Raw genomic sequence first — 126476 nt, 5'->3', positions numbered from 1 at the left:
AGATGAAAAGTACTTCTGCCAGGACCAGTTGCACAACACCCTAAACAACAGCTGGTTTGCATGCAAATCCATGCAATGTCCCATGTATCATGGAAACCAAGTTCTCCCAAACTGTGATGGTCTTTGGGTGCATCACCAGTGAGGGTGACATCATGCCATCCTACATCTTTGAACAGGGACTTAGGCCCAATTCAGGCGATTACATGCAGCTGCTGGAGACTGTGGTCTAACCCTAGCTGGAGCAAGTTGCTGCTAGAAGGCCATATGTGTGGCAGCAGGATTTAACAACTTGCCATAGAATTTCTACAACTTCACAAGCCCTGATTTCTGGCCCCCTAATTCCCTTAATTGTAATCCCATGGATTACTCTGTATGGAGTGTGATTGAGAAAGACACCAACTGCTCTGCTGCTTGCAATACCAAGGCCAAGCTGATGGCCAAGATCAATAAGGTTTTGTAGATACAGGGATATACTTGCCAGGTTCCAGAGCCATTTTGAGGTCCAGATGGAAGCTGAAGGTGGCTACTTTGAGTAAACTGTTATCTCCCAGCCATGATCTAGTTGATTTATTTATACTCTTTTACTTGTTTCAGTCATTTGACTGCAGCCATGCTGGAGCACCGCCTTTAGTCGAGCAAATCGACCCCGGGACCTATTCTTTGTAAGCCCAATACTTATTCTATCGGTCTCTTTTGCTGAACTGCTAAGTGACGGGGACGTAAACATACCAGCATCGGTTGTCAAGCAATGCTAGAGGGACAAACACAAACACACATACACACACATACATATACTCTTTTACTCTTTTACTTGTTTCAGTCATTTGACTGCGGCCATGCTGGAGCACCGCCTTTAGTCGAGCAAATCGACCCTGGGACTTATTCTTTGTAAGCCCAGTACTTATTCTATCAGTCTCTTTTGCCGGACCGCTAAGTAACGGGGACGTAAACACACCAGCATCGGTTGTCAAGCAATGCTAAGGGGACAAACACAGACACACAAACATATACACACACACTTATATATATATACATATATACGACAGGCTTCTTTCAGTTTCCATCTACCAAATCCACTCACAAGGCTTTGGTCGGCCCGAGGCTATAGTAGAAGACACTTGCCCAAGATGCCACACAGTGGGACTAAACCCAGAACCGTGTGGCTGGTTAGCAAGCTACTTACCACACAGCCACTTCTACGCCTACATATATATATATTCTTTATTTAATTCTTATTTATGATTTTTTTAATTATAGAATATTTTAATTTGATTTATTGTAATGAATAAATTGAAGATTGAGGCCTGTGGTTGTAGCGGTTTGAACTATATGTATCTCTGGTTGTTTAAAATATATATCATTTGTGGTGTTATTTAATATATAAAGTTCGTTTAAAGATAAAAAAAAATCTGGTCTTAATTGTTATATATAATTATAGTGGTTTGAGTATAAAGGGTAGAGACCCCACTTCAGTTATGAATGACTATGGGATTACACCTAGAAAATTCCCCTCTGAGGCATAAGTCTAGGCAAGGTTGTTTATGGAGGACCAACAGTCACCCATACATACTAGCCTCCCCCTCTCCATGCTACCGGTGTTATCCAAGGGAAGGGCTGATACAGCTTGGCACCAGTGGCTGAATGGACTAGAGCAATGTGAAATAAAGTGTCTTGCTCAAGAACACAACACACAGCCCAGTCTGGGAGTCAAGCTATCTACCACATGATTGTGAGCCCAACACTCTAACACTGACCCATGTGCCTTCACTGTTTTTAATATAGATAAATATATTAAATACTTGCCAATTTTTATACTTATTAATATCATACTTTTTTTAATATAAAATGATTTCATGCCTGATTTTTATTGTAAATGTTATTATATATCATTATATTTTTTATTCTAATAATCTTTTGTTTAAAACAAATCTTAAAACAATATGAATAATTCTATGAGAAATCTTTTTAAATAATTTTATTTTTGGAATGGGATACTGTGTTTCCTTTTCCTTTTATGCAAACTGTCAAATTTAGTAAGCTGAACTTTGCCAATGAGTTAAGCTAGGAATTTAGTGTACAAGTAGAAGTCTGCCCCCTACGTCTGATGCCTCGTATACCCAGTTTTTCTCTCAAATCACTTACACTCTGTCATATATGCACACTGACATTACCCATCCAGCAGAGCATGCTGGCTTCACTTCTTTCAAGGTAGGAACTCTCTAAACTTTGCCCAGTCTGTTCTCGTTCTAGTAGCTAGTTGCTTTCAGAACAACCTCCACCACTGCTAACTTGGTCACACAAGTAACAGAAAATATTCACTACTTCTAAGGAGCCCCCAGACATCTAAGAGAGTATATTTTCTGTATATTTCTGGTGTTTAATGTATCTGCACATCTGCCACATATAAAGACTACTTTCCCTGTTAATCCCCAGTGATAGTGTTGCGCCTCTTCTGGGTTCATATCTTGTACTGGGCACAACTTATAGAGCTTCTCCTTCCACCTTTTCTAGATATTGAGCAGGGCCATCTTCCTGAAGGGATCTGTGATTTGTTTGTTTACTTATTAGATCTTTCGTCTTTGCTAAATTGACTCTAAAGCTCATTGTTTTCAGACATTGCTACCATACCTGAAATTTCTTCTCTAGTTCTGGAAGTAAGTCAGAAATAAGAACAAGGTCTTCAATGTAGAGGTTCTCCCAAGTGCCATTAGTCTTAAATTCCTCAATTATAGCTTGGAGCACTATGATAACGAGGAGGAGCTGAAAACTGATCCTTGGCAGACTTCTACTTGTACACTAAATTCCTAGCTTAACTCATTCGCAAAGTTCAGCTTACTGACAGCATCACTCTGCATGGCTTGTGCATCTATCCTTAGCTTCCATATTACCCACCAGATAAGGGAGTAGGGGACCCTGTCAAAGGCTTTCTCCATGTCAGCAAAAGCCAAATACATAGGCTTATTTTTGGCCAAGTACTTCTACAGTTGCCTCACCAGGAAGATAGCATCAGTATTAGTTTTGCTGGGCACAAAATCAAACTGCATCTCATGTAGGCTAACTCTCTTCCTAATTAATTGAGCTATGACCCTTTCTGTAACTTTCGTCACCTGGTCCAGCAATTTGATGCCCCTGTAATTATTTCTGTCTAAGGCATCACTTTTACCTTTGTAACAGTTGCTACACCAGACATTGAGTATGACCCCATGTGGATAACCTGATTAACTATACTGATGACTAGGCTATGTCTCACTCCACCAGATATTTTAAGCATCTCTGCAGTGATATCTGATGGGCCAAGAGCTTTCCCTAACTTTAAATCCTAAATTGCTTTATCTACTAAGCTACAGTTGATTTGGATAGCTGGTTCCTCTGTTGGGTGCACATTAGCTACGCTCTTCTTATCCCATGTGTCCTTTACATTTAGCAACCTTTCATAGAGGCACTTCCAGCCCTCCTTCTTAGCAGAATCACTAACTGCAAGTAAGCCTTCATCCATATGTACACGCTTCTCTCTCTCTCTCTCTATATATATATATATATATATATTGTATAAAAGATCGTGGGTAAGGCCAAAACAATGCGAAGTAAATGCAAGGTAAATCACAAGAAAACAACTATGTGAATTAATGTAGACTTATCATGATCTTTTATACAATATATTCTACACAATTCTTCATAGTAATTATTCCATTATAATAATATATATGTATGTATGTATGGTGGATGGATGCATGCATATATATATATATATATATATATATATATATATATATATATATTATATATATATATATATATGATGTGTATTGTATATATATACATATCTCACTGTGCTTGTGTGTGTGTGTGTGTGCTTGTGTGTGTATGTATTCTCATTTAACGACTCAGAGTACAAATTAGGTAGACATAATGCCAGTTCTCAACTGCTGATCAATATATACATATGAATTATTGTTCCCATCTTTAAACCATAAACTCTAAAACGGTTCTCCTCTTTGGAATCCTGAGTAGTTTCACAGACATGCTAGCATCAGATGCTGCCATAGAAATTTGAGAATCAGTAGCAGAGTTTTGTTTCATGCATTTTTGGTTTCTTTCACATATATATATATATATATATATATATATATATATATATATATATATTATTATTATTGTTATTATCCTCATTATTATTTATTCAGAATCAAAAATATTTTTTGTAGTTTCTCCCTATTTCTTTTTTTTTATATTTCTATATAAACATGTTACTCCTCCTCCTTTAACCTCCCACCACTTCCCCAACCTCCCCACGTGGGAATATATCTCTCAGTGCTAACTACACATCTTCGGTTTTGCTGAAGAAACCCTTAAACTTATCAACAGCCTCAAACATTCTTACCAGATGCAGAGTTTTACTCCAAAAACTGATATTTTTGCATATATTTTTCAGTTATAAAAATGTAAAAATATTTTCCAAGAAATTAAATTTTGATGACTTCTTTTAATTTTTTTCATTTATATTTACTTTAGTTTTAATAAAATAAGTCTGGTTTGTTAGCTATAAAATTGCATCATCATCATAATCATCATCAGTAGCAGCAGCACTAAAACTACATTGTCATCATCATCATCATCACCAACATCCCCTTTGTCATCATTGTCGTGATGATCACCACCAACATCATTGTCACAACTACCACGGGAACAGATTATAGTAAGGACCTCATGGTCAAGATCGGTAAAAAGGAGGTGGGTTAAAGGGAGGTCTGCAACTGGACACTCCAATGGAAATAGCATGTTTGTGACTGGTCCCTGGCAAAAACCATTCAAAACATCATCTCTTCCACGTCAGCACAGAAATGAGGCACATATTTTTCCAACAGACTTTTAGACTTAAAAGGAAGACTTTATATCATATGGCTACTAGTGGACACAGTTGAATCTCATTTAATTGAAAATATTATGCCAGTTACTGCCAAATCCCATATGTAGCAGAAACAAGGGTCTAGTGAGGAAGAGGAGCACCCTTGTGATGACAGACAGACAGACAGGCAGGCAGGCAGGTAGACAGACAAATTGATAGAAGAGGTCCTAACCCCAAAATATTGAAATGCAAGGTAAAAGTACAAACCATCAACTTGTATTAATTCTCAGAACTTGCATTGTTTTGGCTTCATAAAAAAGCTAAAAACATGTATATATATATCTTTTCTTTCTTTTTTCTGGAGCACCGCCTTTAGTCGAGCGGATCGACCCCGGGACTTATTCTTTGTAAGACCAGTACTTATTCTATCGGTCTCTTTTTGCCGAACTGCTAAGTGACGGGGACATAAACACACCAGCATCGGTTGTCAAGCAATGCTAGGGGTCAAACACAGACACACAAACATATACACACACATACATATATATATATACATATATACGACAGGCTTCTTTCAGTTTCCGTCTACCAAATCCACTCACAAGGCATTGGTCGGCCCGGGGCTATAGCAGCAGACACTTGCCCAAGATGCCACGCAGTGGGACTGAACCGGAACCATGTGGTTGGTAAGCAAGCTACTTACCACACAGCCACTCCTACGCCTATATATATATATATATATATATATATAATGTGTATACACAGATACACAATGACTGGAAACACATGGCAAGTGGATAGAAAGCCAGGAAATGTAATAAAAAAACACAATCCAGAGAGAGGGAGACAAAGAACTGAAACAGTCATAACCAAATATTGTTTTAGAGAAAGATACTAGAATTTGAGATCTAAAAGATGTAACTGATCCATTTCACACCTGAGTAAAGGGGAAAGAAAATGGAAGAATAGATAAATTACAGGATCTACAGTGGGAGTTAAACAGGTCTTGAAATTGCAGAGAAAAAGGGGTCATTCCTGTTGTAATAGGATCACTGGGTCCAGTGTCTGAAAATATCTCTGAATAGATTTATCTATCCAACAAAACTATTACCTTTGTGACACAACAGAGGACATATCTTTTTGGTACAGCTTAGAATCTTAAGATATATACTGAATATTTAAGGAGATGAGTAGTGGCTTGTTGTTTGGTGAACAAAGCCAGCAAGATAGCTAATGCCACAGCTATGTGGATCCATACCCCTGGAACATCAGCATCAAAGATTACCTTTATGGGGATAAGCCTACTACAAAGGGTAGAAGGCTGCCCCCTATAGATTGTGTCGCAATTAAAAAAACTTGTGGTTGTGACATCTCAACACTGCACTCCTCTTTGTGAGTATAAGACATGGCAAGTGTCCCACTATTCAGCAGGGTGGACCTGGTCATTATCCAGATACTGCTACAAAGATTAGAACATGGACTCAAAACAACAGAACTGTAATGGAATGCTATTAAGGAAATGAGCCTACCATAATAAGTAAAGAGTGTCTGAGACCAAGATAACAATTATTTTTATAGTAATTGGTTCATTTGGCACCCAAACTGCTACCTAAGAAACTGGAAGATATTGGAATTGAAAGTCACATTGTTGACCTACAGAAGTACTATCCTTTTTTGTGCAAGAATTCCAAGAAAGATTCTTGAGACTTGAGGAGACTTGTTGTCACCAAACCTCAAGACAACATTCCTACTAATTAACTTAACATATAATTGCTTTTGGAAAATAATAATATTGATTTTTCATTTTTGGATTTGGTTTGCAAGATTCTTTATATGAGTTCATGTGTTGAAGCATATCCTGTTGTGTCTGGAGAGAGTCATTTTCTTTTTGTGCCTTATAATGTAACACACTCACTGGTAAAATTTCCACTTTTTTCTTATTTTTATTTTCCTAAAATTTTCGTTGCATCTTGCAACCTTTTCAATAGTTCTTGATTCTGAAGAATTTCAGCTTTCTTCTCCATCACCCACTACTCTATCTCCTAGAAGACGAAGCTCTGCATCTACAACACATCAATCCTCTCCATTCTCCTCTATGGAGCAGAAATGTGGTCCCTCTTGAAAATCCTGGCAAAGAAGATCAACAACTTCAATAGCAGAGCTCTGAGGACCATCAAGAAGATCAGATACTATCATCACACTTACAACTGCATGTATGCATGCATCAGCTCACAGCCTCCCACCGCATAGCCATCCATCAAATGTGCTGGTACAGACATGTCTTCTGTCTCCCACTAGATCATCCTGCCAGGGTTTTACACTCATTCAATGCAGCAACTGCAAGCCAGAAGAGGCTGCATGGCAGGTCCTACACCAGATGGCTGGATGTGATTGGGGGAGATCTACAGAGGCTCAACATCAACTTGGAGGATACAGAGGGGCTGGCTTTGGACCGTCAGCAATGGAGAGCACTAGTGGACTTGGTAGGCTTTATGCATGAGGACGTCTCTGGGATCACTAATTTGGAATGACCCCAGCTCCATCAAGCCAGGAGCCAGCCTTGAATACTTTTAGCAGTAATTTCTGTTGTCACCCAGTTTAAAACCATCAACTGATCCTTGGGTCTCTTTAGCAGCATCCATTCTATTGTTAACCAGTTTCACACCATCACCTGGTCTCTATGGACCTTTAGCAGAGTTCACTTTGGTGTCAGCCAGTTTTACACCATTGCCTGGTCCTTGGGGACCTACAATAGAGTCTGCTCTGTTGTCACATACTTTAACTCTTCTACCTGGTCCTTGGGTACCTTTAGCAGAGTCCACTGTGTTGCCACTTGTGATGAAGTAGACCCAACTGTTGATACCAGGTGGTGTTTTATGTTTACTGACAAACACTCTCTGTTGATCAAATTATCTCCATTTACGTCACTGACATTTACACCAAAGAGATTTACCTGCTATTTTATGTCACTGATGTACTTTAAAATCTATTAACTGGATGGTGTTAACTTCAATCCTTTATGTTCTGTGATCAGTCACTTTGCCTTTCACTTCTCTGGCAGGTGTTTAACATGACCAATTTAATGGAGTGTGCCTTGCACACACACACACACACACACATACACTTACCTCTGTCCTTACCTCAGTGTTAGAAACCATTGTTATAGTAAGGTTATTTAACTTTAGTAAATACATTTACAGCTTTCAGAATACGTGAGTTATTATTAATCAGGTAAGCTCATTAGAATAACAGGTATTTTATTGTAATAAGAAAACTAATCACGATATTAATAAGATTAATTACAATGAATTAGATTGAAGTAGTGATGAAGCAATAAATATCATTGTAGCAATGTCTCCATTGATCAGCTGAAGGAATTATATGAGAGTTAGAATGTCAGCATAAATAATTAACTTCCACAAGTTTATTTCTAACAAACAAAAACATGCAGATGATGTGTGATGGTTGTGTGTTTAAATAATGAAGTACAAATGAGTTGCAAATCAAAATGAGTAGGAAAGGAATTAAATACATTATTATTTGTCCTCATCTTGTTTGTTAACACAGCGTTTCAGGTGATATACCCTCCAGCCTCCATCAGGTGTCTTGGGGGAAATTTCGAACCTGGGTTTTCATTCCTAAGGTATTTTCTTTGATGTTATTATTATTATTATTATTATTATTATTATTATTATTATTATTATTATTGCCTTTGCACAACGCTGAAGATATACTACAGTGTCAGCTGTTCACTACCAGTGAAGTTAGTTAAGTTAATTTTTGGGCTCAAAAAGCAAAAAGCAAGGCCATGTAGGGGGACATGGAGTTATGTACAGGGTGGTGTTCATGCAAAGAGTTCAGGCCATTTCTGGTCAAGAGAGACTTTGAACCGAGCGGTCGTCGGTATCTTCACTATCTCATCTGGCAGCTTATTCCACGGATCCATAACCCGGACGGAGAAAGCCCCTCTCCTTCGATTGAGATGAAATCGTTGCAGATAGAGCTTTTCGGAGTGACCCCGCAGCCGATGCTCTGGAGCAGGAGTGAAGAACAGCTCTTTCGAGAGGTTACACTTTCCGCTTAAGGAAACACCTCCTATTTTTTGAGCACCTTCCAGAGTATTCAAGTGGTTCCAAGCAGTGCTGTTTTCTGCAAGTGCTCCACCCTTATTGCAGCCCCTATTTGTTCCATGTACTTCTTGAGATTTTTTCTCACTGTTCCCAGGGCTCCGACAATTATTGGTGCTACTGCTACCTTTTTCATCGACCACAACTGCTTAACTTCCCTAGCTAACCTGTCTATTATTTAGGTCACTACCTGGAATTGAACTCAGAATCTTAGGGTTAATAACCCATGCTCTTAACCCCAAGATTCCGAGTTTGATTCCAGGCAGTGACCTGAATAATAATAACAACAACAACAACAATAATTATAACAACATCAAAAAATGCCTTAGGAATGAGAACCCAGGTTCAAAATTTCCTCCAAGACACCTGATGAAGGCTGGAGAGTATATCAGCCAAAATGTTGTGTTAATAACAAACAAGATGAGGCTAAATATCCATCAAATATAAATAATGTAAATAATGTAATTCCTCATCTCTTAAATATAGAACTATAAGGAATTAAATGTTGTAATGGGCAAGACATTAGGGTGCTTTGGTGTGATCATCATCATTCATCATTGTTCGACCGTGGTCGAGACAATGGAATTTACCATGCTATGCCAGACTTCACAGTCCATCATGGCATTATGGAGGTCCTGTTGCTGGATGCCTGTATCCCTGGAGATTACATCAGGGTAGGAGAGTGTGCGCCCTCTGGTATTGCGAGTAGATGGCTTCCAGAGGAAAAGAGTAGAAATAACCTCTTTTTCAGCTCTACAACAATGTCCAGCAAACTGGACTCTCTTACCTTTCACAAGAGATGACACAGGTGGTAGTTTCCCATATATTTGCATTTTGGTTGGATGGCGCTTCCACGAGAGATTTTGAGCTCTCATAAGGAGGCAAGTGTAGGTTCCATCCAACCGCCTCTCAAGCTTCTTTGATAACGTCCAGGTTTCTGAGCCATATAGTAGAATTGGTTCGACTGTGGCTTTGAAGATTTCAAGTTTGAAGTCTCTACTTAGATTTGATGACCAGATCTTATGCATGTCATTACAGGCTGACCAGGCCATACCCTTTCTAGTTAGAAAGTCTTTTCCAGATGATGATATGTATGACCCAAGATATTTGTAATCAGAAACCATATTTAAGGGCGCATTGTTGAGAGTATGGATGATGCAATCACTGTTGGACAGGCACTTGTTTGTGTATTCAGTCTTGGCCTCATTGAGGTAAAGACCTACACAATTTGAGGCTTGTTCAAGAGATTGTAAAAGAGACTGGGCATTGGAGAGAGAATCACTGATAAGAGCGATATCATCAGCAAAGTCAGTGTCTGTCAAGTACTCAGCTGGGTGTCTGGAACTTCTTCTTGGTTTTATTTCAAAGCCCTTGCCAGAGATGGTAACAACTGACATACTGAGCACATAATCAACAACAATGATGAAAAGAAATGGGGCGAGTGTGTCTCCCTGCAGTATTCCGGCTTTGATTGAGAAAGATGATGTTTCTCCGTCAGGGGTTAAGATGGTTGAAGACGTATCTGTGTAGAGGACCTTGATGGCAGAAATGATTTTGTCTGGTATCCCATAGAGCTTAATGATTTCAAACATCTTGTACCTATCTACAGAATCGAACGCTTTAGAAAAGTCTACAAATACCATTGCAAGATCGCGATTAAATGCTTTTGATTCTTCAATAACTCTGCGTAGGCATAGTATCTGGCTCAGCATTGAGCGTCCATGTCTGAATCCATTTTGGTTCTTTCGGAGCAAAGGTTCAACAAAAAGGACAAGACGATTTAGGATCAGTTTGTTGTACAGTTTTGCAGCAATTGACATTAGAGATATACCCCTGTAGTTGGTGATGAGGGATAAATCGCCTTTTTGGGGTATTGGGATGATTTGAGATTGGTGCCAAATCTTTGGAGCGACAAAGGTGGAAAGTGTGTGGTTGCAGAGGTTGAGCAAAAGTGTGAGAAATCTATCATCCTTCCAAATTATAGCTGGGATGTTGTCGGGACCAAATGCTTTTGAGGCTTTTAGTTGCTTGGTGGCTGCTGTTAGTTCAAATATGGTAAAAGGGGAGGTGTTGATGTCCAGCGTGTCTGATATAGGCACACTTGGAAGAGTGGGGTTATCAGGGATTTTGGCATTCTTCCCAAGGAGGTTTTTAAAATGGGTTGACCAATTTTCTAAACGCTTCTTAGCTGATCCCCCTTTAATTCTAATTTGGTGTGAACATGCTATAAATAATGATGATGACAATGAAAAAAATGGTTGGTGATCCCAGTTGAGGGGAACTGTGGAAAAAGAGTGAGAAAGATATGGGTAGAGGTAATGATGGCCAATCTCAGGATGCTGAACCTTACAGAGGAGATGACAAATGGGGAAAAACCATGTAGGAGGATCTGTCCAACCCAAGCAAACATTAAGAAGATGATGATGGAACATACCAGCTACATTCTTCTCTTATCCTCACATTATCTTTCACATTCAGAGCCCATGTCTTATTACCATGTAGCATTGCTGCCAGGGCATTTGACAAAATCTGTTTCCCATGTATCTGTAAGCTTTATGGCTGCTGCACATCTTCCACATATGAACACCACTTTCTTTGTTGATCTTTCGACTGTTTCACTGCACCTCCCATGTGTCAATAGCTTGCACTAGGTACACTATATATATGGAATTCCTGCCTATGCCTTTCCTATATATTGAACAGGGCCATTCACCTGAAGTGAGTAGTATCCTCTCCATTTTCTGGTTTACTAGGACCTTGCTTTTGCTAAGTTAACTTTAAAGCCCTATGATCCCAGGTTTTGCTTCCACACCTGGAATTTCTTTTCCAGTCCTTTCACAGATCATCAGCACATAGTGGTTCCCATGGGCAACCTTAAATTCCTCTGTTATGACTGGAGGAGGAGGAGGAGCAGCAGCAGCAGCTTATCTTTTCTATTTTCTAAACTTGTGCTTGGATCTCATCCATTCTGAAGGCCTCCTATCAATCTGTGAGTGACTCTGTTTTATCCAAAACCTCCCCTACTCTTAGCAGATCTTCCATTCATGCATCAACAGTGTGTTGTATCACATTTCTCAGGGTTTGCTACATACCATGCATTAATACATTGAGCATTTTGTGGAAGAGTTCTGCAAAGTGATTAAGAATTTGATGTTTCTCTTTGCAATATTGTTTATCCGTCTGCTAACTTCTGCTAAGTGGTACCTCTTCTCTAAGGTTCCATCTCTCCTTCTATGTATGGAGCCACTGAGTTTGCAATGCAACCATTTGGTTTTCCTACCACTTCAGTTTCCTCTGGTATATTGTTGTAAGAGGTGGCGAGCTGGCAGAAACGTTAGCACACCGGGCGAAATGCTTAGCGGTATTTCGTCTACCGTTATGTTCTGAGTTCAAATTCCACCGAGGTCAACTTTGCCTTTCATCCTTTCAGGGTCGATAAATTAAGTACCAGTTACACACTGGGGTCGATGTAATTGACTTAATACCTTTGTCTGTCCTTGTTTGTCCCCTCTATGTTTAGCCCCTTGTGGGTAATAAAGAAATATATATTGTTGTAATCCCATCCTAGCTTCTCTGAATTTACTTGAGTTTAATTGAATGTTGAATGCCAAGAGATATTTTAGCTGAACAGGAGAATCGCAGTGGTATTGTTACAATCAAACTAGTCTTGATTAAGTGTTGCTTTCACAGATGCTGTCTTAACTGTGCCATAAAGTGTTCTTCAAGCAAGAATCTTACGTTTATGTTTCCAAGTATTTGCTGTTGTATTTCTCACAATTCCATAGTCACAGCTAAATCTCTTTTGAAAGTGGGCTTTGCATTCCAATCCCACATCTTTCCTGTTGGTTTCTTAATTAATAAGGAAGATTTAGTTTTGTTTTATCTGAAGGCTACCTGTCCTTGGAGTATTTCATGACCCATGCTACAGTTTGTTCCTCTCACTATCCATGTAAAGTGTACATCTCCTTCACCCTGCTGTTGAGGAGACTAATACTTCGAGCCTGGATGTATTCAAGTCCATTCTACACTGTTTGAAGATAGTCTTGGCAATGCCGAGGATTTGCTTGGAGCACAAAGTAAGAAAATTTTCATTTGGACTGCATCTCTCCATGTTATGCTTTCTAATAACACCCGGCAACTTCTCCAACATAGACATTGAAATTACTCATTCTAATCAGTTTGCCTCTCTGGTACGCAATGTCTATTTTCATTTGCTTAGCATAAAGTCAGAATCTTTTACTATGAAGATATACAATCATCTCTAGCCCTTTATACTTCAAGTGGCAAATTTGAGCAAACTCTGTTCCCATAACTAAGACCTCAATATTTTCATAGTGAAGTCTGCCTGCAATTGTTGGCTATAAATGCCAAGATCACATTAAAATAATATTTTCTCTCCTCCATATAACTATTATTAATTAGTTATGTGTCCTTCGTGGTCCTAAATTGGTATATGTTAGATGCCTAATCTTTCTTCATATGAATACATCAGTCACTTGCTCCCTCATGGGGTGCCCTTGATATATGTATGGATCCTATAGCAATTTAAACCCAATATTAATCCAGCTATACTTATATTCAGTAAAGGGGCTAAAAGTGAAGTATGTCCTTTATGTTCCTGAATCTCTTCTAAAATTACAATTGCCAAAGCGATAGTACCAAGGATATTTCCTGTCTCTTTTGACTCATGGTTCTAAATGAAGTTAGCATCTTGTTCTTTGTCAAGAGATTAACAGTAAACGGTTACATAAAATTGATCGATATAAAATTTATTATAAATTAGGGATATCAAAAAAATGCTTTGAATATGAAAACAGATTAACTTTCTTCTCCTTTCGGTATTTGTTCCCTAAATCATCTTTATAGTTAAACTAAAATATATCAATTCACAGCTGAAATACCACAAGTGGTCTGAATGTAGTTACAATGACTACAGTAAACCTTGGTGACTCACTCAACAAGCAGCACAAGATTACTGCAGCAGATATTTAAAACTTGTCCATTATATTGCAGTCACGCATATTAAAGGGACCTTCTCGTGAGTTTGTTGGTATGGTTGAAATAAACTGATATTCTCATTTTGAAATTATAGCAGTGACTAATTCGGTTTATTAATCATCGTTATAATGAAGACTCAAACGTACTTAGTTTCAAAATATAAAAGGTTTCACTGGTTTGTTTACTTTTTTTTATTAAAAAAAAAATGTTTTGATTAAATTTTTCAGAAGTACATTTTTGAATGTATAGATTACGATTACTTTCTTTTACTCTTTTAATTGTTTCAGTCATTTGACTGTGGCCATGCTGGAGCACCGCCTTTAGTCGAGCAAATCAACCCCAGGACTTATTCTTTGCAAGCCTAGTAGTCTATCGATCTCTTTTGCCGAACTAAGTTACAGGGACGCAAACACACCAGCATCGGTTGTCAAGCAATGTTGGGGGACAAACACACAAATATATACACACACATACATATATATATATACACATATATACACGACGGGCTTCTTTCAGTTTCCGTCTACCAAATCCACTCACAAGGCTTTGATCGGCCTGAGGCTATAGTAGAAGACACTTGCCCAAGGTGCCACACAGTAGGACTGAACACAGAACCATGTGGTTCGTAAGCAAGCTACTTACCACACAGCCACTCAACATTAAAAAAATTTGGGATGGAGTTTGCAATCATTCTCCTCAATGCCAAATTTCTTTAGAAAAATTTTAAATATGATTTTGATAGACACGTTTTTGAGGGTAGAATACGCGATGTTTATGTCTCAAGTGTAGAAATCTGAGAGGGGGTGGGGAAAAGAAAAATGGTAAAGTTACAGAAATTTGATGGAAACAATTTTAGTTGGTAATATGAAACTCCTTCTCCCCACCATTAAAAAATTTTTTTGGCGATCCTTCGGTATAAGTACACACGTAGCTTTGTTTACATTTCTGAAGATAACAGAAACCCTTTTCTCCCACCGCTAACCCCCCATATATATATATAAAAAAAAACACTTTCTTGAAATGTATCCGGTACTTATACCGAAGTTACGCCAAAATTTTTTTTTCTAAAATGTTATCAACATTATAGTAATCGACATCCTCGAAAATGTTGTGCCTTGAAGGTTTTATTTTAAAATATGCATTTTTCATTAAGTTATATGGAGAAAAAAAATCGCGTGGAGGAGCATCAAAGTGAAGTTATGACAAAGGCCTGATTCTGTTTATGTTAAAAGAAATAATTTAGTGTATATTATTAACCTAATGGTTTTTTTAAAAAGGGATTCAATGATCCCTCATTAGTTTCGATGTTCACCTCTATTTTCACTTTCTGCTCCTTAACTGGAATACTTTTATCGTTTATCCAGGAGAGACATAAACCAAGAAACTTAATTTATTCTAAAGTAACGAGGGATAAAGACTAAGCCATTTGGCGATATTTGGTTTCAGGCGCCTGGCAGTTCTATGTACCAAGATAGTTCTAATACCCAAGATCGTCAGTCATTAATACTGTCACGCTTCTTCTCGGGTTTAAAAATATTCAAATCAATAAAACAAATTATGGAAATAATTGCACCAATGACCCTGAGCCTGGACGGGTGGTGCAAGGGAACTAGAACCAGGCAAAATCTAAACATAGATCCCTCACCAGAAACAAAAAGTTATGATATTACTAAAACAGGTTTAATCTTATAAACGTGGTAACTCTGTCCTAGACACTAAAAAGATATTCTCAGGACTCGGTGCCCGAAGAATGCAAACGAGATAATGATAGTCTAAAAGTTGGAGCTGTCAGGTGAAAAACGAAACTATTAGATAAAAAACAAAAATGTATTGATAAGTTTACTATATTCTCATTACATTTTTCACAAGTTCTTTATAAAGATTATCTTTAAATTATTTTTTAAAATATAAACTTAAACTTTTAGAAACGTTATTGCATTGGTAAAATATTTCATCAACATAAAGATGCAGTATTTCCTAATATGAGAGGAGTTTGGAATCTACCGAGGCTAAGGAGAAGATAACTTTGAACAACTTCCGGTTTTCACTCTCTCTCTCTCTCTTTCTCAACCTCATCTTCACTCCTTCTATCTATTTATCATCCCCCTTTCTCTTGTTCTCTCTTTCTCTGTCTATCTCTCTCTCTCTCATACCAACTCGCCACTGGAACTGGACCGGCGGTTAATTCATGTAAATACAATCCAATATAATTATTATTACATCATATTTTGGTATTTTCAACACTTGTCAGCATCTTCACTAAGCAGCAGGTGAGATTACACTTCACATACACACACACACACATATATATATACATATGTATACACACACACACGCACATTTATTTATTTATTTATTTATTTAAAACCTTTTTACCTTAATTTATTTCCTGTATTTGTAAAATATGTATTTACCTCACTTGAAAGAATAAATTTACGGTGGTGTTCATTTAATAATAGATCCCTGCACAAATGAAATCGTATTTGTATATACTTATATATATATTTTATATAACAAGACGATGAATGTATTATAGTACCTTGTTATTCTGGCATCCTTTCCTAACACGTGTGTATCTGCTAGATTACTTTATTTTCTGTTATTTCACGGCTGCCAACTTGATATATCAATGATTTAACACCAAGCCCTACCTCCATCCGTAAACAATTCCGCATTGATCAATTTCAATTGTGTGTTCCTTACCCATGTTGACTTAATATGGTTAAAGTTGGGATCTACCCAATACTTAACTTGGTTGGTTTTTCTTAAACTACTTCCACCAACAATTATACTTGCATCAAATAATTATTTTACTCCATATAATTTTTTTTATTTATTTATTTATTTATGCATCGTCAAACTCTATCAGTGTTGTTGATGATGCAACTTTTTAAACAGATTCGGCAAACTAGCAGACTCGTCAATATGCCGATCGAAATACGCAGCGGCATTTCTTCCGACTTCTTACGTTCTGAGTTCAAATTCCGCCGATGTCGACTTTGTCGTTCGTTCGTTGGAGATCGATGAAATAAATACCAATAACGCACTGGGATCGTGTAATCTACTACCCACTGCCTACAAATTTCAGAGTCTGTGCCTAGAAAGGATTATTATTATTATTTGTAATTAATTTGTTCGGAATATATTTGTTTGAGATGCTCGTGATTATGCACAATCATTAAATAGTTCTTCAACAAAAATATTCCTTCTATCTTGGAAGTTGTTAAGTAATTCACTTGGCACCATGCTGTAAGCATTGGTAATCCTCGCTATGTTTAACTCTGTTGTTTACCTAATTACAGTCTAATTGGCTTAATTACCAAAGTCGTGGAGTTCTGATTTAAGCATCACATATACTGTAGTGTCTGGGGAGCGATATATATATATATATAAAGGCATTAGTACACCTTCGCCTTCAACCCTACATAACTGTTTTATCTTTCGGAAATTTCAGAAAAATTTTGCGAATTTATGTTCTACACGCAGGAATTCATACGATTATGACCCCCACCCCAACCCACAAAAAGTTTTTGTGTTTGGTTTAAGGGCTGTTTAGCTTTTATTTTTAGCACATCTCACAACCAACCTACCTCGCTCGTTTCTTTATCACTGACGTATTAATGTTTTTCTAATATTTTTCTCCCCACGAACACATTTAATGGTCCATTGTTAGGATTTAAGCAAAAAAAATTCAACCTGTATGTATTTTAAATTGATTTAAAAAAAACAAAAAGATCCAGAAATTAAAGAAAAGTTTTTGTTTTTTTTTTGAAATTCGAAAATTAAAAAAAAAATTCCTCCACCAAAGTTAATTGTGATTATTTCCTATTACATGACACAGGTGTAATAGTAAAAGTTTACCATTTTTAATTCAGAATTTAGGATGAAAATTTAATAATTTAAAATAAATAAATTTAGATAACTTGCTCTTAAAAAAAAAATGGAAAACTAATCTACTTTTAATTAATGTACTCTCATTAGTTACAGATGACGTTTTACCATCAGCCAGCCTTGATCAAGTAAACCTATAGTCAATGCCATTCCAACTGTGATCATCCTGTCTTTCATCTGGCGCTGCATATCTTGGACTACATTTTTAAAGACGGTGTGATTTAAAGGAGATTTGACTACTATTTCTCGCAAGTGAAACCGACCACATAGAGGTTCCTTCATAGTTACAGTTGTGCCTTTGGTTGTATAAATAGGGAACAGTTAGAATAACATCTATAGTAGCATGTCATGGCATAGGGGGTAATAACATAGGGTATGAGATAAAAATATGCAGCACCATTCCAAGTGTAGAAGCTATATTAAGTTAGGGTTCTCACTTGAGTTTTGTATCAGGGATCGTTCTTCATGACTGGGTATTTTAACTTAATTCTTTGTTGTCCAAGACATGAGAAGGTGAGGAAGGAGCCCAATATGTGCATTGGTTATGTATTTGTGCTTGGGATGGAATTAACCATTCAGTTTATTCTATCCATGGTAGAGTTACTACTGCAATTCAAATAACTTACTAAGTTTATTTCAAGAATTCCAGAACACTCTTCCAGGAATCCACATTCCAGGTGCTTTTTACGTGCCACCGGCACGGGGGCCAGTCAGGCGGTACTGACAATGACCTCGCTCAAATCTTTTTACACAGGTGCCAGTAAGGCGACGTTGGTAACAATCATGCTCGAATGGTGCCCTTTTACGTGCCGTGGTACTGGCAATGACCTCGCTCGAATGTTTTTACACATGCCACTGGCATGTCCATTGAAGTCACCATCCACAAAGTGAAGGTCCCTGTCATTCGTCAATGTGGTAGTATGCAAGAGGGTGTCATAGAATCGGCCTTTCTGTTCATCGGGTAGCCCTGGCTGAGGGGCATAGGGCGAGATAATGGTTGCTAACCCATGATGGAGCACTAATCTAGTTTTAAGTATTCTGTCGCATACTCTGATTACCTCAATTACCTTATCTACCCATTTCTCTGCAAGAAGTATACCCACATCCCCAACCCCGTCAGTGTTCCCTGCCCAGAAAATCTTGTACCTGTGTTCTTTGCCTGTGAGGAACCTGGCGGACCCTCCTCTCCACCTTACTTCTTGGATGCAGCACATATCGACACATCTCCGTTCAAGCATCTCAACAATCTTACCAGACCTACCTTTCAGTGTGCCAACCCTGAGGGTGTGGGAGGTATGGGACGGGGGACAGTGGCGCCATGTACCTGAAAAGAGTCTACAACTATTCACTTTCTCATCACATCAAGCAGTTTGCTACAAGTTAATGTCTTAACTCTGCTCCTAGAGTTATTTCATCCATCATATATAGACTACTTGTGGCCCCCAAATTGATTTTGTTTTAAGAAAGCAGTTGGTGTTCAATAGATATTGCATTCTGAGTTCATCATTGTCATCATCATTATCATTTAATGTCCATCATCCATCTTGCCAAGGAATTGCACCAGGCTCCATTGTATGTTTTGGCAGGGTTTATACAGCTGGGTGCCCTTCTTAATGCTAACAAATTTACAGTGTACTGAGTGCTTATTTTTATGTGGCACCAGCACTGGTGCTTTGTAACTAAATAGTGGTAGAGTCTAAAGGCATTTTGTACATTGAGTGTAAGACTTACCCCAACTCTTATATCATTCATAGTGTGTGTGTAAACGGAAGAGGAGAAAATGTGGAGGAAGAACCTCTGCTGTCTTAATTGACCTTTTTCAATTGTATAATCCAAGAACCCCAGTTTTTCTGGTTGTGATGTGTACCAGATGGTGAAGGGCTGTGACGGGTTGTAAGATGTTGTGAATATTATTGCCAATACAGCAGTTTTATTGCTAAATGTAACTTCTATTCTTAGTAAGAAAATATCAGTCATTTAGCAGGAAAATTACTGTTTTTCACATATATTTAGTGCTTTTTAGCATTTTATATATTGGGGTTCCTAATTTATATAATAATAATAATAATGAAATTATTGTATACAGTGCTCAGGTGCACCACAACTTGTCAAAAGTGCGTATAAAGTATATGCAGTAATGTACAAATGTCTGGGAAGTGAAGAGTGTATGAGTCAGATAATGCTTGTGTGTGTATGTCTGGAAAGTGAACAGTGTATGAGTCAGATACATGCTTCTGTGTGTATGGAGGGGAGAAAATCAAGTGTAGTGTTGGCGAATCTCAGGAAGCATGGAAGTTTTGAAGGATGCAGTGCTCCGACAACTAACTACTGGTGCCAGCAGTTTGTTCCATGCTTCAGCAACTCTTAGCGTGAAAAAATGTTTCCGAAAGTCATGGGAGCTGTGCTGTTTTCTGACTTTGTAAACATGTCCACTGGTGTTAGACAGGTGGAGTTTGAAAAGGTGCTCAGAGTTATTGTTTGTAAGATGGTTAATAATTTTATGGGTGTCTGCCAAGTCAGCTGCTGTCTTTTGTGTGGCACAGAATTAAAAGCCTTAGCAAAGTCCAGGTAAACGACATCCACCCAGGATCCGCAATCAGTGATTCGAGTAATGTCCTCAAGAAACTCGATGAGTTATAGGGGTTCTGTTGCATATCATCATCATCATCACTTATTATCTGTTTTCCATACTGGCATGGGTTAAACAGTTTGACTGGGACTGGTAAGCCAGTGAGCTGCACCTGGTTCCAATCTGATTTGGCTTGGTTTCTATGGCTCAATGCCCTTCCTAATGCCAATCACTCCAAGATTGTAGTGGGTGCCTTTTACATGTCACCATCACAGGTGCCTCTCGCATGTCAATGGCAGAGGTGGTGCTTTTACATGTCACCAGAAACAATGATTTCACTCGGCTTGATGTGTCTTAAGCACAGCAAATTGCCAAAGGTCTCGATCAGTTATTATTTTCTCTGCGATCAGGCTTTCCCACCTCATCCCATGTATTCCTGGATCTACCTCTTCCACAGATTCTCTCCACAATTAGAGATCAGCATTTCTTTACACAGCTGTCCTTATCCATATGCATCACATGACCATACCGGCACAGTTGTCTCTCTTGCATACCACATCCGATGCCTCTTATGCCCAGTTTTTCTCTCAAGGTAGTTACACTTTGTAATACATGCACACTGACATAGCACATCCAGCAAAGCATACTAGTTTGACTTCTTTCAAGCTTTCGCATGTCCTCTGTTTGCACATGGGCATCTTACAATTTACCTTTCACTGTGAGGGAGAGGCCCTTTGTTATCAACAAAGGTAGTAGCTCTCTTAACTTCACCCAGCCTATTCTTATTCCAGTAGCTATGCTCTTGGAGTATCCACCTCTACTGCTGACTTGCTCACCCAAATAAAGGAAGCTATATACTACTTCTACGTATCTACTCTTTTTCACTGCTATGAAGTTCATAATGTATGAAGTTCACAATGTATGAAGTCCATATACGGACATGCTAGAAATCTGTATTGAATTCTACTGTCTGCTTTGGCATGGATTCTGTAGCTGGAAGCCCTTCCTTGTGCAAACCACTTCACATAGCATATTGGGAGCTAATTCTTTGTGTGTGTGTGTGTTTGGCACCAGCAGAGGTGAGGCCACCAAGTACTTGCAAGATAAGACCCCTTAAATGAGTGGTGTATAGTATTGATGTATATTAAAATATCATTGAGGGACTGAAATAAGGGTGTTGCTGAAGAGGTGAGAATTCATGGCTTCCCCATCTGGATGGAGAGGGAGAGAGAAATGTGTGGTCAAGGTACAAGGTGAATATAAGAGAGAGGGGGGAACAGAAAAGATGGGTGGGTAGGTAAGTGCAGTTGAGTGTGGAGAAAATGTGACAAGTAATTAGAAATGGGTGTTGAGTTGGATGCAGTAAATATCAGTTTGGTGAAGTGAAGGAAAAAAAATAAGGGTGGATCAGGGAGGAGGAGGAGTAATAAGAATAATTATAACAATGTAATAGTAACAATAATAATGATAAGTGAAAAGTAACTAATAATAGGTTAAGTAGAATCAGGACCAAAGATAGTAATTTGAGAAAGACAAGGTGGAAGAAGTTTGGAGAGAACCATAGAAGAGGATAGTATGAGTAAAGAGGGATGTGTCTATTTAAATAAAATTTACCATTTTCTCTCAGAAAATTCTGGAATGTTAATTTTAGTTTACAATTTACTAATCAACTCATTTGAAAACTTTAATCATTTAACCCTTTCGTTACTGAATTTATTCTGAGATGCCCAGTGTTTCTTCCAATTATTTTAAATATAACAAAGAATTAAGTAAAATAGCATCGTTATCATTAAGCTAGAGTTAGGGACATAAATTGTGACTTAGGTTTGGTGGAAGGATTTAATTCAGAACTTTTGAAAACCAGACATTTGTACTAAAGAGCCAGAGCCGGTTTCAGCCGGGTTGGTAACGAAAGGGTTAACATTCAAAATACTCTCTCAAATGTTATGTTTATGTATTTACATTGTTTTAATTTTGTCCTACATTATCCCATAACTTTGAGATTTCAATGATAATATTGTTTATTTTAAAAATAACATTGTAGGGAAGGTCTGAAAGACTAGATCTGGATGGGTCGAACATAAAGCAGAATATGTTGGCCAGATATGTTCAGTTTGAATACTAAAGGGTTAATGTTTTATTTGATGAATCTATTGATATCACAGTTAACAAGCTTCTACAGTGGTCATATATTTCGGTTAAGAACTACCAAAAGTTGTACCTACATTTCATGAGTTTATGTTTTTATATAATGCTCTGATCCCTGTTCCCTGTGAGCATGCCCGGCATTTTGCCACCATCTCCATCCTGCAGTCTCTCACTCTCTCTTTCTCTCATCTCCACTTCCCTCAGGCTGGGCCTCCGTGTATTTTCTTTGCAGTTGCACACCTGTTTCTGTCTTCATCCCAGATCTTTCTCTCTCCAGCTAATCTCGAACTTCCTCTTCAGCAAGACACCTGTAAATGTCTCACTATAAACTTTTCATCATCACCTCCTCCAATACCTTCTCCCCTCTTAAAAGTTTTTGTCTTGCAAGTACTTGGTGACCCTGTCAGTGCAGGTGACACTTAAAAGCATCCAGTCCACACTGTAAAGTGGTTGGTGTTCAAAAGGGCATCCAACTGTAAAAACCTTACCTATGCTTGTGCCACATAAGAAGCGCTACTCACCTCACTTGTGCCACATAAAATGCACCAAGTCCACTCTGCTGAGTGGTTGGTGTTAGGAAGGGCATCCAGCTGTAAAAATCCTGCCAAAACAGTCACAGAAGTCCAGTGGAGGCTTCAGCCTGGCCAGCTCTTGTGATACCGTCCCACCCATGGAACATGGACGTTAAATGATGATGATGAGAAATGTAGACTGTTTAGATATAGAATGGGAACAAAAAAGAAATTAAACACTAAAAATCGTTTGGGTTTTAGAACTGACAATATTTATGTTATGGAAGAAAGTCAACAATAGTTTCTATCAGAAATTTAGGAAGTTCCATCATTCCCTCTGTTCAGATGTGTGTGTTACTCTTTGTAATTGGTGTTGAGTGTCTCTCCAGACACTTGGAAGTTTGGGTTGTAGAACTGCTGTGCTGATCAGTTGTATGAAATTGTTTCTTTTTTTTTTTTCATTCAATTTTAAATCATGTTCAAGAAATTAATAAGCTTTTTAATGAAGCCCATTGAATAAAACTAATTTATTTACCAATGTTTCCCTTTTGATGAAATCCATTGCAAATATTTTAATTCTACCAAAATACAGAATGAATCTTCTTGACTATAATTCTAATATTAAAGAATTTTGGGATCCTAATAGTAATTTTCACTGCAGATTTGAGATAAAATAGCTGAAATAATGTTTAAAAAGGAAATAACAGCTATTGAAGTTAAATATAATGATTTCAAATTTTAGCACAAGACCAGTAATTTGAGGGGAGAGATAAGTCAAATACATTGACCCCAATACACAACTGGTACTTATTTTATTGACCCTGAAAGAATGAAAGGCAAATTTAAACTCAGAACGTAAAGACAGATGAAATACCGCTAAGCACTTTGCGCAGTGTGTTAATGATTCTACCAGCTTGTCACCCTAATGAAGTAAAAAGTATTAATGTCTCATATGTTCTTCTCTTGCCTTTTCAAAGATTGAATGATAGAACAATTCAGCTTTAATGAAGACTGATTTTTTTTTTTTTAGAAACTATTTTGAGACATGTAAAGGAACCAGTTATCCCCTCCTTCGGAATCAATGAATTTAGATGTTAATGAAATGGCAAATACTGAAAATTATGTTAAATGATGATGAATAGTATTTATTTGGTAAATGACCTGGCATAATGATGCTGAAGGACTTCAGACAGGAATGTTTTTATTACAAAGAAAATCTCTTTAAGGGTGTTCCATCATTTGTAAGCTAAAAAGATTCTTCAGTAGCATCAGAAGCAGCAACAGTTGTGTGTGTGTGTGTTTATTGAGCGAAAACACCTAAAAGCTCCACGAGGCTCCGGCAGGGGTGGGGTGGGGTGGCGACCCCTGTTGTACTCTTTCGCTCCAACTTTCTCTCACTCTTTCTTCCTGTTTCTTGTCCCCGACTTTCTACGCAACTGCTGAGCCTGGATGCGCATTCATCCATCCGTCGATGCTCTCGGTGTCAGGGTTTGACCTGCTTTCTCTTCTGCGGGTCTTACGAATAGCAAAGGACCACGTTTCGGACTTCTCCCACTGGACGAAGACTGCTACGCTCAACAGCAGCAACAGTATCGTCAAAGCAATTGAAAACTAAGAAACATCTTCCAATTCTCGGAGCTGTCCACTCTGTAAAATATAACTCTAAACAAAATTGGTAGCAGAAACCCATAGCAATGCTACATCTCTTGAAGGATTTAGAGGGTTTTATAAATGCTGATTCTGATATTTGAGCAAAGATTTCATTTCCATACTTTCTTTAGAAAGAAAATAACTGGTATTTATTTATTTATTTTAGAAGTTTATGCCAGCCTCGCCTGGCCCCTGTGCTGGTGGCACGTAAAAAGCACCATCCGATCGTGACTGTTGCCAGCCTCGCCTGGCCCCCGTGCCGGTGGCACGTAAAAAGCATCATCCGTCCGTGGCCGTTTGCCAGCCCCGTCTGGCACCTGTGCGGGTGGCACGTAAAAAGCACCAACTACACTCATGGAGTGGTTGGCGTTAGGAAGGGCATCCAGCCGTAGAAACACTGCCAGATCAGACTGGGTCTGGTGCAGCCTTCTGGCTTCCCAGACCCCAGTTGAACCGTCCAACCCATGCTAGCATGGAAAGCGGACGCTAAATGATGATGATGATGAATTTGCGAATGTGAAGCCTGTCTGGTCCGTGCCAGTTTGGAAAATCTATAAAGTGATGACAATGGTAGTGGTGGTGGTGTAGAATATGTTCCTGCAATAATTATTGATTTCTAATATTGGCACAACCCATTATGCAACTGGTATTTCTGAAGCTAAAAAGCAAAGTTAAGCTCAGTAGGATTAAACCAAGAGTGTAAACAGTTACTTCTAAATACCACAACATATTTTGTCTGATGTTCCACTAATTTTGCCATTATCCACTTTCTTTCCAGAGTAATTATTAAAATTAGAGTTATATTTCAAATACAATGTCAACTTACAATCATTGTCAATTCCGTCTACTGCAATATTCTAGAGCCATCATTTCTGATGTCAGATGATATAGTCTACATATGGCTTTCATTTCTGACATCAACTCTGGAATCTTGTGTAGCCAACATTCCTAATGGTGTCACCTGCAATATTCTATAACTTACACTTGTAATGGAATATTTTGTTAAGAACATTTCTCCTTGTAAAAAGTAAGGATGTATTCACCACCTTCATTTTAACAGCTGCTTTTCCATGCTTGTTGAGATGGATTTTCTATGACCAGATGCCTTTCCTTGGTCAAATGCCCTTCTTTGGTCAGATGTCCTTCTTATTGTCAACCCTCATCTTCGTCCATGCAAGGTAGTATTTTTCCTTTGACTGGATGTGTTTTCACAGAAAACTGGAAACAAAAGACACCACCTATGTAAAGGCAACACCTGTTTATATCTATCTCACAATAACAAGACAAAGAGGCACAGATACAATGGGCCTTTTTGAGTTTCTGTTTAACAAATCCACTCACAAGATTTTATTCAGTTCAGGGCTATAGTAGAAGACAGTTGCCCAAGGTACCATGTTGTGGGACTGAACCTGAAGCCGTGTGGTTGGGAAGCAAACTTCTTAACCACACAGCTATGTCTGTGCATACATTGCAGAAATGTAAAAGAAAAATGAGAGAGAGAGAGAGAATGATCATGACTGGAACGTCTTTGACCATATGTCTGCTCAGTAAGGGCGACCCTGGGTCTACAGTTACTGTTTTATTATGATGGTACATTATATGTTACATCATAATGTTACAATATTGTTACATTATGTTCTACTGGCAGTATCGCCCGGCATTGCTCGGGTTTGTAAGGGAAATAACTATATAAGCATTTTTAGAGAGTTATAGCCAAAAGATAGCAAAAAAATGCATTAAAAATGGGGAAAAAATGATGGTAATTTTTTTTTTAATCCTTGACTCATCGTAGACATTTTTAGAGAGTTACTTCCCTTATATATAGCGAAAAAATGCATTAAAATGGAAAAAAATGATGGTAAATTTTTTTTAAAATCGTAGGCTCATCGTAGACGCGCGCTAATACCCAGAGGGGCTCAATATGAATCACGACTATAAGATACCCGGTTTTGGTTAAACTGCACCGCAAAATGTGGGAGTAGTTAGGAATCTAAATCGTAGGAGACAGACACACAACTTCACTTTTATATATAAAGATTACTATGTTACATCACTATGTTAAATTATTGTGATACAATGCTGTTACAGTGCTGTTATGTTATTAGATCTTTGTTTTGAAGTTAATTCTAATAATTGATAAATCTTATCTTCCAGAATGGCACCAAAAAAGAAAGAAGAAGCTCAGATTCCTCCTCTAATTGGTCGAGTTGGCACTAATTTAAAAATTGGAATTGTTGGTCTTCCTAATGTTGGGTAAGTTGGGGCAAGATAAACATTATTGAATTTATGTGGACATATTCATCAGTTGAAAGTAAATCAATGAAATAAAACTGTTCTTTTTAACTTCATCATATTGATTATCATAATTCTTTCAGAAACCAATAAGTGCATTCTTTATCTTCATCATCATCATCATCATCGTTTAATGTCTGCTTTCCATGCTAGCATGGGTTGGACGGTTCAACTGGGATCTGGGAAGCCCGAAGGCTGCACCAGGCCAGTCAGATCTGGCAGTGTTTCTACAGCTGGATGCCCTTCCTTGCATCTTCTATGTAAATAAAAATTAGAAAAATTAAACTACCCAGATTTGTGATCAAACTTCTTGAATTATCTAATACAGGACTGACTTTCTTAATACTTGAAGTAAAGAAGAATAACATCATCATTGTCATTTGATGTCTGTTTTCCATGCTAGCAGGGGTTAGATGGTTTGACTGAAGGTTGTAAGTCAGGGAGCTGCACCAGGCTCCAGTCTGTTTTGGTTTGGTTTCTACAGCTGGATGCCCTTCCTAACACCAGCCACACCATAGAGTGTGTACTGGATGCGTTTACATGTCATGGACTTGGATGCCATTCACACATCTCCATCATTAGGCCACGACCACAATTTCACTGAGCTTGACACATCTTCCCAAGCGATTTGCCAGAAGTCTCAGTCACTTGTCATTGCCTCTCTGAGACTCAACGTCCGAAGATCACATTTCATCTCCTTGTCCCCTGTCTTTCTGGGTCTACCTCTTCCACAGGTTCCTTCCACAATTAGAGAACACTAATTAATTTGTCACTGTTTTGAAATAAGAAGAAACATTTTTTCAAATAGGCGCAGGAGTGGCTGTGTGGTAAGTAGCTTGCTTACCAACCACATGGTTCCGAGTTCAGTCCCAATGCGTGGCATCTTGGGCAAGTGTCTTCTGCTATAGCCCCGGGCCAACCAATGCCTTGTGAGTGGATTTGGTAGACGGAAACTGAAAGAAGCCTGTCGTATATATGTATATATATATATGTGTGTGTGTGTTTGTGTGTCTGTGTTTGTCCCCCTAGCATTGCTTGACAACCGGTGCTGGTGTGTTTACGTCCCTGTCACTTAGCGGTTCAGCAAAAGAGACCAATAGAATAAGTACTGGGCTTACAAAGAATAAGTCCCGGGGTCGATTTGCTCGACTAAAAAGGCGGTGCTCCAGCATGGCCGCAGTCAAATGACAGAAACAAGTAAAAGAGTAAAAGAGTAAAGAGTAAAGTTTTTCTGCTGTTCACTTAGTTTAGTCTTTTGTTTATTTCATTTTGAACATTTGTGTTGAAAGACAGTTGCTCCAAATGGCTACATGTGACCCCTAATGGTCAAGTAGTATTAAACATTTTCAAATTCATTTTCATCTTCTTTCATTTAGGAAGTCATCATTTTTCAACGTTCTCACTAAAAGCCAAGCCTCAGCAGAAAATTTTCCATTTTGTACTATAGACCCAAATGAAAGTAAGTAGCCATTTCTTTTTTTAGTATTTTTAATAATATTTTTTTAGTGGGATTCACTGTTAAAGTGGGATAAGTGAATTGGAATAATCTGCCTTAAATTGTCTATAAATAAACAGTTGTTGGCTTAAACAATATAAAATGTGTCTTAATAATTCAGGTATTCACTCTGAATGAAGTTTTAACAGCATGTGACTTGAAAACAAGATAGGTCCTTATTGATTATTGATATGTTTGGATCCCGTCGTGCCAACAGCTTCTTCATACAGTAATTTGATTTTTGTAGCTGCAGAGTATATCTGTCTGAGAAACTGCATATTCTGCAATGTCCGTCATCAGAAAATCCAAATTGATTTTCAGTTATAGTCACTGACAAGCACTTTGTCAGAAAATAGTGTTAGCCAGTAACTGCAACAACAGAGGAAACAAGTGAAAGTCTTTGGTAATGAATGGGTATCTTGGCCCAGTTGCTTCCTTTGCATTGTCATAGCCTTCAGTAGTGGCTTGCATCAGTAGCCTGCAACAATTTCAGTGACATGACCCCATCTCAACCAATGTTTACCAATATCACCAACAACCAATAAGGACCTGCCTTTCAAGTCCAATGAGGCTAAAGTATTCTCTCAGGCTGAACGTCCGATTGAAGAGACACACTTTTCAACACATGAAACAGATTATTGGCATTCAATTGTTTGTCTGTAAACTCTACACAGTGTATTGAATGCTCTTTCATTTGCGCACATAATGGTATTATAGTGCCCCTAAATCTAACTCTCAAACTAACTGAATTGGTTAATTAGCTAGAATATACTGTTTGATTTAGTTGCTTCCATCATTTCTTCAGCAATGTTCTCTTTTGTATAGGTCGTGTTGCAGTGCCAGATGAGAGATTTGATTACCTTTGTGAGTTCTACAAACCTGCCAGGTAAGCATCCCATAAAGATTACTCTTTCGTTTATTCCCTATTTTTAATTATTTGCCACTTATCATTAACATATGAATGACACCAAAGACTTGGTCTTTTGATTCATATGTTTTAATTACTCCCAGACCTTCCTTTAACACCGATATTTTGTTTTAACATCACAATATAGAGACATTGCAAGTTGCCTGTGAGAGCTAATTAGCTGTGCTAATTAATTATACAAAAGGTGGAATATTTCTTGGCTATGAAGTATACAGGTGTTCTGTCTCGTACAGAATAATCCATACATATGATCACATGACCATGAAATGGGGATTCAATTAATCTGAGAGATTTTATAAAACCTCTCATTAATGAAACAAACTAATGACAATATTTGGAAAAATCAAAATAGAGTTTGAGAAAAAAGCATAAAACCAGGGACAGTTCTTATGCTTGTTTCCTAAGGGTTGGCTGAGCCGGATTTTTGCTAGCAAGAGACAGTGGGGAGATTGCTCTGTGGTTGTCACATATCTAGCAGTTCCCTTTTCTTTTATAGACATAGATATTATTGGTAGCTGTACAAGAGTGACCATCTCATCTGCTTTACACATCTCTGCAGGAACCTAGCTACAGAACATCTATGAGATTACTTTTATGACTTCTGCAAGTAAGGGTGGGAAGTGAAGCTCATGGTTCGTCTCTACCTGTGACAGACAGTCAGTAACCTTCCTGATGGTTGGGCACATTACCAGTGTTCTAGCCATTGCTTCAGTATCTACCATTTCTCTGTGACCAATGTTTGGATGCCAGCACTGAGGAGTGGGTCATGGCCCTTGGGCAAATGGGTAAACTTCAGTTCATCATAGAATTACTTCAGACCTTGGTTGTCTGCCTTACTGCTGAGCTAGGATTCTTAAAATCCTCAATCCACTGTATGGCAGATCTTGGGGAATTCTGCTGCTTTCTTATTGACTACTTTGGTACCAAAGATGTTGATTCTACTCTGCCTATAGACCTTGATCTTTTCATCATTTTCAGTGAACTGGTCCTGGTTGTTCCAACATGTTCTGAGCAGTTAGGTTGACAATGTCCTTGAAGGAGATGATTGTTTTTCAATGCTGCCTTGTTTCAGTGGAGTCTGAATTCTTCTGTTATTTAAGCCTGTGAAGAAATTAGCTGAGATTGTCATTAGTCCTGTTAAGTCTCTCGAGTATCTTCTGTGCCTGGGGTCTTTTTGGATTGGATGTGCATGTTCATTTTCAACATGATCCATTAATGATTTACCCTGCAGTTTGCTTCACACCCTTGACCTCCTTAAATCCCACCAATTTCTCATCCCAGCAGATACCACTTTTGAGAGTGGGTGTGTATGCACTACATCTTGTTGCAGACGGGCAGGTGGTACATTATTTTCGACAGTGATGAGGTGGGATCCTTTAAGATAAGTCCATCTTATTTCTGTTGCAGCTTTCAGTGCCATGTCTATCAGTGACTTCCATGATATTTGGCCAACTCCAACTATAGTTGAAGTCAGCAACATGGATAATTTTCTCTGACTTTGAGAGAGCAGTCAAGAGTCTATCAAATTCTTCCTAAAACTTTTGTTTTATATCATCATTGTTATAAACCCAAATTCGAATATCAAAGTTTAAAAGGTTTTACGTACAGTTTCTCCAGAGTTTGAATTGCTTCTGAGTAATTCTCACATTCACTTATAAGTTCGTAAATGTCTTTATCTACTAGCGCTATTAAACACCTAAGTTTACTTTCATCAGTGATAGGCAGTTCAGCAGGAAATGATTCTAAAAAATTTTTTAAAGTTCTGAACCAATATTTCCATTCTTTTGAAGCTTGACTCAAATTTGGATTAGCGGTGAACAAATTTGGTTTTATAAATTTGCTGTCCATTTTCTCTCTCTCTCTCTCTCTCGTTATATTTAGTCGATTAAATTGTTATAAACCCAAACTCGAATATCAAAGTTTAAAAGGTTCTAATCGACTAAAAATACAGCAATATACAATACAAACAAAGATTGCTAAATTGTAAGCAAAACCAAACTTCAACGCAATAACATTTTTATGCAGCGAGTTGCATAAAATCAATGCTGAACATGTTGTTTGCAAACAGAACAGAACTCTGCACAGTCGCACTGCAGGCATGTAACAGCAATCAAGAAAATCAAAATCATGTAATCAAAACTAAAATCACAACAGTCATCATTGTTTTATATCCATTCCCATGCTGGCATTAGTTGAACAGTTTATCACACTCCATGTCAGTTCTTGTACAGAGTTACTATTAGACTGACTGGAAGACAATGTCTCATTCATGTGTTCCAATTTTGGCCTAATTTCTACAAGGGGCAGTCAGTGAGTGATGGATAGCAGTGGAGGTGGTCAATGGTAAAGGTATGTGAGGGATATCAATAGCAAGTGGCTAGTGGAAGAGGGAGTGATGACTGGCAGTAAAGAAAGGTTGTTGGTATAAAGCAACAGATACCTATTTCTTTACTACCCACAAGGGGCTAAACACAGAGAGGACAAACAAGGACAGACAAACGGATTAAGTTGATTATATCGACCCCAGTGCATAACTGGTACTTATTTAATCGACCCCCGAAAGGATGAAAGGCAAAGTCGACCTCGGCGGAATTTGAACTCAGAATGTAGCGACAGACGAAATACCGCTAAGCATTTCGCCCGGCCTGCTAACGTTTCTGCCAGCTCATCGCCTTAAAGCAACAGATACCTCCTTAATACACTGACAAAATGATACAAGAAATAGAAGAGGAAGTCGTTGGAGAGAAGATAAATAATGGGAAGAAAAGAAAATGAATTATAAAGAAACAGGAAGGCATCAAAGATGGTGGAGGGGAGGCCACAAACTTAAAAAGGATATATTGGGTTCAATCCTACTGTGTGACATTTTTGTCAAATGTCTTCTATTATGGCTGCCAACTAACCAAGTCTTGTCGGATTTGATAAAGAAGCATTTTGTGTATGTGTGTACAGAGAGAAAGCAAAAAAGGACATAATCTTCATGTGAGATAGATGCAGTGGAGCTGTATCTTCTATGAACAAACTGGAAATGGATTCCTTTGAAGGGAAGTAGTTGATAGCTTTTGTTACCTGAGAGATTTGATCAGCAAAGGAGATGGTTGATCATCATTATCTGTTTCTTTATTACCCACAAGGGGCTAAACATAGAGGGGACAAACAAGGACAGACACATGGATTAAGTCGATTACATCGACCCCAGTGCGTAACTGGTACTTAATTTATCGACCCCCGAAAGAATGAAAGGCAAAGTTGACCTTGGCGGAATTTGAACTCAGAACGTAACGGCAGACGAAATACGGTTACGCATTTCGCCCGGCGTGCTAATGATTCTGCCAGCTCGCCACCTTGATCATCATTATCATCATCATTGTTTATTGTCCGCCTTCCTTGTAGGAATGGGTTGGATGGTTTGACAGGAGCCAACCAGGTATAAGACTACCCCAGGCTACAGAGTCTGTCTTGGCAGGGTTATTATGGCTGGATGCCCTTCCTAACACCAGCCACTCCACAAAGTGGACTGAGTGCTTTTTACTGAAAATATTGAGCTAGAGTAAGAATAGGTTGGTAAAAGTTCAGGGAACTACAACCATTATTGGCAACAAAGGTCTTTTCCTACACGCTACATGGTAGTGAGACATGGGCTCTGACTGCAGAGGACATGTGTAGACTGGAGAGAAATGAAGGTAGTATGCTCTGTTGGATTTGCAACATCAGTGTGCATGACTGGCAAAGCACAACTGTGTTGAGAGAAAAGTTAGGCATAAGAGGGATTAAATGTGGTATGCAGGAGAGGAGAATGTGTTGGTTTGGATATGAGGGAAGACAGCTGTATACAGAAATGCCTGTCACTGAAAGTGGATGATACCTTTGGAAGAGGTAAACCCAGGAAAACACGGGATGAAGTGGTGAGGACCAATCTTAGGATGTTGGCGCTTACGGAGGAAATGACAATGGAATGAGATGTTTGGCAATATAAGGTTGTAGAGAAGACCTGTCCATGAAAGTGGGTGCTAGAAGAGTTGTGTCCCAACCACATGTAACAACACACTTTTCTTCCCACTCTATCCTAAGAAACCAAATTACATCTCCTCTTCTAAACTGCATCTTTCTCTTCCTCACATCCCTGCTTCATAAACTATGATTGTTTTCCAATCCCCATTCTTGCTCTCACTGCTCTGCTCACTGTATTGCTGCTTCCTCTACCCACCACACACACCCTATTTTTGTACCCAGGTTCTATGCTCGGATCCTTGTTCCTTGTGAGTATACTTCGGCACTACACCCTCTCTCTTCTGCTCTCTCTTGCTCTTTTGCTGTTTCCTACTCTCTCCTCTTGTTTTTCCTCTGACTAGGTAACCAAGTATCTCCTTTCCATCAGCACACTTCTTTCTGGCCCTCCTCTCTCTCTCTCTCTCTGTCTCTCTCTCTCTCCCTTAGTAACCATGTACCGCCTCTATAGCAAGATACCTATTTCTGCCTCTCTATTTCTCTGTTACACTCTAACCTTTCATCATCTGATACTGGAATACCTCCTCCTCTAATGTCCCCTCTGTTGTGGCAAGACACCTACTTCTGTCTCTCGGTTACACTCTAAACTTTCATCCTCTGAAACAAGTTCCTCTCTTCAAATGCCCCCTGCCCATCTCACAATTCCTTGTCTTGCAAGTTACTTGCTTACCCTCTGGAAGCCATCTACTCGCAATACCAGAGGGCGCACACTCTCCTACCCTGATGTAATCTCCAGGGATACAGGCATCCAGCAACAGGACCTTCGTAATGCCATGATGGACCGTGAAGTCTGGCGTAGCATGGTAAATTCCATTGTCTCGACCACGGTCAAACAATGATGATGATGAGTGCTGGTGCTACGTTAAAAGCATCCAGTCCACACTGCAATGTGGTTGGTGTCTGGAAGGGCATCCAGCTGTAAAAATCATGCCAAAACTAACCTTGCCTGTGCTAGTGCCACACGAAAAAGCACTGAGTCCACTCGGTGGAGTGGTTGGTGTTAGGAAGGGCATCCAGCTGTAAAATCCCTACCGAAACAGACACAATAGCCTAGAATAGTTTTTCTACCTGGCCGGTTCCTGACAACCGTCCTACCAATGCATGCATGGAAGATGGACATTCATGTGCATGACTCTGCACGTCCTTGTGTGAGACAGCCAGCCACCTGCTCTTCTGGGAGTTGATCTTCTGGTCTTGGCAGAAATTCAGAGAAGAACCACAGCATATCTGGCTCCATCAGGTATTTCACCTTGTTGATCAGCTTCTTGGTGTGCCTGAGTCACTTTCCTCACATTGTCTTGGACAGAAATTGTCTCCTCTTCATCATGTCTGGAAAGTCATCATCATCATCATTGTTTGACCGTGGTCGACACATTGGAATTTACCATGCTGCACCAGACTTCACGGTCCATCATGGCATTACGGAGGTCCTGTTGCTGGATGCCTGTATCCCTGGAGATTACATCAGGGTAGGAGAGTGTGCGCCCTCTGGTATTGCGAGTAGATGGCTTCCAGAGGAGAAGAGTAGAAATTGCCTCGTTTTCAGCTCTACAACAACGTCCAGCAAACTGGACTCTCCTACCTTTCACAAGAGATGACACAGGTGGTAGTTTCCCATATATTTGCATTTTGGTTGGATGACGCTTCCACGAGAGATTTTGAGCTCTCATAAGGAGGCGAGTGTAGGTTCCATCCAACCGCCTCTCAAGCTTCTTTGATAACGTCCAGGTTTCTGAGCCATATAGTAGAATTGGTTCGACTGTGGCTTTGAAGATTTCAAGTTTGAAGTCTCTACTTAGATTTGATGACCAGATCTTATGCATGGAAAGTAGGGAATGTCTTCATGCACCACCTGCCTGATGAGCTTTTCACCCACACCTTTCTCCTGTGCAGTGTCACACCCTGACTTGCTAGGATCATTGTTAATGATCTCCTGGATTCCAGCAACAAGTTGCAGTGTTCTGATAGCATCAGATCAGTTGATTATAGGTTTTCCTCTCTACTGTTGTATCCTGAATCTTCCATCCCCTTTCTGACCTTTTCCACCATCCTTCTGCTGACATTGAGGAAATGTGAAATCTCCTTCTTTGTCCTTCCAGCACAGATTCCAAGGAGAACTCCATGTCTCTTCCACAAATTGGAAACTGGGGATTCCAAATATTTCAAAGTCAATTATTCTGCAAAAAATAAAACAAGAATGGTTATTGTTTTAAGGACTGACAACCAAAGTAAAAAAAATGTGTAGTTATTTGTATATAAGCATCACCTTTCTTAGGCCACCCCTAAATCTTATTGATTGTGTGTAAAGATTCATTCGGCTCTATACTATAACCACTGATTCACTGCTCTTTGTGTTACTGTTAACTAGAGTATGTCCAGAGATATACACTCTCCAGGGTAATACTTTCTTCACCAAGGTCATGCACCTCTCTACCAAGGTCATGTTCCTTCCTTCAGGATTATGCCCCTTCTATCAAGTTCATGTCATCTCCATCATGGTTATGTCTCCTCCACTAAGCCAGTATCTTCTACATCAAGACCATTTTAAAAATACCGTCTGGGATATTAGGTCTGACAAGAGACTGTTTAGTAGAACATATATCCATAGTAACAAAGGATTCGACCTGTAAGCCAGCTGGATCAAGGAGGTGGCCATTGTCCAGGAAACATTTAAGTCTGAGGAGTCATGGAATACACTGAAACATCATTGCTGACTCTTTCACATAGCAGTTGATAGTCCATTACTACTTAGCCATTCAGCTTTCTCTCTCTTTCTCTCTGTAAATATAAAGTCCCAGTAGTACAGCAGTTGTGATGTTAAGATACTGTGCTATTAATTCATATTTAATCAGTGCTAACTAATTAATGCAATGAACACCAACATTTTAATTTAATTTACACCATAATGAGACAAAAAAACTGATTTGCATAATGATTAATTCTGATTAAGAAGGATAGAGGAGACAACTCAGAAATTTAAATTGATAGGGTTAATGACTGTAGACATGTTTTAGTTTTTACCAAACAACTTCAGGTATGTGTCATCATTACCAGTTCTGTCCAAAACCAATAATGAATGGTGTGTGTGTGTACACATACAGAGAGAAAGAGAGAGGTGACAATTTAACCCTTTAGTGTTCAGATTACTCTGTTAAATGTAATACTTTTTCACTCAAATTGTTTTGAATTAATCATGCATTATCTTATAGCTTTGAGGTTTCAATGATGTGATTGTTTATTTTCAGAATAGCATTGTAGGTTAGGAGTGAGAGGCTAGATATCGCCAGTTTGAATATAAAAATGTAGAATATATTGGGCCGGATTTGGCCGGTTTAAACACTAAAGGGTTAAAGGAGTGAAAGGAAATTTCCTTGGATACCTTCATCATCGTCATCGTTTAACATCCGCTTTCCATGCTAGCATGGGTTGGATGGTTAACAATTAAATCAGTGATAACGCAATGTACAGTGTCATCAGTACTCCATTGTTCCTGATGTTTTGTGTCTCCAGCCAAACAAATTGGTAAAAAATGTTTTATTTCATATTTATATTGTTTTTTTTCATTTTGTAGTAAAGTTCCAGCTTTCCTGAATGTTGTTGATATTGCTGGTCTTGTCCAAGGAGCACATGAGGGGAAGGGACTCGGAAATGCTTTCCTTTCAAATATCAGTGCTTGTGATGCCATCTTCCATGTAGTCAGTAGGTATTGCTTTTAATGTTCAATGCTAAATGTTTAAATTTTGCTCTAACCCAACACTACAACTTTGTTTTTTTAAGATTTGGTTAGCATGAAGGGTCTGTATTTGTGACCTAGTCAGGTCAGATCACTGTCGTTGTTAATACAACTAATGATTGACGACTGTAAAAAAAAAAAAAGACAGAATGGGGAGGAAATTCCAGAGGGATAAAGGGGAAAAAAATAGGAGTAGTATGGGGGCCCTGTGTATGTGTATGACACAGAACAGGTGACAAGTGGAAGGGAAATGAGTGTTGGTGGGTGGGGGATACATAACCAGTTGTCTTCAAGGAACAGAGGCCATTGTAGAAGCAGTAGAGAAAGTTAAATGAAGTGACAGCTTGATGCCTGTGAGGTTGATTTGTATTACAAGTTTCAATCACTTGGGTAGATTTCTTTTCGGTTTTTTATTGTTGTATTAGGCGCAGGAGTGGCTGTGTGGTAAGTAGCTTGCTAACCAACTACATGGTTCCGGGTTCAGTCCCACTGCGTGGCATATTGGGCAAGTGTCTTCTGCTATAGCCCCGGGCCGACCAATACCTTGTGAGTGGATTTGGTAGACAGAAACTGAAAGAAGCCTGTCGTTTATATATATATATATATGTGTGTGTGTTTGTGTGCCTGTGTTTGTCCCCTTAGCATTGCTTGACAACCGATGCTGGTGTGTTTACGTCCCCATCACTTAGCAGTTCGGCAAAAGAGACCGATAGAATAAGTACTGGGCTTACAAAGAATAAGTCCCGGGGTTGAATTGCCCGACTAAAGGCGGTGCTCCAGCATGGCCGCAGTCAAATGACTGAAACAAGTAAAACAGTAAAAGAGTATTATCATGTTTTAATAGATTAAAAAGGGACAATACTCATGATCTTTTTCAGGGTCTCAGTCTGATGAGATAACAAATCCTTAGACTGGAAAACATGATCAGAATGTACTCCATTACAGGCAACCATGAGTCAGGTTCTAGTTTCTGGCATGGTTTCTACAGCTGGATGACCTTTCCAACATCAACCACTCCAAGAGTGTAGTGGATGAAACTATTATTATTAAGGCAGTGAGCTGGCAGAATCATTAGCACTCTGGGCGAAATACTTTGCAGCATTTAATCCATCTTTATGGTCTGAGTTCAAATTCCACTGAGGTTGACTTTATCTTTCATCCTTTTGGGGATGATTAAATGGGTACCAGTTACACACTGGGGTCGATGTAATTCACTAGCCCCCTCCCCTGCAATTTCAGGCCTTGTGCCTAGAGTAGAAAAGATTATTATTATTATTTGGAGGACATGGGATGAGGTGGTGAAGCACAACCGTTGGACGTTAGGCTTCACAGAGACAATGCCAAAAGACTGAGACCTCTGGAGATATGCTGTGACTGAGAAAACCCAGCAAGTAAAGTGAGCTCACATCTGTAGCCTATACCAGTGTTGCATAGCCAGCCCATTTAAAAAGTACCTTTGAATTGTCAGGTAACACGTCATGCTTGAGGAGACCGATTGAGTCAAGTAAAACCAAAATAAAAATCACAATTTCAATCAAATTGAAATCAAAATGAAAATTGTAGTTGTGGGTGATGCCAGTGCCACTTGACTGGCTCCCATACTGGTGACACGCAATAAGCACCATTCATGCATGGGTTGATGCCAGTGCTGCCTGACAGGCTCCCTGTGCCAGTGGCATGTAAAAAAACACCATCCGAATGTGTCCGATGCCAATGCCACCTAACTGGCTCCCATGCCAGTGGCACGTAAAAAGCATCCACTACACTCTTGGAGTGCTTGGCATTAAGAAGGGCATCCAGCTATAGAAACCTTGCCAGATCAGATTGGAGCCTGGTGCAGCTTCCTGGCTTGCCAGTCCCCAGTCAAACCATCCAACCCATGCCAGCATGGAAAACGGACGTTAAACGATGATGATGATGATTATGCTAGTACATGCTAATTTAGTTAGCAGATATTTTATCATGAGGCTTGGTGACAACCAGTCTTCTCAAATCTGAAGAATCTTTCTTAAGATTCTTACAGAATATAGGATGATACTTTTCCGCATGTCAACAATGCAAGTTTCACTTCTGATTTCTTTCAGTTTTTTAGGTGACATTTTGGGTGTTGTGCCAAGCACACCAATTATTACTGGAATGCTTGATGTTCCACAGTCACCTTGGCTCCCACAAGATCCTGTAATTCTCATTTTCTATCTCAGCCTGTGGTTCTATGTTCATACCACTTTTCTGTTATTTTGAATCCACACTCTCAGCCAACATCCCAATACACTCTTTTGCTTACACAGTCGTGACTGCACTTATACTCCTTTTGTGCTAGTATACTGCACTCACTGAAATGTTGATTTATACTTTCATCTCCTTTTCTGCAGATTCTACATTTGCTGTCTGACTGAGTTTTTTTGATCTTTGACTTTATCAGAGCAGCAACAGTAACAGTAGTAGTTGTTGTTGCTGCTGTTGCTGTTTTTAAGTAAGAGACAACTCAACTTTGATACTTTGTCGCTAAATTCCAAATTTTATAGTAAGCGTTAGTTGCAGTTACTTAACACTTTATCCAGAGGAATCTTTGTTTCTCATTGACTTTCTACTATAGAAACTCATGTTATATAAAAATCCTGTTGGCCCTAACCACCTAACCATGAAGTAAGAAGTGATTGTAGCACTCTGTTTTCAGTTTCCATGATTGAAACAAGTAAAATGTATTGCTTTACTAAAGACTTTCGAACTATGAAATGTTTTTCATTAATGAAATATTTCTGTCTTTGTAGGAGTCTTTGATGAAGAAAGTATCGTTCATGTTGAAGGAGATGTTGATCCTGTTCGTGATCTTGACATCATTCATGACGAACTGCGCTTTAAAGACTTGGATTATTTGAAGAAGCAAATTGAGAGCTTAGAACGGTCTGTGCTGAGAGGATCAGATAAGAAAAAGAAGCCAGAATATGTAGGTTTGTTTCTTGAGGTGTTTTAGTATCAAAATTGATTTTAGCTTTTAGTATGACCAAAATTTCTTTTGAGAGGAAAGAAAATGACGTTTTTCTATTTAGCTTATCATTTATTTTATTTTATTTTATTTTTTTACCAGGAAACTCTAGTAAAAATTCTTGAGCATTTAGAAAATAACCAGTTGCCAAGGAAGGTTTTATGGGATATAAAAGAAGTGAGTCATAATCTTCCCCTTTTTATATTTTTAAAAGATTGGGCCAGTGTGTTGGGGCACCACCGTACGCTATTCATAGAATAGTTTCTTATGGTATAATAATTAAAAATTGTTTGTTTTCTCGACAGCTTGAAGTTTTAAACAAGCATCTTTTGCTGACAGCTAAACCAGTCATATATCTGGTCAACCTATCTGAAAAGGATTATACCCGCAAGAAAAACAAGTGGTAAGTTTATTTGTTTGTTTATTTATTTTCTAATTTTCATGTTATCATGATTATGAGATTGTTTTTGCAAATTTTAACTTCAACACATTGCTGGATCTTTTTTTTTTACTGTTAGATGGCTTATCGTAAAGGTTCTTGTCAGTCTAATAGAGGGAAACATAATTATTGCCCCTTGCCCAGTATTATGTTTTTGTAGCAACACAAATTAAACAGGTACTGTTTAAGCACTCTAGTATAATCCAAAATATGGCTAACCACATTGAATGATATGCAATAACTGTCATCATCATCCTCATCATCGTTTAATGTCCGCTTTCCATGCTAGCATGGGTTGGACGATTTTGACTGAGGGCTGGCGAACCAGATGGCTGCACCAGGCTCCAATCTTGATTTGGTAGAGTTTCTACAGCTGGATGCCCTTCCTAACGCCAACCACTCTGAGATTATTTAAGGTACACATTCAGACAGAATTTCACTCAGTGGGTAAATCCTGAGTTCACTTCATTGAATTATAAGCAGTTTATGAAGTGTATATTCACAACATTAAAATAAAGTTGGAGAATTATACATCTGCACAGTTTTTTTTTTTATTATTACAGTCTTTTATACAGAATTTTCTCTTTAATCCTCTGTCCAACATATGTTTCTGCTGCATGGATTATATCTTGTTATGTGGTGTCCATTTACATCCTGTTGGTCTGGCTGCATCCAGATTTCATCCTGGTTAAAAATTTATCCATGTAGCTTTATTAAAGATGGAGACAATTCGGTGCGACACCAGTGCAGAATCACCTCCCTCCGACAAGTCATCCTAACGAGACATCTGCGTTGGCTGGGTCATGCCCTCTGTCGTCGACCAGGAGAATTCATCTACGAAGCAATTGCCCCAGCTCCCCTTCAGGGTTGGCGAAAGCGATGTGGTAGACAACGAAAAACCTGGCTGATGACAGTCAAGGCTGATCTGGAACCCAACTTAGGCCTCCATATCTATGGCATTTGCTGCTGGAATAAGGAGTGGTTGGAGATCACGCAGTCATTAGCCTCAAATTGCCAGGCCTGGTCGGCGTTTGTGAGAGATGCAGCATTGAGGATGAATGAAGCCAGCTCAACTCACCCCGGGTGAATGCTGTCTCAAGTCAAGTCAAGTTTATTAAAGATGTTGTCACTAGTAGAGTTTGATGCAAACTAAATTGTAATGGTTTTGACAGTATTATATTTTAGGTAGGGGACATTTGTGTCAAGTACAAATGAAATCAGGTAGTAGGGAGAAATATGATATGGCTATAGAACCCTTTCTCACATTAACCCCTGAGTGACTCAAGTGTTTAGAAGTAGAATCTGGAGAGGTTAGCTATTAAACTGAATCCGAATATTTTTGATCCACTAGCTTTATGCAAAATGGACAAATGTAATTTCTGCAAGAGATAGATACATTTAAACCAGTTAGAACTTAAAAATATAAAATACAAAGAATTTACTATTAAGGTTTAGGATTGTTTTCCTCTTTCTTTCGTCGTGGTGTTTTATTACCTCCGATATTTCTTCACCGATTCATGTCTCACTTTAAAATGTACCATAATGGGAACATAACATGGGCATGGACACATTGAAACTCCGACGTCTGGCAGCTGACTTGGCAGACACCCATAAAATTATTAACCATCTTACAAACAATAACTCTGAGCACCTTTTCAAACTCCACCTGTCTAACACACATGGACGTGTTTACAAAGTCAGAAAACAGCACAGCTCCCATGACTTTCGGAAACATTTTTTCACGCCTGAGAGTTGCTGAAGCATGGAACAAACTGCTGGCATCAGTTGTTAGTTGTCGGAGCACTGCATCCTTCAAAACTTCCATGCTTTCTGAGATTCGCCAACACTACACCTGATTTTCTCCCCTCCATACACACGCAAGCATGTATCTGACTCATACACTGTTCGCTTTCCTGACATTTGTACATTACTGCATATGCTTTATACACACTTTGGACAAGTTGTGGTGCACCTGAGCACTGTATACAATAATTTCATTATTATATTATTAAGGTTATAAACTAAAAGTTTTTATCATAGAACAAGAGGCAGTCATGGGCAGGCTGGTATTGGAAAAGTTGTTTTTATTAATGAATGTTTGTTCTTTTTTTTCACATAAAATTAACCATTTTGTTTGGATGTTGTAGGCCTTTTGAAAATTGTAAAACATAACCAGTCTTTATAATTGTAAGAAATTCTTCGTTTGCTGCTGTTTTGTTTGGGATGGGTGGGACTCGTGTGTTTTTGATAATTATTGTTTTTTGTTTCATTGAAAGGCTCCCCAAGCTGAAAGCCTGGATTGATAGCCATGACACTGGCGCCCTACTCATACCATTCAGCTGTGCTTTAGAGATGAAATTACTTGATATGGATGATGAAGAAAAAGAGAAATATCTTAAAGAAGCTGGAACCACCAGGTCAGTAGCTTCTGGACATTTGTCCGAATGGAATTCGTTACAGATTTGCCATTACATGAAAGATAGGCAGCTGCAGTATACAGCAGAATATTGAGGGTTTCTAACACGATGGGTTTTACACTAGTGTATTACTGGTATCTGACAGACTAAAATGTACACTAGTATATTACTGATATCAAATATGGTAGAGTATACCATGGTATATTGCTGGTACTAGACAGGTAGGGGCGTGCACTAGACTTTTACTCTTTAGCGATATACCAGTATATTGGATCTCTCTCTCTCACACACACACACAGATACACCTTCTATCTTGTCTGATATATCTTTTATCTTTTAATTGTTTCAGTCATTAGGCTGTGGCCATTCTGGGGCACCACCTTGAATTTTTAATCGAACGAATTGATCCCAGTACCTTTTTTTTTAAGCCCAGTATTTATTCCATTGGTCCCTTTTGATGAACTGCTAAGTTAGGGACATAAACACACCAACACCAGTTGTCAAGCAGTGGCAGGGGGACAAACACAAACACAAAAGACACACATATATCTATCTATAAATATGATGGGTTTCTTTCAGTTTCTGTCTACCAAATCCACTCACAAGGCTTTGGTCAGCTATAGTAGAAGACACTTGCCCAAGGTGCCACGCTGTGGGACTGAACCCAGAATCATGTGGTTTGAAAGCAAACTTTTTATCATCACACAGCCATTCGTCAACCTTCAGTAATGTCTCTCCTATTTACATCAGTACAGATGCTGCTGCTATTGTTTCCTCTTTAAGTTTCTACAACAACAAAAAAAAAAATTCGAGCGAGGTCGTTGCCAGTACTGCCTGACTGGCCCCCATGCCGGTGGCATGTAAAAACCACCCACTACACTCTCGGAGTGGTTGGCGTTAGGAAGGGCATCCAGCTGTAGAAACTCTGCCAGATCAAGACTGGTACCTGGTGCAGCCATCTGGTTTGCCAGCCCACAGTCAAATCGTCCAACCCATGCTAGCATGGAAAGCGGACGTTAAACGATGATGATGATGATGATGAACATAGCTGTCATCTGCATGCAAGCTAAACACCTCCAGCCAAACAAACACTGAATCCATTGTATTATAAAGTTCTTTAAATGGACACATCTACACTAACCCAGAACCATGTAAACAATCCTCTGTTTTAATCAGTCACAACCTACATTAAAATTCTCATGGTTGTTACAATTGCTTCTGATAATCTCTGGTGTTCACCTAACATTCATAACTAAAACTCTATCCCAAACAGCAGCCTTACACATTAGCATCATCCCAAATGTGGATCCAGTGAAACCCCACAACGTGGGGTTTGTTTGCGATTTCTAAAGAATTGATAATTGTTAGGGGGTCAGGTTAGGTTGAGACTAATGTTTGTGACATGATGTTTGTTATCTTAAGGATATATGTTCACTAGAAGATTGGGCAATGTTGGTAATGATGAAAATTGTTAATGTATTGGAGGAAGAGTTTGGAAGACTAAACCTAAAACTCTAGCAGAGTTAATAGTATGGACTAGAGAGAGCACCATTAATACATGCGTGCATGTACACGTGCACACACACAAACACACACACACTTTCTCTCTCTCTCTCTCTCTCACACACACACACACATACACACACATTTTGCAGTGGTGTGATCTGACAGGAAACCATGAGACGAGTCACAGATCAAAGATACAGGTGGATAGTTTTGACAGGAGATCTGCACGTGAGACAGTTAACGAAAGAAGTTCAGTTGTGGGGGACCCAGAAGGGTTGGTCTCCAGTTGATGCAGCTTTATGAAAGCTGTACAGGTGGGTTGTCATTAAGGATGGAGAATGACTGAAGGTGACAGAGAAGGTTATTGTTCTCGGTCAGGAAGTGATTGCTCTATAGGACGACGACTGGGTGGGTGGGTGCTTGAACATGTTTCTAAAGATCAGGATATATCCTTGAAAGAAATTGAAGGGTTTGGTGAGTATTGGGGTTAACTGTGGGCTAAATTGTTTGAGGCTAATGAAAGGGACATAGTTTGGGACACTGGTGTTATTGGTTTGAGGCATTTGTAGATACTTTAGCATTTGTGTAAAGAAAGTGGTAAGGATTGTGGAATGGAAAAAGATAGTCTTTGGGGAAATTTACCATGTGTCTGCAATAGGGAGAATTTGTATGTCGTACGAGCACAGCTTACATAAGAGACCTCATAGTTGAGAAATGGAAGAAAAGAGGCTGATGTAAAACTGGTGAACATCCTTTTGGTAAAGGACCAGGAGGATTATTCACAGTTTGGTGGACAACAGAGCCAGCCTGAGGGTTATGTGGTACATGCAAGTATTCTTCACAATTTGGATAATGTGTCTTGCCGGAATGGCAGCGCAGAGTAAGAACCAACCAGTTTGTGAGAGTGGGCAGTATTAACGGTTATGTTTTATACCTGAGCTACTTCAGTGCAGTTATGAGTGAATTATTGTTTTCGCTCAATAAACACACACAACACCTGGTCTTGGAATCGAAACCGCGATCCTCCAACCGCGAGTCCGCTGCCCTAACCACTGGGCCATTGTGCCTCCTGCTGCTGCTGCTGGTGAGGTAGGGTGGGGTGCTAGTTGAATCTGCTGCTGTTGTTGTTATTATTGTTGTGTTAATTTATCTAATTTTCCCTCCCCCCCACAGTGCACTTGAAAAGATTATTGTTCAAGGATACAAGATATTACAGCTAATCTACTTCTTCACCAGTGGTAAAGATGAAGTCAAAGCCTGGACTATACAGGTAAGTCGACGCAGTTGTGGTCATTGTTTACATCTCAGTTGAATGTATTACATAGACTGGAAAATGGACTTCAACAAATGACCATGATAACTATGTGTATGTGCAGGGATTTCTTACAGTTTCCCACAAAGCATTGGTCAACCTGCAGTTAGAGCAACATTCAGATTTGTTAGCAGGGTGGGGTCACTGTGCAGTTGTTGGGTGTATTTTTTAAAGCTGGTCTATGAATTCCTTACAATCAGTACAAACAAAACACAGTTGTAGGTTTTATGGGACTTTGTAGACAATTTACAATCCATCAATAATATATCCTAGATACATCGATTATAGCAAAATTACACTGCTTGAGACAGTTGGTGCTTGCTTCTCAAGATAGCTTTGTATTTGTGGTAGAGACATTTCTGTTTTTACTCCAGCGCCAACTGCAATTTGAAGTTTGGAAAGAACAATGGAAAATTTACTTGTCAGAACTGTGATTTAGTGAATCTGAAGACCCAGTCTTTTACAAAATAAGAATTGGAATAATAAAATTTTGAGTAAACCATTTTCTAACTTTGTCTATAGATTTACTAAAACCAGCCCTTAATGCAACTTAAGATTTTGTGTCTTCTCTGAGGAATTTTATTTTATATTGTAATGTGTTTTGTAGAAAAATACCAAAGCACCTCAAGCTGCTGGAAAAATCCATACTGACTTTGAGAAAGGTTTTATCATGGCTGAAATAATGTCTTATACAGATTTCCGAGAACATGAATCAGAAGTTGCTGTTAAGGTAAGCCTCTGTGTGTGTGTGTGTATGCATTGGAGGGTCTGTTTTTTTTTTTTTGTTTGATTTTTGTTTTGTTAGTAAGTTCACAAATTGGTGATGAAACAAATTGAGGTGGGGGGAGCACAATATGGACACCTCCTTTCTTGATTTCTTTTAATGTCACTGATTACATGAGACAAAGAACAAAAAAAAGCCCCAGCACTTCACATTTATTAACCTTGAAAGGATAAATGTCAAAGTTGACTTCAACAGAATTTGAACACAGAGAGCAAAGAGCTGAAATGACTACCTCAAGGTATTCTATCTGACACTAACCACACTGCCAGTTTTATGTGAGTGTGTGTGTGTGTGTGTGTGTGTGAAGCCACTGACAGTAGTTCAAATCTAGCCTCCAGCTATAATATTACTGTAAAAGTATTCATCTTAGGCAGAAACCATCCCTCATTATTCTAGTTTCTACTCCAACTTCCAAGTTGTGTTGATAGCAGTAAGAGTGTATCTCTTTGGGATGTTAACTAATTGACTAAACTTAAAAAGTATTTGGTGGATTAATCCTTTGTACGGGGGCGGGGGGGATAGGACGGATAAATAGTAAAAAGATAAAAAATAATAGTGGGATACACCAGTAGGTTTTATTTGGAGAAGGGGTGAAGATACAATAAGGTTTTAGAGGCAAGTGAAGTCGAAATTGAATTCGAAATCGAACCTCATCCGACGACTGGCACCCATGCCAACCTCCCTTCATTGGACACTAAACTCTGCTTGCGAAGACCTGTTGGGGCAAGTGAACTCGGAATCGAAATTGAACCAATCCTATGACTGGCACCCGGCAGTTGCCAGTGCCGCTGGACTGACTCCTGTGCAGGTGGCAAGTAAAGAAACACTGTTTCGACCCTGTGCTTGAGGAGACCTATTGAGTCAAGTACATCAACATCAAAAATCAATGGAAATTGTAGTTGTGATCCCTGCGTTATTCAGTATTTATTCTACAGCCTATAATGCTACACAGTTCAAAAACAGCATCTTTTTTTTTTTATACACTTGGTTCAGCATTCGTTTCAAAATTGTAAAATAAATTAATTTTGTATGAAAAATTGAACTATGCCTTTTGAATCTTCTTGGACTTTCACTTTCTTCACTGTGACATTCATTCAACCATGAATTTTATAACATTTAGTACATGTTCCAAATAAATGTTGACTTTCTGCTCTCTCTTATATTGGTGACGCACACTAACTTTTGCTAAATTGGTGACTTGCCATTTTCTTATAGCACTACTATGCTACAGAAAGTATGTTTTGCACCTATATTGACTACATTTCATTTCGCTTGAACTTCGTGTGTGTACGTTTTGCTGTTTTCGTAATTATCAATTCTGTGTGCGTTTTTCTTCATTTGTTATGTCTATAGTAAACTATATTAAAGAATATTTTACGCTGTTTTAATGAACTCACATTTAATGAAATAGCCAATCCTTATGGTTGGTGATCCCCATGAAGATCATATTCTCATTCGTGTTTGGGATAACGACCTCAAATGTGTTTCACAAACTCATCCCTCTTATGATGCTCTCCAGTATACTCTTATTCTGTGGAATGGACAAGATGGATATTATTTCAATATTCCTTGGATTGACCCTGCAACAGGAAAACCAATTACAAACAAAAGGCTGTCATCAAATGACTTCTGTTCTTATCAACTGATGTTAAGACCAGAACAATCAAATCCTTTCTACTATAGGCCCAAGGCCTGAAATTTCTGGTGGTGGTGGTGGTGGTGGGGGGGGGGGGCAATCGATTACATTGACCCACCAATGTCTCACTGGTACTTAATTTATCGACCCCGAAAGGATGAAAGGCAAAGTTGATCCTTGTGGCATTTGAACAGTCAAAATACCACTCAAGCATTTTGCCCAGCATGCTAACGGTTCTGCCGGCTCACTTGCCTTCCAGAACAATCAAATCAATTACACATGTCAAATAAACTTTATTTTCATTTACATATTTTCTACATTATCTCAGTAACCATCTATAGTTATTTCAAATACCATTCTCTACAACGACCAGGTTTCATTACCAAATGAAAATAGTTTCACATTTTCAATTTGAACCAAAATTACAAAGTGTTGCATTACAAGAGTGTTGATGTGTTAATAATGAAAGAAATGTTTCTCCGAATTAGTCACATGTGTATTATAATAAAGAAAGCTGCTTATTATCTATCTACCAAATAAACTAGGCTTTTAACCCAACAACTCTTTTCTACAACTAAAATAACCTCGGCTACTAGGTTGGGTTGCACAATTTTGAGTTCATTTTCGGACATTTTATTTGCTTCTAATGTGTCACTTTTGTCCGATGTTTCACACATGCGTAGAATTCTACTCAGACAAACATTTATGAAAATGTACGCATAACTATTGTATTAAAACACCCAGCTAATGCTGGGATGCTTTGCTTGTTATACACCCAACATATAAGGCTATAAGAGTAGGTTAACTCGGAGGAGAGCAATTGGGTGGTTACATAGGACAGTTTAAATATTATGTCTAAATATTTCTGAGGTTCTCATCCACACAGCACAGGAGGAGTTTATGAGTTGCCAGGTGAAAAAAGTCAATATACGAATTAAAATATTGGTGGTGGGGGAGGGTGTGTGCAAAAATGAATGCTGGGCTCAGACCTTGTGCAAACTAAGTTTGTGTACTGCATAGCTAGATGGGCATAGAAGAAAAATTATAGTATTTAACTATTATCATCATCATCATCATCATCATCATCAAATATTAATACTAAATTAATATACATGTTCATTTTAATCAGCAAATTTATCGCATAAGCATTTTGCAATGAGAGTCACTGCCAGAACTAGAGATGAAGTTTAGGGTGTCGAAGTAAGGTTTAGAATTGAAGGGCCTTAGGGTTAACCTAGCAAAAACCAAAGTCTTAGTAAGTAGGAAGGCTGACAAATCACAAACCCCTTCAGGTAGATGTCCCTGCTTGATCTGTAGAAAAGGCATGGGTAGAAACTCATACGATGTACCCAGGTAAGCTGTGGACACATAAAAGGTGCAGCAATATCAAAGGAAGGTTAACTGAGAAGATAGTTTTTGTGCGTGGCAGATGCACATGGGCAATAAACACTGAAGATGTATAGAAAACAGATTCCATCACATTCCAGGGAAAAAAACTAGAAGTAGTTGATAGCTTCCACTACCTAGGTGACCAAGTCTGTAGTGAGTGTGGTTGCTCTGAGAGTGTAGCGGCTAGAATAAGAATAGCCTAGGCAAAGTTCAGGAGCTTCTACCTCCACTAGCAACTAAGGGCTTCTCACTCAGGATGAAAGAAGACTGTTTGATGCATGTGTGCAAACTGTCATATTGTATGGCAGTGACATGGGCCATGACTACTGAGGACATGCATAGGCTTGAAAGAAATGAAGCTAGTATGATCCACTGGATGAGTAATGTCAGTGTGCATACACGACAGAGTGTAAGTGCCCCGAGAGAAAAGTTGGGCATAAGAAGCATCAAATGTGGTGTGCAAGAGAGACGACTGTGCTGGCATGGTCTTGTGCTATGTATGGATGAGGACAGCTGTATGATGAAGTGCCACTCCCTAACGGTGGAAGGAACCTGTGGTAGAGGTAGACCCAGGAAGACATGGGATTAGGTGGTGATGCATGACCTTCAAACATTGGGCTTCACAGAGACAACGACAGGAGACAGACCTTTGGAGATATGCTGTGATTGAGAAGACATGGAAACTAAAGTGAGATTGTAGCCATGCATGTCCAGCCCAGTTAAGAGTACCCCTGATGTGTCAGGCAATATGATGTGCTTGAGAAGACCAATATCATAGCTGTGGCCAGTGCCCCCTGACTGGCTCCCATGCTGGTGGCACGTTAAAAGCAACATCCGAACATGGCCGATGCCACTACCCACTGACTGGCTCCTGTGTCGGTGGCATGTAAAAAGCACCATCTGAGCGTGGCCAATGCCAGTACCCCCTGACTGACACCCCCTCCCCATGCTGGTAGCATGTAAAAAGCACTATCCGAACATGATCGATGCCAGGCCTGCTTGGCTGGCTCCTGTGCTGGTGGCATGTAAAAAGAACCCACTACACTCTCGGAGTGGTTGGTGTTAGGAAGGGCATCCAGCTGTAGACACCTTGGAAGTAATGAATGTGTCACTGAAGATTGTTTATCAATTTTCACCAGTGAAAAGGTTGATTGGGGTATGTGGGCAGTTCAGTGTAATTGGTGGGGAGGTGTAGAAGGTGATGAAGAGTGATAAAGGAGAGGGATGAGTGTGTGGTGATGTTAGACTTGTTTTGATGTTTGTGTATGCAGATGTTAGGATGGGTTGTATAGTTCATTGGTTAGACCTTAGCCACAACAGGTGCATCCTCAATGAATCCAGATGTAGTTGAGTCAGGAAGTCCAGCGATTCTGTTGCTGAAGTTCATTGTCAGAGTTGACAAATGATGTTCTCCTAAAGTGTCCTTTTAATTTCTTTTAGTTATACAATGATTTAGCATAAAGCAGAGGTAAATGATTTTGTTTTGTTGGTTTATATGTTCTTCTCTTTGTTCCATTAGATGCTAATGACGACAGCTAGTGTTTTTCTGTTTCAAAATGTTCATTTTGAATTCGAGAAATGATGCCTTAGAAAACCCCTGCAGGACAAGTGAGTCCATCCCGTGTCCCTTGCCAGGGATGTAGCCAGCCCACTTATGCATGCCTTTCCTTCCTTGGACACACAAAGACCTGTTGAGGCAAGCGAAGTTGAAATTGAACCAATCCTATGACTGGCACCCGGCAGTTGCCAGGGCCGCTAGACTGACTCCTGTGCAGGTGGCAAGTACAGAAACACCGTTTTGACCCTGTGCCTGAGGAGATCCATTGCGTCAAGTACACCAACATCAAAAATCAATGGAAACTGCAGTTGTGAAACCTGTGCCGGTGGCACGTAAAAAGCACCATCCGAACGTGGTCGATGCCAGCTCCGCCTTGACTGGCTTCTGTGCTGGTGGCATGTAAAAAGCACCAATCCGATCGTGGCCGTTGCCAGCCTCGCCTGGCACCTGTGTCGATGGCATGTAAAAAGCACCCACTACACTCTCGGAAGGGCGTTAGGAAGGGCATCCATCTGTAGAAACACTACCAGATCAGACTGGAGCCTGGTGCAGCCTTCTGGCTTCCCAGATCCCCAGTCGAACCGTCCAACCTATGCTAGCATGGAGAACGGACATTAAACGATGATGATGATGATGATATAATTACTTTGGAATGTCCATTAATTATGATTTCTCTGAATGTGATGATCTCCAGGGTTTCCTCTAGGCAGAAGCCTCACACCTGTTGTGTTCTGTTGCATGGGGTAGCATTTTTTATTATAGACCAGTTGGTCATATGCTCCACTTCATTCCGTTTGAGCCTCCGGATGAGGTTAGATAATGATGTGGAAAGCCTTTTGCTTACATTGGAAAATGACGTAAGATGGTTACACAGACAATATTTCATGGTGTCTCTGGTACCACCAACGTATATGTATTTATGTGTACCTGTCTTCACTTCACATTTGTAAACCACATTCTTTGTCATGCAGTTGTTAAACTTGCATTCATTTTTCCGTCTGCAGTTACCTGTTATAGTATCTTTTCCAGTTCTTTAAGTAGAGTTATTATTGGTGCTCACATTTGTTCTTCCTCCTGCTACAGTGTTCCGATGTTCCATAGGTATGGATTGCACTGCCAATTGTATAACACTCTTTGGAAACATTTTTGTTATGGATGAACTTTTATCATTCCTATTTGCAATCATTCCATTGTTCTTTATTTTGTTTTTAACTGTGGTTTTTCTGTAAGCCCCCTCTAGTTTTATCCTGTTGAGTTTTGTGTTATTTAGTTAGTGTATGTAATATTCTAGATTGTGAGAAGTCGCATATGCTAATTTCACATTATACCTGTTGCTGATTTTGTTATATTTGGAAGGTTTTGGGAAGTGCCTATCTAACACTGAGAATAATTCCTGATCTATTTTGGATTTCATTTGTGAATTGAAAATTGGGTTAAACCAAATAATTTCATCACTTATTATGTTAGCATTTCCTTTAATAAATCTATTGAGTTTGTTACAGTATTTCATTGTATCTGTTTACTATTTCTATCAATGTTTATTGGTCCCTTTCTTTCTACCCTTGCCTGCTGTTTTGTGGGTTCTGTTTGATATCTATCCTTCTTAGTGTAGTGGTTCCGTTTTTCTATTTTGGTCCCTTTTACATTTATTGTTTTTTTTTAGGGTCTGGTAGTGTGTGGTTATTTACAGAATTACCTCTAATATATCCTTTAACAAACTTATAGGATATATATAAAATATACATACATATACATATATGACAGCTTCTTTCAGTTTCTTCCCATCAAATGCACTCACAAGGCTTTGGTCAGCCCTATTGAAGATAATTGCTACGGGTGTCATGCAGTGTGACTGAACCTGAAACCACATGGTTTGGAAACAAACTTCTTAACTACACAGCTAAGCCTCTGTCTTCTGTACTTGTAATCAATACAACAGATGTTTCATCATCTAAATTTCAGTTTGTACTTATAGTATTTTCAGGTGAACAATAGATTACTAACCACACCTGGATTACTCTGTTCTCTTAAAATAATTGTTTTCTCCATAAATGTCATTTACTTCCACTTTTTTGTACAACTGAATTGTTTAAGGCCTTCTAATAAAATCTTTTTTATTATTACAATGTGTTAGCTTCAACATTAACTGATATTTTTACTATTACAATTTTGTTCTGATTAATCTGTCTTTTTCTTTTTTGAAGGCTGCTGGAAAATACAAACAAAAGGGACGAGATTATATTGTGGAAGATGGTGATATAATATTCTTCAAGTTTAATGCTGGAGCTGGTTTGACTGGAAAAAAGAAATAAAACTGTCAGTCAAGTAAAAATGATTTTAACAGTCTAAAAAGAAATGGTGGTGTCCTTAACTGAAATTGTGATAACACAATCTAAGATTTATTAATAAACACATTCTTCTCTTAAAGTTGTATTATTTTTGTTTTTACTATCACAATTTAGGGAATAATATAATCATTGATTCCACATTTATAACAAGTTAATCACTGTGTAGTATCTGGTAGTATCTGGAACTTGGTGCAACAGAAATATCTCAAAAGCTGGTACATGAATGTATAAATTGCATTCATACGTTATCAACACATTCTTCATTCAAGCAATCATATTTATATTGTAATAATATTGATGACATTTTTGCTCTGTCTCCTCTATTTCTCACAAGATCCTTGTGTTGGATATATAATTTAATGAAGCAAGGAAGAAAGAAAGTATTTAAACTATGCATTACTATTACACAAGACTCAATGCTCTCAGTTAATGGCTCACAGTGAACTGCTTACCAATCTGAACTGCCAATCACTCACAGTTCTTTATTTTATAACAATAAGTCAGTCTACCTTTAATCACTTGGGTGGATGGGGGTTGGAATCTTTCCACGTCTCTCCTTTTTAAAATCAGTTTCCCCTAGCTTCTCCCCTTTTGAAAATTAAACACCACTGCAAGTTAATTTCTCTTACACTTAGGGTTCAACTCCAATGTTTCTGTTCTTTTCCATTTTCTGGTGCTAGAACGTGTAGTTTTAAATAGTTTGGATTTTGGTACCTCAAACATATTCTACAATACTTCCATGGGATATCATTTTTCATGGACTATTTTTTTCATGAATCTTTTTTTAAGTTGATTAACATGTCTTTTATGTTCAACATTTTTTCCTTTTACAAGGAATATCATTTTTCCGATTTGTTTAATAATTACACCATCCTCCCAGCTTTCTTTACCACATCTATAGGTTTTAAAAAAGATTTTGTCACCTAACTTGAAGAATTTTGAAGTATTTTTGTTATTTGCCTTTTTTCTATTTTCACTTGCTATCAGCTTATCAAAGACAGATCTAATCTTTCCTGCAAACATCAATTCTGCAGGTGACATTCCAGATACTTCATTGTTCACCTTTTTCAACATCCTCTTGAAAGTGTCAGCAAAACACTCTGCTTGTTCGTTTGACCTAGGATGATAGGACAGATTAGTGATATGTTTGATGATGAACATTTTACAAAATTTTCTGATCTCATCTGATGTAAATTGAGTTCCATTATCAGACACAATGGTATCAGGAATATCATATCTGGCAAATAATTTATGTAAAAATCTTACTGTGACTGCAGATGTTGGCTTTTTACACTTATGCACTTCTGGCCACTTTGAAAAACTGTCTACCACAACAGGGTAATATGCAACCTTAAGTGGATCTGAATAATCACCATGCAGTCTGGACCTTGGAATATTGGTTTTTGGTCATGGTTGCCAATTAGTGGTAGGTGCTTTTGCAACTAAGGCACACCTTCTGCATGCTTTCACTGGTTCTTCAATGCTACAATCTCCAGGGATACAGGCATCCAGCAACAGGACCTCCGTAATGCTATGATGGACCGTGAAGTCTGGTGTAGCATGGTAAATTCCATTGTCTCGACCACGGTCGAACAATGATGATAACTCTTTGTGCAAACATCAAAATATTGTCATGCATTAAGAAATGGTTTGCATTTGTGTTAGGCATATTTCTATCTCATTTAACCTTCACTATTTCTTTCATTTTTTTGTAATGAATTTATCATTTTCTGATTTTAATTTTATGTCTTGTAAAGTAACTGGCAGTTCATGAATGACATTACACAAAACATTTTAAATTAATTTTCTGCTTGCAAAGCAGCAACCACAGTATCTTCAAATGGTTCGGCATTTTTTGAAATCAGTCTTGATAAATAATTCGCTTGACCTAATTTCTTGGATGGTATAGACTCCATGTTGAAATCATAGTTTAATAATATCATACCCCAGCATTACAACCTATTAGCAGTATGGGTAGGGATTCCATATATTGACAACAGATGATGATGACTCTGTAGGTGAAAACTTCTACTATGTAAAAATCTTAAATTTTATTTCAGCCAAAATAATCGCTAGAGCCTCTTTTTTGATTTGGCTGGGACTTTTCTCTGCTGATATCAGATAATGGGAAGCATGAACCACCGTCTTCATGTTACCATCTTTATGTAGCATTACTGCTCCTATACTGTACTCAGAGGCATCTGAAGCTACAACAATTTCCACTGCAGGATCCAAAGTGTGCTAATGACAAATCAGATGTTAATATTTTTCTAATTTTGTCAAACGCCTTTCTGACCAATTCTTTTCATATCTTTTTTTAGCAGATTATTTTGGTAATAATTTGCCAATTCCAAGAAAGCTCGTAAGGTCACAATATTTGTTAGAGGGGGCATATTCTTAATTGTGTCTGTTCTTGACAGATCTGGTCAGTGTCCATTTCTGTCAATGATTTGTTTGAAGTATTTTATTTTTGGTAAGAAAAATTTACATCACCTGATTTACTTTTAAAGTAACTATCTTGTATCCAACTTCATACGATATTTGAACCCTTTTCTGACCAACCCTTCTGAGACAATGATGCAAACTTCCTCTTTTAAAGTGATCTAAGTTAAAACCTCCCATCAACATTTCATGTTAATTCCTTAACCAATTATATTAGATATGTATACCATATGTAATCAGGTATGTGTACAAGAAACCATGAAATTTATAAAATAATTGAAATCAAGATTTAATTTTCATAAAACTTTTTGTCACCACAACTCTAGACTTCATACATCTTGTCTTCTGCATCAGTTCTTATACAACATACCTTTGTAGCAAGTCTCTACCTCAATTTGAACCACCTTGCTTAGATTTCCAGCAAAGGGCCACAGCCTAATTATATTGACATAAAAGGCATGGCCACTCCTTGACAAAATGCAACATCCATGTAAATATTTATCAGTTAATCAGCATCATCATCTTCTGTAATTATGAGAGTGAAACTGCATATATTTCACCCCTCCCTTTCACCCTCCTTGGAACCATTTCCTTTGACTCACACATTCTTCATATCATACTTTACCACCTTATTTTCTTCTGAACCTCTCTTTCAATCCCTCTCTTTTCTCTTGTACATGCCTTCATCATGCCAAAACCACCCCCTCCCATTACCTCTGTCATCCACTATTTCTACTCTTATCTACCCATCACTTTGTACCTGGCACTGTGCATATTTTTTGCACCCGCTCTCTGATCCACTCTTACATTCTCTCCCCTTCCCCTCCAACTGATATGCCTCCACCTATGTTCCCCTATCACTGAACCTCCCCCCCTCTATTCTGTCATTCTCCTTCATACTCTGCAAATCTTCCTGCTCCTCTGAACCATTTCTTTTATATTCACCTTCCTGTGGTAAAATAGCGGTGAGCTGGCAGAAATGTTAGCGCACCGGGTGAAATGCTTAGCGGTATTTCGTCTGTCGTTACGTTCTGTGTTCAAATTCCGCCGAGGTCGACTTTGCCTTTCATCCTTTCAGGGTCAATAAATAAAGTACCAGTTTCGCACTGGGGTCGATGTAATCGACTTAATCCCTTTGTCTGTCCTTGTTTGCCCCCTCTATGTTTAGCCCCTTGTGGGTAGTAAAGAAATATATATTCACCTTCCTGTAACTTGAGAGTTTCTTCTGACACATCTTCCCCACCAGCTTCTTTCTTTTTCAACAAGTGTCACCATGTTTCTGCTATTCCAGTCCCTCTATCATACGATCACCTCTCATTTGCCATATTCTGAATGCCTTACTTCCCTGGGCATGGACACATTGAAACTCCGACGTCTGGCAGCTGACTTGGCAGACACCCATAAAATTATTAACCATCTTACAAACAATAACTCTCAGCACCTTTTCAAACTCCACCTGTCTAACACCCGTGGACATGTTTACAAAGTCAGAAAACAGCACAGCTCCCATGACTTTAGGAAACATTTTTTCACGCCTGAGAGTTGCTGAAGCATGGAACAAACTGCCGGCATCAGTTGTTAGTTGTCGGAGCACTGCATCCTTCAAAACTTCCATGCTTTCTGAGATTCACCAACACTACACCTGATTTTCTCCCCTCCATACACACACAAGCATGTATCTGACTCGTACATTGTTCGCTTTCCTGACATTTGTACATTACTGCATATACTTTATACGCACTTTCTGACAAGTTGTGGTACACCTGAGCACTGTATACAATAATTTCATGATCGTTATATTATTATCCGGCACAAAATCACTTGCTTCAACACTACTCCTCTCCTGAAAGTTACTTGGCAACCTCACAGGTGCCAGTGCTCGATTTTGTGTGTCGTGTAAAATGGTTGGCATTAGTAAAGGGCATTCAGCTGTAGGAACTTTGCCAAAGCAGACATCTGAGTTTGGCACAATCCTCTAGTTTGTCAGCTCCTGTCAAACTGCACAATCCATGCTTGTATGGAAAACAGATGTTAAATGATGATGATGATGATGATGATCGTAACAGATTTAACTAAAGCATTTTTCTTTTTCTTCTATACTGTAAATCTTTAAGTATTATGTACATCCTAAGAGAAATGTTCTTTTGTATGATATAAATATATTTTGTACATGTATAATATATTCACTGTTTAATATAATGGAAACACATTTACTGTGTGGTCACTTTTATCGTGTGGTCATAACCTCTTAATTATCAATGACACTTTGTTAAAAACCCAACCACACCCTAACTACCAAACAACACCTTACACATACTCATTTACTTGTTTCAGTCATTTGACTGTGGCCATGCTGGAGCACCGCTTTTAGTCGAGGAAATCGACCCCAGGACTTATTCTCTGTAAGCCTAGTACTTATTCTATCGGTCTTTTTTGCCGAACCGCTAAGTTACGGGGATGTAAACACACCAGCATCTGTTGTCAAGAGATGTTGGGAGGTGGGAGGGACAAACACAACACACAAACATACACATATAAATATATATACATATATACGACAGGCTTCTTTCAGTTTCCGTCTACCAAATCCACTCACAAGGCTTTGGTCGGCCTGAGGCTATAGTAGAAGACACTTGCCCAAGGTGCCACGCAGTACAAACAACATGTACATAAATGGACAGTGTGGTATATCCCCTATCCAGAGTACAGCATCTGTGGAATACAGTTTAACTCCCTCTCTAGATACAGCAAAGTAAATGAAGATAATTTGCTCATTTGTTTCAAAGAATTTTACGGTGGTTTTCATCTGAAACGGTTGCTTGGAGTCATATTGGGCTTTTTATGACAATCCTAGCATTTAGTTAGTTGGGATTACACTAATAAACAGGGAACAAAATCATTAATTACAGACGATAATTAAAACAATCTGATAGAATTAATGGCTTGTGACGTTTTACTCATGTTTTAACACGCTGCTAATGACGTTCAACACTTATCAACCGGCTGATAATGACGTTTTACGCATATCAACAGTTTGCTAATGACGTTTTGCACATATTAACACGTTATAATTCATTTATGGAAACGATTGCAGAACTTGAAAACTTATTCTAAGAAAAATATTTATTCTGAAACCATTTGTATTATTCTAAATGTCTAAGCAGCAAAGTTAGAATTTTAGGTTGTCATTTTTTAAAATTACATCAAGTCATTAAAAGCTTTGCGAAATACATAAACATTTTATAATAGTATCACATCCTCTCCAATGGATTTTTATATTGGGAGAGTAATCATAAGAGATTAATATTTCAAATTATAAAGACAACGTTTGAAAAGAAAGCAAAACTCTGAAACAAGGACATGTTAAACTAAACAGGTTGACAGTCAGAAATAGTCGACAACAGTCGGAAGTGTTCGGGAGGTTCCGGCTGATTCCGTATTCAAGATGGAGTTGATGATTTTGTGTCGTCTTTATTGAAGACGCGTGGAGACAGAGAGAGAATGTCTGGCTTCAGCCTGGCTTCACTTCGCTTGAAACATTAAACTACACCGTGGATTACTTCAATACTTTCTCTACTCACTACTTAGGTAAGCTGTCCATGTCTTTCTGCTGATATATTTCAAGCAACAGCGAAATAATCGCCTCTTGTTTCTCCATACAATTTCACTTCCAACTGAAATCTCTCTCTCTCTTATCTTCATAATTCTCCTACTTTTGCTCGCCACAACAACTACGATACGTTATGGCGACCCTCCACCCTTATCAAAATAACTAAATCTCCCTCAAATCACACTCTACCCGTCTAGAATAAATACACACAAGGTAATGTGGTCCCGAAGACTCTTTAAACAAACGAGATGGTCACAATTGGGCGCATCATCGGTGGACTGGGCCAGGGTTGAGCAATATGTTAGGGTGAAGATGTTGTTGAGTTGTAGTTGTGTAAACGTAACTACTATTGTGTGTTCAAATCTAATGAAAGGCAGCGGAAAATAAGCTGAGATTGTTTCATGTCAGTCAACAAGGTGTGTACGGTAATGTATGTATATATATATACATACACACAGCTGCTCAGTGGGTCTACTTGTATGGATGCGATGTGTATATATATATATACGCACATTAGTATATATGCAATGTGTTTATATATATGTGTGTGTGTGTGTGTGTGTGTATATATATATACATACATACACACTACATACATACACGCAATGTATGTATTATTAAATATAAACTGTATTTGTAAAAATATAGAAAGTGTATTTATGAATATGCAGTATGTGTCTATATAAATATACAATGTATTTGTATGAGATATACGTGTGTATGTATATAAATATACAATGTGTGTGTATGTATATATATATACATATAGTGTGTATAAAACTACAATACGTGTGTACATATAACTCTACTTTTGTATCTTCCTGTGTTTTCTGATTTAATTTGGAATCATTTCGTATACAAATGGTGCTGAGCAAAGCATCAACATCACTTATTCACTCCGAGTGTCGTGTATATATATGAGTATACTTTGTTAAAAACTGAAGCGGTCCCAAAGTGACCACCACCTCTCTGCATCCTACCGTCTTAGCAAGGACATGTATTAGCGAATACCAGTGAGAAACATGTATGCCACTACATTTCATTTTAGCCTTTATTAAAGTAATAATAATCATTATCATAACACTAGATCGGTGGACAGAATGCTTTTTGGTTTCAGTTGCTACCCATTACGTCTTGAGTTCGAAGTCGACTTTACTTTCCATCCTTCCTGGGTTGATAAAATAAAATAAAATAAAAGTACCAGCCAAGTATTGAAACTGATGTAACCGCTTAATCTATCCTCCCTCAGATTTGTGATCTTGTGCCTGTTTGAAATTATTATTATTATTATTATTATTATTATTATGGTTTGGCTCAGGTTCGGTCATATTCCTGGTAGGATTTATGGATAATTTTTTGCAGTTACCAATTTATGTGGGTTGTGGGTTACTACCTGCAACCTTAGGTATTCACAAGTTTTCAGCAGCCTTTGCAATCATTATTATTAATATTCTTATTATTATTGCCACTTGTTTCAGTGGGTTATATACGATATTGCTGGTGACGTCAGCATTTGGATTGACAGCTTGTGTCAGCTGGTCATTGGAAAAAATCAGACAGGTGTGCGTGTATGAGTATACACACACACACACACGTATGTGTGTTGCCGATAGAATTAGACTGCTTTTATGTTATTAGTTTATTTTTATGTGATTAAGAAAGGCATCAGCATCACACAGTCACATTTCCTCTCTCCAATAACGTTCTGCGGCCTACTACCTACCTTTGTAAGAAATCGATAGTTTATACCTGTTGATATAAACTATATCGTGCTAGTGTGTGTGGAAGGGTGACAGGACTTCGTATTTGGAGGACGGTTTATTGGTAATCGTGTTGTGAGTAATGACGATGTCAAATGTGAAACGGTCAATCAATAATTGTGTGTGTGAATGTGTATTAGTAACTATCCCAAGAAATAAATCATAAAACAACTGACATGTGTGTTTATGCATAGTCAATAAATTTTCAACTGAGAGAGACAGTTGTTTGAAGTCCATGTTATATTCAGACTATTGCAGTTTTACCTGTGCCTAGCTATTTCTCAAAAAAAAAAAAAAGACAAATAATTCCTAAAAGATTTTATTGTTTAGTTCCAAAATCATTAATAAACTCTTATTTCCAATGTTATTGTGTGAATGTGTGTTTCAGATGGAGTTCCTCATTAAATAAAACTCAGTAAAATGTTTTCAAATTTTAACACATCAAAATGCAGAATGTTGAAATGTTATTTCTTGCTGAAATTTTAATATTTTGATTTCATAGCTTCCCAAGTAAAAATTCTTTGAACTTGTATATTTTACTGATTAAGAAATGATAGGATGAAAATAAAACGAGTGAGGGCCACGTTTGCGATGAATCTAAAGAGACACAATATGGGTCTCTGAAGTGAGAGCAGGAGGTTGACATTAATTCATAAAGCTTTATTGATTGTCCTTTTGAAGTGAGATAAATTTGTAACTTGTTCCAGGTGGTGAGCAGCAGAGAATAGATATACATGAATAATCCAGTGTTAATGATTTTTACATTGCAGACATATTGTACACATTCCAGTGTCTTTCTATTTAACACAACATGTATATGGCATGAGAAATAAAGAAGAGCAATGTGCTGAAAGAATCACTGCATGTATTTTAGAAAATCTTATCCTTTTTTTCTCGATTGAGTGACTAGTAAGGAGAACCATGGAAAAGGGGTATAAAATGATGCTGAGGTTTGTGGTGGTGTTAGGGGATAGTTTCCCTGATCTGTATAACATCTCAGATCCATTACCATCATTTAATGTCTGTTCTCTCTGCTGGCATAGGGTGGACAGTGTGACAGGATCTGCCAGCAAGGCGGTGAGCTGGCAGATACGTTAGCACGTCGGGTGAAATGTTTAACGGTATTTCGTCTGCCGTTACGTTCTGAGTTCAAATTCCGCCGAGGTCGACTTTGCCTTTCATCTTTTCGGGGTCGATAAATTAAGTACCAGTTACGCACTGGGGTCTATGTTTAGCCCCTTGTGGGTAATAAAGAAATAGGATCTGCCAGCACTCCAGTTGTCTGTTTTGACATGGTTCCTATGGCTGGATAACCCTTATGAAAGCCAGCCACTTTATAGAGTGTGCAATGGGTGCTTTTAATGTGGCACCAGCACAGGTGCTTTGACATGGCTCCAGCATGGGTGCTTTTACATAGCAATGGTATGTGTGCTAGAACATGTAGTTTTAAATAGTTTGGATTTTGGTACCTCAAACATATTGTACAATACTTCCATGGGATATCATTTTTCATGGACTATTTTTTCCATGAATTGGTGAGCTGGCAGAAAAGTTAGCACGTCCAGTAAAATGTGTAGTCGTATTTCGTCTGCTGTTACGTTCTGAGTTCAAATTCCGCCAAGGTTGATAAATTAAGTACCAGTTACGCACTGGGGTCGATGTAATCGACTTAATCCTTTTGTATATCCTTGTTTGTTCCCTCTGTCTGTAGCCCCTTGTGGGCAGTAAAGAAATAGGTATGTGTGCTTCTACATAGCACCAGCATGGGTGCTTTTACATGACCCCAACACCTATGAGCCTGCAAGACTAGGATCTCTCAGCTGAGAGAGAGATGTAGAAGACATGTCTGCGTGTATGGATGGCCACAATTTTACTTAGCTTGACATATCTTCTCAAGCACAGCAAACCACCAGGAGTTTTGGTCCCTTGTCATCTCCTCTGTGAAGCCCAGTATCTGAAGATCCTTTCTTACCACTTTGTCCCACGTCTTCTTGAGTCTACCCTTTCCACACATTCCCTCCACAATTAGAGATTGGCACTTCTTGATGCAGCTGACCTTGTCCATACACATCACATGACCATACCGGTACAGACTTCTCTCTTGCACCCTACATCTGATGCCTCTTACAGTTTTTCCTCTTAAATCATTTACACTCTGTCATACACACACACTGACATTACCCATCCAGCAGAGCTTGCTGACTGCATTTCTTTCAAGTCTTTGCTTGTCCTCAGTGGTTACAGTCCATGTAGCATAGCTGTTCATAAACAGGCATCATACAATCTGCCTTTCACTCTAAGAGAGAGCCCCTTTGTTACTAGCAAAGGTAATAGCTCTCTCAACTTTGCCCAGCCTGTAGTCTGGCCACTACACTTTCAAAACATCCTCCTCCACTGCTTACTTGGTCACCTAAGTAACTGAGACTATTTACTACTTCTAAGGATCCCCCAGCACATTTAAAGGGTTCTTTCTTTCTGTACATTCTTAGTGTGCACATTTGCTACACACAAAGACCTACTTTCTCTTTTAACCTTCCTGTGATACCACTGCATGGAATTTCTATGAACACCTTTTCTACACATCGAGCAAGGCCATCTCCCAGAAGGGATCAGTGATTTGTCTGTTTTCCTCCTTACAAGAACTTCGGTCTTTGCTAAATTAACTCTAAGTCCCTTTGTTTCCAGACCTTGCTTGCATACCTGCATGCTGGTGACATATAAAAAGTACCCATGCTGATGATGTATAAAAGGTACTCTCTACTCTCTTGGAGTAGTTGGCCTTAAGGAAGGGCATCCAGCTTCCCTTCTGGTGACCTGATATAATTCTCTGCTACTACCATTCTTCCAGGCCTGTTTCTTCTCTCTAACAGTCCTCCACCATATCACCCTATGTCTCATTGGGACTTTGCACCAGCCACAGATTTGGTCTATAGCACTCAGTAAGGAACTTCCAGTTGTCCTCTATGTTACGTGTTTGTAACTCCTCCTGTGCTTCAATTAAGATGTCTCCAAATCTCTGACTTTTTAAAGGATCCTTAAGCTTCCAAATTCTTCTTTTCCAGACTGGTCTGTTTGAATATTTTCAGAATATTGGTCTTGCATGTGTTGGCACCCTTGTGGACAGCTGATTGCCACCCTTCTCTGTCTAGAGCAGACTGCTCCCATGTGTCATGGTCGATGTTGAAGGCTTTCAGTGTGTCCTTAAAGCACTTCTTCTAGCCGACGTGAGCACTTTCCCTTTTGCAGCTTGCCAAAGAGCAATCTTTTTGGTAATCGATTGTCTGGCATGCGAACTACTTGCCCTGCCCAGCGAAGCTGAGACTGCATCAAGATGGTATGGATGCTGGGCAGGTTAGCACGTATTAGTACCTTGGTGTCCGGGATCCTATCCTGCCACTTTATGCCAAGAAATTTTCTGAGGCGTATTGTATGAAAGTGGTTCAGCTTCCTGGCATGACGCTGGTAGACTGTCCAGGACTTGCAGCCGTAAAGCAGCGTTGTGAGAACAACAGCCCAGTACACCTTGATCTTTGTCATGATGGTGATCCCTCTCCTGTCCCAGACAGTCTTGCGTAGCCTGCCAAAGGCAGCACTTGCCTCAGCGAGTCTGGCATTGATTTTGTCATTGACGACAACATTTCTAGAGAGTGTGCTGCCAAGGTAGGTGAACTTGTCCACCATGTTCAGTCACTGCCCGTTGATGGTGATGTTGGGTTCAATGTAGGTCTTGGTTGGAGCTGGCTGATACGTTACCTCAGTCTTTTTTGTATTGATAGTAAGGCCAAAGTTGTTGCAGGCGCCAGAGAACAAGTCAAGGCTGTGCTGTATGTTGGACTCAGTGGCAGCATTGAGAGTGCAGTCATCAGCAAACAGGAGGTCGTTGACAGTGTCTACTGGAACCTTGGTTTTCGCTTTGAGCCTCCTGAGGTTGAAGACTGAACCGTTGGACCAGTACTTGATGCTTATGTCTGTGTCCCTGAAAGCATCTGTCAGCATGGCTGAGAACGTAAGGCTGAACAAGGTGGGAGCAAGGACACATCCTTGTTTCACTCTGTTGGAGACAGGGAATGGATCAGAGGTCTCTCCATTGTCCTGTACTCTTGCTAACATGCCATCGTGTAGTTGTGTTACAATGGTGATGAATTTTCTGAGGCATCCATACTTCACCAAGATTCTCCAGAGACCTTCTCTACTAACGGTATCAAAGGCCTTGATCAGGTTGATGTAGGTGTAGAGGTCGACGTTCTTCTTCTGACACTTCTGCTGCTGTCTAACAACAAACACTATGTTGATAGTCCCATGCTCTTTCCGGAAGCCACATTGGCTCTCAGGTAGGAGACCCTGCTTTAGGTGTGCAATGAGGCGGTTGAGCAAAACTCAATCCAGGATCTTGCCTGTGATGGACAGCAGTGAAATTCCACAATGATTGTTGCAGACCTGGTGGTTTCCATTTCGCTTGTAGAGGTGGATGATGGAGGCGTCCTTGAAGTCCTGAGGCACTGTCTCATGCATCCAGATGAGCTGAAACAGCTGGTGAATTTTCCTCGTCAGGGCGATACTGCCTTCTTTGAATACTTCAGCTGGGATGGGGTCCGGACCAGGTGCTTTGCTACTGGACAGTAGGCGGCATGCTTTCTGAATTTCCTCCAAAGTTGGTTTGACGTCCATTGACTCCTCAACAGGGACTTGAGGTAGCCTATCAATGGCTTCAAGATTGATGGTGGAAGGCCTATTCAGGACGTTGTCGAAATGTTCAACCCATCTCTCTAATACCTTTTCCTTATTGGTGATCAGTGTTGCCCCATCAACACTAAGGAGGGGAGACAGTGTTCTTGCAGTAGTAGGGCCGTAAACTTCCTTCAAGCTGTCATAGAAATTCTTCATGTCATTTCTGTCTGCAAAGCCCTGGATCATGTCTGCTTTGCTGCTAAACCAGTAATCCTGCATCTGGCGCAACTTCGTTTGGGTTTTGCTCCGTACAATGTCTTGCCTGTCCCTCTTCCTTATGATAACGTAGTCGATGAGGTGCTAGTGCTTTGAGCGGGGATGCATCCAAGACGTTCTGTTGTACAACTTTAGAGATACCCAAGTGATGATGTGAGGGTATATTTATTCTTACTAGCAAGTTACACTGGAGGTAATTTTTAGCTTCCATTAATTACTTTACTAACAGGACCAGTGAATATTTCATGGAATTAATGGTTAACCCTACTGGGTTATTTCTGAAAACTTTATCCAAAAAAACTTGAAAGCGTAGCATGTGTTGTATCTGTCTGGAAAGATAGTTGCTGTTCTGCTACTCGTTGAAAAGTGAAAGAAACTGGAATACGATGATTACTTAATGCACTTTATATATACACTTTATATATTTTATGCACAATTTTATAGACTCCATACACAACACTCATAAAATAGATATTCACTCTTATTTTTGTCATAAACAAAACAAAAAAAATCCTATACATATGCAGGATTGGCTGTGTGGTAAGTAGCTTGTTTACCAACCACATGGTTCCGGGTTCAGTCCTACTGCGTGGCATCTTGGGCAAGTGTCTTCTGCTATAGCCTCGGGCCGACCAAAGCCTTGTGAGTGGATTTGGTAAACGGAAACTGAAAGAAGCCTGTTGTATATATGTATATATATATATATATATATATATGTATGTGTGTGTTTGTGTGTCTGTGTTTGTCCCCCTAGCATTGCTTGACAACTGATGCTGGTGTGTTTACGTCGCCGTAACTTAGCCGTTCGGCAAAAGAGACTGATAGAATAAGTACTGGGCTTACAAAGAATAAGTCCCGGGGTCGATTTGCTCGACTAAAGGCGGTGCTCCAGCATGGCCGCAGTCAAATGACTGAAACAAGTAAAAGAGTAAAAGAGATATGATACAGCCTTTAATTAGATTGTATATATATCTGCCATGTAAATAAGTGTGAATTCACAAAATTCCTCTTATGCGTATGCCTCGAGTGATATAACAAATTTAGTTTAATTTTTTAAAAATACACTTTTCACCGGCCAATCTCCACCACCACCACCATCTCTCTCTCCCTCCTCTCCCTCTGTGCCTTTCTTTAACCTCACCTTCAGCTAACTTTTTTTTAACCCTGTAATAAATATTACATTCCCCCTACCATGTCATGGACACCTCTCTCCCTCTTTCTGTCTCACTTTACACCTTATCCTCTTTTACTCGCTCTTTTTTTTTTATTTCTCCTCTCTTTCCATTCAACTAATCATGTGAAAGTGTTACAATTACATTTCCTCCACCTCACGTCATGGATGTTTCTCCCTCCCTCCCTCCCTCCCTTTCTCTCTCCGTCTTTTTCTCCCTCCCTCCGTCTTTTTCTCCCTCCCTCTTTTTCTCCCTCCCTCCTTTTCTCTCTCCCTCTTTTTCTCTAATCATATGACAGCATTACCTATTTCTTTACTACCCACAAGGAGCTACACACAGAAGGGACAAATGGGTTAAGTCGATTATATCGACCCCCAGTGCGTGACTGGTACTTATTTAATTGACCCCGAAAGGATGAAAGGCAAAATTGACCTCGGCGGAATTTGAACTCAGAACGTAACGGCAGACGAAATACTGCTAAGCATTTCGCCCGGCGTGCTAACATTTCTGCCAGTTCGCAGCATTAGCATTGGGGTAAGTAACGCAATGGCAAGCAGAGTTGTTATTCGGTGGTTTAGTTAGGAAGAGCAGCAGCGCTCACAACTCTTTTCAGAAATTCTTAGTCTGGTGTGAGTATGAAAGGGATTTCTGCTCAGACAAGAGAACTAGACAGAGGGTTTGTAGCTGAGTGGATTCTGCTAAAGGCATTCAATAGCCATGTGTTAGAAGTAATGGTGTTGAACTGAGCCAGGACAGGTTCTCTCTCTTCATTTCTCCTTTTACACACATTCACACACACACATACATGTATGATGATATATATATATATATATATATATATACTCTTTTACTCTTTTACTTGTTTCAGTCATTTGACTGCGGCCATGCTGGAGCACCGCCTTTTAATCGAGCAACTCGACCCCGGGACTTATTCTTTGTAAGCCCAGTACTTATTCTATCGGTTTCTTTTGCCGAACCGCTAAGTGACGGGGGACATAAACACACCAGCATCGGTTCTCAAGCGATGTTGGATGGGACAAACACAGACACACAAACATACACGCACGCACACACACACACACACACACACACACACACACACATATATATATATATAAATATATACGATGGGCTTCTTTCAGTTTCCGTCTACCAAATCCACTCACAAGGCTTTGGTCGACCCGAGGCTATAGTAGAAGACACTTGCCCAAAGTGCCACACAGTGGGACTGAACCCGGAACCATGTGGTTGGTAAACAAGCAACTTACCACACAGCCACTCCTGTGCATATATATATATATATATATATATATGTGCACAAAGTCCATGGCTCAGTGGTTAGAGCATTGGGCTCACCATCATGAGGTAGTGAGTTTGATTCCTGGACAGTGTTGTGCATTGTGTTCTTGTGCAAGACACTTCATTTCATGTTGCTCCAGTTCACTCAGCTATAGAAATGAATCGCAATGTCACTGGTGCCAAGCTGTATTGGCCTTTACCTTTCCCTTGGGTAACATCTGTGGCATGGAGAGGGGAGGCTGGCATGCAAGGGCAACTGCTGGTCTTCCATAAACAACCTTGCCCGGACTTGTGCCTGGGAGGGTAACTTTCTAGGTACAATGCCATAGTCATTCATGACTGATGGGGTTTTTACCCTATACACACACACACACACACACAACACACACATACACACACACATGTATACAGAGAGAGAGAGAGAGAGTGAAAGAGCGAATTCAGAAGTTGCAGAAAAGCTGTAAGGCTACCTCTCTTAATATCAAACCTCCGTACTACATATCTTGTGTGTGTCCATAGTTTACACTGGAAACCCCAAATGTATCCCCTTTTTTTTTTAGCAATTCAAGCTCTGCCACATGTCTATCTTTCCTAATTAAAACTTTTTGTCTAATGCTTATTGTGAGGCCACTTGTTTCCAGATTTTTATTCTATATCTGGGATATTTTCTCTCAATCACTCTCTGCTATAAGAACTAGGTAATTAGCATAGAGGAGTTCTCATGGACAGCTGGTCTTAAACACCTGTCGGAATATAACAAACAGGTGAGGACTGACAACTGAGCTCTGAGTGATCTTTATCTAAATGCTAAATTCACTCTTAAACTTATTGCTGACTCTCTCAAAAGCCATTCATTTAACTCTGATCACCAACTTGAAAAGTGTTGAACTCCTTCAAAGGCCTTCTATAGGTTGATGAATACCAGGTATAGGGGTTTAATATTTCCCTGCAGTTGTTTCACAAGAAACATAGCATTAGTAGTCCCTCTTCTTGGTGCAAATCTCAATTTGGCTTCTAGGCTAATTCTCTTCCTCATTAATTGTGCAATCACTTTTTCTGTAACTTCTATAACCTGGCCCAACAATCTGATGCCTCTGTAATTGCCTTTATCTGGTACCTCTCCTTCATCCTTCTATCACTTGATGAGCGTGTCACTTTATCCTGCAGACATTTTGACCAGCTCATGGACTAGCTGCTTTCTTGGCCATCTTATTTTGTTTGGATGTCAACCTACATGGCTTTGCGTCTACTTCTGAAAGATATTTTTCTTATTCAACAACCTCTCATAATTCTACTTTTATACCTCTTTCTTTTCAGCTTCAGTGATAGCAAGTTCCATTCTCTACACACAATGCCATGATTGTTTCCATTCTTGTTGTTATTGTCGTGGGTTAAACTAGTCTCAAAATGTTTCACCATTCTTAGTGGTTGTTAGTCATCAAATGCAGTAAAAGAGTTAACCAACCACAAAAGGGACTGTGTATCCCTCTCCTCATCAACTACTTTACACTGTGGACTGGGTACATTTTATCATACCACAGGTACTGGACAGTGTTGTGTGTGGCCGGATTAAAGAGGCTGCCTCAATTCTTGTTCATCATTCTGTATATTTGTTCCTCTACCCCATTTCTTACCATCCCTTACTCTCTCCATACACTCTTGCTACTTCTATCCCACCACTTTTCCTCTTCTTTTCTCCCCAAGGGCTCACCCTGATATAATGTTCCCACTATCTTTATCTCCTCTTTCCAGCTTCCCACCAATTACTCTCATCCACTATTGTATAATATGATCAGCCCTGTAGCTCCTTTATAGCAAGAAACCTGTTCCAGACTCTTCCATTATACTTTTACCTATCATTACCTTACATAAAGTTGCTGCTCTCTCTCTCTCTCTCTACTGCAACCACACTTGGCAGATGATCTTGTGAGCTACATGGGTGACTTCACTAGTGCTGGTGCCACAAAAGAAAGCACCTAGTACACTCTGTAAAGTGGTGGCTATTAGGAAGAGGATCCAGTTGAAGAAACCAGGCCAAACTGACATTGGAGCATGTCTCAGTGCTCTGAACCTTTGGATTCAAACCATTCAGCCCATGCCAACAGAGAAGCCAGACAATAAAGGATGATGAGTCATCATCGTTTTGTATCTGCTTTCCATTTTGGTTTGGGAGCATATTAGCTTCATTCCTCTCCAGTCTTTGCATGTCCTCTGCATTGAGGGACCAAGTCTCACTATCATCATCATCATTGTTTAACGTCCACCTTCTATACTGGCATCGGTTGGACAGTTTGACAGGAGCTGGCCAGGCAGAAGACTGCACCTGACTTCTGTGTCTGTTTTGGCAGGGTTTTTATAGCTGGATGCCCTTCCTAACACCAACCACCCCACAGAGTGGGCTGAGTACTTTTTACATGGCACCAGCACAAATTAGGTCAGTTCTGGCATGGTTTTTACTGCTGGATGCCCTTCCAAATGCCAACTACTTTACAGTGTGGACTGAATGCTAGTCCCTGGTCCACTTCACTATATAAACCTTCCTGCAACTTGAGTGTATGGTCCTTGCCTTCCTCTCCTTGTCACATCTTCACCATCTCTCTCTCTCTCTCCTATCCCCATGTAAGGTAGCCATGTTTTCCCTCAGATGCAAGATTCCCTTTTCTGTCTCTCAATTCTACTTCCTGCTCAATTAAGGGGTCTCGTCCTGTGAGCTACTTGCGACCTCACTACTGCTGGTGCTGCATAAAAAGCACCCAGTAAATTCTGTAAAGTGGTTGGTGTTAGGAAGGGCATTCAGCCGTAAAAGCTATGCCAGAGCACACAGCAGGGGTTGGTGCCGTCTTCTGACTTACCAGTTCCTCTTGAACTGTTCGACCCATGCCAGCATGGAAAAGCGTACTTCTTTCAGATTTGGTTAACCAAATTCACTCTTTAACGTTTGGTTGGCCTGAACTTATAGTAGATGACAATTGTTCAAGGTGCTGTACAGTGGGATTGAACCCAAAGCCATGTGATTAGGAAGCAAGTTTCTTAACCACATAACCATGTCTACACTCGACACAACTGTATGTGTGAATATATATGTTATCACCATCACCATTTAACATCTGTTTTCCATGCTGACATGGGTTGGATGGTTTGACTTGAGTTGGCAAGGCTGGAAGCTTTAGCAAGCTTCATTGTTTTGGCAGGGTTTCTGTAGCTAGGTGTCCTTCTGCTTTACAGAATGCTCTGGATGCTTTTTACGTGGCACTGTCTCCAGCAGGATCACCAAGTACCTTGAAAGACAACAACAAAAAAAAAGAGCAAAAATATACTTACATGCATGTGCATGTGTGTGTGTGTGTGTGTAAAAATTATCATCTTCATTTAATGTCTGTCTTCCAGTTGACTTGGATTCATTTCCTGTATTCAGTTTTTTCAGAATACAACTCGTCTTAAAATGGAAAAAAGATGTATTTATAGAAATAAAATGGTTTGGGGGATTTTCAGTGTCACTTTATGCCAGTTTCGTTGAATTTACGGTTCTCGTAAAGCCGTTGCCATAAATATATATTTCTTTACTACCCACGAGGGGCTAAACATAGAGGGGACAAACAAGGACAGACAAAAGGATTAAGTCAATTACATCGACCCCAGTGCAAAACTGGTACTTTATTTATTGACCCCGAAAGGATGAAAGGAAAAGTCGACCTCGGTGGAATTTGAACTCAGAACGTAACAACAGACGAAATACCGCTAAGCATTTCGCCCAGTGCGCTAACATTTCTGCTAGCTCGCCGTCTTCATAAATATATGCCGAACCATTGTTGTGCACTAATTGCTGATCTTGGCCAAGTTGATTACCGTCAGTGTAACCTAGTTGCCCGATAAAAAAAAAAACTGTTGTCATCGGGTTAACATTGTCAACCTATCCAACTCGTGTTATTGAAGAAAAATGTCAACTTAATTTGTATGCTTGTATATTTTATTTCTTTTCTATCATAACCCAACAAAACACTGTATTTAACTCTTCCTGGATTAACATAATTTTCTCTTTTCCTCTCACCATTGCATATCGATTTCATCTGACATTCTACAACCTCACTTCTCTCTTATTTTCTCAATGATGACACTAGAATTTACTTAAGGATTTTTTTAACCTTTTATTCTAACTTTTGTTCACTTTCTCACTAGTACTGACGTTACATACTACTGGTCTGTATACCCCTTCAGGAGTTTTAAGGTCACACATTGAATCCTTTCGGTATTTAATTAGAAACACTGTGATTTTTATCCTATAAGGAGATAATAATTTTGGTAGAGATCATCTGACTAGATTAACTTTTGAGGGTTTAGCTTAATGTTTCTTCTGTGTGTTTGTGTATGTGTGTGTAGAGGCATTTATGAGGATAAACAAGTTAGATATATTAAATATAGCAGTTTGGATATCATCATCATTTAACCATCTGTTTACCATGCTGACATGGGTTGGATAGTTTTTAACTGTTGGTTTCACGGTTGTTATGTAAAGCTTTGCATTTGTTAGAAGTCTTTTCGGCGATTTTTGTTGCTTTTTGCATTTGATGAATTTATGTGTTTTCAGAATATTTTTTTCATTTTTGGATCCCTAGTGATCATAGGTAGATTTCGTACAATAATGTTGTATGCCTCATTGTTTCTAGAGTTGATATATACAGTAGTGTTTTGAGATGAGGTGTGGTGTTACGTTTTCATGATCTTAGTGTTTTAATGTCTAATTTCTTAGCATGCTTAATTCCATCGACTATAAGTGAGGGTGGATATTGTCTTTCAGTTCGTGTTATTCTGAGGTCTTGAAGACGGAGGTCCTGAGTATTTCTATCGACAAACACAATACAAAATATATTAAAAACTAGCAGCATCGCCCGGCGTTGCTCGGGTTTGTAAGGGAAATAACTATATAAGCATTTTTAGAGATGTAAAGTATGATAGCCAACTCAATATGGCTAACCACAAAGGGGGGTGTTACTGTAGCTTTTTACGTTCTGAGATTTAATAATACATTTTTAGAGAGTTACTTCCCTTAGATAATAGCAAAAAATGCATTAAAAATGGGGGAAAATGATGGTAAATTTTTTTTTAAATCGTAGACTCCTCGTAGACGTGCGCTAATACCCAGAAGGGCTCGATATGAATCACGACTATAAGATACCCGCTTTTGGTTACACTGCACCGCAAAATGTGGGAGTAGTTAGGAATCTAAATCGTAGGAGACAGACACACAACTTCACTTTTATATATAAAGATATATTAAAACTAGGTAAAGTGTGTGCATTTTCTTTCTTTTATATATATTTTTTGCATTACAACTCACCACATGGGGATAATCGAAATTCCTCTCTTTGTGTTACTACATATATATCATCATCATCATCGTTTAACGTTCGCTTTCCATGCTAGCATGGGTTGGACGATTTGACTGAGGTCTGGCGAACCAGATCACTGCACCAGACTCCAATCTGATCTGGCAGAGTTTCTACAGCTGGATGCCCTTCCTAACGCCAACCACTCCGAGAGTGTAGTGGGTGCTTTTACGTGCCACCGGCACGAGGGCCAGTCAGGCGGTACTGACAGCGGCCACGCTCAAATGGTGCTTTTTGTGTGCCACCTCCACAGGAGCCAGTCCAGCGGCACTGGCAATGACCTCGCTCGAATGTTTTTTCACGTGCTGTAAGGAACTTTGGTTCCTGGTAGGGCTACCCAAGGCAGATTGGTTTGGCACCAAGCAGTATTAGGGCCGCAGCCTGGCCAACGGGGCTCTGGTGAAAATTCCAAGAGGCGTCTGATTGGCAACCAGCTGCTTTGAGGTCATTCTGTCCTTGTGTCTGTGGAGACTCCGCAGCAAACAGGGTATCCTGTCACTCGGGATATGCATGCAGGATGTCAGGGACTGCTTGTGAATTCAATATTCCCACGAAACTTCTTCTATGGTTCGTGATGCCGCCAAGACCAGGGAAGCTGGCTCAACCCACCCTGGGTGAACGCTGTCACAAGACAAGAGAAGAGACAAGTACCAGTAAGGTGACGCAGGTAATGATCATGCTCAAATGGTGCTTTTTATGTGCCATTGGCATGGAGGCCAGCTTGTTGCTCTGGCAAAGATCATGCTCATATGGTACTCTTAGTGCTCCACTAGCACGGATGCCAGTCATCGAATTTGATTTTGATTTCATATATATATACACACACACACAGGGTTTGGACAAAATAATGGAAACACCTTAAAAATTTCAAGCGAATTCATTTTAATTCAGGGTAATTACAGCTTGAATTCTATGAGGTATGGACTCGTACAAAGTTTGAATTGTTTCTAAAGGGATTTTTGTCCATTCTTCAATTAAAACAGTTTCTAGTTCTTGTAGTGATGATGGTGGAGGATATCAATTCCTTACTTGTTTTTCTAAAATGCACCATAAATGTTCAATAATATTGAGATGTGGAGACTGTGGTGGCCAGATAAGATGTTCAACTTCACTAGAATGTTCCTTGTGCCATTCAGTAACAACTTTAGCAGTGTGAATTGGTGCATTATCATCCTGAAAGATTGTGTTTCCCTCTGGAAACAGTTCTGCAACCATAGGATGAATTTGATCAGATAAAATGCTTAAATAGTCTGGACTATTAATACTGCCATGAAGGGGAACCATTGGACCGGCAGATTTCCAGGATATAGCCCCCAAGATCATCACGGATCCTCCTCCATGTTTAACAGTTGGAAGAAGGCAGTCTGGGTAAAATGTTTCTTTTGGCTGTCTCCACACATATACTTGGCTGGTGGTCAGATAAGGTAAAAGATAACTTGTCCAAGAAAGTAACATTCTTCCACTGCTCTAGAGACCAATTCTGTAGGTTTTTACTCCAATCTAAATGCTTTGCAACGTTTGTTTTTGAAAGTATGAAAGTAATGGTTTTCTGATTGCAGCCCTCTCGTGAAATCTGGCTTTGTGCAGCTTCCGACAGAACAGTTTTTGTGGAAACTGGGTTCTCGAGGTGGTTATTAACCCCTGCAGTAATTTTGGGAACTGTACTTTGGTGGTCCTTTCTAACAATTCACGTAATAGTCCAACAGTCCCTATCTGAAAGTTTTGGTTTTCTTCCTGAGTTTTGTCTCGACAAGGAGGTTTTTCCCTCTTTCTCAAAGGCTGTCATTACTTTTGAGACAGTACTTCTTGATACACCAAACATTTCGACTGTTTTCGTTGTTAGTGCTTGCCATACGAGCACCAACAATTTGACAGATAGATCTCTCTCCTCTTCACCTGCCTATTCCATTTTGTCTTTCTGTGGTATGTATCCCTATTTGTGCATGTGTTCACATCTGTATTTGTGTGTGTGTGTCTGTATATTTAGTACATGTGTGTCTTGTGTGCTTGTATATGGGTTTGTTTATTACATTGTTTGTACCCATTTCCTACTTCTGCTGGCAACAGGGATTTTCCCTCAGAGTGAAAGGCAGATTGTACAATGCCTGTGTGCAAACACCCATGCCACATGGCAGTGTAACATGGGCTGTGACTGCCAAGGACATGCGTAAGCTTGAAAGAAATGAAGCTAGCATGCTTTGCTGGATGTGCTATGTCTAGTGTGCATGTATGACAGAGTGTAAGCATCTTGAGAGAAAAGTTGGGTATAAAAAGCATCAAATGTGATGTACAAGAGAGACGACTGCGCTGGTATGATTGTGTGGTGCGTATGGACAAAGACAGCTGTGTAAAGAAGTGCCGATCTCTAATTGTGGAGAAAAACCTGTGGTAGAGTGAGACCCGAGAAGAAATGGGACGGGGTGATGAAACATGATCTTCGAACTGACCTCATGGAGGCAATGACTAATGACCAAGACCTTTAGTGATATGCTGTGCTTAAGAAGACCATCAAACCAAGTGGAATCGTAGTAATGGCTGATGCTGGTATCACATAATTGGCACCCTTGCTAGTGGCACATAAAAGGCACTTTTCAAGCATCAGGCCTTATGGAAGCAATGGCAAATGACCGAGACCTTTGGCAATATGCTGTGCTTGAGAAGATACCGGTGTCACACTACTGGCACCCATGCTGGTGGCATGTAAATGCACCCATTATACTCTGAGTGGTTAGCATTAGGAAGGGCATCCAGCCATAGGAACCATGCCAAATCAGACAGCTCTGGTCAAACCATCCAACCCATACCAGCATGGACAACTGATGTTTGTTTTTTGAAAAATATTTTATTTGTAATGTGCTGTTTATTGCATTAAATGCATATTAAATGCTTAAAACTACAAAATATGTGTAGTTTACTCTGTCTTTTGGGTCATTGAGGTGGTTGTGAGATGTGTTAAAAATAACAACTAAATAGGCTTAAATCATGCATACCCCCCCTTTTTTTTTTGCACATTTATATGAATTCCCTTGTGTAGAATATAAATTCTGGGATTATATATCGTGTGTAAAGCAGAATTCCACCAGCATTTCATTTGTTTACAGTTTCAGATTAAAACGTGCTATTTTCAGAATGTTGGCAACTCATGCTGTCACGCACAAAATAACAGCTTCCAAGCCCTCTTTTCTGACTAGGTAAAAATTATCAAACTTTAAACCTCTATAACTTAAAAAAAAAAATTATGGAGTAAGTGAAATATCTCCTGAGGTTCAGCATAAATGGCATAGTGGTTAAGGGCTACTAACCCCAAGATTCCAAGTTTGATTCCAAGCAGTGATCTGAATAATAATAATAATAATAATAATAATAATAATAATAACATTGAGAAAAAATACCTTAGGAATGAGAACCCAGGTTCGAAATTTCCCCAAGACATCTGATGACGGCTGGAGGGTACATCAGCCGAAACGTGTTAACAACAAACAAGACGAGGATAAATATCCGTCAAATGTAAATAATGTACAAACAGAAAAGATCCTAAATACCAAAGTCACACTAAAGGGCTACATGTCCAAGTTTAACAACAAGATATACACCCAAGAAGTGGGTGCAATCATCAGTTTTAGTATCGCTGGTGTAGTGGCTAACCTCTCATGGCATGGTGAGATAGGAGACTCAAAGAACACTCGGCATAGAGCACCATAACCCTAACCATGTACTCCCATTATGTTGATGATATCAACATAGTCACAAAAACACCCCTACAAGACAGTGTCTATGAACTAGAAGCTAGCACCATAGACAGCATCCAGTAAAATTGCTAACTCCATTCACCAAAATGAAGTAACAGCGCTCTTACAGACTGTTTTAGACACTGAACTCTTCATTCTCACTGTGCCAAAAACTGTGACCTCCAAATACTTGGCCCACTGGAACACAGGGGTGGGGGTAGGTGCAAAAGTAGGATGACGACATACATTGGTGACAGCATATAGCATAGGTGAGTGGGTAAGTGAACACTGTCAGGAGCACAAGAAGGAGAAAAGTTTGTCAGTGCTCTACCAGCATGTTCAGTTAGGACACGGCGGCTCGGTTGACAACATAGATGTTAAGATCTTATCAATGCATAGAATAGGAACAACACTCAGATTACTCATAGCAGAAGATAGCCGGGAGCCTCAACAGAAATTGTGAATGGAGTAATAACACCTCCACTCCACCACACCATGCAAAATGATGACTGAAGACAGAATGGCAAAGAAAGAAAAAAAACAAATAAGGCATGGGTACAAACAGTGTAATATACAAACCCATATACATACACACAACACACCCTCACACACAAATATAGATGTAAATGCATGTGCAGATAAGGATACATACTGCAGGAAGACAAAAACGGAATAGGCAGGTGAAGAGAAGACAAGAGGAAGTTTGCTGAAGAGGTCACAGAATATGTGGTGAAATAACTTTGACAAATAAACTAACAATGGTAATAATAAATCTAAAGTGAAGATCAGTTAAATGGTGTGTATGTGTGTGTGTGTTTAATTTCTGAAAGATGGCCGTGCCCAAGTATAACAATATGTGTGTGGGTGTGTGTGTATATATATATATATTATTATGGTGGCTATTTGCAATTTAGAACTGATAGGCAACAAGTACAATTGCCACTAAAGTGACAGAGGGTGCTAGTAAACAACTCTTAGCCATATGAGAGCACTTTTCTAACAGCTGACAAGAAAATATATTTAACAGAAAATATAATGAAAATATTAATATTGACAATATTAGCGAGAGATTAGCTTGAAAAGTTTTGTCAGGAGTAAAGTTGCAGAAATAAAATGTGCGTTCAGTTTAGTGAAAGGGCTTAACTGATGAATTATTTGTAGGTTTCCATATGGCAGTTATTAATTCATGGCACTGACGAAGACATATCAATTAACATAAATAGCACTCGCACTTACATGTAAACAATTGTCAATTTATTCAGTCTGACCTTGCATCTGAATCTCCTTACCTCCAGGGATTGGTGATGAAATTAGTGTTATGACTTGAATGTTTCTAGTTAAAGTGTAACACTTGACTGAAACAAAGATTTCAGGAAATTGCTTTAATAGGAGTTTATATATCATCATCATCATCGTTTAATGTCCGCTGTCCATGCTAGTATGGGTTGGCTGATAATGACTGAGGACTGGCGAACCAGATGGCTGCACCAGGCTCCAATCTGATCTGGCAGAGTTTCTACAGCTGGATGCCCTTCCTAACGCCAACCACTCCGAGAGTGTCCAGTCTGGTGCTTTTTTACGTGCCACTGGCACGGAAGTCCGTCAGCTGCTCTGGCAGCAATCACGCTTGGATGGTGCTTTTAGAGCTCCACTGGCACGGGTGCCAGTCATCGAATTTATGAATTTGGTTTGATTTGGAGATATATATATATATATATATATATATAGAGAGAGAGAGAGAGAGAGAGACATACACACAAACATACATAGTTGGCAAGAAAGTAATTTCAATTGTTAGTGTAAAATAAGTCATTAATACAAAGAATGAACTTTAAACACTTCTATTTTTTCCATTTTGTTCAATGACCTTTTGCCATCTTTCTGGTAACTTCATGATTTTGCGCTCGTGGAACTTCTGGTTCTTATCAGCCAAAAAACTGAAGAAAGTGCGATTTCACGTCATCATCATTATTGAAAGTTTTACCATTCAAAGAATTTTGCAAGCTTTGAAATAAATGATAATCTGATGGTGCAAGGTTAGGGCTATATGGTGGATGTGACGAGAACGGAATTTTTTATACCATTTCTGATATGTGTGTTCTGTTAACCCTTTAGCATTTAAACTGGCCATATCCGGCCAAAAGTATTCTACCTGTTTTATGTTCAAACTGGCCAGATCTGGTCTCTCACACCAGCCCTACAATATCGTTTTAAAAATTAACAGCTACCTCATCAAAATCTCGTAGCTCCAAGATAATGCCTGATTAGTTCAAGGTAATGTTGATAAAAAAGGATTAATTTTGGCAGAATAATGCGAACACTAAAGGGTTAAGCAATCAACACCATAAACTTCGCATATCGCTTTGTGAGCCTCAGCTGCTTTCTTGCCTTTATGTAAATACAAAAGCAAAATATAGCGAAAATGTTCGTTTTTGCACTCCCATGTTAAAATTGACACTGAACTAACAGCTGTGAACAAAATTACTCGTAATTTGCTTCTAAAGTAAGCTGAAAGTAATGGTTGTCAAATGTCAAAAGGAAAAAAAGTCATAACATTGACAAAAGTCTTTCAAAAAAATCATAACTCAATCTATTTTTGAAATGACTTTCTTGCCAACCCAATATAATGATTACTTCATCTTGACCGATGCTAGCCATCCCATCAATACACACAGCACAGTCCCTTTGTTGATGAGCCTTCAGATGACTTTTAAGATCAGCTGCTGACTGACAGGGTTTAAAACACAAGTGACAGATATTATTCAAGTTTCTTCTACATCTTTGCCCTTTGGAATCTGATTCTGAAGGAATGTTTTTGCGAACTAGCATATGTTTTATAAGTCCAGATATTGTCTTACAAGTTTTGCAATACATGACACAAGTTGTAAGAGGCAGTTTGGGGTTCAAGATTATTACCTACCTGGGCATTTCGATTTTCATGTAACTTCATATGATTCACGTATCCTGCTTTTGATAACACGATCACACACAATACATATCCAATATTCACTATTGATTTCGGTTCCAGTTGTTAAAAAGGCCAACAGGCCTTTTTAAGCTCAGAGTACTGAATCATTTTTTCCTTCCAGGCACAGCAACCAGTCCTAACAGCACCTATCCACTTGTTCCAATCCAGAGCATCAGTTTTTGTTCATATCTAGTTTCTTCAGGTTTTTCTTAAAAGTCTTTATACCTTTCCCCTGGCTTATGTTGTGATTGCTTACCAGTGTTGAGCTCACCATAAAAAAGATGCTTTGGCAATTGCTTGTCTTTCATTCTAATAACACATCCAGCCCATCTCATTTGAGCCAAGATGACTTGTTCAAACGAGTTGCAGCATACCATGCACAAAACTTCTGCATCTGATATGAAACCTTCCTGCTTGACTCTCAAGATACATCAGACACTTTTTGTGAAAACTCTTAATCTCTCCAACATTTTCATATGATGCCTGTAATTTTTTTTAAATTGTAAAATATATATATATATATATATATCAGGTGATGAAAGTTACAGAGAGGGTCATAGCCCAACAAATTAGGAAGAGAGTTAGCCTAGATGAAATGCAGTTTGGTTTTGTGCCAGACAGAAGCACCACTGATGCTATATTTCTGCTAAGGCAACTGCAGGAGAAATATCTAGCCAAAGATAAGCTTCTGCACTTGGCTTTTGTTGACTTGGAGAAAGTCTTTGACAGGGTCCCCCCAATCCCTTATCTGGTAGTCAATGCAGAAACTGGGGATAGATGAGTGGTTAGTAAGAGCTGTACAAGCATTGTACAGGAATGCTGTCAGTAAGGTGAAGGTTGGCAACAAGTATAGTGAAGAATTCTGTGTAGAAGTAGGGGTTCACCAAGGATCAGTCCTCAGCCCCCTCTTATTCATTATAGTCCTCCAGGCAATAAGAGAGGAATTCAAGACAGGCTGCACCTGGGAGCTCCTCTATGCTGATGACCTTGTGGAAGCAAGGTCTAGAATCAAAGGGCCTTAGGGTTAACCTAGCAAAAACCTAAGTCTTAGTAAGTAGGAAGGCAGAGAAATTATAAACCTTTTCAGGTAGATGGCTCTGCTCGATCTGTAGAAAAAGCATGGGTAGAAACTCCATATGATGTACCCGGTGTAAGGTATGGACACATAAAAGGTGCAGCAGTATCAAAGGAAGGTTAACTGGGAAGATAGTTTTTGTGTGTGGCAGATGCACAGGGGCAATAAACCCTGAAGATGTACAGAAAACAGATCCCATCACATTCCATTGGGAAAAAACTAGAAGTAGTTGATAGCTTCCACTACCTAGGTGACCAAGTCTGTATTAAGTGTGGTTGCTCTGAGAGTGTAGCGGCTAGAATAAGAATAGCCTAGGTAAAGTTCAGGAGCTCCTACTTCAGCTGGCAACTAAGAGCCTCTTGCTCAGGATGAAAGGTAGACTGTATGATGCATGTGTGCGAACTGTCATACTACACAGCAGTGAAACATGGACCATGACTACTGAGGACATGCGTAGGCTTGAAAGAAATGAAACTAGTATGATCCACTGGATGTGCAATGTCAGTGTGCATACACAACAGAGTGTAAGTGCCCTGAGAGAAAAGTTGGACATAAGAAGCATCAAATGTGCACTGGTATGGTCATGTGTTATGTATGGATGAGGGCAACTGTGTGAGGAAGTGCCACTTCCTGTGGAAGGAACCTGTAGAAAAGGTAGAACCAGGAAGACATGGGATGAGATAGTGAAGCATGACCATCGAACATTGGGCTTCAAAGAGGCAATGACAGGAAATCGAGACCTTTGGAAATATGCTGTGATTGAGAAGACCTGGCAACTAAAGTGAGATCGCAGCCATAGCCGATGCCAGTGTTGCATATTTGGCCCATTTAAGAGTACCCGTGATGTGTCAGGCGATATGATATGCTTGAGAAGACCTGTTGAGTCAAATAAAACCAAAGTTTCAGCTGTGTCCAGTGCCCCTTGACTGGCCCCCATTCCGGTGGCACATAAAAGGCATCCTCTGAATGTAGATGATGCCAGTACCCACTCACTGGTTCTTGTGCCAGTGGCATGTAAAAAGCACTATCCAAATGTGATCAATGCCAGGCTTGCCTGACTGGCTCCTGTACCAGTGGTATGTAAAAAGGACCCACTACACTCTCAAAGTGGTTGGTGTTAGGAAGGGCATCCAGCTGTAGATCAGATTGAAGCCTGGTGCAGCTGCTGGGCTCTCCAGACCTCAATCAAACTGTCCAACCCATGCCAGCATGGAAAACAGACGTTAAACAGTGATGATGATGAAGATGATGATATACATAATTAGCTGGATTGTAATGGTTGTGTAACCCCAGATTCGGGATAGAGACAGCCTAGTGTTGGGGGTTGGAGGTGTATAATTATGAGCTGATTAAACAGATGGATAAAGGTAAAATGTGGGTAGAAGGGGAGAGATTTCCAGGAGATGGAGTTCTCTGGAAAGTGGGATTTGGCTTAGGATGTGTAAGGGGAGACAGGGTGACAAGAGAGATGTAGATACCTGGGGTAGGGGAAAGTGGACATATTAGACTGAAGATGAAAGAAAATGCAAAAGAAAGTTAGCATCATTGGTTAACAAAAGCTAGAATCTAATAGCTACCATTGACATAGATATAGCAAAATGGTGGGGATCTTTTTGCTAGTCATCCATGTTCAAATTTCATTATGCAGTTTCAGCATCTCTTACCAAATATTGTCTGTGAATGGGAACTTCCAAAATACCCTGAAATGGAAGTTTGGCTAGTTAGTTTGATGAAAATACTAAAATACAATCTCAAAGAAATACAATCCATGTATTGTTATGTCTTTGTCGTCTGACACTTCTTTTGTTTCCAAATTGTCAGACCACCCTTTCACAGAATCCTTATGCTCTTCCATTGACCAGACATTATTTCTTCAGCTGCTGACCCTAAAAGACTTCAGTAAACCTCACAAACAACGATGCTCACCAAATAATGCACATTCTGTATCATATCAAAAGAAGCCATTTGCCACTGGAGTTAGTAACCAATGATCAGCCTCTTTTTCCTCTCCCTCACTTCTCTCAATCTACTACCACTACATGTACATTTAATCTAACCCTGTATGATACTGTCATTCCTCTTATTTCTCTTGTACTCCACTTTTCTCCTCATCCATTACCATTTTCGTTTCCTCCAAAACATTAACCACCATAATCTCCCCTATCAATAATCAGCCTCCCTCTATCTCTCAATGGCTTTTCACATTGAATGGTAAACCATTGCAGCGAAAATGCTGCACTTTGTCTACCATACATAGATGTTTCATCTTTGCTACATGCAGTTGAGGGTATGTCTCATGTTGTCTACATGTCAGCAAAACCACATTATTACCGTTGACAAGAAAAGTAGAATGCCAGTGTGCTAGAAAAGTTGTAAAGGAAGAATGAATAATGGAAGAATGAAGTTGCTCATGTTATACAGTAAAACATATTTGCCTGGGGAAGACAATTGCAAACCATTCCTGGTGCTTTATACTAGGATTAACTCAAAATAAATAAGACCCAGAAATTAGCAGAACTTTTGGGTAGAAAATCTAATCTGCTTATTCCCTGTTGTGTTCAATTGTAGTATTTATTACCTATACTGTAGTAACATTTTACCATTATCTCTATAATTGACCATCTTCATTATTATTAATTATTCAGTGTTTGATATATGATGATCCCCTCCCACCAATCACTAATTAAGCAGGTGCTATTAAATATGTTAATTAGTTTCTTTAATGAATTTTTGAAAGAGCCTTTTAGTACCATGGCTAAATTACAGATCTACGAGAACATGTGGACATGGAACATCTATAATCAAAGTCTTTATAGTTTTGGTCTTAAACAAATAAAATAATTTTTGTTTCATTAAAGTTTTTAGACTTCATCAACAGGGTTCCAAAATTTCATAGATCCTTGATGACAGAAAGCAGCCAAATCTTCCCCAAATCATATAGTATTCTTCTAAGAAAAGCATGTGTAGTCCAAGATGAAACCTTTTTTTGATTATAGATCCATACAGGTGCCACATAAAAAGCACCCAGTACACTCTGTTAAGTATTTGGCATTAGGAAGGGCGTCCAGTTGTAGAGACCTTGCCAAAACACAAAATTGGAAAGGGATGCAGCTGTCCAGCTTCGCAACTCCTGTCAATCTGTCCAACTCGTGCCAACTTGGAAAACGGATGTTAAATGATGATGATGATAATGATGATCTGCTGAGCAAGGGGCTGAACTGGGGTCAAATGACAATGATTATTGAAATCCTAGAGTTTACCATCCAACTCCTCCACCCCATTTGCATTCTCTTCCCCCAGATTACAACCCACCTACAAATTTATCAGCTTTAATTCTTTTACTCTTTCTTTATATTTTCAGGACCTTTTTTAATTCAAAATAATATTCTAAAGATCCCACCATGTCGTAAGTATTTCCTTTTGTATCATTTTGACAATATATTGTGAGTGGTCATGTAGCTCTTCTGCAATAAGAACATACTCTACTCCTAACTTCTCTCATATTTTAACCCGTATCTAACATAAGGATGCACTCTTCACGTCTTGGGTTTTGTAGACCTGTGAGGTACATGGTGACCTCGGTAGTACCATTGGCACAAAAAATCACTCACTACATACTGTAAAGTGAGTGACATTAGGAAAGGCATCCAACCATAGAAACCCTGCTATGGCAGACAATGGAGCACAGTGCAGTCTTCGGACTCATCAGACCCTTATCAAATTATATGTTTGGTGTGAAACATGGACATTTAAGTTGAGGATGATAATTTATGTACATATACGTGTGTGTGTGTGTGTATTCATCTGTAGTTGTCTTATCTATGTATGTATCATCATCATCATCATCATTTGATATCTGTTTTCCATGCTGGCATGGGTTGGATAGTTTGATGGGAGTTGGCAAGCTGGAGGGTTGCACCATGCCCAAATCATCTGTTTTGGCATAGTTTCTACAGTTGGCTACCTTTCCTAAAGCTAACCATTTTACAGAGTGTAGCAGATGCTTTTTACATGGTACCAACACTGGTACCTTTTTACATGGCGCCAATATGGACGCTTTTTACGTGGCACCAGTACCTTTGAGGTTGCCAAGTGGCTTGTAAGAGATGGATGTCTCAGCTGAGATAGAGTGAGGAACTGAAAGAAGTGGCCATGTGCCAGGTGAGAGGTTGGAGTATGATTCAAGAGTTAGGGATAGCTGTCATACTACAGAGAAGGTACTTGACTACTCCAGTAGGACAAAGAAGCAAAGAGACAGAGTGAGAGGGCTGTGTTACAACAGAGGATACTTGGCTACTTTTATCTGTGTCTTTATATATATATATACCTTGACTGGTTTCTGTGCCGGTGGCATGGAAAAAGCACCAACCGATTGTGGTTGTTGCCAGCCTCCCCTGGCACCTGTGCTGGTGGCACGTAAAAAGCACTCACTACACTCATGGAGTGGTTGGCATTAGGAAGAGTATCCAGCTGTAGAAACACTGCCAGATCAGACTGGAGCCTGGTGCAGACCCCGGTCAAACCGTCCAACCCATGGTAGCACGGAAAATGGACGTTAAATGATGATGATGATATATATATATATATATATATATATACCGGAGTAAACATATAAATGTGAAACAAGGTGGAAAAAAGAGTACTCAAATACAAGTGGTAGAGTAATATGCTTTATTTAAAAGCAGCAGAAAATTCAACAAAACCTGTTACTCTGAGTTTCACGTTCCCGTTCATCGAACAGTTTTTGCTAGCAGAAACTGTCCGATGAACGGGAACGTGAAACTCAGAGTAACAGGTTTTGTTGAATTTTCTGCTGCTTTTAAATAAAGTATATATATATATATATATTTATTTATTATATTTCTGGTAAAGTAGCTGCAGCTATATTCCTGGTCAGACATATCATCATTTGATGTCTGCTTTCCATGTTGGCATGGGTTGGTAAGGCAGCTACAGAAGTACTTGGCCAAAAATAAGCCTGTGTATTTGGCTTTTGTTGACATGGAGGAAGCCTTTAACAGGTCATCTTGCTTCCTTATCTGATGGTTAATGTGGAAACTAGGGATAGATGACTGGTTGGTGAGAACTGTAAATGTCATGCACAGGGATGCTGTCAGTGAGATGAAAGTCGTCAATGATATAGCGACGAATTTAGTGAATAAGAGTCCACCAGAGATTGGTTATCAGCCCCCTCTTGTTCATTGTTGTCTTCCAGGCTATAACAGAGGAATTTAAGTCAGGCTGCCGTTAGGAGTTCCTCTATGCTGATGACCTTGTTCTTATAGCTGAATCACTACCAGAACTAAAGAAGAAATTTCAGGTGTGGAAGCAAGGTCTGGAATCAAAGGGCTTTGGAGTTAATTTAGCAGAGATCAAAGTCTTAGTAAGTAGGAAAGCAGACATATCACAAATCCCTTCAAGGAGATGGCCTTGCTCAATCTGTACAAAAAGTGTAGGTAAAAACCAAAGTACAAGCTGTGGGCATATAAGAGGTGCAACAGTACAGTAAGGGTAAGGTTAACAGAGAACGTAGTCTTTGTGTGTGCAGGTGTACAGGTATGATAAACACTAGGAACGTACAAGAAATAGATTCTGTCAAATGCCTGGGAGATACTTAGTAGTAGTAGATAGCTTCCATTATGTGGTGGTGGATGCTCTGAGAGCATAGCTGCTTGAATAAGAATAGGCTGGACGAAGTTCAGAGGGCTTTTACTTTTGTTGGGAGCAAAGGGCCTCTCTTTCTGCACAAAAGGCAGATTGTTTGATGCCTGGGTATGAACAATCATGCTACGCAGCAGTGAAATGTGGACTGTGACTATAGAGCACTTTTGGTCTGCTGTAGGCAATATCTGTTTTTTTTTTGGGGGGGGGGTCCAGGGACGGCAAATGGAAGGGCTGCCCCGGGCAGCACACACTCTAGCTATGCTAGTGTTACAGAGAATATGTGTAGGCTTGAAAGAAACAAAGCTATTATGCTTCACTGGATGTGCATGTGTAACAGTGTAAGCATCTTGAGAAAAAAGCTGTGCACAAGTGGCATCAGGTGTGGTGTACAAGAGAGATGACTGTGCCTGCATGGTCATGTGATGCGTAAAGAAATGCTGGTCACTAACTGTGGAGGGAACCTGTGGTAGAGGTTGACCCGGAGGACATGGGATGAGGTGGTGAAGCAAGATCTTTGGATGTTGAGTTTCAATAGAGGTGATGACAAGCGATGGAGGCCTTTGATGATTTGCTGTACTTGAGAAGACATGTCAAGCTTAATGAAATTATAGTCATGGCCAGTGTTGTTGGTGGCACATAAAAGGCACCTGTGCTGGTGACATAAAAGCATCATATATTTTATCACTACTCTGACTACTAACAGTTATTCTTATACATCTACCACAAGGTCTTTCTTCTCTGTCAGCTTTACTTTGATCCTATTACACCTCTTCTGCATCCATAGATTATATTGTGTACATCATTTGGAATTTCTACCAAATATTTTGCCACTTATTGAAAATGGCCATTTCTTTGATGGTAAGAGGGTTGTGTACTTTCCTATTTTGGGTCAGGTTTACTATGGAGTCTCTTGTTTCTGGAGTTTGTGCTTGTATTTTCTGGTATTTTTCTTTGTTGTCATCAGCATGTAAGAGTTCCTCCAGTCAGCCATTCATAAATTTATCTTTTCATGGCTTGGTGACCTTATTATAAGTAGGAGTGGGTACAAGAACTGAGCTTTAGTGAACACCCACTTGTATAATTAAATTGTTTGAACTCATTGCCCGTTTGAGCTGACTGCACTTTTTTATCTGGCTTGCACCTTTGTATAAAGCTTGCACCACTCTTATCGCCATTCATCTACTTTTAATTTTTCGAAGGGGTAAGTCTACAGGCTTTCATCCAAGAGAATTTCATCTGACAGATGTCCAAAAACTCACCACCATACTATAACCCCTCTCTCTCTCTCTCTCCTTCCTCATCTCTCTCCCCTCTCTACCTCCATCCCACCCTTCTCTCTTCATTTTTTAATGACCATCAGAACAATCTTTCTGTCTCTCTCTATTCACTGCTGCTATAATCTCTTTATCTATTTAATTACTTTTAGAATATCTCCCTCCTGCTTTCTCTATTCAATCACTACTAGAATTACCACTCCTTTTCTCTATTTAATCACTATTACTTCAACTACCTCTCTGCTTCTCTTCATATAATCGCTACTACCTCTGTTGACCCTGTTTCTCCCCCCCCCCGCCTCATTCCCCATTGCTTTAATTACACTCTTTGCTCCTCTGAATTAGCTAGTTGTATTCTACCTCCCCAACACCTTCTCTCTTCTCCTCCTAGTTCCACCCTGTTAGACATCAACCCACCCTGTAGACAGCCACATCTCCATGGTGGTTAGGGCAGAAACCACCATAAAGTTCACACCTATTGTGTCGGGGTGGGGGGGTGTAGTAACATTGACAACATAGCATCACTATGTAACATATGTTTCATATATAACATGGCTGACCTACTTAATCTAATAAATATGCTTCATTTCCCTAAACTGTTCTATTCTTTTAAATACACTCTGACATATTTCTCTAATCTCTCTCTCTCTCTTCCACATAACTGTCTCCATCTTATGCTATTTACTCCTCACTAAACCATCAAAATCTAATAAAACCAAACCAATCGTGGTTGTTCTACATTGTAACATCATTTCAGTAGCAAAGGAAAACCAAATATTAATCTTATCTACTTGAATGCAACAACAACACTACTAGACACAACAATACCAACATGAACAACTTTAGCAAACTATGATTGTTATCATCTAACATTCATTTTTCTCTGGTCAGATGCCCTTCCTGTTGCCAATCCTCACCTGTTTCCAAACAAGGTAATATTCCCTGATGTCCAAACATGTCCTCACAAGAACATTGGGGACAACACACGCATGCATACATATATACATACATTTATACATGTACGTACCGTACGTATGTATACTCCACAGCTGAAGTGTTAAGACTGGTCACTCTGGTGGTGAAAGTACTTGTGAAAGTGCTGCATAAAGTTAAGTTAAGTTAATTTTTGCGCTCAAAAAGCAAAAAGCAAGGCCATGTAGGGGGACATGGAGTTATGTAGAGGGAGGGTGTTCATGCAAAGAGTTCAGGCCATTTCTGGTCAAAAGCACCCAACACACTGTAAAGTGGTTGGCATTAGGAAGGGCATTCATCTGTGGAAACTATGTCAAATCAAACTGGAGTCTGGTGCAGCTCCCCAGCTTGCCAGCTCTGGTCAAACTGCCCAACCCATGCCAGCATGGACAACGGATGTTACATGATGATGATGATATATATATCTTGAGAGAGAGAGAGAGAGACGGGCTTCTTTCAGCTTATGTTTACCAAATCTACTCGCAGTGCTTGGTTGCCCTGAGGCTATAGAGGAAGTAGGACTGAACTCAGAACCATGTGGTTGGGAAGCAAACTTCTTAACACACAGCTACACCTTCTATCTTGTGATGGTTATAATAAACCATTATACTTGTTGGTTAAGCTCAACCACTGCCATCAACATGCCTTTTTTTTTTTTTTTTTTGTCTATCAACACATTCTCTGTTATTACATTGTTCTGTCTTCATTCTCCTCACACAACTGCTTCCATGGGTCGAATGAGTCATCACTGTCCTTGTCAGTTCTTATTTAAAGTTACTGTTCTCTCAGATGAGCCAGAGGATTTCCTCTTACTCATAAGTCCAAGCTGGATCCCCTTCTTAACACCAACTTCTGTATATTTGATAGAGTTTATTGTGGCACCAACACAGAGAAGTTATCTGGTCGTAGCAAGTTGAACATTGCAAGCTTTATACTCTATGTTGTCTCTGTTCTTTTAACCCTTTTGTTACTGTATTTATTTTGAGATGCTCTGTGTTTTTTTCAATTACTTTAAATATAACAAAGAATTTAGTAAAATAACTTAGTTATCGTTAAGCTAGTGTTAGGAACATAAATTGTGACTAAGGTTTGGTGGAAGATTTTAATTCAAAACTTATGAAAACGAGACATTTGTACTACAGAGCCAGAGCCAGTTTCAGCCGGGTTGGTAACGAAAGGGTTAAAGTAAACATGACAGGGGTGTGGGAGAGATAGGGTTTGACTAATGCAGTGAATAAAAGAGAGAATATGAGTGTGAAGAGAAACAAAAAGGTTGGTAGGGAGAGTCGGGTAAATGGAGGGACAATGATGGCAGTTACATATTGGTATGGCCATGTGATGCATATGGATGTGGACAGTTGTGTGAAGAAGTGTCGATCTCTACCAGTGGAAGAGGGAGATCCAGGAAGACATGGGATGAGGTGGTGAAACATGATTTTCAACTGCTGTGCCTCATGGAAGCAATGACCAGTGACTGAGATCTTTGGCAGTACTTCATGCTTGAGAAGACTTGTCAAGTGAAATCATAATTGTGGCTGTTTTTGGTTTCATGTAACTGGTACCCATGCTGGTGGCATGTAAAAATCACTTTTTGAGCATTGGACCTCGTGGAGGCAATGTGGCCAGTGCTGGTGGCATGTAAAAAGCACCTTTTAGAGTGCTGGGCCTCACAGAGATAATGACAAATGACCAAGACCTTTGGCAATATACTGTACTTGAGAAGACCTATCAAGCCAAGTGACATCATAATTGTGGAAGATACTGGTGTCATGCAAACTGGCACCTGTGCCAGTGGCATGTAAAAGCACCCATTACACTCTTGGAGTGGTTGTTGTTAGGAAGAGCATCCAACCATAGAAGCCATGCCAAATCAGACTTGAGTCTGGTGCAGCCCCTCAGCTTACTAGCCCTAGTCAAACCATCCAACCCATGCCAGCTTGTACAACAGACCTTAAATTAAATGATGATGAAGATGACACCATTGAAATCTTGAAGCTACAAGATAATAATTTGACAAAGAAATCTGAATGCTAAAGGGTTCATATTTTTCTGGACAACATAATACCAGCAGGTATTATATTGTGGGGCTGTAAACCTCTGTAAGTATACACACCCTATGGTTAGCTGGCCATTGCTGAACAGCCAAGAGCTGGTGAAGTACAAAGCCTGTTGTCCCAATATTTGACTGGAACTTATTAACCTCTAAAGGATAAAAAAAAAAAAGAAGCCAAGTTGTTTTTGCAGGATTTGAACTCAGAATGTAAAGGGTTGTACCTAAGTACAAGGTGGTTTCTCTAACAATCTAATGATTCTGTCTTGGTCAGTTAGTTTGTGGGCAAAGGGCTTCTGTAATTTAGTATGCCCTTGTGAGTGACATCCCAACCAGTCACTGGATTTATCTCATATCAATATGTTAATCCAGTTTATTGATATATTAAACAGTAATGTTTTAATTAAATGGATTCATTTGCTAATTTACCCCTCCTCCCCAATTTATCACTTACTGTAAATCAACTATGCTCCAATTTCCATTCTTCTGATGGACCAAGCCTTGTTTTCTGGTACTAATTGAACACATTGCTCTTCATTTCAGGTGTGCACACTTTAATCAGTTTGACCATTAAATTTAACTCATTCAGCTTCGAAGAATTTTGAAAGGTGTCAGATAATGGTGGATTATATAAAGTCAGTTAGAATGTAATTAACAGATGACCAACATGTGTGTGTGTGTGTGTGTGTGTGTTGAACCATAGCTGTCTTTGTTATATTTACTGTTTAGATAGAAATGCCATTTGTTTGCTTTCTCACAGACTTTCAAAGTTTCCCTATTGGCTTTCAGTGCATGATTGAAGTATTTTCTTTGTTAACGTCATCTTTCTCAGTCATTATTGAATGATGTTTCACTTCTTTATAAACATGATACTGTTGACAAGCTGCTTTTGTTGTTGAAGTGTTTTAATAAAATATGTTGGCTTGTCCCTGTCTTTCACTTGCAGGAGTACTAGTTACTATGGCAACAACCTAGACCGTTATATTGAACATAATGACCAGTCAACATTGCATAAGATGAAAGAAACCTACTGGACTACTAAACAGGCAGTTATCAAGAAACTCGGCAAAAAAGAAGATGAACATGTTGTGGCTTCTGATCAAGAATTGGACTCCAAGCTGGAAGTAAATATCTCTTCACAGAAAAACTGTTGAAATACTTTGAAAATGTCATAATTTTGTTTAAACTCTTTGTTAAAACTATATTTTAGTTTTAGATATCATTGTTATGTTTAATTAATTGAAAAATAAAGTCAATTAAAATTAATATACTTAAAAACCAACTCTTTAATATCTAAATTTCAACTTGTTTCAAGTTCTTAAAATCAAGACAAAATCAAAATCTCTTTCTAAGTTTTCTTTCTCCCCACCCCACCATGTTGTTTTATATATTAAGATGTATATATATTAATATATACTGTTATAACATAATTCACTGTTATATACTCACTGAAGCAATATTGCACCAAATCCATGAAGACTGTCCAAATGACTTTGTGTGCATTATTATTGCAGATATTTCGGGCCATTCAGAAATCTAGTATGGAATTACTCCGTGTCATAGAAAAATATCAAGATAGGATATGTGGTGAGTAGTTTCTGTCAGTTTTGAAATGTTTGTTAATTGAACAGGAAATAATGAACACAGCTCTAGTTGGGAATTCCACAACAATATCATTTAGAAAGGATTTTCTTTCAGTCTACCTGGCTGACAATAGTTCCTGCTTCATCAATTTGAAAAAAAAAAAAAAAAGATATTTTGTTTCAACAGATGTCTCTCTTTGAATTATATCCTGTTAATTTGGTAAAATGGATGTATAAAACCCCTCGAAACTAACCCAAATCCTCAAATTGGTTTCAGCTGACAATATTGCAGTTGTTGACTTGATAGTTCCATGTACAAATGTCTCTCTGTGGAGGTGGGCATTTATCTGAAATTACTTTGACTGATACATCAGAAATATTTTGTTGTGTGGATATGATAAACAACAACAAAACAGACATTGATGTTATAGAGTGATAAATGTTAAACTTAATCCCATCACACAGTGACTTTATTTCTACATCCTGCACTGCCAACTCCATCACAAATGCAGTATTTTCTCTGGTAGATCACAGCATGTTACATCTTCTTCAGCATCGTTATTTAATATCTATCTTCCAGGCTGGCATGGTTTGGACAGTTTGACAGCATATGATCTAGGGGATTGTGTTGCGCTCTAATATCTGTTTTATCATGATTTCTCTGGATGGAAGCTCTTCCTAACATCACCCACTTCACAGAGTGCACTGTGTGCTTTTTTTTTTTCTTAAGTCAAGGTTGCCAAGTTACTTGCAAGACAGAAAAAAGAAGCCTCCTGGTGTGGAGTCCTAATACCAAGTGTTGAGAGGCTAAAATATGATAGAAATACTGGCACAAGTGTTTTGCTACAAAAGTGCTACATTGCTACCTTACATTATATAAGAGCGGATAGGGGTATTTGGAAAGATGTTGGTGACGCAATGTTAGAGCATATTGAAGTCAATTTCACATGAATTATTTTCCAAAAGATTTTGAGGCTGACAGTATTTCTATTTTAAGAAAGTCAAGCAACATGTTATTAAAATATCACTGCATTTAATTCAGTTTTTAATTATAACTGAAGATTCATTAGTCATCAGTTATCAGATGTTCTTACTGTCGAAATAATTTTCAACTGTAACTATTGATGATAAACCATCATCAATAGAATAAATTTAAGTCTAGATACTATTGTGGCTGTAGTGTGGTACTATAGTATGTCATGTGGTACTATTTAATGTGTTTCTCCTGCTTGTTTGAAAGGATAATTATTAATTTTATAATTAATCTATGTTACACCTGTAATTTAACAACAATCCTATCCAATTAAAACTAATGTTTTCTGTTGAACATTACAAAAAACTTTACACGTGCCCAGTTCCCTGATCTGTCTCTTCAGTAATATTACAATATAAGAGACAGTTTCTATGTTATTGTCCCTAAATTCACCTTTCTAATTTAGTCATTCTGTCTCGGGGTTTGTGTATTATATCGATATAATGTTCCTCTTGTCCTTAATTAATCTGTTGTGGAAATGGCATTGGAATTGATATTACTTCCCTGATCACAAAAAAAAAAAAGAAGAAAAAAAACGGGCATTAAATCTATTTGTTTTTATTTAATTCTTAGAATATGTTAAATAAAAGGCCTTGCATGGATTTTGATTTGAAGAACATGTTCCACTTTCTGATGTCGTATCTCCTCGACTCTAAGTCTCCTTGAATGTCTTGGATGGATTCTTAAGAAGCATTGTTTAGTTTTGGTTTACGGGGTTGAAGGAGGCAAAATCTTCAACCTGACCTTGACAGGTAACATGTTGTGCTATTCTTGAAGGTTTTATAGAATCTAGTTTTCTGTAGAGAAACTTACCAAAATGCTATGAAAGTGAATAGTTGTGATCAAGTTGTCTTCTCAGATATGTTACCTCTCTACATATCATCACGTGATATCTCATCACATTTACATAAAATTATTTCCGAAATGATGGGGCAGAGATTTATGTAGTGTAACCTTTGACAAGATTTTTAACTTTGTCTCTTAGTAGTTGCTAATGTCATCTCAACAAATCCTTGACATCTAATCTGAGATGTCCTAATACCTTAACAAAACACATGTGAAACGACAGGTGTCTAGTTCAAACATTATATCAAAGAATCAACATTGTGTTATCAAATACACAGATAGATATTATAAATATTGAAATAGTAAAGAAAAGAAAATATAACAGTTTTAAATATCAAATCGTTGATTATGTAGTCTATTGGAGAAGAAACACACACACACACTTTCCTCTCATATAACTATGTCAGGTTTCTGCCTGCTGCTGTTATTGTTGTGGGAGTGAACTGGCAGAATTGCTTAGAGTGCCAGAAAAAATGCCTTGTGGAATTTATACCAATTCTTTGTTCTTAGATCAAATCCTTTTGGGGATACCAGTCAAGTACTCCCCCTCCACCATCAAAAAAAAGTTCCAGGCTTTGTGCCAGTGGTTGAAAGGATTATTATACTATTTCCCATCAATCATATCTCCACTCTTGTTCACCCATCTCTAACCATCTGTCACACTCCTCTTGTACTCTTCTCCTTATTCTCTCTTCTATTTGTCAGGGTATACCATGAGGCTATACCCTGACAACTTTTCACCATCATCATTATCTCTCCTTCCAGTCACTCTAATCTCTCTCTCTTTCTCTTTTACTTGTTTCAGTCATTTGACTGCGGCCATGCTGGAGCACTGCCTTTAGTCGAGCAAATCGACCCCGGGACTTATTCTTTGTAAGCCCAGTACTTATTCTATCGGTCTCTTTTGCCGAACCGCTAAGTGACGGGGACGTAAACACACCAGCATCGGTTGTCAAGCAATGCTAGGGGGACAAACACAGACACACAAACATATACACACATACAAATATATATATACACGACAGGCTTCTTTCAGTTTCCGTCTACCAAATCCATTCACAAGGCATTGGTCGGCCCAAGGCTATAGCAGAAGACACTTGCCCAAGATGCCACGCAATAGGACTGAACCTGGAACCATGTAGTTGGTAAGCAAGCTACTTACCACACAGCCACTCCTGCGCCTATATCTACCTATATATAATTCAAAGAATCCATGTAGCTCCTCTACACAGTTTTTCTTCCTTTATCACATTTTAGCTTCTTAACAACTGGCATAAAGCAACTTCCCTCAGTACTGCATCTCCACTCAATTGAGTGGGGGGAGGGGGCGGGCATTTTGTCTTGTGAGTCACTTGATGATGTCACTGTTATTTGTCTCCCGAAAAAGCACCCAGTGCATTCTGTAAAGTGGTTGGCATTAGGAAGAGCATGAAGTCATACAAACCATGCCAAATCAGACATTGGAGTTCAACACAGGCCTCCACATCATATTCTCTCAAACTGTCCAAACCATTTCAGCTTGGAAGTTGGATCCTAAACGATGATGAGGATGATGATGACATCATCATCGTTTTCCATGCTGAGTTTGGGAATATGACAGGATCCAGTGAAGCATAGGACTGTGTCAAGCTCCAGTGTTCATTTTGACTTGATTTTTATGGCTGAAATACTTTTCCTAAGGCCAACCACTTTACAGTGTGTGTGATGAATGTCTTTTCATGGCACTGGTCACCAAATAACTTGCAAGACAAAAAAGTACAGTCGAAGGAAAACGTAAAAGTTTCCTCAACTAAGTGGGAGGGAGGTGGGATAGTGAGAGGGAAGAGGTATGCCAGGTATTAAGAGGGCAGCCCATGAGTCTTGCTATAGAGGAGATACATGGCTATCCCACATTATATAGAGGTGGGTGGGAGTAGCAGATGGCTGTGATTTGGTACCTGAGCATCTCAAGATATGACAAGATGATCTGACAGGAGACTAGCTGATGGTCAAAAATGGGGATAGAGATGAATGTAGGGAGTGATGAACAAAACAAAACGGAAGTGCAGTTTCAGAAGTATCAGTGCATCCATAGCTTGCACAGGGTAGATCTTATGAATCCCTTCTTAAACCTTTCCTACTTATCGAGCTGGGCTGTTTCTCTGAAGGGAGTAGAGTCCTGTCTATTTTCTTGCTTAAGGGAACTTTGGTCTTAGTTGAGTTAACTTTGAAACTCTTTGATTCTAGGTTTTACTTCCATACCTGGAATTTCTTTTCCGATTTTATAACAGATTCTGCTATGAGAATGAGTTCATCAGCATATAATAGTTCCCAGGGGCAGCCAGTCTTAAATTCCTCTGATATGACCTGAAGGATAATGATGAATAGGAGGGGAATAAGAACCGACCCCTCGTGAACTCCTACCTGTACTCTACATTCTTCACTGTACTCATGACTAACTTTCACCTACTGACTGCACCTCTATACATGGTTTGTATAGCTTCCACAAGCCATTCATTTGTCTCCAGCTTCTTCAGAGACCACCAGATCACAGAGCAGAACCTCTGTCAAAGGCTTTCTCTGGGTCAGTGAATGCCTACTACAATGGTTTACTCTTATTTAAATACATCTCCTGCAGTTGTCTTACATCAGTAGTACTTCTTCTTGGCACAAAATCAAACTACATCTCATCTAGTCTAATTCTGATCCTAATTAACTGAGTTATAAATCTCTCTTTCCATAACTTTCATGTCCTGGTCCAGCAATTTGATACTCTAGGTGATGATAATAATGACTATTATTATTGTCGGAGCACTGCTTTGAAAAGTTTAGTCAAGCAGATTGACCCCATTCCATTTTTTTCTTTTTTAAGTCTAGTACTTATTCTCTCAGTCTCTTTTGCCAAACTGCTAAGTTACAAAAATGTAAACAAACCAATACTGGTTGTGAAATGATTTAATGTGCGTGTGTGTATCATCATCATCATCATTATTTAATGGCATGGGTTGGATTGTTTGACTGGAGCTGGTAGGGCTGGGAGTCGTGCGGGGCTCCATTATTTGTTTTTGCTTGGTTTTAGCAGTTGGATGCTCTTCCCAATGCCTCTCATTTTACAGAGTGTACTGGGTGCTTTTTATGTGGTACCAACACAGACAAGGTCTGCAAGTACCTTGCAAGACAAAAGCCCCCTCAGCTGGGAAGGGGAGTAGTATTGAGTGGGTGTGGCTTTGTGCCAGTTGATGAGATGGAATAGAGGGACAGGGTTAGGTGTCTTGCTGTAGAGTAGATACATGGATTCCCTAGTTGGGAAAAAGAAAAGGAAGGTTAGTCAGAGAGTAAGATAAACAGTAATAATGAATGAGATGGTGGCGAAGATGTGTCAGGTCATGCGCTAAGAAACATTGGTGATGGTGAGAAAAAGTGAGGTGACTCAAAGGTTTGGACTGAGTGAACAGGTGGGATAGAGGTGACTGTAGTAAATGAAAGAGTGAAGTATAGGAGAGTCACAGGCACGGGAGTTGCAGTAAATGTGTATATATATGTGCGTTATATATATATATATATATAATATATATATATATATATATATATCATCATCATCATCATTTAGCGTCCGTTTTCCATGCTAGCATGGGTTGGACGGTTCTACTGGGGTCTGTGAAGCCAGAAGGCTTCATCAGGCCCAGTCAAATCTGGCAGTGTTTCTACGGCTGGATGCCCTTCCTAACGCCAACCACTCCGTGAGTGTAGTGGGTGCTTTTTACGTGCCACCCGCACTGGTGCCAGACAGAGCTGGCAAACGGCCACGAACGGATGGTGCTTTTTATGTGCCACCGGCACGAGGGCCAGACGAGGCTGGCAACGGACACGAAACGGGGCGGTGCTGGCAACGGTCGCGAAACGGAAAGTTCTCTTACATGCCACCGGCACTGGTAACACATCTGCAATTTCCATTGATCGATTCCATTGATCGATTCGATTCTGATCCTCACTTGCCTCAATGGGTCTTCACAAGCAGAGTTTCGACATGCCACCGGCACTGGTAGCACATCCGCAATTTCCATTGATCGATTTCGATTCTGATCCTCACTTGCCTCAACACGTCTTCACAAGTAGAGTTTTGTGTCCCAAGAAGGGAAGGTATGCATACGTAGGCTGGCTCCATCCCATGTAGAAGGCCACGGGTTGTGGACTCACTTGTCCTGCCGGGTCTTCTCGCGCACAGCACACTTCCAGAGGTCTCGGTCTCTAGTCATTTCCTCAGTGAGACCTAAAGTTCGAAGGTCATGCTTCACCACCTCGTCCCAGGTTTTCCTGGGTCTGCCTCTTCCACAGGTTCCCTCAACCGCTAGGGTGTGGCACTTTTTCACACAACTATCTTCATCCATTCTCGCCACATGACCATACCAGCGCAAACGTCTCTCTTGCACACCACAACTGATGCTTCTTAGGTCCAGCTTTTCTCTCAAGGTACTTACACTCTGCCGAGTGTGAGTACCGGCATTACACATCCATCGGAGCATACTGGCTTCATTTCTAGCGAGCTTACGCATATCCTCAGCAGTCACGGCCCATGTTTCACTGCCATGTAGCATGGCTGTTCGTACACACGCATCATACAGTCTGCCTTTCACTCTGTGCGAGAGGCCTTTTGTTACCAGCAGAGGTAAGAGCTCTCTGAACTTTGCCCAAGCTATTCTTACTCTAGCAGTTACACTTTCAGCACACCCACCCACGCTGCTGACTTGGTCACCTAGGTAACGGAAACTATCAACTATTTCTAGTTTTTCTCCCTGGAAAGTGACGGAAGTTGGTCTCAGAGCATTTTCAGTGTTTATTGTTCCTGAGCATCTGCCACATACAAAAACCATCTTCCTAGTTAGCCTTCCTTTGACATTGCTGCATCTCTTATGTGTCCATAGCTTACACTTGGTGCATCTTATAGAGTTCCATAGCTTACACTTGGTGCATCTTATAGAGTTGGTGCATCTTATATATATATATATATATTATCATCATCATCATCATCGTTTGTCTGCTTTCCATGCTGGCATAGGTTGGACGGTTTGACTGAGGACTGGTGAGCCAGAGGCTGCACCAGGCTCAATCTGGTCTGGCAAAGTTTCTACAGCTGGATGCCCTTCTTAACACCAACCACTCTGAGAGTGTACTGGGTGCTTTTTACGTGCCACTGGCATGAGGTTCAGTCAGGTGGTTCTGGCAACGACCACGCTCGCGCTCAGAAGGTGTTTTTACGTGCTACCTGCATGGAAGCCATTGTGAGCAACCCATTCCATTGACCCAATTTGCTGACTTTTCCGATGGCACACAGGTGTCATTGAATGGTTGAATGACCAAATCCAAGCTTCTCTGCTAGTGCCTCAACAGTTATGATGGGATTTTGTTCCACCAGGGTTTTCAGGATGTCCTTGTCAAGCTCTACAGATCTTCCAGGATGAGGATGAGGTTGTAGTTTCCGGCTCAGAATTTCTTGAACCACTGTTGAGACTGGCTTATTCTTATTGTCCAATCTCCATATACTGCATTAATATTCCTCACACTCCCCATTGCATTGTTGCCTTTATCGACCTCTTAAAGCAAAATATGCTGAATGAGCGTGGCTGTTACCAGTACAGCCTGACTGGCCCTCATACCGGTGGCACGTAAAAGCACCCACTACACTCTCGGAGTGGTTGGTGTTAGGAAGGGCATCCAGCTGTAGAAACTCTGCCAGATCAGATTGGAGTCTGGTGCAGCCATCTGGTTTGCCAGACTTCAGTCAAATCGTCCAACGCATGCTAGCATGGAAAGCGGATGTTAAACAATGATGATGATGATGCTCCTTTGTCACTTTCATTATAGCTTTGAAAAAATAACTGTTAAAATTGAACTGCACTCTTCAAAACTTGTGCTAAGAATAAGGACAAGGTTTTTATAGCAAGTTGATGCTGGTAGTTTATCCCGCCCCCCTCCGACTTTTAGTTCATGCAATTGAAAAAAATAATGCATTATTTATGGGATGGCCCAGTATATGTCATTTAGCTTGGATTTTTTTATGGCTAGATCTCCTGCCTAATACCAGCCACTTTACAGAGTTTATTGAGTCCATTTTTCTCATTGCATTAACACTAAAGAGGTTGAGTAGTCCTGGACGAGATGACGAGAGGGACCATATTATCATATGCTTTCTCTGCTTATGAATGATGAGAATATTTATTAAATGTATCTTAATCACAATAAACAACTCTTTAGGAACAATTCACATGTGATCTTTTGATTGGTTTCAGTATTTTTGTAGATATGACGGAATTTTAATATGTTCTTTCTTTCTCTTTACAGCATTATCTCAGGAGGAAAATGCTGCTGGCCGTTTCCTTAAATCACAGAGTTCTGTTGACAAGACAAGAGCTGGCAAGATGATGGCAGCTGTTGGTAAATCTCAAAGTTTTGCTGCCCAACAAAGGTTAATATCTATAACTATTCCTCATAGAATAACAAGCTTCATTTGTGACATAGCTCCATGGAGTGCCATAATTCATTAGAATGACATTGTTTCAATGGAGTTCCACAACTCCATTGAAAAAAAAAAAGAACTCCATAAAGTAAATTTATGTTTTAATCATTATGTCTCTAGAGAAATGCCATTTGAAGCAAGATTGATGTGTTTAAAATAGGTAACTCATTAAATATCTCAATATTTCAGATTCATTATTGTTTAATAAATTTATATTTTGAATTATTTGACCTCATCTTTACAGGTGAAAAAGTTTTGAGTCTTTACATTTTGTTCTAATTGATCTTTGATTGCAATGTTGTGTTATCATCATCATCATCAACAGTAGCAGCCTCATCATCATTATCATAGTCATTTTCCTTTCTAGCATAGATTGAATTGATCCTCACTGACCAAATCAGTTCTTCTTTACAGGTACAGCCTTCACCTGAATGTTCCAATTTTGTATTTAATGGCTGGATAGTCTACTAAATGACTGACTGACCACCTTACAGTGTGTCTTTGAGAACATTTTTATCATGGCACCAACACTAGAGAAGTTACCTTGTCCTCAACCTTACTAAAGATTTCTCAGTATTCTATATGTTAGTTTGTTCAGGGAAAGATGAGCAAAAAAGTAAATAGAAGGGAGTGCAATAGTAGATGAGATAGGGTGGGGAAAGTAGTGATTCCGTTAAAGTATGGTAGATGGGGGAGTAATGGAGCAGACAGTGTTTGAGATGAGTAATAGAGGAGAGAAAGTGATGGCTGGGAATAATGGGAGAGAGGCAGTGATGGTAGTTACATTTTTAATTTTTAGAGAGAGAGAGAGAGAGAGATATGTCAATCACTGGCAATGTAGTGGTGGCTAGCAGCACAGAAGGGTGATGTTGGTGTGTTGTATTGGCCAGATGGAATTCCTCATTACATGAACACTGTGATGGGGAAAAAGTGGAGGACAGATGGAGTAAACTGATAAGGATGGTGGCAGAGGACAATTGACTATGGCAGTGCTTTTCAATCTTTTTGCTGAAGCGGAACCCCAAGGAAACATTCCACTGGCTCGAGGAACCCCTGTGCAATAATAATTTAATAGTCTTATGCACACGTATCTGCACAGGAGAATTAAAAATTACTGCCGATTTTAGCAGTTTTGTAACTTCTTGCAGAACCCTAAGGTTCCGAGGAACCCTGGTTGAAAGCCACTGGACTATGGGCAGATTGACTACTGTATCTTATTACATCATCATCATCATATGTCTGTTTTCCATGCTGGTGTGGGTTGGATGGTTTGACTGAAAACTGGTAAGCCGGGGAGCTGAAGCAATTTCTGATTTGATTTGGTATGGTTTCTATGGCTGGAAGCCCTTCCTAATGCCAACCACTGTGAGAATGTAGTTGGTGCTTTTTATGTGCCACTGGCACAGGTGCCATTGACCTGATGCTGACATCAGCCACGAGTACGGTCTCACTTGGCTTGACTGGTCTACACAGCACAGTATATTGCCAAAGGTCTCGGTCACTTGTCACTGCCTCCATAAGGTCCTATGCTCAATTAGTGCTTCTTATGTGCCACCGGCATGGGTGCTAATCAGATGGCAATAGTATCGGCCACAACTACAATTTCACTTGGCTTGACAAATCTTCACAAGCACAGCATATTGCCAAACGTTTGAAGGGTGCTTTTAATGGGCCAGTTATGTGACACTGGCATTGGCCACGACTATGAGCTCACTTGGCTTGATGAGTCTTCTCAAGCACGGCATATTGCCAAAGGTCTCAGTCGCTTGTCATTGCTTCCGTGAGGCCCGACATTTGGAGATCGCACTTCACCACCTCGCCCCATGTCTTCCTGGGTCCGCCTCTTCCACATGTTCCCTCCACCATTAGAGTACGATACTTCTTCACACAGGTGTCTTCATCTATACGCATCACATAACCATACCAGTGCAGTAGTCTCTCCTGCACACCACATCTGATGCCTCTTATGCCTAACTTTTCTCTCAAGATGCTTACACTCTGTCGTGCATTCACACTGACATTACACATCCAGCAAAGCATAGTAGCTTCATTTCTTACAAGCCTACTCATATCCCTGGCAGCCACTGCCATGTAGCATGGCTGTTCACACACAGGCATCATACAGTCTGCCTTTCACTCTGTGTGGGAAGCCTTTTGTTACTAGTAGAGGTAGGAGCTCTCTGAACTTTGCCCCAGCCTGTTTGTATTCTAGCAGCTACACTCTTGGAGCATCCATCCCCACCACTGACCTGGTCACCTAGGAATTTAATGGACTAGAGACCCAAATATAGATATATGTCCTGACTGCCTCGTTACCTGACTTTTAAAATTTCATCAGCCATGAGCAAGTTTTTCTGTAGTACCATATGTTGCCAGTTATCACCTTTGTGAAGCTACCAGACTTTGCCTCTTCTCAAGACTCCCTCATCCACAAGCACTTGGCCTTCTTTATATAACTGATATCTTCCATATATATCACACACAGTTACCACAGCTCCATCTAGTCTCATGTACATTACATCTGATTCTTCTTAGAATCAGTTTTCCTTTCACCTCATTTGTACTTTGTCATTGATCACCATTGTACATTTGTTTTCCATGCTGGTATGGGTTGGATAGTTTGACAGAAGCTGGCCAGCCAAAGGATTGCCCAGGCTCCATTTGTCTGTTTTGGAATGGTTTCTCAGGCTAGATGCCCTTCCTAACATGCCAATCACTTTACAGAGTGGCACTGGCACAAGTGCTTTTTACTGGGCATCGGCACAAGTACATTCAAGTACAAAAATATTCTAGTGCCAGCAAAACATCTCCACTTCATTTCTTTCTGGTTTTATCAAATCTTTTGCGTCCAACACCTGTATTTTGTTACCTTACATAATCACACTCATTATACACAGGCTTCATACAATCTGAGAGAGAAAAACTTTTTGTAAGCAGTTCCCGGAACATTTTCATCATCATTTAGCGTCCGCTTTCCATGCTAGCATGGGTTGGACGGGTCAACTGGGGTCTGTGAAGCTGGAAGGCTTTGTCAGGCCCAGTCAGATCTGGCAGTGTTTCTACGGCTGGATGCCCTTCCTAACGCCAACCACTCCGCGAGTGTGGATATAAATTTTGTGGATATAAATACAAAAAATATCTTAAATCTCTAAAAATGGTGTTCATAGTTTCAATATCTTTATTATAAACACACCAGGTATATAATTTACTTCAACTAAACGCTTACCATTATTTTTTTATGCAGATTAAGATTCTTGAACTTTCCTAATATTTTCCAATTTTCTGTTCAATCTTGTCCAGGTTAGCTCTACGAGTGCCTCTTGTGCGACTGTATCAAGAAGTTGAAACGTTTCGCTATCGGGCCATCTCTGACACACTGATGACGATCAATCGAATGGAGGGAGCTCGTACTGAGTACCGAGGGGCATTACTATGGATGAAAGCAGTCTCGGAAGAATTAGACCCAGACACTTACAAACAGCTGGAGAAGTTTAGAAAAGTAAGTCATACTTTTCAACTTCTTTAATAGACCACAAGACTGTCTGGTGTTGTTGCATAGGGGTCACTGGCATGAGTGTTGCTGGGAATTTTATTACCTGTCCATGTGGTCAAGTCTAGACACTACATGTTATGTTGAGCAAGTGTTTTCTTCAAGAGCCACCAGTTGACTAATGCATTTACTAAGGAATTGGTTGGTGGAAACTATACAGAAGCCTCTGTGGGTGTATATATGTATGTGTTTATATGTTTCACTCTATGATAGTTGAAAAAAAAAAAGCAGTTTCTTGAGTCAAGTCCAGTGCATTCTAAACATACTACCTCGTTACTGTTAGAAATACAATGATTAATTAGCAACATTGTTGTTAATATATTGATAGAAATATTTCCACCTTTGGTTTTAGGCAAGTGTGTGTATGTGTGTGTGTGTATATCATCATCCTCCTCCTCATACAACCATTTTCCATACTCGCATGGGTTGGATGGCTTGACATGGAACTGGTAAAGCCAGAGACCACACCAGGTTCCATAGTCTGTTTTAGTTTGGTTTCTATGGCTGGATGCCCTTCTACAGAGTGTACTGGCTACTTTTTATGTGGCTCCATCATGTGCTTTTTAAGTCGTACCAGTACCACTGCTTTTTACATGGTATCCTGGTTATAGGATCTTAATTCTGTTGTGGTGGGTGGGTCTTCTCAAGTATAGCAATGCACCACATATCTCAGTCCTCTCTCATCTTCTTCATAAGGTTCAGCATTTTGAGATCGGCCTTCAAAACTTTGTAAGGTACAAAACCAAGTTTTTAGTTTAATAATTCTTTTATTACCAAATTTTTTGTGAAAAATCTATCTGCAACTAACATCCCTTGACTGCTTGTTTTTTAAGTTTTCCTTCCTTCTTGCATGATTTAAGGCCACATAAAGATGTCTGTGACTAAATACAGGAGCTGGCAAGTAAATACTAACTTTCTCGAAGCAACCTTTCCTTTTAGTTGTGCTCTCCATTACTGAAACCAACCTAAACTCATACGACCTGAAGCCACAAAAAGCAGTCCATAACTTATAGTTGATGTAAAAACGCCAAATTCAAATGCTGCTTTTTTTCTCTTTGTTTTCAGGTTCAAGCTCAAGTTAGAAAAACTAAAGCACGGTTTGATAAACTGAAATTAGATGTAATGCAGAAAATTGATTTGCTTGCAGCTAGTCGGTGCAATATGTTCTCTCATGTACTCGCCAATTACCAGTCTACATTGCTACATTTTTGGGAGAAAACTTCTCGTACAATGACTGCTGTATCAGAGAGTTTCAAAGGTTACCAATACTATGAATTTAGTATGTTAAAGGTTGGTCAAAATATTATCATCTTGCCTTTTTACTTGTATCAAATTTGATTTGATGATGATTCACAGTGTGATATTTTATGTTATATAAAATTATTATTATTGAACAGTTGATACGTTTACTTACCGGCTTATAGTTTTACCCTATTTTAACCAGCTAAAACAACGTAACAACCACATCTATTTTCATACTTCAATAGATCAACTTGTAATGAAGAGTATAATTACTAGTGTTAATAGTTAATATTTTTTTAGGAAAGGCAGTCAACAACTCTCAAATGCCATTTAATTAGAAATTGAACGGATGGAAGAAAAAATTTGGGAGAGAGTGATGTGTGCTAAATAGATTGATATGTTTCAATTTTATGAGATCTCTTCAACCAGTCTTATTGGTATTTATCAGGTCTTAGAATGAGTGACCAATATATTCATTGATTAGGTAATCTGAAAATTTCTTGGGTGTGCTTTCTGCATGGGGAACAAGTAGTTAAGTGCATATCTATTGGAGTGTGCTATAGTTAATTGTATCTACTTAATTTAATGTAGTGAAAACCCTCAAGAGTTTTAAATACAATTCAAATTACACCTTAATGTAAAATAATTTGGAATTTGTCTCCTTTGCTTTAATAATTAATCATTTAAAGGTGATTTTTATTTTTTACCTCCTCGTTAGAACTATGTATCTTAATTACATGTTGTTTAAGCAGAGGTCATTCCTAACCTTGAGTCAGCTTGGATTGTTTGCTACAACTATACAGAATTAAATGGTTGATATGTCAAGCACCCAGGCTATTTCTAGCTGTTGTTTTTGTCTCTATTTGCCACACATTTCATCAGAAACATTCACATAAGCGTACAACTTACTTTCAGTGACTGAAATCTGTTTCAGTGGTGCTAAATGAAGATGCTCAACTACAATATTCACAGTAAAATATAAGCAAATTAATCACCAGTTAAAAGTTTTTGTTAAAACTTCCATTCATCTGCAGTATGTGCTAACATCTCAGCTTTCCACCTGATTAAATTATACTCTGGCTGATATATGGATGGCAGAACAGAATATAAAATATGAACTATGGATCATGTTGAGTTGTCCAGTTACCTTCATGATAAAGACTAACATTAGTATCATCATCATCATCATCATCTAAATTTTAATGCCTGTTTTCCCAGTCTCTTACTTGTTGGTCACTTGTACAGTTTCAATGTCCTCAGATCTAACCACATTTCTTCCTAGTGTTTTCTCCTCCTCCTCTTCTGATACCTTTTATTCTCATCACATGCAGTTGTTTCTTCAGCTCGATTCTGCTCCACTTTCCAACACACTTTAACATTATTCATTCCCACTGCCCGTGGAGCACACTTTATTTCTTCCCCTCCTCTACATTATATCTCAAAATCTCTCTCTCATTACCAAATATGGTCATGTTCCTCTAATAGTCTCACTGCAACTTTCACATGTTCAACCTGTTCTAAGGAAACAGTTTTTCAGTTTACTGAATAGAACCATCCGAACCGGGCCATTGCCAGCGCCGCCCCGACTGGCTTCGTGCTGGTGGCGCGTAAAAAGCACCATCCGATCGTGGCCGTTGCCAGCCTCGCCTGGCCCCCATGCCAGCGGCACATAAAAAGCACCATCCGATCGTGGCCGTTTGCCAGCCTCGTCTGGCACGTAAAAAGCACCCACTACACTCACGGAGTGGTTGGCGTTAGGAAGGGCATCCAGCTGTAGAAACATTGCCAGATCAGACTGGGCCTGGTGCAGCCTTCTGGCTTCCCAGACCCCAGTTGAACCGTCCAACCCATGCTAGCATGGAAAGCGGACGCTAAATGATGATGATGATGAAATAGGAATTAATTTGCTAGTCACCTCAGTCCTGCCCCCTCATCCAGTCAAAACTTCTTCCATGTCACCTCATCTATTCTCACCTTGTCTCAACACATCTTTGTCATCATCTCTCTCTCTTGCTATTACTCTTTCATCTTACTCTCTAACTCGCTCGTCTTTGTTCTCCAACTGGGGGTATCCATGTATCTGCAGCAAGACACCTATTTCTGCCCCTCTATACCTCCACACTCCTCTCAGTACTGAGGGGTTTCTGTTTTGCAAGGCACCTGATGACCCTGTCAGCGCTGGTACCACATAAAAAGCACCAAGTACACTGTAATAAAGTGGTTGGCATTAGGAAGGGCATCCAGCTGTAGAAGTCATGCCAAAGTAGACAGTAGAGTCTGGTGTGGCTTCCAGCCTTGCCAGTTCCTGTCAAATTGTCCAACCCATGCCAGCATGGGAAATGGACATTAAATGATGATGATGATAATAATAGAGTATTTGCGCAATGTATACAATAAGCTCATTCTTGTTTTTTGCCTTTAATCTGTTTTAAGATTTATTCCCACTGTACAGTGTTAGATATTAATTAGGAAAGAATGAAATGATATTTCGTGAATTTAAGAAATAAATTCGTTACTGTTTTTTTTACTATTTCATTGAGATAACTTGGTTTTATTTTAGGAACTTACAGAAACTTCCAAAAAATTAAGTAAAGAGAGTAAAAAAAGTTGTGAACAACCTGAACGAGACACTGATACAAATGAAGAATCTCAACCACAGAAGTAAGTTGGGTTCTTGGAACAATTCCTTATTTTATATTTCCATCTTAAAAAAAAAAAATTTTGTTTATGTATTTCTTGTTAATATTCTGTGTTGGTGATTAATTGAATCGACAATCTGTTACAGTAATTGAAAGACAGTTGTGTAATTATAATAATTACACAACCACTACACAATGGAAACAACAACAGTAATAACTGTCTTAATCAGACCATTTTTTTAAAAAATCCAGTTTTTGTTCCCCCAGCTTTTCTCTACAAATGTATTGAACACATTTCTTTGAAGTTGGTGTCATCTTCAAGTATTGATTTAGCTCAAGATTCTGAATATAGACTATTGAAACTAAGGACTAGTCGCAGAGATTCTCACTAACCTCCTCTCTTTCTCTCTCTCTCTCCCTGTATATATATATATATAAAAAAATCAAATCAAATCAAATCAAAACAAATCAAAATAGATGAACATCAATGGAATTTGTATCTTTGTGGTACCAGTGCCGGTGGCACACAAGAAAACCATCCAAACGTGGCGGTAGCCAGTACCGCATCGACTGGCCTCCGTGCTGTGGGCAAGTAACAAACACCATCCGATCGTGGCCGTTTGCCAGCCTCATCTGGCACCTGTGTCGGTGGCACATAAAAACACCATCCGAAGACCCGGCAAGACTAGTCAGGCCATAACCCGTGGCCCCTACCTGGGACGTAGTCAGTCCACCTGTGCTTACCTTCCTTCCTTCTTGTGACACTTGTGAAGACCTGTTGAGGCAAGTGAAAATCAAAACAAATCAAAATAGATGAACATCAATGGAATTTGTATCTTTGTGATACCAGTACGGTGGCACACAAGAAAACCATCCGAACGTGGCCGTAGCCAGTACCGCATCGACTGGCCTCCGTGCTGTGGGCACATAACAAACACCATCCGATCGTGGCCGTTCGCCAGCCTCATCTGGCACCTGTGTCGGTGGCACATAAAAACACCATCCGAAGACCTGGCAAGACTAGTCAGGCCATAACCCGTGGCCCCTACCTGGGACGTAGTCAGTCCACCTGTGCATACCTTCCTTCCTTCTTGTGACACTTGTGAAGACCTGTTGAGGCAAGTGAAAATCAAATCAAATCAAATCAAAACAAATCAAAATAGATGAACATCAATGGAATTTGTATCTTTGTGGTACCAGTGCCGGTGGCACACAAGAAAACTATCCAAACGTGGCGGTAGCCAGTACCGCATCGACTGGCCTCCGTGCTGTGGGCAAGTAACAAACACCATCCGATCGTGGCCGTTTCGCCAGCCTCATCTGGCACCTGTGTCGGTGGCACATAAAAACACCATCCGAAGACCCGGCAAGACTAGTCAGGCCATAACCCGTGGCCCCTACCTGGGACGTAGTCAGTCCACCTGTGCATACCTTCCTTCTTGTGACACTTGTGAAGACCTGTTGAGGCAAGTGGAGGCGCAATGGCCCAGTGGTTAGGGCAGCGGACTTGCGGTCGGAGGATCGCAGTTTCGATTCCCAGACTGGGCGTTGTGTGTGTTTATTGAGCGAAAACACCTAAAAGCTCCACGAGGCTCCGGCAGGGGATGGTGGTGATCCCTGCTGTACTCTTTCACCACTCTAAAGGCGGTGCTCCAGCATGGCCGCAGTCAAATGACTGAAACAAGTACAAAAAAAAAAAAAGTGAAAATCAAAAAATCAAATCAAATCAAAATAGATGAACATCAATGGAATTTGTATCTTGTGGTACCAGTGCCGGTGGCACACAAGAAAACCATCCGAACGTGGCCGTAGCCAGTACCGCATCGACTGGCCTCCGTGCTGCGGGCACGTAACAAACACCATCCGATCGTGGCCGTTCGCCAGCCTCATCTGGCACCTGTGTCGGTGGCACATAAAAAACACCATCCGAGCGTGGCCGTCTGCCAGCCTCGTCTGGCACCTGTGTCGGTGGCACATAAAAAACACCATCCGAGCGTGGCCGTTCGCCAGCCTCGTCTGGCACCTGTGTCGGTGGCACATAAAATCACCCACTACACTCTCGGAGTGGTTGGCGTTAGGAAGGGCATCCAGCTGTAGAAACACTGCCAGATCTGACTGGCCTGGTGCAGCCTTCGGGCTCCCCAGACCCCAGTTGAACCGTCCAACCCATGCTAGCATGGAAAACGGATGCTAAATGAATGATGATGATGATGATATAATCAAAATAAGCAACAAGGATATCCAAGGTAGAGTAGTACAATTGTTTCATGCTACTTCATTTTATTAAACATTGTAAGTATTACATCAGTTTTAAAATGTCGCGCAATCTTCAGCCACATATAGAATTTCCCAATTAAACGAAATAGGGATAAGAATGTGCATTGTCCATTTAATTGGAAAATTCTATATGTGGCTGAAGATTGCTCGACATTTTAAAACTGATGTAATATTTACAGTATTTAATAAAATGAAGTAGCATGAGACAATTGTACTACTCTACCTTGGATATCCTTGTTGCTTATTTTGATTATAATCACTCCCTTTGATTTATATGGATAATACCATGCAAAATTCTGGTGTCTTTAACTTAAGTACCATATTCATCTGAATCTAAATTTTGCTGAACTTATATATATATATATATATATATATATATATTTATATTGTGTACAGTGCTCAGTTGCACTGCAACTCCTCAGAAAAAGTAAGTAATCTAAACTTCATAAACAGTACACAGAATAAGCACAGAGTGTGAACAGTGAATAAGCCTTAAAAACAAAAGCGGTGGGGTGGGGTGGGGTGGAGTGCATGAGGTGTACCGTTGGCAAATTTCAGGAAGCCTGAAAGTTTGGAAGGATGTAGTGTCTTGACAGCTAACAACTGATGTGGGTATTTTATTCCATGCTTCAGTAATTTTGAGTGTGAAAAACTGTCTCTGAAGTCATGGGTGCTGTGTTGTTCTTTGATTTTGTAAGCATGTCCATGAGTGTTTCTCATATGGAATTCAAAAAAAGTGTTCTAGGCTGTTGTTGGAAAGATGGTGGATAATCTTGTGGGTGTCTACCAAGTCAGTTGCCAAACGTTTGAGCTTCAATGTGCCCATGCCCAGGGAAGCAGGACGTTCAGAGTATGATAGATGCCTGATGGTGGGTATTGGTCTGGTTGCATGTTTCTGAACAGTTTCCAGGAGATTGATATGCTGAGCAAGATAAGAGTCCCTTACTGGTGATGCAAACTCTGAGGACATACCATAGTCATATACAACTTTAAATAGACAGGTGGAGAGTGGCTGACAAAGGTCGTACTGAGTGATGTTAAGACACCCTCAGCCTTCTTGACAATCTTAGAGATGTGGTTTTTTTCAATGCAGATTACTGTTGACAATAATACCCAGGTCACATTCACTAACAGACTTCTTAAGATTGGTGTATGTAAAAGCTAGGTTTTTCCCTCTCTCCTCCTCCTCCTTGTAGTACTAGTAGTAGTAGTAACATCATGATTTAAAGTGTATGACTCTTTGCAGAAACTTTAATCTTTATTTGAGACAGAGTTGCTCAAGCAGGGAACAATTTACTCAGTATATATTAATGTATTTCCTTTGATAAGATCTAAATAGCCATGTGTGTATGCTGTTTCCAAGTATCATACAACTTTATTATTTGGATATTTTCAAGATCAATTGAAGCTAGTCTGCATGAGCTTCTTGGTGATCTTTCTGATTGGGAAGATCCGTCGGACAACAAATCAAACAGGTATTTTTCTTTCCTTTTTTTTTCCTACTCAAATTCTGCTGCTTCCCCTCCTCCACTGCCACAAATCTTTTAAACCTGGAGAAACCATTCCATTATACCAGCTTTCTCTCTCTCTCTCTCCTAATTGGATGCTATTTGGCCTTAAACTGGAAACCTCTGCATATTTTTCAATAGTGACATCCCTATCTTTGCAATATCAAATATGTGTTTATAGTTGTGTAACAAAATCGGTGATGGATTATATCATTTCATTGATTAAAATAAAATAGGGCTCAGGGTCAAAATATTAAATTAAAATGTGTATGTGTATTATAGAGCAATATTTGTCTGTGCTCTTAGCACTGTTAGCTTATATGAGAGAATCTCTCAAGGTGAATTCTGCAGTGTACAGTATTCTAATAGCACATTCATATGAAGTAGGCTATAAAGATTGCCATTTGCTTCCTTTGCTTATATATATATATATATATATATATATATATATATATATGTATCTCCTAAACTGCATCCAGTTGCAGAGCTCTGATTTGTGAGTTCTAGGGTTTTGAGGAATGTGGAACCACCTCTTGGCCACTATTGTTCCCTGGTCTACTCTGACTTGGAGTGATAGAACTCTGCCAGGGTTCTGGCTATGGGCTCACTAGCATACTTGATGACAATCCATCTGAGTATGAGGATGCAGAAATACCCTTGTTGGCCTCAGAATGTGCAATGAAATTACTGGGAGTGAGGAACTCCTAGCTGTTGTTACAGCATTCTTCTTGGACACTGATGTTAAACCTGCAGTTTCATGCGATTACTGGTCATCTTTCTTCGGCCTATCACTAGCTATTAATCACAGAGACTCGAAACATGTTGTACGAGCATTTATTACTATAATTCAATGATGTGTGGATGTCACCCCCACCTACTGAGAGTCATTCGGCAACAGAAGCCTGTCGTATATATGTATATATATATGTGTGTGTGTGTATGTCTGTGTTTGTCCCCCTAGCATTGCTTGACAACTGATGCTGGCGTGTTTGCGTTCCCGTAACTTAGCGGTTCGGCAAAAGAGACCGATAGAATAAGTACTGGGCTTACAAAAGAATAAGTCCCGGGGTCGAGTTGCTCGATTAAAGGCGGTGCTCTAGCATGGCCACAGTCAAATGACTGAAACAAGTAAAAGAGTAAAGAGAGTAAATGAATTAATATCTAAGCTTATCCGTAACAAATAGCATTATACATCTTAAGTAGCATTGTGTGACACTCCAGCTCTGTCTTCCTCACTGGAAACCTTTATCACACGCATTTCATTCATCCCCGCAATAATCTCTTGCCACCCACCCTCCCCCCTCTTTGCATTTTAACTTCTCACCTTTAATATACTGAATTCACCTTTTTTTTTTGTTCCTTTTACTTGGTTCTATTATTAGACTGTTGCCAAGCTGGGGCATCTGCTTTGAAAGGTCTTAGTTGAACAGATTGAATGCAGTACTCATTTTTTTTTCAAAACCTGGTACTTATACTATTGGTCTCTTTTGCTGAATGGCTAAGTTATAAGGATTTCAACACACCAAAACCATTTGTCACAAGTAGTGGTGGCTGACAAACACAGGTACAAGGATGGACAGGGACACACACACACATAAATGTGTGTGTGTATATATATATATATATATATATATGTATGTATGTATGTATGTATCAAAATTGCGGGAGTGGAGCTGGTAAAATTAAGGTTATATATGTATCTTAGCTACCAGATCCCCTGATGTTATAATTACTCAACAAGGGGTACTCAGCTAGCTACCCAGACCCCAGTTGAACCGTCCAACCCATGCTAGCATGGAAAGTGGACGCTAAACGATGTGGACCTTAATTATATGAAGGTTACATTTCAGATTATATCTTTGGTGAGTTAACTTAGGATTCCTTGATAACAATGTGACCTTCATATAATTAAAATAGGTTCAGCTTGATGGGTTGTCAAGCGATGTTGGGGGAGGGGGGCAAACACAACACACAAACATACACATATATATATATATATACGATGGGCTTCTTTCAGTTTCTGTCTACCAAATCCACTCTCAAGGCATTGGTCGGCCCGGGGTTATAGCAGAAGACACTTGCCCAAGATGCCACGCAGTGGGACTGAACCCAGAACCATGTGGTTGGTTAGCAAGCTACTTACCGCACAGCCACTCCTGCGCCTGATGATCACTGTTGTTTATAACTTATATTAAATATTTGTAACTTTATTGATATTTCCGTCTGTCTGTCTCTCTCTCTCTCTGAAATCTAACATAATTATTAAACCCTTTATAACAGAAACCTTTCTTTTATTCTTTTTATCATTCTTAAGATTCTCTTTAAAAGCCACTAACAAAACTCCTGTTGCTTCCTCTTTAAATACTGGATGCTATAAAGTAGTATCAACATTTCTGTTAAGTCCAAAACAGCAGAATCGTTAGCATGTTTGACAAAATGCCTCACATTTCGTTTGCTTTTATGTTCAGAGTTTGAATTTCATCAAGGTTGACTTTGCCTTTCATCCTTTAAGGATCAATAAAATAAAGTACTGGTTATGTACTGGGGTTGATATAATTGACTGCCCCCATCCCTCGAAATTGCTAGCCTTGTGCCAAAATTTGAAACCAGTATTTTTGTTCTTGGAGGACATCTCTTATTTCAATTTTTCCTTGCAAGGTGGGTGAGCTGGCAGAAACATCAACATGCGAAATGCTTAGTGGTATTTCATCTGTCTTTACGGTCTGAGTTCAAATTCCGCCAAGTTGACTTTGCTTTTCATCCTTTTTTGGGGTTGATAAATTAAGTACAAGTTGCGTACTGGGGTCGATCTAATCGACTGGCCCCAAAATTTCAGGCATTGTGCCTAGAGTAGAAAAGAATTTTTCCTTGCAATTTTATCAGATTCTTTGAGAATTTGCTTTACTTAGTTCAGATTATGTCCCCTCTCGGCTCGTTCCAGTTATTGCTTGAAATTTCTGGAACTTTTTATTGGCTTTCTTTTTGGTTTTGGTATTTTTATAATGGGAGTTGTTATGTCATCAAATGGTAATGTTATTTTATATCATGTCTATATACTAATGTTACTTTATGTTACAGCTAATGGTAATGTTACAAAGACAGGACCATCTTATGTGTTTATTACAATTAACATTTGTCTTTTGACTGCTATTTCATATTTCAGGTACAGCGACATAGGCTAAGTTAGGTCCTGGCTGTTTAAAGTACCATTGAGGCAACCAGGTAACCAACAAGATGTCTGTCTGCAGTCTGACATTAATATGCATGATGGCAATCGTTTACTGCATTACTCAGAGTTTGGCTTTAGAATGAATTAGATTTGGTTTTTTTTTTTTGTATTTTTTTTTTAGTTCTGATGTTATCGGAAGAACAAAAAATGTGGATTTTCATTTAACCTTCCTTAGTTTACCAGAATTGTGCCATAGTTGGCAACTGGAAGAAGCTAGGGTCACCATTAGTAAGTTAGGGGGTCCATTGTCGTCAGTAAGATTAATAATAATCTTAGTTATTATTAACGGTGGTGCCCCAGCATGGCCGCGGCCTTCGGGCTAAAACATTTTTAAGGATTTAAGGATAATCAATAAAATAGGGGCCATCATCATCATTTTATAGCAAATGACCAACATGGAGCTTTGTATATTTTTTAGGCTATTATTTCCATTGGTCTTCTACTGTCTTTCATTTTGTCCAATGTTCTGAATAATTGGATCCAACCTGAACGTGTTTCTTATGGTTGCAGTATTTCTCGCGAATAACAGCAGAGTAACTGATCAGTCTCTGGCAGTTCTTTTTCTAACATCAATTATTGTTGCTAATTACGCATTTAAAAACGGGTGTCAATCGATACAAACCTGAGAACAATAGGAGAAAACACATTGCAGCAACATTTCTGTTGGCTCTTAATATCTGTGAGTTCAATTCCTGCCTGGGTCAATAAAATAAAACTTTAGTTAAGTACTGATGTTGATATATAATTGATGAATCTCATCTCTTCCAAATTGCTAGCCTTGTGCCTAAATTAGAAACAGTCGTTTAGACAACAATGTGAAGATCTGTAATGGATAAGATTATTAATATTTCATAGATTATGCTTCACTTGAAACTTAACCCTTACATTTCATTTTCTGCCTTTTTTCTTTTTTTGCTCAACCTCCTCTAATAACAGTCTTCTTACTAACGTTTCCACATTCATTTACATTAATTGACACTAAGTACTCAATTTTAAAATGCTAACCCTAACACTGCTTTGTTGTGAAAGGTTGGACTATAAATGACATCACAGCAAATACATCAGAATGTAATAATCATTAAGAGAGATGATAATTATTTATTTTCATGCCACATATATCATTGATAGATTCATTGTTTATGTTGTTCTTTGCTCAGCCAGTAAATCCAAAATTAAACATTAACCCTTTAGCATTCAGATTAACCTGCCAAACATAAAACTTATCCATTCACATCATTTTGAATTAAACCATGCATTGTCTTGTAGCTTCTACATTTTGATGATGTGATGGTTTAAGAATGACATTGTAGAGTAAGCGTGAAAGGCCAGTTTCGGCATAAAGCAGATGGAATATTTGGCCTGGATATGTCCAGTTTGTATGCTGAAGGGTTAAAGTATTTCATTTACAGAGTAAATTCATCATGTTTTCATTATTAATGAAAAGTAATATCATAGACAAAATGCTATCAAATTTAAGAATGTTTTATATTGGAACAAGAAAAAACCCTTTTAAGAAGACCAATTCTAAAAGAAACCTCTAAAATAATCCTCTATTTTACCATGTTAATATTCTGTGATGTTATGTCTTTCTTCTATTTCTTTTTATGTGGAATTTCTGCACCAATTATTATAAACCTGCTGGCTTAGTACTTTGTTTGTTGATAGTTCATTTTTTTTCTTTAAGATTTCTAAAAATTCCAAACCTTTAGGATGGCATTTTTTTCTTTGAATTTATTATTAATGGAATCTAATGAATTTATTCTGTGAATATGAACTTTAAATATTTTTTTAGGTGTATTTATTTTGTGGATAAATAAACAATAAATTTACTGATTGATGCTGTAATTCATTTACAAGGTTATTATATTGTTGTAATTAGCAAGTGATGTATTTACTGTGAAATAATTAACAAGAAATTTGCTATGGATCTTGTAAAAGTTTAAATTTTCTTAACCCCGCCTCATGCAATATGTTTGATAATCAACTGACATGTTACTAACAATAATATATCCCATACTAATTATTAGTTTAATTAATGCTACACACACGTGTGTGTGTTTGTGTGTATTACTTGCATTTACTCAATTTTTTGCTTTTAGCCTGTAATTTGACTAAATAATTACAACTTGAGACCAAATTTTATTCTAATTGAAGATTTTCTGTTGAAAACTATTTTGTAACAAATAATTAAACACAGTAAAATAGTTTTATTTGTCTTCATGATTCTGTTTTTGTAAGATTTAACAGTGTTGTTACTAAGCAATATATTACTGGGGACTAAATGGTGGCTTTCTACTAAATAATGGATCAACTTTTTATTTTACAACTGTACATACACACACACACATCAGTGGTTGGTGAACGAGCAGAGACAGTGTGGATTGAGAGGACTGTCTTGTGTGTAGGTGACATGATATGAAACCATCACAGTTACTGGCGTAAAGTGGTTGGTGTAAGTGACCCTCCTACTTACCTAGAGGAGGCCATTAACTCTGTATAAGAAGAACTTAGTGTTTATAACCATTTCGCATTCAGATTATTCTGTCAAATGTAATGTTTATTCATTCATATTGCTTTGAATTAAATCATATGTTACGTGTCGCCTTACTGGCACATGAATAAAACATTTGAGCAAGGTCGTTGCCAGTGCCGCTGGACTGGCTCCTGTACAGGTGGCACGTAAAGAACACCATTTGAGCGTAGCCGTTGCCACCTGACTGGTCCTCGTGACAGTGGCACATAAAAGCACCCTCTACACTATCAGAGTGTTTGGCATTAGGAAGGGCATCCAGCTGTAGAAGCTCTGCCAGATCAGATTGGAGCCTGGTGAAACCATCTGGTTCGTCAGTCCTCAGTCAAATCGTCCAACCCATGCCAGCATGGAAAGCGGATGTTAAACGATGATGATGATGATTACCTTGTTGCTTTGAGATTTCAGTGATGTAACTGTTTACTTTTAAGGTGATATTGTAGGGTATGTGGGAGAGGCCTGATCTGGCTGGTTTAAACATAGAACATACGGGTCAGATATGATTGGGACCCATGCTTGCATGGAAAGCAGGTGTAAAATGATGACAATAGTATTTGAAAAATACTATTTTCGCAGGTAAACTCCAGTCTACGTAGAATACCAGATACTGTAACATTTCTGACAGGCACCTTCAATGCATGGTGACAGTGCTCCCCCCCTCCTCTCTGACCATCCATATGAAATACATTATAAGATGTAATACTATTTTTTTCAAAGTCAGAAAATGAAAAAAAAAAACAATTTAAATAATGGTGCTTCTATTTAAGTCTCCTCCTCCTTCATTTAGATTCATCTTAATTACTCGCTGCCTTTCCTATTAAGAATGGAACCATTTAACTGACTTCTCTAAAATGTATGCTCTCAACACTAGATGCATTCTTTTCCATTAATTTATCTTCCTTTTAGCCATTTCTTGGTCTCGTTCACTGACTACCAACATGTGCACATACTCTGTTCTGATCACTTCAAATAAATGGTGTGCTAATCATTCTTTACAGAATGAAATTGTCGGTCGATTATTTCCCAGTTTCTTCAGAAATCTAAAACCAGATTTTTTTTTAATTCTTTCTCCTCCCAGACTTTTATCTCTAGATGATGATGATGATGGCCAGAATAAGAGAGAAACTGAAAAGAACAGTAGCTTGCAAAATCTCTATGAATATGATAAATCTGACACAGGTAAGAATGTTTAAAGTATCTAAGCAAAGAGAGAGAGAGAGAGTTTCTGATGTTGTAGGCTGTGTATAAAGATGTTAGAGGTTGTCTTGTGTATCCACTTCTATCTTTTAATTGGGAGTCGAATCCGGATGTTTAATCTAAGCTAATAATAAATTTGGTGAGAAATGAATGGATTTCTATCCGTGTAGAGATGTGAAGGGAAGATAGAAATGCTTGTTACCGTTTGCTTGATGATGAATCACCTTGAATATACAACATTCCAGCTGGACGTTATCTTGTTGCCTAGAACATATAGTCTCTGTGATGTTTTGTGTGTGTATAAAACTGAAGAAAATATTCCATTATATTGTGTTTTTAGATGTGTGTATTTTACCACGAAGAAGCAATCAGTACAAAGTGCCACATTTGAGGAAAAACAGGACAAACCCTGTCTATCGACGTAATGCTATGTTCTGTGATGCTCAAGGTTTGTTCAGTACACAGCACCGACATTGGCCTGTTGCACCAGAAATGCTCCTCATATCAACCTTTAAATTCAGCACTTACCTACCTCCACCACCATATCTATATATATAAAACTGTAGTTGTGTGAGTGTCTGTCCCCTTCGATTTAGATTCCTAACTACTCCCACATTTTGCGGTGCAGTTTAACCAAATTCGGGTATCTTATAGTCGTGATTCATATCGAGCCCGTCTGGCTATTAGCGCGCGTCTACGATGAGTCTACGATTTAAAAAATAATTTAACATCATTTTTTATTCCATTTTAATGCATAATTTTTCGTGTGTCGATGGCGGTGGAGTTGGCGTCCACGCTCAAACACCTGCACCTGTGTTTGCTCCTCCCCCGTGAAGCTGTGGGGAAGGGAGTTTAAGGAAATCAACGTCGTAATGCGTTGTCAAGGAGACCAGCGTTCTTTTAGAACAACGACTTCATGGCTTGAAGACACCAAAACAGAAATGGCTAAGAAAGCCCGAATTGGCATCTATAAGGGAAGTAACTCTCTAAAAAGGCTTATATAGTTATTTCCCTTACAAATCCGAGCAACGCCGGGCGATACTGCTAGTTTATTATATACATGTACTCTGTGATATTAAAAAAAAACATGGTAGCAAACAATGTTGAATTATTTGTGGTTAACAAAATGTCACAAAGCTGAGAGAGTTAACAGGTTGGCCAGTTTGCTTACATGGATTTATCTGAATGATTTAAAAGCTAAATAATCTTAGTGTCATTGATCCTAGAGTGTAACATACTGCGCTCATATCTGATCGCCACATTTGTAAATTGGTTATCTCCCTTGGAACGTAATTCTAAGAACACGACGTCATAACAATGAATTAACCTCACCATCGAACATATTTTACGACAGTGTAAACTGAATGAGTGACAAGCCACATAATTTTTAATCTTTACATTGAATATTCCCTTCTCTGTATCATTCATATTTGACTTTTAATATTTTTATATAATTTTTTTGTGAAATTCCTCAGCTAATCCTTGCTTTGAGTGAACGGAGACACAGCATAAGGTAAAGAGGACTCTTTGTTAGTCTTTCGGGATGCAAGGCTACCCGCACTAGTGTTGGTATCACAGTGAAATATACTGATACAACATGCTAGTCTGGACGTTTGATAATGAATGATTTTGTTGATGTAGCAGGAAACTGATAAAATACTTTGACTGACAGTTGGTGTCTTTGTTTTCAGAGAAGGAAAGTCACAAAGCTAACCTTGAAAATCCGTTTATTGACTTTGAGGATGATGAAACGAAGAATATTGAAGATTTAACATCACAGGAACTTGAAAAAATCAACGCTCAAAAACTAGAAAAATCAGGTTTGTTTTTGTTGTTTGTAGATCGGATGACTGATTAGATTATAGTGTGTATATCATCATCATCATCGTTTAACGCCTGCTTTCCATGCTAGCATGGGTTGGACGATTTTGACTGAGGGCTGGCGAACCAGATGGCAGCACCAGGCTCCAATCTTGATTTGGCAGAGTTTCTACAGCTGGATGCCCTTCCTAACGCCAACCACTCCGAGAGTGTTGTGGGTGCTTTTTACATGCCACCGGCACGGGGGCCAGTCAGGCGGTACTGGCAACGGAGAGCTGGCAGAAACGTTAGCATGTTGGGCGAAATGCTTAGCGGTATTTCGTCTGCTGTTATGTTGTGAGTTCAAATTCCGCCGAGGTCGACTTTACCTTTCATCCTTTCGGGGTCGATAAATTAAGTACCAGTTACGCACTGGGGTCGATGTAATCGACTTAATACCTATGTCTGTCCTTGTTTGTCCCCTCTATGTTTAGCCCCTTGTGGGTAATAAAGGAATAGGTACTGGCAACGACCTCGCTCGAATGGTGCCCTTATATTTACTGTAGACGACTATATAAGAGTGTATATGTTGATAGAGATTATAAAACTGTGTGTATATATTATGTATATTTACTTATATTCTTGTAATATTGTAAGAATGTTTGTAGAGCTGGAAATTATCTTCACAATTCTTGTTCTGTTGGTTTGCAGGGAAGAAAGATCCACTTACTGATAACTTAGATGACAATGAGGCTGATAAAGATGATATTTCCCTGTTAAATGAAATCCTCAACGCTCCCGCCACTGAAGAGGATGAATTTAGTCGAGAGTGGCAAGCTGTATTTGGTCCCAATTCATTATCGTCATCGTTAAGTTTTACACCTGTGGAAAGTGACCAACCCAACAATGTTGCTGGCTTTATGCCATCAAGCCTCCTTGATAGATCTTCAGATATTGACAAACTGACTCTCACAGAAGGTAAAAAAAAAACTTCAACATGTCTTCTTTCTTCCTCCTCTTCATTTTTACCACAATTTTGATGACTTCTCTTACATTGTTTTTATTTTGTTTTACTTTGATTCTAGCTGATGCCAAAATCAGTCAAGAGTTGAGTAGACTCAGCTCTGAAGAAATCAACAGTTGTCTACTCAGTACCAATCAGGCACCGTCTTCCACCCAGTCGTCTTCAGTCCTGCAACAAGCACAGTCAAATTCTCAGCCTAAACAAAATAAAACCAAACCTAAAATGGTAGGTTGTCTTTTTTTTTTTTTAAAGTTCTATCAGAAACCATTTCTTTCCTTCAGCTCAAATCTTGAAATAAATGAAACCCTTTTATTTATTTATTTATTTTTTTTCTTTCTTTTAATCTTTTCAGGACAAAAAACCAGATATGTCTGCCTGGTTCAGTTTGTTTGCTGATCTCGACCCCTTGGCAAACCCTGATGCTATTGGAAAGAAAGGAGACGAATTGGCAGATGCGTGAATCTGTTCAAAACTTCAATATTTAAATAAGATTTCCTCATTTGATTTTATTCAATCCTTTTTACTCACAAAAAAGAAAACCAAACTACTTTATTTGAAGAAATTCCATTCAGCAATGTCTCTAATGCCATTTCTGTCGATGTTGCTTTTATTTGCCAAGATGTGTGGCTGAATGTGCAACTGTTATTATATTATTATTATTAATATATTTACAACTAATTCCCCACAAAACTACACAAATGTTGGAGCATGGATTATGTATAAAACTTAGAGATCTGAACTGTTTTTATTTTAATATTATTAAGTCTTCAATATCCTAAATTATGTTTGTTCATTCAAAGTTTTTGTTTTTATAAAAGTCTGTTTTCAACTCTCAGAGTGACATCCATTTGCATCTGTTTAGTGATGTGCGACAAGTATTTCCTGTCACGACGATGGCATTTCAGGAATAAACGCGGCGCGAGTGGTTCTACTAGATTGCTCAGACAGATTTTTGTATAGACACAGGAACCAAGTTTTTCTATTACTGTCAAACCTGTTGATTGAGTGGAGAATCAGTTAATTATTATTATTATAATTACTTGATTATATATATATGAAGGTTATTATAACTACTTGTTTATGCAGATTATTCATTTTTTTTTTTTTCCTGTTTACACTTCAACAGTTCATTTTGTTGCTTAAGTTCTCATGTTTTCTTATTCTGTTGGTTTTTCTACCCCTTTCTTGGAAGCCTTAATTTCCTTCTCAGAGATACATTCTCTAAATCCAAAATGCTGCTCCAGTTATCTTAAGTCTATGCCATCTTACTGACATTTTAAGGATTTTCCCCTATAGAAGGGTTTACTTCAAAATCGTTCACAGCAAGAAGAGTGTAACATTAAACCGTGGCTGGCTTCGCCTTTTCACTCTACAATTGTTAGAGAGCTTTTCAAAAGGATTACGAGTTTTGTATCATAAAAAGTGTCACACCTGACATTACTGTAAATATACACTTAATACATTAGACGTATGTCAAAAGTAGATTTATACAGTATATACATGACAGCTTCCATCAGTTTAACCTTTTATTCATTATTTAAATTTCTTAACATATTCCTAAATAAAGAAAATCGAATACAGTCATGTTTGGTAATCAAAGTTAGCTCGATGCCAGTCAGTATATTTATGCACACATCTATATCAGCATTGCGCTAACTTTGCTAACCAAAGATATTTATGCTAGATTTTTTTTTATATTTTAGGAAAGTGTTAAGAATTAAGAAATAATGAATAAAACCTGAAACTGTAAATGTCTGTAACGTATTTGCTTGGCCAGATTCTTGATGTGAATTGATGTGTTGAAACAGTTTTTGTTGTCTCAAGAGGGTCATTATACCAATAAGCATGTTGTAGATGTCACAAACACAACTGACTGACTGAAGTGAAATAGAACTAATGCATGTGTTTGTTATTGGCATAACGACCCTTCCAAGATACTACATGGAGATAAGTTAATTTTTTGGCTCAAAAAGCAAAAAGCAAGGCCATGTAGGGGGACATGGAGTTATGTACAGGGTGGTGTTCATGCAAAGAGTTCAGGCCATTTGTGGTCAAGGGAGACTTTGAACCAAGCGGTCGTCGGCATCTTCACTATCTCGTCCAGCAGCTTATTCCACAGATCCGCAACCCGGACGGATATATCTATCCATGTAATAATATAAAGTGTGACAATTTTTATTAAATGAAACTTGAAAACTTGGCTTACAAACACACACACAGACATGGCAGACACATAGAGAGACACATAACACACACACCGAGACAAAACAGACACACACAGAGGGGCAAACAGACACACACACACAGAGAGGCAGACTAATACACACAAAGAAAGATACACAGATATAACACACACACACAAAGGCAGACAGATATACACACACAAAGGCAGGCAGGCAGACAGATATACACACACATAGAAACACATCACGTTTGGCTGGTGCTTTTTATGTACTACTGGCACGAGAACCAATCGTGTGTGTACACACACACCCCATTGTTATTGAATGTCCAACTTTCAAACTGATCTCAAAGCACTGAACATTGATGACAGGGCCAAGATATATGGTAAATTGTGTGTGTTTGGCACAGTTTTTATGACTGGATGCCCTTGCTAACCTGTATGGACTTGATGCTTTTTTATGTGTCACCAAATAACTTGCAAGACAAAGATTTGTTGAGGAGAGGGGACAATAGAGGAGGTGGTTTTGTGTCACATGATAAAAAGTTTGAGTGAGACAGAAACAGGTGTTTTGTAGAGGAGGTACATGATTACCTGGTCAGAGAGAGACTGTGTGTGAGAAGAAGAATGAGGACAGAAACAGGTTTGCTGCTGTCCAGGAAAGAGCAGCAAGAGGGTGTATTCCAGCAACACTGTTTTTTGTGAAGTTAACTTTAAGGTCCTAGTAAAAGGTTCCAGGTTTTGCTTCCACACACACGGAAGAGGGGAAACCCAGGAAGAAATGGGATGAAGTATTGAAGGCTGATCTCAAAGCAGCGAACATTGATGACAGAACCGAGGTATTATGGTAAAATGCTGTACACAAGACCCAACCACAACAGAAGTGGGGTCCTAAAACCAAGGTGCCACTTAAAAAGCACCCAGTACAGTTTGTGGAGTGGGTGGTGTTAGGAAGGGCATCCAGCTGTATACCAAGCCAAAACAGACTATGGAACCTGGTGCAGCCAGTTTGTCAAGCTGTCCAACCCATGCTAGCATGGAAAATGGACATTAAATGATGATGATGGCAAGAGAGAGAGAGAGATCGTGTAATGGTTGTAAATGAGTTATCATACAAACAAGGGTGTTGATTTCCTGTGTTTTTTGAAAAACCCATCTGGCCAGAAGAAAAAAGGACATCCAACTGAACAAATTCCGTCTGGCCCCATTGCAAGCATGGAAGAGTGAGTATTGAATTATTCTTTTAGGATTCTGCCAGAAATGGTCACTGATGCTGCCATACCCGTTCAATTAAAGACAAAAAACAAACTCTCTGTTCTACACTGATGGTGGTGTAATTGAGGCAGACAATAGTGTGGCCGAGACGATTGGAACATGTTGAAGATGATGATGTAGGACAAGATGGTGGAAGTATGATTAGATGTTGAGC

General features: G+C 39.2%; 2 protein-coding genes across 8 annotated transcripts; both read left to right on the top strand.

The window, feature by feature from the left end:
• Nucleotides 1-16059: 16059 nt before the first annotated feature.
• LOC115209271 (obg-like ATPase 1) lies at nt 16060-53651 on the top strand. 2 transcript variants are annotated; one of them, XM_029777577.2, is made up of 12 exons: nt 16060-16161; nt 26896-26994; nt 28410-28492; nt 29354-29414; nt 37036-37163; nt 39969-40144; nt 40286-40360; nt 40489-40586; nt 42899-43039; nt 45719-45815; nt 46465-46587; nt 53429-53651. In XM_029777577.2, the coding sequence occupies exons 2-12, from the start codon at nt 26897-26899 to the stop codon at nt 53534-53536; spliced, it is 1188 nt and encodes a 395-aa protein (XP_029633437.1). In that variant the 5' UTR covers nt 16060-16161; nt 26896; the 3' UTR covers nt 53537-53651. The 2 variants fall into 2 exon arrangements, with proteins under 2 accessions (XP_029633437.1, XP_029633435.1); XM_029777575.2 differs by having other exon boundaries at nt 16079-16241.
• A 5473-nt stretch (nt 53652-59124) lies between these two features.
• LOC115209211 (islet cell autoantigen 1) lies at nt 59125-123801 on the top strand. 6 transcript variants are annotated; one of them, XM_036500974.1, is made up of 15 exons: nt 59125-59602; nt 85316-85360; nt 92861-93038; nt 93429-93501; nt 101695-101818; nt 105170-105368; nt 106485-106709; nt 109222-109322; nt 112975-113052; nt 119923-120023; nt 120382-120489; nt 121733-121861; nt 122553-122819; nt 122927-123090; nt 123218-123801. In XM_036500974.1, the coding sequence occupies exons 2-15, from the start codon at nt 85356-85358 to the stop codon at nt 123323-123325; spliced, it is 1860 nt and encodes a 619-aa protein (XP_036356867.1). In that variant the 5' UTR covers nt 59125-59602; nt 85316-85355; the 3' UTR covers nt 123326-123801. The 6 variants fall into 6 exon arrangements, with proteins under 6 accessions (XP_036356867.1, XP_036356870.1, XP_036356866.1 ...); XM_036500977.1 differs by lacking the exon at nt 85316-85360; XM_036500973.1 differs by lacking the exons at nt 59125-59602; nt 85316-85360 and adding an exon at nt 89712-89824.
• Nucleotides 123802-126476: the final 2675 nt, after the last annotated feature.

This window comes from Octopus sinensis, linkage group LG3, assembly GCF_006345805.1.
Source record: "Octopus sinensis linkage group LG3, ASM634580v1, whole genome shotgun sequence".
Lineage (NCBI taxonomy): Eukaryota > Metazoa > Mollusca > Cephalopoda > Octopoda > Octopodidae > Octopus > Octopus sinensis.
This window is presented reverse-complemented; position numbering and strand designations above follow the sequence as displayed.

Excerpts from the sequence above, each read along its gene's own strand:
- LOC115209271 (XM_029777577.2), top strand. The coding sequence starts at position 26,897 with ATGGCACCAAAAAAGAAAGAAGAAGCTCAGATTCCTCCTCTAATTGGT. Across the intron at positions 28,493-29,353 it reads TACTATAGACCCAAATGAAA|GTCGTGTTGCAGTGCCAGAT; the intron begins GTAAGTAGCCAT and ends TCTTTTGTATAG. Across the intron at positions 45,816-46,464 it reads TCAAAGCCTGGACTATACAG|AAAAATACCAAAGCACCTCA; the intron begins GTAAGTCGACGC and ends TGTGTTTTGTAG.
- LOC115209211 (XM_036500973.1), top strand. The coding sequence starts at position 89,784 with ATGCCCTTCCTGTTGCCAATCCTCACCTGTTTCCAAACAAG. Across the intron at positions 106,710-109,221 it reads ATGAATTTAGTATGTTAAAG|GAACTTACAGAAACTTCCAA; the intron begins GTTGGTCAAAAT and ends GTTTTATTTTAG. Across the intron at positions 121,862-122,552 it reads TCAAAAACTAGAAAAATCAG|GGAAGAAAGATCCACTTACT; the intron begins GTTTGTTTTTGT and ends GTTGGTTTGCAG.